At 40.6% G+C, this 121,896-nt stretch overlaps 6 protein-coding genes across 10 annotated transcripts; 2 read left to right on the top strand and 4 right to left on the bottom strand.

Annotated features, from left to right (window-relative positions):
• Positions 1–4,283: 4,283 nt before the first annotated feature.
• Positions 4,284–22,480, bottom strand: tmem59l (transmembrane protein 59-like). The gene is made up of 8 exons (XM_022205824.2): positions 22,144–22,480; positions 20,833–20,938; positions 19,349–19,443; positions 19,034–19,186; positions 8,897–9,002; positions 8,676–8,790; positions 6,757–6,874; positions 4,284–5,892 (listed from the first exon to the last, which is right to left on the bottom strand). Exons 1-8 carry the CDS (start codon positions 22,315–22,317, stop codon positions 5,734–5,736), a joined length of 1,026 nt encoding a protein of 341 aa, XP_022061516.1. The 5' UTR covers positions 22,318–22,480; the 3' UTR covers positions 4,284–5,733.
• A 3,358-nt stretch (positions 22,481–25,838) lies between these two features.
• On the top strand, positions 25,839–40,819 carry crlf1b (cytokine receptor-like factor 1b). 2 transcript variants are annotated; one of them, XM_051947066.1, is made up of 8 exons: positions 25,839–26,059; positions 30,228–30,506; positions 32,659–32,788; positions 32,983–33,155; positions 34,908–35,065; positions 37,372–37,540; positions 39,426–39,607; positions 40,383–40,819. In XM_051947066.1, exons 1-8 carry the CDS (start codon positions 26,002–26,004, stop codon positions 40,404–40,406), a joined length of 1,173 nt encoding a protein of 390 aa, XP_051803026.1. In that variant the 5' UTR covers positions 25,839–26,001; the 3' UTR covers positions 40,407–40,819. The 2 variants fall into 2 exon arrangements, with proteins under 2 accessions (XP_051803026.1, XP_022061515.1); XM_022205823.2 differs by lacking the exon at positions 40,383–40,819 and having other exon boundaries at positions 39,426–39,865.
• On the bottom strand, positions 40,633–47,734 carry rex1bd (required for excision 1-B domain containing). The gene is made up of 5 exons (XM_022205003.2): positions 47,574–47,734; positions 44,838–44,920; positions 43,517–43,721; positions 41,695–41,783; positions 40,633–41,517 (listed from the first exon to the last, which is right to left on the bottom strand). The coding sequence occupies exons 1-5, from the start codon at positions 47,574–47,576 to the stop codon at positions 41,445–41,447; spliced, it is 453 nt and encodes a 150-aa protein (XP_022060695.2). The 5' UTR covers positions 47,577–47,734; the 3' UTR covers positions 40,633–41,444.
• A 3,302-nt stretch (positions 47,735–51,036) lies between these two features.
• Positions 51,037–59,016, top strand: fam78bb (family with sequence similarity 78 member Bb). Its single transcript, XM_022205002.2, has 2 exons — positions 51,037–52,111; positions 54,336–59,016. Exons 1-2 carry the CDS (start codon positions 51,735–51,737, stop codon positions 54,856–54,858), a joined length of 900 nt encoding a protein of 299 aa, XP_022060694.1. The 5' UTR covers positions 51,037–51,734; the 3' UTR covers positions 54,859–59,016.
• Positions 59,017–60,297: 1,281 nt separating this feature from the next.
• On the bottom strand, positions 60,298–73,950 carry slc35a3a (solute carrier family 35 member A3a). 3 transcript variants are annotated; one of them, XM_022205001.2, is made up of 8 exons: positions 73,729–73,950; positions 73,187–73,396; positions 69,923–70,077; positions 69,629–69,751; positions 64,934–65,108; positions 62,360–62,478; positions 62,056–62,189; positions 60,298–61,956 (listed from the first exon to the last, which is right to left on the bottom strand). In XM_022205001.2, exons 2-8 carry the CDS (start codon positions 73,374–73,376, stop codon positions 61,866–61,868), a joined length of 987 nt encoding a protein of 328 aa, XP_022060693.1. In that variant the 5' UTR covers positions 73,377–73,396; positions 73,729–73,950; the 3' UTR covers positions 60,298–61,865. The 3 variants fall into 3 exon arrangements, with proteins under 3 accessions (XP_022060693.1, XP_022060692.1, XP_022060691.1); XM_022205000.2 differs by having other exon boundaries at positions 73,681–73,950; XM_022204999.2 differs by having other exon boundaries at positions 73,516–73,950.
• Positions 73,951–75,048: 1,098 nt separating this feature from the next.
• Positions 75,049–121,659, bottom strand: notch2 (notch receptor 2). Of its 2 annotated transcripts, XM_022205004.2 has the most exons (35): positions 121,285–121,653; positions 110,304–110,385; positions 97,309–97,583; positions 95,762–95,969; positions 95,460–95,593; positions 94,969–95,091; positions 93,531–93,764; positions 92,827–92,982; positions 92,553–92,738; positions 92,252–92,365; positions 91,987–92,100; positions 91,638–91,871; positions 90,304–90,414; positions 89,972–90,164; positions 89,379–89,524; positions 88,852–88,965; positions 88,615–88,734; positions 88,316–88,468; positions 87,737–87,965; positions 87,246–87,447; positions 86,786–86,939; positions 86,359–86,543; positions 86,019–86,151; positions 84,995–85,246; positions 84,710–84,822; positions 82,591–83,126; positions 82,145–82,480; positions 81,904–82,046; positions 81,602–81,806; positions 80,523–80,610; positions 80,249–80,402; positions 79,845–80,164; positions 79,518–79,665; positions 79,144–79,241; positions 75,049–78,554 (listed from the first exon to the last, which is right to left on the bottom strand). In XM_022205004.2, the coding sequence occupies exons 1-35, from the start codon at positions 121,355–121,357 to the stop codon at positions 77,118–77,120; spliced, it is 7,503 nt and encodes a 2,500-aa protein (XP_022060696.1). In that variant the 5' UTR covers positions 121,358–121,653; the 3' UTR covers positions 75,049–77,117. The 2 variants fall into 2 exon arrangements, with proteins under 2 accessions (XP_022060696.1, XP_051803023.1); XM_051947063.1 differs by lacking the exons at positions 75,049–78,554; positions 79,144–79,241; positions 79,518–79,665; ... (4 more) ...; positions 81,904–82,046; positions 82,145–82,480 and adding an exon at positions 83,278–83,297 and having other exon boundaries at positions 83,004–83,126; positions 121,285–121,659.
• Between the last annotated feature and the right edge of the window lie 237 nt (positions 121,660–121,896).

Below are 121,896 nucleotides of genomic sequence, written 5' to 3' on the forward strand. Positions count from 1 at the left end.
GCTGGTGGACTTGACCGGCCTCAGGACCATCAAACACTACTGGGATGAACTACAAAGTAGACCGTGATCCGAGCTTTAAAACACCACAGGCCTATGAGGGAATATCTACAGTCAGAGACAACATTCTTGTGGTTTCTTCTGTTACAGCAACACAGTAGTTGATCAACATGTGTGTCCATGTGTTCACACTATGGATTTTCCAATCAATCTGTTACTGATAGATTAAATGTGCTACTTCAGGTCTGATCCTCCTCCTCTCTCAGTTTGTCATCACTCTGAGGTCTCTGAAATGTCTCTCACGCAGCAAAAACTGAACAAGAAACGCAAACCTGGACATTAGCTCCTCTCACTAAAGTTATTTTAATGGCTAGTGGCTAAGTTGGAAGGCAGCCACAGAGTCTAGAAAACAACAATTAACAATCCTTTAAGATATGAACCTTGATGGGCAATAAAAGTTACAGAACAGTGAATGAGTAAGAAAATAGAAAAGAAAAGCAAACAGAACTGTAGGAGATAAACTGATCAATCGGAGTCGATCCCACATAAATAGAGGAGAGCATCCTAATTTAATCACGCCTATTTCTATTTTACATATTCATTAAGTCACTTTTATTAATGAAGAAGGCTAGTTATGAATGATAGGTTATCTGTTTGCACATGTTGTCAAAGCAATATCTCACAGGCTATATTATCAATAGTCAGCATAGGTGTTGGTCCTAAAAACTCATATCTGGATCATACACTAAGTTTGGGTCTCCTCATAAGTTTGGACCACTTATTGCAGTGTATTTTTTAATGAATCTTCCGGCCTCCATCATGCCATTAAATGGGATAAAATCTTTAGCTGTTGTTCAGAAGTTGGACCACACCTCAATCACTCCCCTTGCTGTTGCACTTCTATAAATACTCTGATACACAGATCAACACACACCATCACTCAGCCACTCTGTTAGTCTGAAAGTTTTAGAAAGCTCTGACTCACCATGGACCTCTCATCCACGAGGAAACATTCAGCCCAGCTCCAGATATCCTCCACGCCCATCAGCTTAATCCACAACGATGCTCCAGTGACAGAGGATCGTCATTATCCGGGTCTTTAGTCCCGAAGAGAAGACTCCAATCAGAACTTCTTTCTTCGGCTCATCAAACAGACACCCCTCATCCGATCCCAGCTCCAACCACGTAGGCTCTTCTCAGGTGAGACCAAAACGTAAGTACTCCCTTCTCAACTTCCACTTGCTCCAGCATTGATGCATTGAAACAGGCGGGCGTCCAGAGAAGCCGCCGCATCTTGAAACGATCGGCGCGCTCTGACAGATACTCCACATTAAACCTCCGACCGCAGGTCTTCAGAAAGCAAAGAGAAAGACTTCACCTGCCACCTCACTGACAACAAAGTGAAACTATTCCACCTCCTGATAAACTCCTGGAGCTTAGATCACGTGATAAACCACAACAGCTCTCCATCCAACCAATGCTGTGAGTCAGGTAGTCATGTACCTGTAGCTCCGCCCATTAAAAAACAAAAAGACAAGACACTGTTAATGACTGAAGCAAGCAATGGCCTGCAGAGAAGCTGACTCATTGTTTCAAGCACCAAGAAACACTCATCACACTCCCACATTTCCGACAAATCTCCTGGCGATGTTCCTCCACATGAAATCTCCAACCAGATCACCATTGGTCTTCAGACTGCTAAAGAGAAGTCTTCACCTGCCACCTTGCTGACAGCAAAGTCAAACTATTTCAACTTCTAAGTCTTTCAACACATGAAGAACCACAACATCTCTTTCCTCCAGATGCCATGGTTGGGCGCCTGAGCATGAGTCACCAGTTCTCCATCACTCTACCGGTTGTCATTTGTGATTGAGTGTCGCAACCTACCATACAGCAACTCATCCCCAACTCCACCACTGAAGCCATTTCTGGCCATGGGATACCAACTACCAACTCACCTTATGTCTTTTGAAACTTCCTGACAACCCCTTCCTTCCTCATCCATCACCGGGATTCCAGCTCCTCCCACTTTCTTTCTTTCTTTCTTTCTTTCTTTCTTTCTTTCTTTCTTTCTTTCTTTCCTTCCTTCCTTTTCTCGGAACCTCTGCCTCTCTCTCTCTTTCTTGCCATCAGCACCAGATTGCCTGTTCCTTTCCTTCATCCCCCATTTTCAGCAACTTCTCTCTCTTTCAGATTCTAAAGAATTTCAGGACATCAGCTTCACACAGCAATGAACATCTGTTGTTTTGTCATCTGCCTTCCCTCAGCAAGTGTTATATTTTCAGTCTTCAATAGAAGTTCCAAATGCTGTTAAGAAGTTTCACTCATCTCTATCCCCCACCTAAACCATTTTGACTCATTCTAGCGCTGGGATGCCAGCTCTCATCTCTGTCCTCCTGTTCAACAAATCCAACTCTCATTCTAGCACCAAGATGCCAGTTTCCCTAGTTTCTCTTTACCTCATCAACAGTCTGCTTCTTACACTCCAGGCACTGGGACACCAGTTTCTTCCACCATCATTCCCCCGTCAACCTTCTGCTTAACTTTCCAGCAAAAGATGCCAAAAGTCACCCAAAATACATACAAATCAAACACCTCAACTGGCTCTTTTTGACGTAAAGAAGCAACAACTCGACTGCAGACTCACTACGGACTGAGAGCTCCTCATCTGATCTCAGAGGCCACACCCTGCCAACCTATGGAGGAAACTCATTTCAACTGCATGTATCCGCAAATTTGTGCTTCCGTCACTGCCAAGACATAACAATACGTTAGGATTGGAATGTAGATTGATTGGTAAATCAAAAGCTTCACCTTCTGGCTCAGTTTCTTCCTCATCATGGTGGTCTAGTACAACTGCTAATGCTGCATCAGCCACACTCTATTCTTTCCTCACTCATGAACAACAACCCAAGCAACAGTCAGCTCTTCAGTCATGCTCCTTCTGCCAGGTGTCAGGCTGGTTTTGGTCAACGATGGACTCCATGCCATAGCCTGCTGACTTCTTGTATGTTCTTCAAAATCCTCTCCAGCCGACTTCAGTAGTATTCCAAAACTACCCATGGTTATCTCTAACCTCTCATAGAGCCACGAATGGTCAAATAAAATCCATCCTCGTCCACTCTGATAACCTCATCTTGATTTTCTTTATAAACAAAAGTCGAAGCTACTCTCCAGCAGTCATGATTCTCGTGCGGTGCCTCACTTGGCAGCCAGTCCTCAATCTGTTCCTCCTCCATGTCGAACACTTTTGAACCACTGCAACGACATCACTGACTCCCTTCATTCCGTCTGTAATAGATTCTTTACGTCTTTAGATGCAGCTGCATTATCCAGATCCATCTCGTATCATTCACCTCCATCTGGGACTTGAAATTCCCACAATACCTCTGGAGCCTAATTGATTAATCATGGTCACCTTCCACCAACATCTGTCCTCGTATCTTAATTCATCAATACATTACAACGTCCTACTTCTCAACCTCTATCCGACACTCTGTGATCAATGTTCTGTTGGCTTTCTCTTGTTCCTGTGACGCACAGAATCCATCGCAACATCAGCTGACGAGTCAAGTTCAGTCTACACCATCATTTTACCGTCTTGTCTCGACCTTTCTCCATCTCCAAAGACCACCCAGTCTATTCAAACAAAGCCAAACTTATCAAGTGGGCAATCCATGATCATCACATACTTCAGACTAGATTCACACCTCAGCTTATACAAATCACTATTGCACTGTATACAACCTAGAAAAAATTTCAGCATGTTTTACTTTCCAGCCTTCAATTTGCTACAGAGACCAGTCAAGTCACACTCTGATACTGATTCCTCTTTCACTTGGAGGAAGTCCTGACGGCATCTAGAATTCTAGCATGTTCTCTGGCCAGTCCTTCTGCACTGATGCATCTTCCAGCCGAGGGGTTCTGGGCCAGCAGCCTCAAGTGTATCCACTTCTCATTCGCTCCAACCCTTGAGACCTATGTTTAGCCCACTCTTGTTTTTTTCTTATAGGTGGCTTTTAGCTGCTGCTGATTTCCAACTATCCTGATAAGGTGTGATCTCCCACACAGCTCAGTCATCACCGACATAATGATCCTTTGCATCCAATAAACAATCAAGCTTCAAACTGATGGTGTGGTCCTTGCTAGTGGAGCTACACTTCTTCTTCTGCTTTATGTTTATCGTCAAAGGGGGGAAATGTTTCACATATGTGAACATCTGTGCCAACTTACAGTATGCATTAAAATTCTTCTTTTTACATTTAAAAAAACTCACTTGCTTCTCATTTATTTACAGTGAAAACATTTTATTTCATCATGTTGTAAGTATCATTTCATTGAAAATAAACAAGACCAGTAAAAAGGAAACAATACAGTTTGAAACTCCTCGTGACACCTTCAGATTGAACCAGTACAGCTATTGTATTGAATGGCTTTTTCATACTACAGAGTCCCCTCCTGTAAATCATGAGGTCATTCATCAGTACACATTCTATTTCAACGTTTTTTTACGGTAAATATTAACACAAAAATCACAAGTCTACAGTAGAGTTTGTGCCATACTGGCATGGCGAGCGGTTAAGATAAACTATCAAAGAATCACTTGCATGCACGGTTTTAATGTCTACATAGCCTGGATTAAAAGAGCGTTACAGGACATCGAAAGCACTGAGAGGAAAACGGAAAGAATCTTCTCTAAGACTGTGCAACTCTGCTCAATAACAAAGGTCTATCTTAAAAGCTTTGCATTACACATTGTTACAGAGGTTATCCTTCAGTATGTGCTCCTAGGACATACAAAATAGTCAGCTATTAGAAAGCACATGGCACATATAACAGCTAAGAACTCTTGAAGTGATATAAGAGCAATAATATAATAATCATAATAATACAGCAATAGGTGCAATCTTCCTTCTGTGTGTCTCCCAACCTGTGTAATTTACATACAGAGCAATTACATTTGTATGATGAATTAACTGTACATGGCACTGCAATAACACTATTTAACATGTCGAAGGATCTGAATAAATAGAGAAGAAAATAAATAAAGGGTTTAGTTTTGCTCATTCTCAAACAGAGCATCCGGCTTTCACGCACACGCAGCAGTAAAGGCGACAAATTTAGTCAGGAAAACGTGATTTTTCTTAAAATATTGAAGCCAATTCTGAGACAGCATTAAAAGGCAGCTCATAATGTTGATCATAAACTGTAAGCTGTGGTATCGGTTTCTGTGTACTTCTGCTCACCTTTCATTCATCGTCCTTTCCTCCCTGCCTGTTCTATCTCCATCTCTGCGCTCTGAGCAAGCTATTAATTAATCCAAACACTCTGCGAGAACGAGGAAAATTAAATCTCAGATGAAGTTCAGTGCGTATCTTCTTCTGTCTGGGCCAGACGTGAAATTGATATGAAAGCTCTCAGCGGTAATTTGTCCTCATTGCTCGTCTTCTCAGAGCGCTGCCGATCAGTAAGGATAATCTGAGGACGAACTTAAAGAAGTCTGGACTGTACAAGTAGATGAAATGCACTGGAGATGTAGCTGACTGAAAGAAAACCCTGTTTGACTGACACAAGCTAGATGTTTCAGATCATTTTTAAACGAGGGTGCCATGCTCTTAAGAATATGCTTTTTAAAAATCCCGCTGACTAATGTGTTTGTTTCACCCCTGTTCGTTGCAGAGTGTAGACATGTTTAACGAGGAAAAACAAAGACAGCAGCTCAGCCACTGCCCCTCCCTAAACACACGTTTTGTTGAGGTCCACTTTCACCGGCAGCGGTCCGGCTTCCTGGATCTCCTCCGACTGTTTCACGGTGACGGCGATCACTGGACTCAGGTGGTACGGGTTCACTTTTTGGGCATTGTCCAGAAACTCTTTATCTCCGTTGATACTCAGCTAAAAAGACACAAAACAATAAACAAACACGACTAAACTGAGTTCAATTTAGCTGCATGAAACAGTCATTTAAAAAGAAAGAACAGTCCATTTTAAGGCTTTACATCGTTGCATAACTGACAGTGACTCTAATAAGTTTGTGCACTGTTGTCATTTAAAAGCCCCTTTTTTTCAGATCTCTAAGAACGAAGATGATGTGCAAATCTGTTGCCCCGGTAACCCAGAGCCTCTGATGAGGATACAGAGGCGACTGATAGGAGCAGACAGCTTCAGTGATGTAAAGAGCAGATAGGAATGTTATCTGATGTTTTTTCATGGATCTGTCGCAACAGATGAGGCTGATTTCTATTACATAAAATCCAAAAAAAACCAAAAACAGTGTGTAGTACTGCAGCATACAGCACAGAACCAACCAAAGAGACATCATTCACTGGAGTGGTGCACTAAACATATGTAGGGTTATTTTGTTTCTGCCTGATATCACAAGATTTAAACAGCATAATCACAATAAATGCACGTTGTGTAACCGCGGTTTGACAATGCACGTCAGTCAAATGAGAGACTGAGGATGAAATACACCCTCAGATGGCTGCAAAGGGATTTAATCAACTGAAAGGAAGGGCCATAATACAGCCTGCTGGTGGTTATAGATGGAAAATTCTGATAAGAATCTATTATCAGAGTAATCTTCTTCCCTGAAATCAGTGCCACATTCAGAATAAAGCAGTTTGTGCACAGGTCTGTAAAGGTGCAGCTCCATCATTTTTCAGAGAGAAATATATTAAAAAAAAAAAAAAAAAAAGCTCAAGAGCAAAGCCCAGACAGAGCAGGTGCACATTAAGTAATTTGTTTTTCAGTTCGTACCTGCGTCTTGATGTGCTGCTCCGGCGCGGTGACAAGGCTGGCACAGCTGAGCCACAACATGACCATGATGGACAGGAAGAGACAAGCAGCTAAAATCCACCGCGGAAGTCCTGAACGTCTGCAGAATGGAAGAGCGAGACGAGAACAAGAAGAGACGGGAGTGAAAATGACGGCGGTTGGAGACTAATTATCGAGTCATCATCAAGCAGAATTAACCAAACATAAATATGTGACAAAGTAGGCTTGTAGTATACACAAATTCACGACAAGCATACTTTTAAAAGTATGCTGATTTAAATTTCGGTGGTTTTTTTCCGCAGTTCAGATCAGTGGATTTTGTTAAATTCACCAGTGAGTCAGATAATCCATCTCGGTGAACATTATGCCCACATCTGTCTTTGTCAGTTAAAATATCACTGCAAGCAGAAAAAAAAAAGAAAGAAAGAAAGAAAGTGTGGACTGATCTGAAAAGCAAGCGTTGCCAAATAATACAATACTAACGTCACTCTGACAGTAAAAAAGCAGACATGTCAGCTGTGGTGGATTCGCAGTCTCATGTAAATTACAAGTCTCTGAGGACTGATTTTAATGGAGACATTAAACTGCACCAACAGGGAAACATCGGGTTTGTTTCAGAACATGAAAGGAAAATTAAAAGGTAGTAATGCAAAGGAAAATGTAGGAGAAAAATCCTAATTGTATAATATAACTCTCAATTTTTTTTGCATAATACTACACTTTTAAAAAATACAATCCCATAAAGTACCGTGAAAATCTGGCTGCAAGGGTGTAAGAAGAAAATATTTTATGAAACTGCAATATTTTAAAAACAGCTGTAAGAAAAGGTGAAAATAACAGCACATATCTGCATTTGTAGTGGATTTAAATCCTGTAAAACCTCATAATTTTATGGTCAAACATTGCACAAGAACAAATTCTGGTTTGTGAAAAAAAAATAGCTATGGACATTATGTACAGTATGGGCAGTTTTTCTGTGAAATGATACTCTTTTCTCATAATTTTACTAGATATTAGCTGTAATTTAACAGAACGAATACTCTGCAAAAGAGTCAAAAATATTACTGAATTTATTTAGAATTTTTTAAATCATTAATATACATATTTTTCTCTAAAATTATGGCAAATATCTCGAAAATAATGTTTTCTGTTTTAAATACTGTAAAAATGTGTAATTTTATTTTTTTAATTAATTACTCTTTATATAAATACAGATTGTGATGTGGACATTATGCACAATTTTGGCCTGTTTTTGTAAAATAAAAACTTTATCTTGTAATTTTATGACATATCTGTAATTTAACAGAACAAATAATCTGTAATAAAGTCAAAAATATTTAAAATTTTAAATTTATTAATTTCTATGGATTTTCTTTCAAATCATCTGCCAATAATGTTGTTTTTTTCTGATTTAAATACTGTCACAGCCTTTAAAAGAATGAGTTGCTATTTGTAAAAATACAGATTTTTGATGTGGACATCATTTACATCTGTATCTTGGCCTGTTTTTTTTTGTTTTTTTTACAGTCAACATGTGAGTTAATACTTTTTTTCTGGAATGCTACTAGACTTTATTTGTAATTTAACAAAACAGAATCTTCTTTTTCATTTTTCTGTTGTTGATATAGATCATTTTATTTCGGACAAGTAATGATATTTTAGTATTGATTTAAATAAGAGTAAAACAGTGAAATGCTATGGTCAAACGAGTAAAAAATAAAAGAGAACAGATTTTTAATGTGGACAATATTTACAGTTTTATTTTCCTGTACTTTATTCTTAGATGCTACCAGTCATTATTTGGAATATGATAAAACTGAATATCTGTAAAATACTAGTAAAATATTTTAAAAATTCAAAGAAAAATCTTCTTTTAGTTTTACTGTGAAGTTCCAGCTCACCTTGACATGCATCCCAGGAAGTCGTGCTCGGCTGTTGGATCCTCTGTGTGCTGGACCGGATGCTTCCCTTTACCTGCTGCTTTAGCTGCTCCCTTTTCTCCGTGTCCCCTCACACCTGCAGCATAGTTTAAAAAACATATTTCAGTCGAATGCTAATTAGTTTGAGACATGTAAGGAGGGAACATTGCAGCAGCATCATGAGCTGAACGCTGCGCTCTCACCGTGGGGTCGCTGGGTGTGAGAGTGGACCTGAGGCCAGGGTTTGTCGGCCACGTTGGACCGAGGAGCCTGCAGCTCGGGCAATGTGTACTCCATCTCTGGCTGGCTCTGAGGAGGAAACAAAAACCCCAACAGCACAAGCAATGTTGAGCCATGGTGACAGAAAATTCGCCACAGCAGTTCACCAGCAGCACTGATGAGAAAGAGTTTGTTTACCAGCGATAGAGGAAACCACAGAGGAGCTCCAACTAGGAACAGTTGGTGGGAAAATCAACGGGAACAGAGAGAAACAAAAACAACTAGCTGTGGTTTTGTCTGTTAATTAATAGCTTTGGAGGTTTCAAGGGAGCCAGGGTAGCTATTTTCAGTTTATACGCTAAGCTAGGCTAACCATTTTGTAGCTCTCTTTATTTGGCCTTCAGACATCAGAGTAGCAGCAAACTTCACTTGTAACTAAAAGCAGGGCAGAAAAAATACTATTACTAATCTTAAAAGAGCAAATTATTCATTCATTCATGTGGTTGAAATTGTTACACTCATCACTAATGAAGTGAGAATAGCTGAGTAAACTGGTAGTAATCTCAGCGAGTTCAGTATTATTAAGAATTATTAAGCACTAAGATTATATTTATGCACATTTTGACTGACAGTAAGATGAAAACAAAAATGTTTTATACATTGAACAAAAATATAAAAGCAGAATCACTGAAACTTTCAAAAAAAAAAATAGAAAAGCAAATGTTTATATTGAAAATTTCAGCCAATTCAGCCAGAAAAGTCACTGAGCTGTTTAGCTCGTCACACATTTTGGGTTTTGAGTTAGTCAGATGTGGCTTTAAAGCACAATGATCAGATGGTGGGAGCAGAACAGAGGCACTCCTCTTTACCAGAGACTATAAAAAGCCTCCTTAAAATGCAGTTTTATTTAAATGACACAAAGCCACAGATGACAGATGACAGATTGCTGTTGGCATGCTGGATGATGGCAGTTAGGGTTGTAGCCAGACACTCAAATGTCCACATTTCCACCATTTGTCATCCAAGAAATAGCTTCAGACAGCACAGCATGGTAGTTTCTATTAAAAGTATTCACCATCCTCAGACGTTTTCCCCTTTAATTGCTTTTCAACAAGGAATCATCATCAATTTAATTTGTCAACGTGAAAACATATTTCTACTAAATAATGTTAATTAATCGAGCATTTACCCCCCTTTAAAGTGATTCACCTAGTTCAACACAGGTGCAGAAAATTAGTGCTAGAAGTCACACAATGAGTCAAATGGAGATCGAGTGAGTGCAGTGAATGTGTCTCAGTGATTGTATTAGAAAGATGTCTGTATCTGGAAGGTTCAGTCACTGGTGAATCAGCATTCCTGGACAAAACTACACCATGAAGAAAAAAAGACAACTGCAAGCAACTCAGTGAAAAGGTTATTGAAAAGCGTGAGTCAGAGGATAAAACAAGAAAACTTCAAAGTTACCGAATATCCTTTGGAGCATGGTTAAATCTATCTTTAAGAAATGAATTAATGTGGGACAGAGCTAGCCTAGCCGCGCTAGACAACCCACGGCAACGAATTTAATTCTCTGCCAGGGTGGGTCTAGTTACCCTCCGTAAGGCTCGAGGTTGGATGCTCCTAAAACTGGCCGGACCAATCACCATGAAGTGTAGAGTCAGAAGGCGGGCGTAACTAAGTGACGACAGAGGCGCGACGATTCTGACAGAAACAACCGGAAACAACTAGCCTAGCCGTGCTAGACAACCCACGGCAACGAATTTAATTCTCTGCCAGGGTCGACAACAAAAACGACAACAGTCGTTGAGCTCCATTAGCACCGACTCTGAATAATCTTTCTGTTAACATGTCTGTAATATACTTGAGCTTTACCCATTGACTGTATAAATAAGGCTTCACCGAACTCCCGCATCCTCTGATTTCCGGCGCTCGAGGAACTACGTCAGCCTATTCGTTGCACTGATTGGTTGTATACCTACCCAATTGCTGCAGAGTGATTTGAAAGACAACCTTTTAGCCCGCCTCCCTCCCTGCCGAGGGTAACTAGACCCTTGTGTCTTCAGAGCTGGGTCTAGCGTGGCTAGGCTAGCACAGAGCAGTTTGTCCTCAAAAATGTAGTGTCCTTGCAAGAAAGACACTAGTGATGGAGGTCACCAAGACACCGATGACTCCTCTGAAGGAGTTACGAGCTTCTACAGCTGAGATCAGAGAGACTCTTCATACAACTGTTGTCTGTTCTTCACTAGTGAAGTCTTCATAGCAGGGATGCAAAGAGAAAGTCATGGTTGAAAAAAAAAATCACATTTAATCTGGACTATAGTTCACCAGAAGCTATGTAGGAAACTCATGTAGTCAGCTGGAAGAAGGTCCTTTGGTCTGATGAGGTCAAAATTGAAGATTTTGGCCAACAGACTAAATGCTATGTTTGGCAGACACCAGGCACTGCACGTCATCATAAACACACCATCCCAACCATGAAGCATGGTGGTAGCAGCAGGCTCTGGAAGGTTTTTAAAGGTAGAGGGCAAAATTAATGTAGCAAAGCAGAGAATTCCTCGAGGACAACCTGATGCAGACTGCAAGAGAACTGCCACTAGGAAGAAGACTTGTTTCCTAGCAAGATAATGACTCGAGGTGTACCACCAAAGGCACACAGGTGAATGTTCAAGAGTGGACGAGTCAGACCTCAATACAACTGAGGATTTGTGGCTGGACTTGAAGATTGTGGTTTGATCACGATCCCTGTGTAGCCTGACAGATTTTAAGCAGTTTGTTCAAAATAATGGGGTAAAACTGCAATGCTCAGATGTGCAAGGTCGATTTATCCACACAGGCTCGATGTAACGGCAACCAAAGATGCATCTGCTTAATACTGACTTGAAGAAGGTGAATACTTGTGCAGTCACTTATTTAATGTTTTGTTTTGTTAATTAAGTGGCACTGCCTTATATAAATCAGTGTTCACTTTGACGCAAAACAGTCTTTTAGTACCTTCTTGTCAAAAAAGCCAAACTAAATTGACCATGATTTAATGTTGAGAAACAATAAAAGGAAAAACTTCCAAGAAAGGGTGAATACTGTTAGTTACTGTAGTTATGATACGTTGCAGAAAAGTCAGAAGTCTGTATTTACCTCAAACTGACCTACAGCCTCGCAACTGCTAAAGATTCAGCTTCAAGCGATAGTCTGCCAGCTCACCCCACATGATTAAAGCCTATTTCTCTGTTCAGTACAACGAATATCTCAGAATTCACGCTGCAATCCCAGGCTAAATGACAACTGTATTTTCATCTAATTGCGAGCATTTAATATGGTGTATAGCCTAATCAAATTGCCCTGAAAGTAATCACTGCTGTTGTTTTTTCCCCCACTCTGCTCAACATGTCTGGGTGTCTCTTTCTCACGCACCCAAATCAGCTTACCACAAAACCCTTGCACTGGGACAGCATCTGTGAAAAATGGCTTTTAAAACAACTTCTACACACACACACACACACACACACACACACACACACACACACACACACACACACACACACACACACACACACACACACACACACACACACACACACACACACACACACACACACACACACACACACACACACACACACACACACACACACACACACACACACACACACACACACACACGAAGCCTGCTGTCAGTGTTTGCACCGTTGTGTGTTTCTTTATGTGTGCAGTGTTTCGGGTTCCCTTGGAGAACTCATTAAAAGAGGATTTTGGTTCCCTACTGCTGACCCTCCCTCCACCACAGCAGCAGCCGTTGTAACAATACTACTGCTGGCCTCAGCAACAACACATACCTATTTAGAACAGCACAATATCTGCAGTAGTGTCACCCTCTGGGGTATTTATAGGTTCTCACACTTAACCAGATAAACAGGCTTTGAAACGTCTTGCCGTGTCCGATACTATAATGTGGGAAAGTGTTAATTCTCACTTTGATTCATTACTTTATTTTAGGTCTGTTGCATGATGCTGCAGCTCTGCACCACACTGAAGTCACTGAGGAGACACGCTTCGTTAGTCTGCTTCCCAAAACACTTAGAAGTTATTTCACAACTGGTCTTATTGCCCCTCGCGAAGCAGTGCTTTCTGACTGGGTGCATTGAAACCAGATGCAGCTCCAGTGTGAAGTTTAGGCAGAGGTGAGGGGAGATGTGAGGGGGAGGCTTCTCGTTTGCCGCAGACTCAGATGATCTAACCATCAAAACGAGCACAGCCTGATCTGCATCTGTCATGCATTATGAGAGGCAGCACAAAGGGTGCTCCAGCTTACCGAGGGAGAGGGAAAGAGGGGTTTGAGAGTTCAAAAATGTCTCTGCCAGGGAGTTTCAGTCAGTAAAATGGCCCTTTTTTAGTTGAGTTTGGTCTCGGATACAGATTGTTTATGCTGCATTGGATAAAAGGTGGCAAATTAATGTTAACCTCTCATGAAAATTAGGTCTCATTAAAAGATTGCATGCATCATATATCAATACATCTTAATACTGGGAATTCAAATAAAGTGCATCTGAAGTCCTACTGACTGTGCATTAACATTAAAACATAAAGGTGTATAAGTTTCAGTGTACATACGCTTTTGTCGTGACACATGTAATATTTGTAGTGAGAACTATAAAGTGCATAATACTGAGGAAATGACAATAAATGACAATGACAAATAACAGTCAAATTCCTTGTATTTGTTCATATAATTGGCCATTAAATCTGATTCTGACAAAACAAAGTTTGAGCGAGGACTGCAGACGATGCTTCAAACGTGGATTTTGCTGCAAAAAACGCTAAAAATTCTAAAAAAGGTGCAAGCATCTATGGAGGCGGGAACACAGTGTCACCAATTCATTATCCAACCAAATGAGAAATATTGCCATTAGTTTTCCCTTCTGTTCCTGTTATGGTGCTGGATAATGGACAGAAAAAGAGTTTTTGCAGAACATTATGATGGCATAGTGAAGCTGGCACTTGACCTTTTGGATATAAAATGTCATCACTTCATCATTTTGTCCCATCAGACATTTGTGTGCCTATAAATTCGTCTAAAAACATGTTTCATGAGGTCACAGTGACCAAATTCTAATCAGTTTTGTTGAGTTGAAGTGAACATTTGTGCAACAATATTCAAGAAGTTCCCACAGGGCATTTCTGAGATATTGCGTTGACGAAAACGAGACGTACAATCCGAAATGTAACAGCAATTGTCATCCGCATAGAGTCGTAAAACTGCGCAAGGAAGACTTGTATAGTACATTTGGCAAATATGTAGAGTTAACTGGACTAATAGATGAAACTAAACAGAATAATGAGACAAAAAAATCGTGGTAATATTTCTGTATTTTGCTGATAAATCTCATTCCTCTGGGCTTTAGAGTTCAATCTTTGTCCAAAAAGTATTAAAAACAGCTGCTGAAGGGGGTGACGTGATGTTTTATTAGGATGAACAGCCATCGTGAGTCATTAAACACACTAAATCCACCACTGAAAGTCATCCTATTTAAATACACGGCTGACCCCTGTTTTAATAACATTTGTGGGAAAAAAAAAAAAGTTTGTGGAATGTGATTAAAAATGTTTCTGGACAGGAATTTTAGAGATTTGTATATTCAGTTTGAACAATGCGCTTGAGGCAGTTTATTGGTTTTTATAGGCTTTGTTGAGGCTAAAAGAAAGACAGTATTCATCCTCTAAATTTAACATAGACGATGGAAAGCAGAGTTTTTGCCATCACGATTCATATTTGCATACTGAGTATGTTGTGTCTCCTGTTGCTGGATGAGTAAACAACACAGCAACATCTGACTTATAAAGCACGATAACTCAGCTTCACACGGCCTTCAGACATTTTTCTATTACCAATTCTCTGTGCTCTGTTCAGGCTTTTTTTTTTCCTTCTGTTTTAAAAATTCGTTTGGGGCAGAATGACTAATGCAATCACGAAGAACAAACAGGGCAGCGACTTCTCTCTTCAGCCAGACACCGAGTTCAATTTGCTCTGCAGGCCGGCTCTCTCACACTCGGCTGGAGGAGGCCTTTAATCGATTTACTTTGGTCGCCAACACTTTCACGCCGCCGCGCCATCACGGCCCGAGCTGTCAAATTAACTGCGCGGTGGTGAGGCGGGGAAAGTTGTGTTTCATCAGTATTTCCTCAAAATTACAAGTCTTCCCCTCGAAACCTCGGCAGTGACCTGAAAGTGACTTTTACTCCACCCTGAAATGGTAGCTTCCTGTTTGTTTTCATGACGCTTGAGGCTGCACACACACTCATTCTCACAGCATGAGGTCACAAAAACGCACTGATTGGCACATATGAGCAGTCAGCTCTTTACGGAGATCCACATAATTTGTATTTCAGGCAGCGCCGGCTTGTTTTTCTCCCCCCCTCCTCCGCTGTCCCTCAACTTAGCTGGACTTTTTCTGTTGTTTCAATACTCTGTGAGTCAATCTGTCAAGTCGGTGGCGGTTTGCCAGCTGCCCACTAAACACTGGCCTGATCGTCTCCTCTCTGCCCCGTGGAGCCCGGCTTCCCCTCACTGCTTCCATCTGCACGTCACTGCCATAAAGAGCAAACATCCATCATCGACTCAGAAAGAAATGTTGGTAATTTCATCTTCTGCTGCTCTGCATACGATGTGGAGGTTTACAGTCCCAGATTTTTATACCTAATCGTGAATTCTGACATGTAAGCGAGGCTGTGCGTATGGGTTAGGTTCATAAATACTATCATTTCCTATTGAAGCCTTTAATTATGGAGCTAAAATAGCCATCAAAGTCACTTATTCAAAGGGGAAAACGCTTAACGGAGACGCAGGTTTCTTTTTCTTTTTCAGAGGATATGGTTGGATAGTTTGGAGGTCAGACAAACCAAATCTTTTTATAGCTTTAATGTATAGATGGTTTACTGTGTTGACTTTAGCAAAACGAATCATGAGCTCGACTAAAAGGGCACAAACGTCAGCACGTACCTCTGCCAAAGCTGCACCAAACTCTAAATTTACTCTTTCAATAGCAAAGAACGTAAATGTTGTTTTATCTGAATCTAAATCAAAACCTGCATCAGATTCAAAGTCCTGAAACAAGCCAAGCTGTTAATGAGAGATTAGTAAAAATGGTGAAAAATGAGAACTTCCGAATTGGAGCTACACTGTAAAACGAACTCTCTAAAAACATTTTAAAACTGTGGAATACTGCAATGTTAAAAAAATGCTAAATCAATTTAAAAAAATAAGAAAATATCTCTAAAAGAATGATTTTTGCTAATTTAAATACAGCAACAGTGTAATTTTATGGTCACACACTGTTGTAAAAGAAAAAAAAGATATTTGCACAATGCAGATTTCATACAGCTTTAGTTATTTTTTGGTAACAGAGAAAATCTGCTTTAAAAAACAAAAATCATTTTTTAATCATCATATATAATTTTCACTCAAAAATATGACCCACATTTGTAAAATGATTACATGCCAAGCCCAGTAAAGTTAAACAAATAATAATAATTTTGCAGTAAAATGCTGAAAAATATGGAAGTATCATTTGTGATGATGAAAGCATAATTTATTTTTTTGTCCATAAAAGAGGGAAATCTATAAAATACGAGGCAACTAATTTTTTTTACCAATTTTTCAGTTCTAAACATACACACTTTTTCTTTCAAATGACAACAAATATCCGTAAAATAATTCGATTTTTTATGATTTAAATATAGTAAATGAATTGCTAGTTTTATAGTCAAACATTGTAAAAGAATTGATTAGTATTTATAAAAATACAGATCTTTCACGTGGATATTACGTACAGTTTTTATCTGTTTTCTTAACAGCTAAATTTATACTTTTTATGTGATTGTACTTATCTATAATTTCACAAAACCTGAACAGTCTGTAAAATTATCTGTAGATTGCTCACTAAGACACACTTAACTGTTAAAAAAACATTGAGTGAAGTATACAGAGTAAAAATACAATCTGCTTTTTCTCAGTCTTACAGCCTTTCTGCTAAAATTCATGCTTGAGCGGCTCCACTGTCGGGAAATAAAGACGTGGCATTAACAGTGTGTCAAGTTCTTTCGGTTCATCTCTTCACAGAATTACTCGTGAACATTTATTTGTCACATCCAGAACTTTATTCTTCGGCAGAGTTCGTTCTCTGTTAAATCTTGCAGCGTGCTTCTATCCGGAAGTGCCTCGCTTATCAAATATGCATGTCCGCAGGCCCAGTGACATCATTTAAAAGGACATTTATAAACAATTAAAGTGCTGAGAGAACTGAAAGGAAAATCATTTGTAGCTCTCTGAATTGAACCACCTTTCCTCCGTCCCACTGCGTGCCCTTGTTCACTCAACCTTCACAGATGCACCGACTCGGAAATGGGCTGTGAGATCTGCTGGCAGACACCCAAACTCTGCTGCAGCGTATCACGATGATATATTTCAGAATCTTAACAAGCAGCAGAGGTGAGCTTAACTAATAATCTATAAGGGCCTGCTGGCTCGCTCTTAACCTCCCATTAAAAACACATGATGTGTAAAATCACTGCAGGGATTCATTTGATAATTTTACACCATCATGAGTCAGTGGGCCACACACACACACACATACATATACAGCATACTATATGCAGCATTAAATGCAGCTGTGAAGCATTTGGCACTTGAATTAATTCTGATTCACACAAGACATAGAAATATTCTTGCCCTAGTATTCACACCAGCACGGTTTAAACTGCTTTTACTGTTAAGATTTCATATAAAATGTGTTGAACGGATGTAAGATTTACTTTAAAATGGTCAAAAGTGCTGCTCTTTCTCCACTGCAGGTTCTAGAAATCACATTTCTGAAGATTTTTACAACATTTTTGTAGGCAGGCAGCATTTGTGACCGACAGAAAACCCGTCCAGATGTATCCTCACACCTAATGTCATCTGAGCAAGACCCCAGTCCTCCAGTTCATATAATAAGCACATCATTGCTGCTCATCCAAACTGTACAGTTTTTCCTGTTGAGTATCACAAACAAACTTCTGCAGCGTACAGAAACACATCACATCTAGCGAATCTGAAAAGTTTAGGTTAAAACTTAATCAGGTTATATAAAATATCAAGCATAGATATGTTTGAATAAGAATTTTTGCACACATATAACTGTAAGGAGTATCTATAAATGATAAAGATAGAATGGACTGATGGGTAGAAGTGCACAATGTTGGCATGAAATTTACACTGCAATGTTTTGTTTGTGTGCCTGCGATGTGATACGATACGATACGATACGATGCGATACGATGCGATACGATGCGATACGATGCGATACGATGCGATACGATGCGATACGATGCGATACATAAGCACTACTGTTTGGTCGATGTGTAGAGTGAATGGAGCAAGACCATTTATAAGCACCCAATGATCCAAATCCGAGGACATATCAGATATTAAACAAATGCCAGAGAAGTCACATATATAGCAATATCAAAGAAATACAGTAGTTTTCACCAGATGACTTGAACAGCTGCTTATAGTGGCTTTGTGGTGCCACAAATTTGTTGTCTTGCCTCATGCAGTGGCAAAAATTACAAGACAACACCTGTTTTTGCTGAACATCATCCTTTCCTTAGCTAAAACAGTTCCATACAGCTGAAGTTTTGTTTCTTTTTGGAAATAAGTCTTCCTTTTTAGTGTTTCTCTCCTGTTCCTTGCTGATTTTGCTGTGCATATACGGAAGCTGCATGTCAACAAACTGTGTCTTGTAAACATTTAGTGTAGCCAAGAACCCGTAAATTAAGAGTAAATGCTGTTCTATCAGACTTCTCCTGTAGATTAGACAAGGAACTGTGCAAGATTTCTTTCTGTATCAAAAAGCAAAAGTAGTCAGGGTAACCGGTCTAAACTAATTTGCCTAACTTCACACCACACACATTGCAGTGTCAATATGGAAATGATATATATTTTGCAGACTTACTGATAAGAGACAAATATATATATATATATATATATATATATATATATTTTATTTATTTTATTTTTAATCAACAGTCACTCCTCAAATCCCTGAATCCAAACCCTGCCTGTCCAGAATATTTACTAAGTTGCGTCTTACCTGGAAAACCACAACTTTGCCATCATCGGCCTGCAGGTAGAAGGTCCAGGTAGAAGAGATGAAGCTCTGAGCGGAGCTGACGATGTCGTTGCACCAACTGGAAACAGCCTCCATGACAGAGGGAGGCTTTGGGCGGAGAGTCATGGCCCTCAGCTGCAGGAAACAACCGAAGAATGTGTTTCTTTGTGCTTCAGTTTGTGTACACATTTGTGTTTTTAACAGAGATATTAAGATTCAGACACTTGGAGTCACACTGGACCTTACAGCTGCTTTTACGGAGTGTGTGTGTGCAGCCATTGAGTGGTCTTTCCTCACCTTCCTCCTCTTGATCTCAGGTTCAGAAGGCTGGCTAGCACAGCCGGTGCAGCAGGCCTCCTGCTCCAGCAGCTTAATGTAGGCCTCCTGGCAGGCTGCAGAAAGAGCAACAGAAGGAGACAGCGGTGAAGAATGACAAAATAGGTGTGATTTTCTAATAGGAAAAGATGAATAAGAAATCGACAGCACAGATGAAGGAGTAAAAAAAGAAAGAAGAAGCACAAAGCAGAGTGGGCACGATGCGCTACAGTCAGCTGGGCAGCAGAGGAGAAGCAATAAAACAGGTACAGGCTGTTTACGTGGGAAGAAAAACAAAGATGTGAGGGGGAGACGTTGCTTCTGTCGGCCCCCGCGGAGACAATTCGCTCCACGTTGCCGTTACTGAAACTGGGGGGCAACGGGGCATCTGCTGTCTGGACAGCAAATCACATCATTGATTTCCAATACGGCGGTTGAAAAAGGGCGAAGAGCCTCAAACACCCAGAAAATACCCACTGAGCCTGCCAGCTTTCAGGAAACACTGCGATGTTTACCAGAGCTGTGCTGCTCGACACTTTGATGCTGGTCTGCAGCAGCGCTGGAGGCCCACTGAACAGAAACTAATGTAGCTGCCAGAAAACCTCGAATCAAAACATTCGTTTAGTTTCACCTGAAGTTCTGCACATTTACCCCAACTTGTATAAGGTTTCTCTGAATTTAACAGATAAAATAAGCCTTTATTAATCCCACTGTGGGACATTTGCAGCATTACTGCAGCAAACTGTATGGTGCAAAATGTACAGACATTTATGGGAAAAAAAACTAGAAAAATACATGATTATTGTTCATATTGTGCAGATTCTAATAAATGTAGAAGTCCAGCTAATGCAGAGATTCCTATAAATGTGGAAAATAATGTCACACAGTGCCAGTCTGTATGCACAAAACAAACATTGATTTTGCACAGATTCTAGTGACACTGCACAAATACTTTTATATGTAGAAAGAAATAATAGTGTGCAGGTTATTTTAAACATGCAATATATTCATTATATGAATGCACTGATGTTGCACCAGAGGGAGATATGAGTTTTTTCAATGTGTGGTCCACAGAGAGCAATTAGCAACTGAACTTTAATCACATTTTAGCAAACATAATGAATGAATCAAATGTATGTTTCTGTCTTGTCAAAAGAATATTCAGTCCTTCAAGGTTTTAAGACACAATCTGAGTAGATAATATGATATTAAACCTGCATATTTGTAGTTATTTATCATGCACTGAGAGAATATTGACTGATTCCACTGCACATTTGCAATGACAACAACGATACTCTCTTCTATTTATTTCATATCATGTTGACTAGATGTGAATTTTATGAGAATTCGGTCCATTCTGGTTTGTTTTGACACATTTTAGGACCGTGGCTTCAGCTTTGGACTGTAAAACCACCAGAATCATTCAAACAAACAGTCCAGCTGACAAGATGAACACACTGACTCACCTCCCTGACACTCCTCCCTGCTGGTATTAAAGCCGGCGTTGCCGTTGACAAACTGGCAGATGGAGTAGAGGCGACAGCCACGGTGACAGGCGTTCATTATGGAGTCCTACCAGACAGACAGACAGAAGAGGGGGTTACAAAATTAAAGATGTCTCCTGCAGCACTGGATAAACTCCAGAAATATGCCAAGGATGGATTATGGCATCTCTTAATGACATGTTGCAGCTGTTGTATTATGGCCTGTCACAAAGTGTTTATAAGAAGCTTCCAGCCACAGACTGAGAGACCCGATGGTAATGAGCCAGTTGGATACAACTTGTGCAGGATAATGGGGTGGTGAGGAAGCAGAGATGCACATTACTGCACCTCCTCTTGCCATAATGTCTTAATTTCGCCTGCAAAATAAAGAAACGGCGCCCTCTGGTGAGCTTTCTGGGAACAGGAGAGACAAAGACATCCCCTGACCGCGACCATGACCGCTTTATTTACAGCCTCTTCATCATCTCCACTGGTTCACAGAGAAACGTGTTCATGCCAAACCATGCGAGTTCTAACGCGTTCACCACGTCTCCAAAGTTATTTTCTGGGTGTGCAGGCGAAAGTAATGCGCAAGATGTTGGTTTTCCATGAACCAGGTGACTGTGATCCGTTTTGCAGCTCTGCTCCCGTTGCCCTGCAGGATGTCTGAACCACACCTGAAGGCGGCAGAGGGGGAGGAGGGGGGGGGAGGAAAAACATCCGAGAATGGAAATTCTTAGCTCGAAGCCCCAGAAAAAAACTCACACACAAAATAAATCACCACCATCATGTCTCGGTCTAGCCTGGAACGGTCCGGCCTCGGCTGCGCAGGAGGAAGATGCTGCTGCTGCTGCTGCTGCTGCAAACTGTCATTAAATGTTTCATGGCTCTCGCTGCTCCTCCAACGCGCCCCGATCTCAACTGCGGATCGAGAAATGGCCAATTACTGGCGCACTTTTGTCGCAAGTGAGCCTGAATGCGGCTCACTTCTTCGGGGGCTTGCCTTGAAGATGCAGACCAAAATGAGCTGCATCCATTTTTCGGCCTGTAGTGATGCGCCGGAGCATCAGAGAGGGATGCAGCGAAAAAAACCCCGAAGTCTGCCATTACACACGGATCCAAACGCATACATCTGACTCCTTTTTCCCAAATAAAAGCGGCTTTTTTTCGATGTAAACTAAAACATAAGGTGTATTTGTGAAATGCAGTGCAGAAGAGGTAGATGTGGCTGTCCGCTCGCAGCCGATCTCTGCAGAGACGAGCCCTCAGCCACGGCATAAAGGAATAACTTACTTTAGCGGGGCTTTTGTTTTTGATGGTGAGCTGGCATTGCTTCTTGCAGTAATTGATGTCGCCCAGTTGGTTGTCAAACAGGTCCGAGGACGCCGCCGCCGCCGCTGCGAGCCCAGCGAGGAGCACCGAGAGCAGGGCCGAGGAGCCGCACATCCTGCCGCCGAGACGAAGCATCTCAAACCCTGGAGGAGAGGAGCGCAGAGGCGAGCTTCAAGCAGCACTGAGCTCCTTTGTGGCGGCGCTGCTGCTGCTGCTGCTGCTTGTGCGGATGCTGCTGCTGCTGCTTCTTCAGCCCTGTCCGGTCCTGTCTGCTGCTCCGCCGATCTGCCTCTGCTTGTGGCGTCACGCGCAACATCATCATCATCACGCACGGTCCCCCCTCACGCACTCACACTCACACACAACCCGCAGAACAGCCTCCACCGCAGTGCATAATGTCAGTGGTGACATTTCATAAAAGTGGAGCCGATCAGAGGCCAGATGTGCCGCACGGAGCGGCCAGATGTTTGTCCACAATCAATTATCAAAGGGATGTAAAGATCCCGCAGGAGCTAATGCGGGCTTCAACTGTGCGTCAGATGTGGAGGAATGACCTACAGAGTCAATAATGTGATTAAAACTGCACACAAGTAGCCTCACTGTAGGTTTATCTGGAATGCACTCTGCAGCTTTGCCTCTAAAAGTGCTTAGAAAGTTATAATTATTCAAGGTGATAGTGAAAACTGTGGACATTATGGGAATATTATACAGAAATCTCATAATAAATCATACAAACTTATGGAAATTATCATGTCCTCTTCATTAAGAAAAAATTAAAGTGTGAGAATCAAAGTTTTATTAAAATAATAGTACATATACAGTGCCTAAGAAAGTATAGTCTCCTCTGTTTATTGCTTTTCCACACAGAGTCATCATCAAACTTTTGCTTTGTGACAATATTGTACAAGTAAAGACTCTTTCATGTCAAAGTGAAAACAGAGTCATATAATTAATATTTATTGTTCGAATATATGTAACGATAATCATGAGTGAATCACCTACCTAATAGCAATTCCTACGACCTACTTACGCACTAAGAGATTATTGACTAATTTCATTTCCAACAATGATATTCTATTGTATTCTGTAAGTGTTCACCTCCTAAAAAATATTCAACTAATTCAACACAGGTGCAGCCAATCGGTGCTGGAAGTCAGCCAATTATTGAAATGGAGATCATCTGAGTGCAGTAAATGCGTCTGAAGTACTGTAGTATAAAGACTCCTGTATCTGCAGGGTCCAGTCACTGGTAAATAAGGACTCCTGGACAGAACTCCAAGTAACTCTGTATAAAAAGGTTATTGAAAATTTTAAGTCAGCGGATGATACAAGAACATTTCAGAGTCCTTGGAAATCCCTTGAAGTACAGTCAAATCCATCATTAAGAAACGGAAGGAATATTGCTCTTATGTAAAACTGCCTTGAGCAGGTTGTCCTCAAAAACTGAGTTACTGTGCAAACAAGAGACAAGTGGATGCCACCAAGACAGCCATGACTCCTCTGAAGGAGCTACAAGCTTCTACAGCTGAGATAGGAGAGACTGTTCACACAACAGCTGCTCGGAGAATGGCAAAGAGAAAGTCATTTCTGATTTAAAAAAAAAACCCTCCTATTAAATCTCAACTGAAATTCCCTAGAAGGTATGTGGAGGACTCTGAAGTCAACTGGAAGAAGGTTCTTTTGTATGATGAGTCCAAATCGACCTTTTTAGTCATCAGACTTGACGCTATGTTAGTCAAAGAGCAAACACTGGACATTATCACAAACACATCACCCCAAACATGAAGCACGGTGGTGGCACCATCATGGTGTTTTTGACAGCCGACTATAAACATAGAAGGAAAATGAATGCAGCAAAGTACATGTAAATCCTTTAGGACAACTTGATGCTGTCTGCAACAGGACAGCAACATGGGGGAAGATTTGGTTTATAGCAAGAAAATGACTTCAATCATTCAGTCAAAGCCAAACAAAAATACTATAAAGACAACAGGGTGAATGTTCAGGAGTGGACAATGAGCACCCAGACCCGAATTCAACTGAGAATTTTTAGCTGGACTTAGAAAGGGCTGTTTACTCACAAACTTAGTGGCAACCTGACTGAGCTTGAACAGTTTTGCAGAGAAGAATTGGTAATATTGGAGATGTGCTAACTGAGATCTGTCCACACAGGAGTAACATTGCAGCTGTGGTCAAAGATGTATCCACTAAAAACTGACTTCAACATGGTTATTCCATAGACAGTCACTTATTTTACATTTCACTTATGGATTGAATCTACCCCTGAAATGTCACTGACTAAACCGGGTCTGTAAGGTGAAGTTCAAACACTGACACTCCAGCGTCCAAGCTTCAGTGAATGCATCTACATACAGTGTTAGAGTGCAAGTGAAAACAGCATTAGACAACTGTGCAAATAGGAGCAGCCAGTCAGTTGTGCATCCTCTCCATAAACATCAGTTGACGTACACACACAGACACACCTTAAAGCGTTAACAGAAGCTGAGCTTTAGTTTGTGGCTTCCAGCTGTTTGTAGGAATATTTCCTCTGAGTTTGTTAAATACCTGCAGCAGGATCCAAATCAACATGTCCAAATCAAGAAAGTTGCACACATTTACTGCAGTATCTTAATAAATTACATGTAAATATACATTATTCCAGAAAAAACACACTGTGTACTGGACTTCAGACATGTGAGCTGTCACACAAAGTCAAGTTCATCAGCTACATTTAAATCACTAGTTAGTGCTAAAGCTGCTGGATATTATTTTCCTGTAAAAGTCTGACCTGTTCGGTAAAATCAGAATATTTTTCTCTCATATAAATTTTTTTTTTATTCGGAGATGTTTCTATTGCACAGCAATAAATTTTGCTGGATTTTGGTTAATTTTTTTTGTGAACGTTCTTAAGAAACATTTTTAACATTTCTTTTTTTTTTCTCACCGAAAAACGTTCAGAGATTTCCCAAAAAATGTTGAAAATGTGGGCATCAGAAGTTTCACTATGAAAATATTCCCCCCACCCACATTTTCAAACAGGACAACATGATGTTTAATGGAATATCTCGGTACAGAGGAACATTTCCAGCAACCATCACTCCTGTGTTCTAATGCTACATTGTGTTAGCTAATGGTGCTGAAAGGCTAACTGATGTATAGAAAACTCTTGTGCAGTTATGTTAGCACATGAAGAAAGGTGAATTTTCATGGAAAACATAAAATTGTGTGGGCAACACCAAATTTTTTAACAGTAGTGCATTTAAATTTTTTCTAGAGTTATTTTATTCTTATTTTTTTCATTATTCCGAGAGTGACACTACATTTTTTTATGCTGTGGCCAATAAAGCTATTTCTGATTCTAAAAAGGAAACTAAAATTAATAAACTCTCATGTTGACATAGTGTTTAAGTGCAACAACTACTGAACAGAACTCCAGATATTCAGTTGTGCTTTTTGTCATTTCTGTTCACTGATGACCTCAAAGTTTGACAAAATGCATCTCCACCTCACCTGAAGCTGCTAACTGCAGGCTGCAGAGAATAAAAACAGTCAAATTGTGCAGCCTGGTGTCTGTGTTGTGTGTCTGGGAGGGACAAGCTGAGGCGCACTAATGACTTGTGACTTTGTGGGTAAAACAAGGGCGGAGCGAACAGCGAACCTGAGTGTTTTAGCTGCAGCGCGGATTTAAAGGGAGACAAACCTCGTGTTTCCTGCAGTTCCTTCGCTTCACTTTCAGTCCTCCTCCAACTCTGATTTCTGCTCCACGACCCTGGAAGCTGGAAACGGACAGAAAGCTGCAGAAACCCGGCTGAAAGGACCATGGTTCCCTTCGTGTTGGTCCTCCTCCTGGTTCCACATGTGTTGCTCAGCTCGACGCGTAAGTACCAAACTTCTCCAGACGGACAGATTCACCTCCTTCCTGTCGGGGCAGGAAGATGGTTTGTTCTGTTAGGGTTAGAAATAAGTTCATTAGAGTCGTTTACAAGTTTCACCTCCAGCGGTTATCACGACCCAGTCTAGAATAATTAGAAATAATGCGCTCTAAATCATGTTTAACCACAAATAACTCTTCTTCTTCTTCTTCTTCTTCTAAGATGTTTTCCAGAAAAGCCTGAAACATTTTCTAGAAGATGGACATATAGATATAATTTCAGTATTTTATCCTGTAATCCCAGCTGGCAGGAAACGTTTCCAAAACATTAGTTAGCATCACCTTCAAGTTGTAATTTTTTTTATTAAAGAAAATGTTTTCATGAGATGTTCAAAGAACATTCTAAGAATATTTTAATCATCTGCAATGTTCCTCTAAAGTTAATATTATGTTTTAATCTTAACATCCAGAGGAACAGGTTATGTTAAATAATTCCTACAAGGTCTGAATGTTCTCAAACCAACGTTCAAAAAATGTTCTCCAGATGTTCTTGAAGATTTTTAGTAAACGTGAGATACTAACAGAGGTGGAGCGTTCCATCTGCAATGTTCTCAGGGTGTTTTATGGATGTTCTTGAGGAACATTCTCCAAGCATTCTTTTAAATCAACATTCAAAAATGTTCTCCAAATGTTATCGAGGCCTGAGATGATTTTTATAAAATGTTTCTTTAATGTTATATCTTCACAAAGACAGAACTTTCTGTCCACAGTGGATGTTTTGTGGGAGTTCTTGAGGGAACATGTAGAACGTTCCCCGTAAAGCATTCTTACAATGTTTTATGATAGAACGCTTTTTAAAACACCACAAAAAAAATCCTCGAATAATTTTATAAATGCTCCTGTAGCGTCACATATCCTCACAGGTGGAACGTTCTGTCTGAAATGGATGTTTTGGAGATGTTCTTGAAGGAAACCGTTATAGAACGTTCTCCTGTAAAGCATCCTGACAATGTTCCATGAGAACAAAGGAAGGAGGTTTTCAAATCAACATTTAAAAAATGTTTTCCAGATGATTTTTAGTCATCAGACATCCTGCCTTTAAGAAGGTCAGGAGTTAAAAGAAAATGTCCTGTTGAAACGTAAACTTAGCAGAGTTTCTACAGAACGTTTTTGGAACAAAAAAATAGACAGGGATAGCAGTAAAGCTTGATTAGAGCTCAAAGATTGATTAGTCATCTCAATCATTAATGTTATCAACAGCTATTCTGCTAAATAGTTATTTAGTTTTGCTTTATAAAGAAAAAAGTCAATTCTTTATTTCCAGCTTCTTAAATGGGAATATTTTCAGGTTTACTTTATTCTTTATGACAGTAAATGGAATATCTTTAGTTTGTTGACAAAACAAGACACTGATCGACACTTTTCACTGCATTCTGACATTTTATTGGCCAAACAAGTAACTAATTAATCAACAGGTTATGACACGACGATGAAAATACTCAGCTGGAGCTCTGACTTTCTGGATGAAGTAAATGTGCTTGTGTTTAGTCAAGAAAATCCAGTAGTGTCCAAAATCTTTGATGCCCAAATAACAAGAATATCATGTAAAACATCATGTAAAACACCATAATGCTGTTTATTTCAGAAAACCTTGTTCAATATTACAGAAATCCTGGGGAGTCATTCGATTACATTAGACTGCAGGCTTAAAGCATCATTGAATTATACCCTAATTGTATGATTTTCCATTAAAATAAATCCGTGTGCGATCATTAGGTGTGACTTTGTACCTAATAGTGGATTAGACGGAGAACAAGCCCTATTACAATGGAGCTGATGAGATAAATTGAAACCATCAGCGCTGTTGCATGAAGCTAATGTGAATCCAGCAGCAGGCGGAGATGAATTATCATACAGCTGAGAAATGATCTGCACATAACCTCTTTATGTGTGCTGAAAAAACACATTATACTCATAATTAGCATTATGTTTAATGCGACTCCCACTCACTGAGACCCAGAGGTGAATCCTCGCTCCTCTCATTACTCATATCTGCACTGTAAAACAAAGTCCTGTAAGAAAAAGGAGGAAATCTGACAGCAGTTTTGACAGAAAGCAATTCTGTTAAAAAATGGGAGGAGACTGTACAAATATAATGTTCAGAGCTGTAAAAAAAAAAAGTCAAAATTTACTGCAAATATCCCAAAAATAACGATTTTTATTTTTTTAATTGCAGTAATATACATTAAATAAATATGGAAATGGTGCATTTTTTTAAACATGCACTGAAAAAGAACTTATTATTCTTTGTGAAAATACAGATTATTTATGTGGACATTATTTACAGTTTTGGCCTTTTGTTTTTCTTGTGTCAAGATATAAAAAAAATTCTGTCATTATTCTGGATTTTATCTGTAATAACAGCAAATATCTTTAAAATAATGATATATTTGTGAATTTAAATACAGTTTTAAAAAGGGGGATTTTATCATTAAACATTGTATAAGAATGAATTACCATTTATACAAATTAAAGCACAAAAAATCTAAAATTTTCTATGATCTTTACAAATTTGTACCAGTAAGAAAATGTGGAAAATCTGTAAAATAATAATTTTTTAAAAAAAAACATTCACCATTTTTTAATCTGTAGTGAATATAATTTTTCTTTTAAAAACAGAAAAATGTAATTATAATAATTCTGTTTGCTGATTTTAAATACTGTTTGAAAATAGCAGTCAAATGTTTTATTTTAAAAAAATACTATTTAAAAAATACAGATTTTCAGCCTTGTTGACAGTGTTGACCTATTTTTTGTTGGTTAGCGTGTAAATTGTTACTCTTTTTATTGTGATTTTATTTGTCACAAGTCATCTTTAACAAAACAGGGAAAATTTGTACAATTACAGTAAAATATTTTTAACAATACAGTTAAACACACTAAAATTTTTTTTTTTTTACAGTGTATGCACATTTCTTACTTAGAATACATGTTGCTAAATCTGCAGAGGCTTCAACAACATAGTGACACACATGTTGGACAGTTTATCCACCGCCCACATGCAGCAAATGTAAATCATTTCTGCACTTTAACTAACGTATCTGTGATTAGAATTAGACCAGCTGTAACAAACACACAGCAGAGGGGTTTTAGGGGCATCAATCATCAGGGCCAACTTTATTCCTCAGAGGGGTCGCGGGATCGAAAAGCATTCAGGGGTTTTACCGACAAACTGGGTTGACCTTTCTGAACGATTCTACCGAAGCTCCATCAATCTGCTTCATTATTGGGTCATAAATATGTGCTGAGCTGCTGCTGCTGCTGCTCTGTTGTGGTGCAACGATGCTGCTGCTGCTGTAAATACTGCATCTGATGCTGCTGCTAATGCTCTGCATCGCACACAGACACGGTTTCTAATTTTGGGCCACAGATTCTAACTTTTAATGATTTCTTGTTAGAGAAGTTGCAATTTCACCTCAGGCTCTTCTGTGACATGAAGAGAAGTGAAGAGCTCGTTTTTTCACTGCAATATGAAACACTTCACCTCTGTGGAAACAGCACAGCCATCCCTAGAAGAAGACAGAAGTCAAATTTATTTTGTGCAGAGAAAATGAAGCTAAAATGCCATAAATAATAAGAAAACAAAAAATTCTTTGACTTTACCAAAAAATAAATAAAATGGAATTGACATGTACAGGTGTTAGATATACTAGAAAACGTGGTGATTCTATATACTTTAGATATTTTGCTGCTTATATTTTCAATTTGTTGGTCTGTGTAATCTGCAGTACAGCCGAGAAATCTCAGAATTTTCCTCACTGGACTGTTTGTCACACCTTGTCATTAATAACTTCATGTTTGTGCAACATTTTAGTTTTTATTGCAGCATCTGGTCCGAGCAAATGCTTTATTTTTTGGCTAATTTTAAAATAACGCAAATAAAACCAAGTGATTTTTAGCTAAACATCGTGATTTTAAGCTGAAATTTGGTTACAATCCAACATCATGTCACAGATAATAGTTTAAAAATCTGCAGATTGTTTCCAATAAATTCTGGGGTTTGTTCAACTTATCCTGCCTTCTTAAACCTCCTGGTGGGGTTTGGGGGTTTAGAGGGTAAACTGCTTTAATTCTAGCTTGATTTAAACGGTTGTTTTGTGCGTTTATCCCCCAGATGTAGCAGTGATCTCCCCTCAGGATCCGGTCCTGCGTATCGGCTCCAGCCTGACGGCCTCCTGCTCGCTGAGCCCCGATCTCGGCCTCCACGCCTCCACCTTGTTCTGGACGCTCAACGGTCTTCGTCTGTCCGGCAGCAGCTACAGCGTGGTTTCCTCCGGCGTCCTGAGCGTCACCCTGCACCGCCTGAACGGATCCCAGCAGCAGTCTGGAGACAACCTGGTGTGTCACGGAGCAGATGGCCGCGTCCTGGCAGGCTCCTGTCTCTACGTGGGCAGTGAGTGGAGGCTTTTTGAGTCATACTGGGATGTCTCACTTTATCCTGGTTTATGAGGTGACAAGACAGGCCGACTGTCAGGGCTTTGAAGGGGTGACAGTGTGCATAATATGAAAATAATGAATGTCTTTTCAAATAAGTGACGCTACAGATGCAGGGATGAAGCAGTGTGCTGTCAGAATGAGCTAACTGGTGTTTGAAAGCAGTAATAGTGACTTTTTGTTTGAGTAATAATAAATATCTATATAAAGAGCTTACACAGTGCATACATAGGGCAGAGGTGAACAAATAGAGTTTTTTATTATGGAATTATTGTTATTATTATTGTTTTTCTTTTTCTTTTAATATTATATCTTAATACCTTGTAAAACTGTTTGTTTTATTTTGTTATTTAATTATTTGTTCTTAAGCACATTGAGTCTGCGCTTGTCGTATGAAATGTGCTATATAAATAAATGTGACTTGACTTGACTTGACTTAACATGAATCGATACAACCACACTAGATAAAATACTTAAAGAACCAAAAATGTCATACCCAAGTAATGCATAAAATTAAGTGGAATAAATTAAAATAAAGGGTAAAACAATAAACACAAAGCTAGAAGTAATAGAAGTAATAATGATGTAGGTAAATATGTAAATAAAAGGTTAAATATTGCAATCGTATGAAATAAATAAAAATGTAAACTAAATAAGGCAATTGAAATAGAAATAAAATAGTAATACATGGTTGGTTTACAAATATACACAAAAACAAATTTATATCCCATATTTACACCAACAACTTCTATACATGCTACACACATCATTTACCGTAAATAGATCATGAGTTTATAAATAAACTAATTTTAAGAACAGAGAACACAGAAAATGTAATAAATGAAACTGCAGCTGATGCTCTTATTTTGGTAAGGCCAGTTTATTAATACAGCACATTTCACACACAAAGGTAATTCAGAGTGCATTAAAATGATTAAAAAGGAAGAAAAACAGAAAAAATCTAACTAAATGAACAGAAACAATAAATGATTAAAAGAAAAAGTGTAAAATTAAAAACTGTGGGACAAAATCAGTCTTAAACACGGTTACATCAAATCTAACTTTGATTTGGTGGATTGGAACTGATTCCAGCAGCATATTAGATTGAAGCTATTTGTTTCTGCTCTGGACTCTGGGCTCCACTAACTGACCAGCTGCTGCAGATCTGACAGGCTTCAGCAAACATATTTCTAAATTACATTTAGCCCTGCACATTCACAGACTTATAAAGATTAAGCAGAGCTTGAAATTGATTTTTTTTTCTTTGTGGCTAGAAGTCATTGCCGGGATCTAAGAATTGGACTGATGCGTTCTCTCTTTTTTGACGTTTTTCAGTTTTCCAGCAGCAGCATTTTGAACAGGTTGTGAATGTCTAACGGTGTTATTAGGGAGGAGTGCTTTACAGTAGTTCACTCTACAAGAAATAAATGCATGAATGGGGTTTTCGAAAGCTTGCTTTGACAAAAACTCATTTTAGCTGTTTTTTTTAAGAAGCCAGAATATTGATTTGACTTGCAGCTTCAGTGTGGCTGCTCAAATTTAGACCCTCATCAATGGATATACCAAGATTTTGCATATTTTCTTCCCCCTTTATTGCCAAAACAATATATTTCAGCTTTAGCTTTATTAATTATGTCAGTTTTGTCACATCTAGTTGTTCATCTTCTCAATGCACAAACATAGCAAGTGGCACAATCAGCAGCTCCATAGCGGATACGGACTGTCTGAAAATGTAAAACAGGCTGGTTGTATTCATTTCTTAAGAAAAATATCTCAGTTCTTTCAATGAATCAAATCATTTTAAAGAGGGAATGCAAAAGCTGATGATCCCCTGTATAAATTTCACCCTCCCAACACAACATCCGAGTTCTTTTTGGACAAAATTCTGTTGTTTAAATCATTAAGGAGCCTCGGTGACAAGTGTGTGACGCATCCTGATCCTCCCACTGACAGAGTGTGTGTATGAATGCTCTTTTCATCTGATTATTGTCTGCTCGGTGGAATGAACGCCTGCAGAGTTTAGCATTATGCTCAGAATTAAGGAAATGAAATCATCACCGTGTTTGGTTTCAGTATGTGTGCACCTTTAAAGGTCTGTTTTCTTTCTGAAGTGCCTCCAGAGAAGCCGGTCAACTTGACCTGTTTGTCTCGCAACACGAAGGACTTGAGCTGCAGGTGGAGCGTCGGCGGCCCGGGCGAGACCCACATCCGAACCAAATACACCCTCAAGTACAAACTGAGGTGAGCGTCCTCAGAGCTGCTGCAGGCGATCAGCTCGTCCAGCGTCGCTCAGGTAGACGAGCAACAAACGGAGCGGCTGTAGGTGCATTTAGCAATGCAAACAGCTGCAGGAAGTTGCTTTTCTGGGGTGCAAATGTGAATCCGTTTGCGTTTCCAGAACAAAAATTTGATTCTGTGATTGTGTTTACGTGCAGGTGGCATGGAAAGGAGAAGGAGTGTGAGGATTACGGCTCAGGAGAGCAGCGTTACTCCTGCTACATCCCCCACAACATCGCCCTCTTCACCCCCTACCAGATCTGGGTGGAGGCGACCAATCAGCTGGGCTCGGCCACCTCTGACATCACCACCCTGGACATCCTGGATGTAGGTGAGTGAGGGAAGATTGACTCAAGATGTACGTTCTTTGTTTTCCGTAGGTTAATCAACACAACTATTACCTCTTTTATCTCCTACATTTGTTTGTGATCTCCTGCATATGTCTCACACACTCCTCCTGCACAGAGAGGTTTAGTTTTTATGGTTTCCTCTGTCCAAGCTGCTGCTGCTGCCGCATTATGAGTTCAGGCTGCCGCTCTCCTACATAAACTGCTCCGTCGTAAAAGTTAACTGCAGCGGATGCCTCTCAGGTGAAGCTCCACGGATTTCTGAAATGGCTTGTGATGTTCCTCGAGTTTTATCCGGCCCTCGTGTCAGAGAAAGTCTCAGGGCCTCCAGCGAATTTTAAATGCGGCGTTTATTACGAGCACCCGAGCATCCTTCCTCCGTTAATGGTCCCAGATATCTGGGAGGCTGTGAGTGGGCTGCAGGAGAAGGAGGTGATGCCATGTGTATGATGCATTATGCTGCCACAATAACAACAACAAGCTCTGAGAATATTTGTTCTGGCTTTAGTTTTCCTCTTGTTTTTTTTTCCCTTGATCTGAACAAATAAAGTGCGTCAGCTGACAGACAGCGTCACATTCCGGCAGCGAAGGAGGTCAGAAACAGGAAGGCCTTTTTACAAGACGTTTAATAAGCTCTTTATCTTCTCTTCCGTCTTTTTCTTCTTCAAAGCACTACTTTGATGCGGTAGGTAGGTAGGTAGGACGGTAGATGGTTTATTTAATGCTGCTCTCACGGGAAGCACAGTCTGACCTGAACCAAAGCCTGCAGCCAGCTGGGCAGCAGGTGAAGACCCACCAACACCAAAAGAAAATGTTTAAATGTTCCACTTGGTGATTATTCTAATGGAAAGTTATGAACTCTGTATAAACAACACGAGCATGTTCGAAGCAGATGGACTTCTGGAGAATAATTGCTGGAAAGTTCATTCCTTTGCATCATTGAGTGCTGTAATTATTGCTGGCTGTTCTTGTAGATGTGGATGACACTAATGCACGTGTCAACCAATTAGGAATAGTGCCGTGGAAATATTGCTTGTTCGCTTAGATAACGAGCTAAACACTTTGGTGGTTTGTTGGTAAATTTATTCCTTGGCAACAAGGAAAAGACATAAACAGAAGCTTCTTTATAACATGACGGTGAACACAAAACTTGTTCCCACCGACTAGATTCAAAAATAACTCCATATGGTCCGATTTCTGCACCGTAAAGAAACTTGAAGGCTGTGCTTCCAAACTGCATGCTTTTCTCTGATGTCCATCATGCAGCTGCCCTTACAGAGTTCATACTGTTCCATGCAGAATGCAAACGACTGCTTCTCCTACTTCAACCTGTGGTGTGAAACTAGCTGCCGTCTGTTTCTGTAGCTTGTTTATATAATGTAACTATGCAGAGGATTGTGATGCAGAATGACCAGAACAACAGGCTGGCTTACAAACCAGATGTAGTAGGACGTCCAGGCATTGTTGGCATAAATGTGATGTACTAACTCTTTTCCTTGGCGTTCTGTATTTAGTATAGCTGTATGAATATTGGAACTCTCGCTAAATCCCACTTTTGAAAGACAAAACAGCTTCTAGGATAAGAAACGGCATAAGTCTGTGGCTTAGTTTGTCCCATATATTAGATGAGAATGCAGCTTCTTTAGACTTTCCTCAGAAGACCTGCTGTATCTTTGCTCTTTGTGCTGTAAACCTGCTGTTTTCTAACTCTGTAGCGTTCGTCCTTCCCCCTGCAGTGACCACCGATCCTCCTGCCAACGTTCAGGTGAGCCGAGTGGGCGACCTGGACGACCAGCTGACGGTCCGCTGGTCCAGCCCCCCCGAGCTCAAGGACGTCCTGTTTCAGGCCAAATATCAGATCCGCTACAGGCTGGAGGACAGCGCAGACTGGAAGGTGCTGTACGCATCCAAACACCTTCTCATAAACTTGCAGAACAGAAGCAAACGCTCTTGATCTGTGGCTGCTGCAGGAATATTTCAGCTGCAGCATCGACTGATCCGTTAAACGATGAACACTAAAGTTTTCCTGCTGCTTTTCTCCCCTCTTACTTTCATTACAAAGCAAAGCTCACTCCTGCCTAAAACCCTCAACTGCTGCTAGCGATTTATAGCTGGTAAATTTTGAAACGCGGCTTTGATCCAAACTGCAGAAGTGGAGCTTTTAGAAACCGTTACTCCTTCAAACTGCTTCTTTGATGTTTTCTGGCTAAAGCTTCTTATTATTTCTGCTCTCTGTATGTACGTAGAGTATGAGTCTGGATTCTGGATGCTCTATTGAATGAGAGGATTAAGCAAATAATATCTAAATGCATTTGGAGCCACTAACATCCCGACTACATTCAAGAGGGAAGCAGAACAAAGTCAGAAATAGTGATTATAAAATATCCTTTTAATCCGTGCTACAGATTTGTGTAGAATTGTGCAAACATCTTAGGCACTAAAAGTAAAGTGAGGACGCTTTCAAAACTAATGCTGTAATATGTTTTTCTATAAAACTCGGCATGTAAGGGGATTTTAAAATAAGTAAACAGCCAGGTGGTCGCAGATGAACCAGAGTTCATTGTGATTTTAATGAATAATAGATTTTTGTGATAACAAAAACTAATTCTATGCAAAAGGAGGAACAGAAAACAGTGGATGCTACTCAGAAAAAAGAATTTAATATAAACAAAAACAGCACTTCTACCTGTGTATTGGCTATGTCTACTTAGCCCTGCTGGTTATGGATAGCTGTTCGACAGTTTTGACGTGTACTCAACCTTAAATAAACACACGGATTCTTAAGAGTTGAAATAATCTCAATCATTTATCATCAATCTTTACCCGTGACTAAAACTTGTTCATAAACAAAATAATAAAACACAACAAGTCGAGCACAATCGAAAACTGTCTGCCTCTGTGTTTGTGTCCAACAACACCTGAACCAAATCATACAATCACTTCGATCCCTTCATTGGCCCCAGGCCGCCAGCCTCAGGTAAAGGAATACAACCCCCTGGGGTCTTGGGTGAGAAATTACAAAACCAAAACAAAATGAAATATGGCTCCTACAACCTGGAATGTTTAAATCTGTATTTACAAGAATAAAATAAGATAGTCAAAAATACTATCAAATAATAACAAATACTTGGCTACATAAATGAATATGAAGTTATTTTTGTTGAACTTTTCTAACCGATTGAACAGGTTTGCCAACATGTACCACAAAAATGAAATCATCTGGAGTTTCAAAATCGTTCTCGAAATATAACTAATAGAACTTAAACTACTTCTATAAATGTCCGCATTTTTTGCTATAAAAACATCAGGCGAATCATCAATAATCAAGCAGAAATTGTTCTAAAACATGGATTCTGACAAGTTAAATTCCTACACTGCTGTATCTGTGCTCACTCACCAGAAACAGAACACACTGTGTGCTTTCGTCCGTTCATACGTTGAGATCAGGCCTCTGTTTGGGTCGAATCATCCTTCTTCTTGTCGCTGATCGTTGTTTTGAGGCAGGCGTAAACTAACCGTGACGTCACCCGTTGGTTTCAGCGCCGAGAAAATGAAGCCCCGGATTTTGCTACTTCCTGGTCGCCATTTTGGATTTTTTTGGAGCCAGTGACGTAAAAAGCGTCATCAAACAGACTGGACCGGAGAGCAACTAGGGGCAGGATTGGCTGAGGACTCTCTTATCCCGCCCACATTTTACCGCAGAGGCTTCTGTTGCTGTCTATCAAGTATAGCCACGCCCCCTGGCTCCGCCAACTTTAACGATTTATTTAAAATTCAGTATTGATTTATTTTAAGATCGGCCACCTGATCTCTCATTTTGACCATGAAAACTAACGGGAAAAAAATCCTGAGCCGTAGAACATCAGTCTATCAAATTTTATTTTTTCCAAAAATGAATTGGGGTCTATGGAGAAAAAGCTTTTTGGAGCCAACCCTAGCGGACGGCGTGATATTGTAAGCTTTTGACACTTCGAGGTTGGCTTCAATTCTGGAGCCAGATGCTACGTCCACTATATAAACATTTTATGTTTTGAAGTCATTTTAAAGCTCCAGAATGATGTCGATGCCTCTCAGTGTGAATCTAAACATCTGAAAGGCATCAAACTTTTGCACCAGACTGTATAAAATTATTGCTGCAGATATTTTTAGTTTCATGACTTTGTGGCTTCTCCTACAGAGCTCTGTCGTTTCCTCTCTCAGGTGGTGGACGATGTCGGTAATCTGACGTCATGCCGGCTGGCGGGTCTCCAGCCTGGAACTGTCTATTTTGTCCAGGTGAGGTGCAACCCGGTCGGCATCTTTGGCTCCAGGAAGGCTGGAATCTGGAGCGACTGGAGCCACCCGACTGCCGCCTCCACGCCCAGCAGTGGTACGTGCTTTACAGAGGACATGACACCTCCAAACAACACCAGAACATCCGGGATTCTTTGTCCTAAGTCTATCTTTTACATTTAAGTAAAATCCATCAGTCAGAATCTGTCTTTTTGGAGACCGTATAAGCAAAATAGTTCTTTTGTTTTCTTGACAGGAAACATAAAACCAACCAAACTAGAACTGAAGTCTTTCCTTGGTGCCCACAAATCTTGACCATCCTTTCCTCTCTAATAATCAACCTTTCACTGCTAATTGAAGTCAGAAAAACATCGTTCTTTATCCACATCTGGAACAAAAACACCCAAACCGCATGTGACCCAGAAGAAACTAAACATCAATAGCCCAGATACCTCGATAGGGATCTCCCAGCAGAGGATTAGAAGGAACAGCAGAGAGCCGCGGGGACATTTGATAGATTTTCGTCGTCAGCTTCAAAGATTGATCAAGTTAAAAAGCTGCTCGTCTGTCTGCGGCACACGAAGACCCTATAAAGGCTGAGTGGAAGCAGGTTGGGGAGCAGATAATGAGTTACATAGGTTATGTGGCAGTTAGTCCCCCAGAGGGAGGAAGTTGTTATCAGGCTCTGCTGTTTGACATGAAGAATTGATTGTGGCAGATGGCAGAATTCACCACAAGAAGCCAAATGTGGGACGTCGCCTCCACAGTGAAGGACTTTAAACCGGGAAGCATGTCTACAGAATCAGTTTGGGAAAATTAAATAGCATGAATCATCACAAATGTTCACTGAGGAGCTCATTTTTCCCTCCAAGTTAATGAGACATGCAGAATTTTCAACGTTAAATTTATTTTTAATGTGGAACCAGAGCATGTGAAAGGAAGAGACTGATGTCTGCTATAAAAACTGTGAAATTGTACCAGATATTTCCCACTACTTTTGATATTTTATGGTGTACACATTAATTAGTTGAATAGAAATCCACCTCTGGCACTGCTGTGAGGTTGTACAACATTTGATGGCAAATTTGGAATTTTTATGTCTCCAAAATGCCACCAGAAGTCATTTTTTATTCCTCAATTGATCAAACAACAATATTTGCTTTAGAACAATCTATGATAGAAAATATAGTCTCATTGAGTTCATATTTTCCATGACTTGAGGGATTTGGTGTTATGAAACATACAAAGGTTCACGGCCTTCATGTAAAGCCAGTCCTACACATAACGCTCTAAAGCCTCTTCGTGCATATATTGGAATAATAAATGATCCGTATTTTTCATGTCATCACTGAATGTACAGTTACTTTTCTTCATTCCTTTTTTCAAAATAAACTTTCAAAAATCCCCCGAGAAACAAATCAAATGATAAAAACAAGCAAACAGAAATGGGCCAAAATCAGTTTTATTGGCCAGGTTTGTGAACACATTCAAGAAATCTGGCTCTGGTGTTTCCTTTGCTTTTGTAAAGTAAAGGACACGTGCACTAAAACAAAGACAACAGGTAAAAAGGAAACCCCAAATGTTTACTCTGTACAACGATAAATATGCGTAAAATAGCATCTTTAGAAGGATTAAGATTTTTAGTGCAATATTACAGTGAACCAAAGTTTAATAGATGATGAGCAAAGAGCAGCATTTGTTGTTTTTTAAAGGGGTTATTGTGTTGTTTTTTTTATTGTATGGTGCTCACAACAGCATAAATCCACTTAATGTATTCATGTAATGTTATAAACTGCCAGTAAAGGAGAAACACGTCAGTCCCCTCTGTGCTGACACATCACCTCCTAAGCAGTCTGATCCATACAGCTCCTCGACCATCACTCGTCCTGAGGGTAACCTTGACGCTGTTCTCGCATCCTCCCCCTTCTGTCTCCCCCTCTTCCTTCTCCTCGACCCCCCTGCCCTGCCCTCCATCCTCCCAGAGCGGCAGCTGAGCGGCTCTTGCGATCCGAAGCCCGGCCAGCAGAACTCCACCCTGCGGCGGGAGCTCAAGCAGTTCTTCGGCTGGGTCCGGAAGCACGCGTACGGCTGCAGCGGCATGTCCATCAAGCTGTACGACCAGTGGAGGGTGTGGCTGCAGAAATCGCACAAAGCGCGCAACCAGGTAGGTAAGCGCAACCTCCCTCCGTCTCCCAACACACAAACTGCTGCATCAGTGTCCTGATCCGGATCTCTGACCCTGTCTTTGTTGTGCCATATGGTCAGAGAGGGGGCGTTCTTCTCTTGAGTTGGATCTGGGAAGTTTCAGTCTTTATGATCAGGTCAGAATGTGCGGTTTAGACTTTACAGGCCCTAGAAGCTGGAGCATAAAAGTGGATGCGCTCTCAGTCGAGCACTCTGATTTTATTACATATTTTAATGAGGGGACTTCTGATCTTCAGCTGATGACCACAACAAAGAGAAACGAACATGTAAATGCAATTAACAGCCCAATGTTATGTGTTCCTTTTGTTTTCTCTTGGCGTGAGGATCCCCTTTCAGAAGAATAACTCAGGCCAAATGGCACACAAAAGCCTCAGGATCCTCTTTTGTGTTGACGTGACTTTGCTGTTCACGTCCTCCGGCCGCTCAGTCCTTGAACTCGCAGAAACCTTCAGTCTACCTGACTCAATTAGCTCAGCAGTCTCTGGATTTTTTCGGGGCTTTGTCGCATGAATAATGTCTTTGTTCACAAAGTGTGACAGGTTCCCATTGATTACTTGGAGAGAAAGGAAGTGGGGGGCTGGGAGAGCTCCATGGAGAATAAGAAAGAGATGATGCAAAGAGAGGCACGGAGGGAGAAGTGTCAGCCGAGCAGAGCGGCGGCGGTGATTAGAGGAGATAACGGGGCTTTTCTTTCTGAATTACCCCAGTAAGAACCATCTGCTTTTGTCTTTCAGATTCTACAAGACGATAACTCATAGCCGAGGCGCCCGGCACCGCTGTGGTGTTTTAATTCGAGAGCAGCATCCAGAAACTCTGATGTTCCAGAGGGGTCCAGGCCACGGGAGAGATCCAGCTGCTGCAGCATTCAGTCGTACAGGCCTGAATTTATAAAGGGCTCGGATGGGAGATAACTTTTTATCTGCCATTTCCGCTGCCCAAATCCATTGGTTAGATCTGTTAGCAGGCAACTAAAAACACTCAGGCCATCAGTAACTGCAAGTTTATTCTCAAAAGTTAATTTAACACTTCAAATTTTCACATTAATACAAGATAAACACTTGTTCTTCAAGCAAATCTAATCGCCTGAAATTATCATTTTTATAACAGTTTATGGCTCATTATCCGCAGATTATCTCATCACTAGGAGCCGAACAGTTCAGGGAGAAAGAAATGAATCTGCAGCATTGTTAACGGCCAGTAATCAAACATGAAGCATGACTTACAGATTTACCTAAACAGATGCTGGTTTGAGTAATGAAATCCCTGGATGTACATACTGTCCTGTACTGCTCAGACTGTAACTGCTTTTATTTTTGTACCTGCATATTTAAGGGAATGTTGAGTCTTTTTAACTTATATTCTTATACTGTGTATAATGTAAAGAGCAGCATATGTTGGTTAGAAGTAAATCTGGTCTTGTAAAGTGTCTTTATTTTAAAAAAAATACAATTTACCACAAAGATAGCTGGATGAGCATCTTCAGATTCAGCTTTCAAGGAAGTTTCATCACAGAACAAGCAGATTTTTTTCTTGTTTCCCCTCTTTTTTTCTTTTTGTTTTCTGCTGAGCCATGCATTAACACAAACTACACGAGTCCGGATAGAAACACACAGAATGCGAAGAGCCCCCTCGGTGGAATAAGACTGCAGCAGTGAGCAGGGTGGAGCCGGGGGGGAGATCGATACATGCAGCCGAGGAGTCCAAGATGGAAGTTGCAGCAGCAGAGCGGAGTGGAACCCGTCAGCTCGACTCGTCTCGTGATGCGGGCGAAGCAAGGCCCTCTGGGAATGGGGCTGTCAATCACACTCCTCTGAATCATACTTAAAGTCCTGCATGATTTCACTCAGAGCCTCTTTGGTCTTGATGATCCTGGACGAGGAGAGAACACAGACGAATGTGTTTGGAAAGTAGATTAGTATATCTGAATAGTTGGTCTGATAAATTAAGTAAGCACACGAGCCTCTGAGCAGTTCTACTGACTGACTGACTGAGCGGTCAGCGGGGAGCTAACGCAGTAAATGGAGGGGTGGTAATAGCTGCTCTTACTCGTGCTTGATCTCCTGAATATTTTCTTGACAGCCCTCGTCCTCGGGGTGATCCTGGGCCCGCTGCCTGGCCAGCTGCAGCTTGGCTGTCTGTTGAGAGGGCACATCAGATAACATTTATGCAAACCACTCATCAGGCGAGGATGGAGGCAGAGACGGAGGATCAGCTCCGAGATAACGGCAGCTTTATGGCATTACCGGAAAAAGGAGGAATTGATATTATAGACGAATGTAAAAAATGTAATACAAAAGTTCAAAGCTTCACTTCTGAACACCAGATGTACAAAATGCAGATGCTGGAGAATGCAGGACACAGCGAGGCGGTGATGTTTTATCACCGATCTGATCCAAACTATTAAACGACTTGAAAAAGAGACACTAAGACGTCAGTGAATGATTTAAACTGGACTGAATTAGTGTCTGCTCTCCAGTCGACGCTCAAAGCCCCAAATATTTCCTCTGTGCGCAGTTTTTTCTCCATTAAAACATTTAGAACTTGAAGTGCCATCAATAAAGAGAATTGTTTGCTCTTAACATGACAGTGGGTCAATCTGCTTTAAGCTGGAGAACAGTGACGGGATGTTTTTCATAAGAACTCTGCCTCCTTGTGGTGAAACAGTGGAGTTATATCAAACATTAAAGACGACCTGTGAACTTCACAGAGGACTGAAAGCATGACTTTGAATCACAAATTTAGAATATCATTAATCCTGGCAGGTTATGAAACAGACATTACTATAACCGGTTTATAAGTAATACTAATATTAATTAAAGATACAAATGATTAGAAAGTGAATTTATAGATCAGTAAAACACAAATTTACTCAGTCTTTGTGACAGATTAGTGAATTTAGCTGTTAATCAGTTTGACGCAGCCGTTTTCTTCAGTTTTTTATAATCTTGTTGAAATCAGATTTCATTTTCTTTCCAGTATTCAACTTAAAATCAAATAGAAATCACCCTGCAACCATTTGCATGTCTTTTCAGTCTCTACACTAAGACGATTGTGTGCATTTACAATACTCTATAGATGAAGGCAGAGGTATCAAGCTCATTTTAGTTCAGGGGCACATTTAGCCAAATTTGATCTCAAGTGAGCCGAACCAGTTAAATCATTGCATAAAAATAAGGAATTATCTTTGTATAAAACATTATGACCAACCTGATTTGCTTAGAAAAATAAATAAAATGTCAACAACATTATGTCTAAGTTTATCATTTACATATTACAACCTACAGATCACAGTGGATATTAAAAGGCACAAAACATTTAGTCACAGGTATCTGGAACTGAACAATATAGTATTTAACTTTATGGTCAAAATGACAAAAGTCAGATAAAAGAAGACAAAAAAAAATCAACAAAAACAAGACAAAATTTTACAAAAATCAGATTGAAAATGACAAAAGAACAATGATCAATGTAGTATTTTACTTTATGATCAAAACAACCTGTCATGGTCTTGAAATTCTTTTAAATTTATAATTGTACAAATTTGCAATTTGCAGTGAATGTCTTCTCTGTAATATTTACACTTTACAAAGTTGGCCCGCAAGTCAGATTGGACCTTCTGGCGGCCGGTTTTGGCCCGTGGACCTCATGTTTGACACCCCTGGATTAAGTCTACACCTTCTTTTTTTGGACAGGCAGCCAGTGTACGTAGTTTAAATGTGTCGGTAAAATAAAAGGTCCACTGCTCGGCCAATGCAGTTAAATCAAAACACACGGTCATGTATGATTGCATAAATTCCTCGTATCTTTAACACTGCTGTCTTCTGGATTTCATATTGTAAAATACGAACCACATATAGTGTTTACCTACCAGTTCAAGTTTCTGCTTCTCTTTGCTCTGCAGCTTCTCAATGTGCTCAGAAAGGTCTGGTCTGTCAAGGTCGTGGTGCAGCTTCCCCTTGATCTCCAGCACTTCCTTGGAGATGCCGCAGAAGGCCTGCGTTATCTCATGGACCAGCTGCCTGTAGTGGTCAAAGTCATACTGGGGTCCTGTCCTCAAGTAGGCCTCGTGTCCTCTGGAAGGCATTCAGCAGCCAAAACAAGAAGAGAAACAAAAGCAGAACCCAATGAGACACGCTTGTCCCCCTCCTCTGTGTATGTGTTTAGTAGGGACTGACCAAGAATCGGCCCGGCTGATTATCAAAGAGGATATTCTGCTTTTTTCTGATAAGCAGTACAGTTAATTTTATCAACTACTTTGACTCTGATGCAGCTGTCTCTCTCTCTCTCTTTCTTTGGTCTCAAGCAATGCTCCATCCACAGCACTTCCTAACTGACTGAACGTCATAAGCAACAGCCAATCAACGTTGAAAGCTACAGTTTGCATACAGGGATAGATGAGTACATTTGTGCAGAGCTGTATGTCAAAGGTGACATGGCAGATGCTGCAGAAGTTGTAAGAAACACTGCAACCTTAAACAAGTATGCTCAGTTTCCCCGTTACAGTCAGTGCAACTGGAACTTACTTTGCTGACATCATGAAGCTAAGGCTATCAAGAGTCTTGCTGTAGCAGAGTCAGGCTCGTGGCTAACACTAGCTGGAGTATCCGCAACATCTTTCTAAAGGAAGATTAAATTTAACAATCTGCTCTAAATGACAGATGTGTCTTTGTAGAAGAGACACAACCTGGATAAACTGAACAAGAAGCGCAGCGATCGAAATCAGCTCCTGTCACAGCAACTAAGGCTATGCTAACAGCTAGCAGATAGGTTAGGAGGTGGCACCAGATTATCCTGAAACTGTGTCTCGAAAACAATAACTCGTGATGTTTTAAGACACAGACTTTAGTAGGTAATAAAAGTGGCAGAACAGTGAAGGATTAAGGAAACAGAAACTGCAGGAAACAAACTGTTCGATCTCACAGTAAACAGAGGATTGTTCCTATTTAAGCATATTCATTGAAGTAATCTAATTATGAGTGGCAGGTATCCAGCAATCACAAGCTGTTCATATTATACTGATTAAATGTATATTGGTTCTAAATATGTGTTGTGGGTCCTCCTTCATAACCAATAATGATATGAATATTGGTATCTTCCCTGAGAAAACCATATCGATCGACCCCTAGTGCTTTGAATGATGTAATGATGAAGTCATTTCACAGCAGCATTATGACTCGAGTCAAACTTACTCTTCAAAGAGCCGATAGGTCTCAACCCGCTCAGACTGAAGATGGTAAAACCTCTGGATCAGGGCTTTAAAGTCTGTAGGGACCTAGCAAAAGGAAAGAAAGTTGACAGAAAGCATCAGGAAGGAAGCGTTAACTTATTGCAGTGGTGTTGCCAAGTTAGGGAGCTTGAAACTGGAGGTCTGATGAACAGCCCAGGATCTCTTTTCTTTTGTTTTTTTTGCCCTACAAATTGGTCAGAAATCTGAAAAGTGGAAATGTTCTAAAATACTATTGTATGATACATAAATACAAATTAAAGCTATGGTAATAAAAGTCATGTATTTCTTATCACTAAAGGGGGAAGCAGAGGAGAAGCAAAATATAATTTAAAATCAAATATAGAAAAAAAGACAGAGGTCAAGAGGAAAGAAATAGTCCAAAAAAGTCAATAAGACAAAAAAAAATCTACAAAAACATCTTTATACAAAGAGAAGCTTGAGAAGAGACTTTTAGGACGATACTGCCATCATAAACTGTGGACCTGCAGAAAAAAAGTCAGTACATCTAGTTTTAATTGTGGAACTCAAATCATATTTCAATTAGCTTCAGTCAAGTCAATTTGTAGATGCAAAACACAGCTCAGAGCAACACTACACTTTATGACTTCCAGGCAGCAGATTTGCTTTCATTATTATTAGTTATTATTAGATATTTGGACTATGGAGTTACGAAATTGTCTTCTCCTGGACTACTTAAAGGTTCAGACCAGGCGTGAACTAACCGTGACGTCACCCGTTGGTTTCAACGCCGAGAAAATGAAGCCCCGGATTTTGCTACTTCCTGGTCGCCATTTTGGATTTTTTGGAGCCAGTGACGTAAAAAGCGTCGTCAAACAGACTGGACCGGAGAGCAACTTGGGGCAGGATTGGCTGAGGACTCTCTTATCCCGCCCACATTTTACCGCAGAGGCTTCTGTTGCTGTCTATCAGGTATAGCCACGCCCCCTGGCTCCGCCAACTTTAACGATTTATTTAAAATTCAGTATTGATTTATTTTAAGATCGGCCACCTGATCTCTCATTTTGACCATGAAAACTAACGGGAAAAAATCCTGAGCTGTAGAAAATCAGTCTATCAAATTTTATTTTTTCCAAAAATGAATTGGGGTCTATGGAGAAAAAGCTTTTTGGAGCCAACCCTAGCAGACGACGTGATATTGCAAGTTTTTGACACTTCCGGGTTGGCTTCAATTCTGGAGCCAGATGCTACGTCCATTATATATACAGTCTATGGTTCAGACACTCATTTAGTCTTGAAAGAACTCTTAATTTAATCTTAAAACTTGCATTAATAATAACCTATACACCAATCTTATTCCAGCTTGGAGCTACAATCTGGCAAACCTCTCACTTAGTACTTCTCAAACATCTGTCACAACTTTATATATGATTATCACTGCAAATCATCACAAATAAGACTAATTTCAAGTCACATAGAGTTTGACAACCACTGTTAAAGCTGCCTGCTCTCTCTGTGATGTTAATGTGGAACCTGAGCTGAACATAGAAAGAAAGTGTGATGAGTTCACTTTGGCTGGAGGACAGTTTCCCACATTTATATCAACTTTACTTTGAAATAACTTCACAATAGTACCATAAATCTAAATATTTCTGTAGTCGGCAAAGCCCCCTACGTTCCAAAATCCTCACATCTCCTCAGACATATTGTATTACCGGCAAATTAACCCATGAATGCTGCATAACTATCATTAAAATACTAGTAGCAATAACCAAGTTTCATTATTAATGCCAGTATTATTTCTTACTTTTTCTAATCAAGTTTTATTTGAGCTCATTCTTCTTTGAATTACTATGTCTGCAAATGTAATGTACTTATATCTTATTGCTATTCTCTGAGGGGCTGCATTTATTCTCAGGTTAGTGTAATTTTTCAGAGTAATATCTGGCACAAGAATGTCCTTCAGCATTGACAAGCTGCACTTTTTGCCATATTTTAAATCATTGCATTATCACATATGTTCACTTATGTGCAATATTATATAAGCATATATCAGTTACACTACTGTTTTTATAATTCTTGCTGCACAAAATAAGCTATCCATACAACAAAAAGCTGTATCACTGTTTTCATTTATTTCACTCCTACATATTATTTTTCTATTTGCACTTTTTTAAAATAGTATTTTAAAAAAAAATCTTGCCTGATTTTGTAAATGTATTGGCATGATGACTCATTAGCTTTGTTTTACAATAAATTAATTCTCTTCAATTCTATTTAATCTTTACTAATAGTTAATGAATATCCTATTTTAAATTTAACGCCAATACATAAGAAAACACTGTTATATAGTTAAAGCCTTGCAAATGTATTTACCTGTATCATTATTCTATAATTTGGATTTTTACGTAGTATAGGATAATAGTTAATTTATTATTTCAAAAGCTGTAAACATCAGATTATTCATGTAAACAATATATACAAACATAAACAACACTTTGTTGCATAACACTTGACTGGTTGTAGTTAGTGTTTATGAGGAGAAAATAAAATAAATACATGATTACGGCTCATCTGCTTCAGCTACTGTAAACTTAAAGCAGCATTAATTGTTATTATTGTTATAGCTACAACTTCAGCTTCACCTGCTAAGTTTCTATTAGCTTCTTTTAGCTTAGCACGTGTGAAGCCTTGAGCCTCCAAAAACGTTAAACACTAAAATAAAATATCATGTACTCACCATTGTAAGCCGTTTTGAAACACTGTTGTTGAGTTTATGAGGTTTGTAACAGCAGCATGTTTAAATTTAACAAAAACAGCGCGTTGTTTTGTCTCTGTGTGATTCAGCAGCAGCCTCTCTGCACTTCCTCACTCAAATCAGCACATGCGCAGTGCGAAACGCGGGCTTTCAAAATAAAAGTCCTGCAACTTCTGTGCAGAAAAGTGACCCCGTTTCATAAATAAAGCTTAAACGTGTTACATTTCTTTACTACAGTTTTGATTAAGAGTGATTTAATACTCACTAAGCATAATACAAGCCCATTCATGCACTAATTATATACATACAGACTCTGGTCCAGATAAAATAAATCTAAAGAGCCTACTATTTGTTTAATAATCTGGTGAAAATCTTGTTATTTTATAATTGTGCAGGTTTTGTATTTCGTTAAAGCTCTGAGATTATTTCAGGTCATGTTTATATTGTAAAGATGACAATAAAGTGCACAAGATTTAGCCTATTTGTTCCATGAAATCACATAACAGTGAGTAGATTGTATGTTTTCAGCTATCAGTTCGACCAGATGAAGATTAAAGTGAAGCACAAAACTTACATTTTGTCTAAGAACTATTACAGCAAAAATACATAAAAAAACATTCTGTCTGTTAGTCTTTCATCAAAAACCTGATTATGCCTCATACATCAGAATTGAAAATAAAAATGATGAAGTTCTAAAATTAAACAGAATATTCATGCAGATATGTATAAAGCAGCAATAGGTTTACGCTAGCAGTGTGTATTAATGTTAACTAAGGTGTGTTTTCAGTGCTGGTGGTCGAGTAGTCTGATAATCTGGGTTAAAAGCTGTTGCTCTCTATGGTAGCATCAAATCAGAGTTTATGAAGAGCCAACACTTGCACAGTAAAGGTTAAGCCTTAACTGCAATAAAAGTTTAAACATCTTCAACTCCATAAGAACTGAACAAACTGATGATATTGTTTTAGCAATATCGTAAGAGTTTTATTTTGAAATTCCATTATGCCTCCAGCAGCTGACTGTTATTAAAAACTCCATTGGCAACCCTTCTTTTTCTATTTAAAGTGCATTATTAATGTTTGTTTACAATAATACATGGAGTGATGTTTTATAAGCATCACATCTGGGGTTAATTATTCCAGAAATCTTTCTTGGCAAACTTTTATTAGTGACCTATATTTTGAAAACACTTTTCAGAACTGGAGTTACATGGTGCACTAAATATAAAAAGCATTAGAAAGCAGCAATAAAACATTAAAGGAAGACAATGAAACATGACAAAAGATGGTTAAAGAGAGCAATAACAAAGCATTAGAAAAGAGATAAAATGCTCTTCAGACGTCTGTCAGCACTGGTGGGTTTTAAAATCTTTTTGAACTGACCCATTGGAGCTTGTTCCAGAGTGTTGGGGTTAAAGCAGAAAAAGCACGATTCCCTTTTGTTCTAAGCCCGGACTGTGGGCTTTACAACAGTAATTCATTTGCTGATCTGAGGGATCTTGGTGTAGAATAAAGTGTTAAAGTTCTGAGATGTAGCTCAGAGCCAGACAATGTAGAGATTTAAAAACAATCAAAGGAATCTTAAATTGGATTCTGTACCAAATGGTTTGGCATGTTCCTTGAGGTGAATGTTCTGATTCAATTCTATGCTGTTTAGGAAAACAAACAAACCAAACCTGTTAAAAAAATTGTGAAAATGTTGAAGCAGGAGTACAACAAAAATACTTTTAAAATGGTGTAAGACTATAACAATCCATAACTGAAAATAACAGTAAATATCTGTAAAAAAAAAAAAAGAAAAAGAAAAGAAAAAAAAAGATTATTTAGCTATTTTAAACACAGTGAAACAGTGTGATTTTTTGGCTCTACATTGTAAATACATTTTTTTAAATGCTAATTTTTATGTAGATGTAATATGAGATTCTAAATTTATTTAGCAATTTTTCATCCTGGGCTGCATAGTGTAGTAGTGGTAAGCACTTTCGCCTTGCAGCAAGAAGATCCCTGGTTCGAGTCCCGGCCTGGGCCCAGGATCTTTCTGCATGGAGTTTGCATGTTCTCCCTGTGCATGCGTGGGTTTTCTCCGGGCACTCCGGCTTCCTCCCACAGTCCAAAAGTATGCTGAAGTTAATTGATGATTCTAAATTGCCCGTAGATGTGAATGTGAGTGTGATTGTTTGTCTGTATATGTAGCCCTGTGACAGACTGGTGACCTGTCCAGGGTGTCCCCTGCCTTCACCCGAGTCAGCTGGGATAGGCTCCAGCCCCCCGCGACCCTAGTGAGGATAAAGTGGTGTATAGAGAATGGATGGATGGATTTTTTCATCCTTATTATACACGATTTACATTGTGTACTATTTTACAGTCAAAGCTGTAAAAGAATTAACTATTGTAAATGTGGATTTTTTTATTCACATTACAGTTTTTTTTACAAAATTAAAAAATAAATTGCCATTTTTTCATAGCTGTCACTTGCACAAACAAGAAAATTCTGAGAAAAAACAAAATTATTTTTCATCTTTCAAATTTTAATATACATATATTTTCTTTCAAATAACTACAAATATATGGAAAAATACATTATATATTATTTTATAGTCAAATGTTGTACAAGAACAAATGTACATTATTTACAATTCTAAACATTGTTAAAATGGTGAAAAGTAAAATATTTATACTTTTAGATTTAGTAAAACAATGTGATATTGCAGTTACACACTGTAAAGCAACAAATTATGCAAAAATACAGATTTGATATACAGTTTGGGAATACTGTTTAAGATTTGACAAGTAAATTAATATTTTTTTCTGTGATTTAGTACTTGTACATTAGATTTTTATAAGATATTATCTGTAACTTAACAGATTATGATCAATGTGTAGGATAGCAAAAAACAATAGCAAATATTTGCGAAATAATATACACATTATTCCCGATGTAAATACTGTAAAACAAGTGTAATTTTGTGGTGAAAAGTTGTAAAAAAAAAAAAAAAAAAACTAAATTAGCATTTGCAAAAATACAGATTTTTTGTGTGGACTTTATATATAGTTTTGGCCCTCCTTTTGTGTTTGTTAATATTGACAAAATTAGGAAATTCTGTCAAGTAACAAATAAAAAATAGCACTTGTAAGCTTTTTTTTTAAAGTAATGCACTTCATCACATGGATTTTGATGTGGACATTCTATACAGTTATTCTTTAAGGGTGGACATGCAAATTAATACTTTTTTGTGTGATGTTATTAGTCATTATGTGTGCATGAACAAAACTTGGAACATCTGTCTAATAACAAACATTAAAAAAAAACATTCTTTTTCACAGTGTGCCTTTATTCCACCTGTATTAAACTATTAGGACACACACAGTGATTAAAGCTCCGTCCACTGAGGGATTATCTGGCCTTTGTGTGTTTGCTGTTTGCTGGATTAGAAGCTTTATTCCAACATGGAGGAGAGAGGTCGCAGAGCTACTACCGACAGACTCCCCTCCGCCTCCGGTCTCCCTCCGCCGCTCATTGGTCGGTTGAACAGCTTCAGCACCACGCAGCTGAACAGCGACACTCCGCCGAGCCGCTCCGCCGGATGAGGACGATGCCGCGGACCGAGGCTGCACATCCCGGTTACTATGGCACCGTTTATCTGATTCCCTCTTCGGGCCCATTGTTTCATCGCTCCACGGCAAACCGGATCATCTGCAGCTCCTCGGTTTGATCCGGAACACCGTGTCCGTCTGTGGAGGGAGGATGCCGTTTTCCCTGTCTCTCGCCTCCGTGGGTTCCGCTTGCTTCACCGGGTTTCCCTCCCGGTATGACGGACTCTGAGGCTCCGGTTGACGGCAGCAGCATCTCATGTGCAGTGCCGCATCAACAAGCACCGCCGCCCGACCGCCGGGTCCCCCCGCCGGCGCCCCGGTGTCCGCCGGTCCCCCGACGCCTCTTGTGACATGACAGCTCCGGGCAGGAAGACGAGGATCAAGGGTTGCTGGAAGCCGGAGAGCGGAGCGGAGGAGATCACACCTGCATCCCGGATCCATTAGGTCACAGCTCGGGGTCAGAACCCGGAGCGCAGGGGACCGAACTTGGAACCTGATTCTTGATTTCGGGCCTTGAAGCGTGGTAGGAACCCACCTCTCGCCTTGCCGTCTCATGCACGGCCTCATAGTGTTGATCCTGGTCGAGTCCCGGTCGGCTGCGCTCCTCCCCAGGCCCGTCAGGCTCACTTGGCTGCTGCTGACCATCACCTTCACCTGCACCGCCATGGGCTGCATCCAGAGCATCGCCTGTAACAAGTCGCGCATCAAGCGGGAGAACATCGTGGTGTACGACCTGTCCGCCACCATCGACCACTGTCCGACCGTCATCGAGGAGAACTCGCCCATCGTGCTCCGGTACAAGACGCCCTATTTCAAGGCGTCTGCGCGGATTGTGATGCCCCCCATTCCACGCAACGAGACCTGGGTGGTGGGCTGGATCCAGGCGTGCACCCAGATGGAATTTTACAACACCTACGGAGACGTCGGCATGTGAGTTCACACCTCTGTCACCTGCCACCCTCCTGTGATTTCCAGGATGATTTGAATGCATGCCTGTGTAATAATAACATGCTTTTTTTTCTCCTTTTTTGCATCACACTGAGGAGCATTTGTGCACGCAGCAGGTTAACTGTGCTTGTCAGCCTCCTTCATTCAAAACGCCCACCGACAGATTCTGTTCCTGTGACTCTGGCACCTAAATAGAAAAGCTGCTATTAGAGGAGCTAAAACAACAGTTCCTGCTGCTGCTGCTCTCAAATTGTGCCTACAGCTACGTTATGTCCTCCCCCACAGCCCCCCACCATCACCACAACCACAACACATGCATGTAATGTGGAAGTGTGAGGGGGTGTTTAATCCTGCTGGGTTTTGGTGTGGGTGGGTGTCGGGGTGAGAGGAAGGGGTTTAGATGGAAGGATGGTGGTAGTAACTGGGGGGGGGGGGGGGGGCAACAGAAGATAAAACTGTCCAACACAACAAGGAGATGATGATAATCTGCTGGCAAACTGAGCCACCGGATTTACAAGCACCTATTGTTGTTTCAGTGCAACATTATACGGCACTAATTCCTCTGTCATCTCAAGGAACTAAAGGAACTTCACGTCCTAATGTCTAGTCTTCACAAATTCTACAGTCAAGCCCAAAAAATCCAAAGTTTTCTTTGGATTTCCTTTGAGAAAGAATTTGAAACAAAACATCTGGCAGAACCAGGTTCAGGGAGGGTTGGTCGTCTGCCTCGACCTGCTTGAGTGAGAGTTAAGTTTGTCGCTGATAGAAAGCAGACAAACAATGCATCAGACAGTAAACAATAAATGCTTTAGAAGTAGCTGATGCAAGTAACTGCAGATCAGAAACGTGCTTGTGTCTGCACAGAGAATGAAACAAAAACTACAAAAGTGAGAAGAATAAACGTTAGTGACATACAATAGTGGAATCTAAGTGTAAGAGGAAAGAAAAAGAGGAGAGTAAACACGCCCAGTGCATCACAGCAGCAGAAATGTGTCTGGATTAAGACTTGTACAACTTTCTACACACTGGACGCATCAGTATGTCAGCAAACTCCTTCTACAAATATGAAAAACAGTCACCATCATCACCCAAACTGAAAACAACGATGCTGCTATCACTTGCTCATTTGATCATTTTCTTTGTTTTATTTGTTGAAGGCTGTTCTCAGCTGTAGTTTTGGGGCTATAAGTGAGTTTTAAAGCAAGAGCTGTCTGCAACACTTTGTTCCTGATGTGATTTTAGTAGCTTTGAACAACAATGAATGAATGTCATGACCAAGCTCCAACATAAAGAAGACTAACACCAACTTAACATATATGTGTGTAACATACACACATATATGTTGAGCTATTCTTCAGGGGATAAAGTGCAACACAGTTAAGCAGCCATGAAGTTTTGGCCTGTTTTACATAGTCAACATGTAAATTTATTCTTATAGTTTTTCCTGTGATTTTTAGTAAAAGTGATCTGTAATTTAGCAAAGAATTATCAACCTGTAAAATAACAGAAAATAGTAGCAAATATTTACAAACTAAGATGTATTTTTTGTGATTTAAATACTGTAAAACAAGTGTAAATTTGCAGTAAATGTTGCAAAAGATCAAATTCGCATTTTCAAAAATGCAGATTTTTGTCCAGATGTGGACATGATATACAATTTTGACCCTCTTCTTTTGTATATGGTTTAAATTAATACTTTTTTCTGTGACAGTCTGTAAAATAAGTTTAGAAAAAGCACATTTATAAATCCTTAATATTGTTGTTTTAATTTCAAATACAGTAAATATCTGTACAATTAAAATGTAAACACTGTAAATCTAATGTAATTTTACAGTGGAACAATGTAATAGAACAAATTACCATTAGAAATATAAACAGATAAATCTAAATATAGGTTTTTGTTGTGGTCTTTAGTTTTAAGGTTTTTGTTAACAGCTAACATGCAGATATAAATACTTTTTCCTGTGATTTTACCGATTATCTGTACTTGACAAACAGGCACATTCTGTAAATAACAATAAACAGTTAAACTCTTCCACTGCCACTGTAAAGCCAGTGGGACCACAGAGGGTTTTACAGACTTTACAAACATGTCAGTGGTTTAGTTCTTCTCATTTGCTGACAGTAAGAAAAACAGAATCACATGTATCACTGAAATACCAGCACACGGTTTGTTTCTGTTCTCACTCCGTCCGTCTCCCTGCAGGTCCAGCTGGGAGCTTCCTCAGCTCAGAGAAGGTCTGGTCAGGGCCATCAGCGACTCGGACGGGGTCAGCTATCCCTGGTACGGAAACACAACCGAGACCGTCACCATCGTCGGCCCCACGTCCAAACCCTCCCGCTTCGTCGTCAGCATGAATGACAACTTTTACCCCAGCGTCACCTGGGCGGTGCCGGTCAGCGAATCCAACACGCCCTTACTGACTAACATCAAAAGGGACCAGAGCTTCACCACGTGGCTGGTGGCGCTCAACACCACGTCCAGGGAAAAGATCCTGCTGCACACCATCAAGTGGAGGATGAGGGTGGACATCGCCGTGGATCCGTCCCTGCCTCTGGGCTCCAGGGCCCGGCTGCTGGGCCGGGTGCACCAGGACCAGCCGAGGGTGCTGACCCGCATGGAGCCCATCCCTCCCAACGCCATGGGGAGGCCCAACGCCAACGACGCCCAGGTCCTGATGTGGAGGCCGAGGAGAGGCCCCCCGCTGGTTGTCATACCGCCCAAGTAGACTGTTAAGAGCATCTGATGGCCGTTTTTTAAAAAAAATAAAATAAAATCAAAGTCATATCACAGTGTCTGCAGCGAAACGGCGAATACGATAATCAGATGGACGACTAAAGCAGACAGCTGGAGATCTCTGAGCAGGCTTGTATGAACTGTTGATGGCACAAATCAGGGCTGCAGTGATTCGAGTGAAAAATCTTGAGGGGACGACTGCCTTAAATTCCCCACCGCTGCCTTCGACGATCCAGAAAGTATGTTAGATTCTGGTGCTGCTGAGCTATCGGGAGTGCGGGCCTTCACTCCGACCCAGCGCCGTTTGACTCTGAACCGCCACCGGTGCTGGGATGTAACACAAACCTGTACTGTAGCTACTCAGGCCCAGAAAGAAGCGATCAAGCCTAAAGACAGAATTCAAAAAATTAAAAAAAAAAAAAAAAAAAAAAGGTTTTCCGGCCTTATTGACACGGCCTGCTCTGTACTGTACACTAAAGTGCTGTTTAGAGAGAGTTTAAAGGTGTTTGTGCAGGTCCAGGAGGACGACAAGGCAGACAGAGATAACTATGATATCAGCCGGATGATGTGTGCAGATGTGTTTGTGGTTGTGTGTTTTGTATATGGGAGCCTCGGGGTCGGGTCCTGGCTTGCTGCTGTGTCACACCAGACTGCCTCACACACCAGGGGCCTCCCTCCTTTGTGGTACAGTGGAGGCTTAAAGATTGTCAACATACATGCATCCTCAGAGCTACTTTGCTTTCTATCACAGGAAGTGTTGGAGTCACACACACACACACACACACACACACACACACACACACACACACACACACACACACACACACACACACACACACACACACACACACACACACACACACACACACACACACACACACACACACACACACACACACGAAGCCCTGCAGCGGATTTCTTTTTCTTTTCCGATCACAAATGGCCAGTCCACCCGAGCTGCAGCGCTTCATCCCTCCCTGCCTTTTGAAAGCCAGAGATGCCTGTTGATGACAGCCTTCTATCTTAGAAAAAACAAAACATGATTTCGTCTCTCTCGTGTCCCATCTAATCAGATTTGTGAGGCGAAGAAGCGAGGCTATTTTATTTTATGACACAAAAATGAGTCAGTGGCTCAAAGAGGACAAATAATATGGCTTTAACTGGTCAGTGTAGAGATTGTGTTGAAAGAGAAATGTCTAACACTCCTGTTGTCTTCATTTATGGGCACCACAAAATGTTGCAAAAATTCAGCAAAAAATTCCCCAAATGTGTGAAAATTTGCAAAACCTTCAGAAAATTCCAGTAATTGCTTAAAAGTTTCCCTTAAAAGTTTTATTTTAGAAAATTACCCCAAATTTGGCAAGAAAATTCTTGTGAATATTTTCAAAAAAAATGAGAAAAATCTTCCAAAAAAATCCTAAAAATATCTAGTGATGACATATATATAGCAGTAAAATTTCTTATGTTTTCTTTAAGAACATTCACAAAAAAATCAACCAAAATCCAGTGAAATTTTGGTAGATTTTTTGTGTGAATGTTCTTAAAGAAACATTTTTTTCCGACCAAAAAATGTTCACAAATTTTCCAAAAATGTTGAAAATGTGGGCATCAGAAGTTTAACTGTGTAAATATATTTTTTTCCCACATTTTGAAACTTTAAAACAGGGCAACACGAGGGTTAAAAGACGTACAAAACTTACAAAAAACTAAGCTTGCCAGTTACCTGCAGAGGCAAGGTTTGAAATATTTGAAATTTTTGCTCCACAATCGGTAACAATGGAGGTGAATGAAATGTCTTTAGTGATCACAGCTTTGAAAAAAACATTTGGAGCTGAACGCTGCTGTCAACATGCCACATGAACTGTAAAAAAAAAAAAAGAATGCTTTTTGTTTTGGCCATTTAGCAACTTTTTAAAACTAAAAAACAAACACAGTAACAGAAAAAAATTATTAATTTATTATGTAAATCTTTAACAAAAGTATAAACTGTTTTTACAAATAGTGATCTGTTCTTTTGCATTTGACTCTAAAAATATACATTTAGTTTCATTTAAATTTACAAAACGTTTATTTTTAACAGATATTTGCTAATATTTAAAATGGAGAAAAAATAATGTATGCTACAGATTTTCCCGTTTTGTGATAATATCTAATAACAGAAAAAAGGGGAATACATTTACACATTTACACATTAACACTCAAAAGCAGGCCAAACTGTAAAAACATGAACATCCAATATCAGTATTTTTACAAATAGTAATTCCTTCTTAGAATATGACTATTTAAATACAAAGTTAAAGTTTTGCTGTATTTAAATCTGCTAAAAAGCATGACTTTACAGACATTTGTTGTTGAACATTGCAGTATTTAACCACCAGGTTTTCTTTTACAAAATATATTTTTGCGAGATTTATTTGTTTCCAGTCTCAAATGATCTATTGGCTGTAAAATTATACTATTCTGTACTATAATTATTTAGCAAAAATATTATTGTAAAGGCCTTTGCAATTATTTAAATGAAAAATGATGATTGAAAAATTGTAAAGTGTTGTTTATTTTACAGATAAATAACAGATGATATTAAGTAAAATCAAAGGAAAATAGTATTTACTTAGATGTTGACTGTAAACAAAAGGCCAAAACTGTACATCAAAAATCTGCATTTTATAACTTATCATTTGTTCTTTTACAGTGTTGTACCAAAACATGGCACCATATTTAAATCATTTAGAATTTTAGAAATATTTGTTGTTATTTCCACAATTTTTTGCAGCTTTTGAACTTCAGTTTTTTAAACATATTTTTCCCTTGTTGCCAGATTTTCTACATGTTTTTCTTTTTTACAGTTCAGTAGCAATATGAATATGCTCATGTAGCAGGTATAAAATTGAACATATTTATCATTTTTCTTTCATGTCAGCGCACTAATATTGATTATTTATCGTTAAGCACAGCTGAGGCTGATGGGATTTGGCTCCATCATCCAGTTTTGGACATTAAAAGTCAGGTGATCACCAAAGTTATTACAATTCATCCTCTGAGGAACATGAATTTCTGCACCAGATTTCATGACAATCCATCCTATAGTTGGCGAGACATTTGCGTAAAAAAACAAAAAAAATCATGGCGGCGCTAAAAATCTTTAAAGACTGGTGCAGCATTTGGTTTACACAGAAATACATGAAGCTGTTTGTGCCATTAGGATGTTTTATAAAGCGCGTATTAATGAAATTTAATGACTGAAAGTGGAAACTCGGGTTCCTCTTACAGAATATGAGCATTTCACAATCATGTTTGAGGGAAAGTGTCGCTTATTGTTTTCCAGGCAGGTCTAAATGTCCACACAGCAGCCTCATCACACAGTGAGCCGGTATATAATGTTAAAATAACTAAGAATGAGCTGAACTGCTGAGCCGGTCCATAGACAGAAATGAAGAGAGACGGACGATGAAACCGCGCTATCTTCCTTTACACATGCTGCTCATTATTCTTTGGTGCAAACCGATCGAGCCTTCACACCTCATCTAGAGCCACGATCGCAGAGGAGGACTGCCGAGCCGGTGTACCGCAAACCCCCAAAAACACGCCGATCACACGGGAAACAGAGAGCCGAACAACATGCCTATTGTAGCCACGACACAGGAGCAGTTGGTCCACACTGACAATCAAAGGGAAACATCTCGAGCAGCACTTTTATCGGGAGGATCGGGGAGGGGATCTCCACCGGAAAGTGGTTTTGTTCAGAGAGATCGAGGCTTTTATGGCGCGAGACCGATCAGAAAGTTTGTTCACATGTTGCCCCGAGTTAAAAAACAGAGTGTTAATGAATACGTTTATACTCGGCCACGAGGTCACGCAGTCCGCCGTCTACGTGCATCAGGGCCTCAAGTGTCTTTTTACAGTAACAGCTGTGCCTGTGGACTCGAGGTTAGCAGCAGTGCACGGCCCTTCACCTACTTGTTCTGCTGATTGCCTTGAGTTTGATGCAGTGATTGTTTAAAAAAAATAAATAAACGACTGGGTAATGGTGTTTTACAGTGTTCTAACATGAAGGAATCTGCCGTGGTACAGTCCTTTCTCTCAGACTGTCGGGCTTTTGCATGCAGTGTTTTTAAACTCAATAAAACAAATGCCAAAAAATAACAAAGAAGAGTGTTTTTATTTGTGTTACGTAGGTTTTAAAGCATTCAAATCTGGTTCTTTGTGTTGATTTAACCATTAAAACTCATCACAGTGCAGCAAAGTTACATATAGAAGATTTTTCCCACCAGCTCACTTACAACTCTACGCTGCACAACCGCAAGCTGTAATATTGGAGTAATTCAGCCATACATGTTGGAAATTGAAATCGATTCCAAAGGAAGAATATTGAAAAAAGTCCCACCCTTGCAGGCAGACAGGATTGATTTCACACTTTTGTTAAGTAAGAAACCCCAGAAGCCTGAATCAATGTTTATTGAGACTGTCATCGGTACACTGCAGTCAAATTGAGTTTTCCTGCATAGTAGTCCGAGTGAAAGATTTCAGACGAAGTAAAGAGCAGATTTTTTAAAAAGCCACAGCGTCACTTCATCTCCTGCTTCGGTACAGCTCAGATCATGAGCTCGAAGCACAATCTGCCATGAAAGCAGACGAATCTGTCAAGGTCCGGTCATATTTGTACTGGTTAGAGTTAAAAAACATACGTACATGCAGCGTTTTTTTCTGTTATTGGAGAGAGAAGTGAGAGATTTGTGTGAAGTGCAATGAAATTTGAGTTCAGCGATTTAGAGCTGAGCATTGTGAGGGTTTTGAGCACAAGAGCAACGATAGTGAAGAGGTTCGAGAGCAACGAGCAGAAGTTTCTCACCTGCACTGCTCCATAGGTGGCTGCCTTGCCTTCCAGATAGGATGAGGAGCTCGGAGTAGAATCGCTGTATGTTTGTGTCAAAAGCAGCCAGCTGAGGTGGTCAAACGTCTGATTAGGGTGCCTCCTGGGTGAGGTTTTCCATACAACTAGGAGGAGGACCCAGGGTAGAACCACAACTCACTGGAGGGATCACATATCTCATCTGGCCCGGGAACATCTCAGGATCAGCCAGGAGGAGCTGGAAAACACTGCTGAGGAGAGAGACGTCTGGAATATTTTGCAACACCAGGTATGTGCAAGAAAATGGATGTAAAGTGAGTAAACTGTAGATTGAAGCTGCAAACTGATTGCTTAGTTTGCGCATGATGTGTGTTCCAGCATACAAAAACACCATATGGACATGTCAACAAGGTAAAAAACACCGGATTAGCAAACAAAGTAGACACATAGTTGTGCAAAACTGCCTATTTTGGTGTAATAACGTGTCATGCCTACTCTAGACCGAGTATAAAATGCAAATGTGTGACTTGTAAAGTAGAAAAATCAAGAGAGGAGACACACAATAAAAACATTCACGTCAGATAAAGGAAACATTTTGTCTTTATAAAAGATTCACATGTTGGTAATTAAAATAATAAAAGTTATTAATTATACCCGCTTTATCCCAGGAAAGAAGTCGCTCCAGCAGAAAAACACCAGTCAGATCACACAGTCCAAGGTTTGCTTCCAAAGTAAATAAAGCCTCACAGACGTCTGACGTAATCAGGATCAACAACTCGGTCAGTTCCAGACATTGTTGGGCCACATTCAGGAGATTCAGATCACTTTTGCCACGAAATCAACAGAATACATTTCTACACAAGCACAGGACACGAGGAGCGGGATGTCCACCATCACCAGCGGCTTTGAAAAGCAAAGCAAGCTGAAGCCTAATTACTGAATGAATAAGTTAAACAGACAGCTCATTTAGATTTATAGTCACAATTTAAATGGTGTTACTATTTACACCCAGAGCTAGCATGATTGCAGGTTGTACAAAATTATCTTACACATAATCAAACTAACTTTTCAGTTAACAAAAAAAAAAAATCATCCACTTTAAATAATTACCAGTTGTTACAGTAACAAACAGCATTTCTGAAGTGTCATCTATTTCATTCAAGCACCCAAATTTGCAGTCAAACGTTTGACTCCAGCAGTCCAACAGTGAACTGATGCTGAGACACCACAGGGGCTATACGTTGCCCTGCAAGAAAAACAGCTGAACAAACAAACACGAGGACCATAATTTATTGAACAATACGAGCTATGGACGCTGCAACTGCTATAGGCTGAAGCTTCACCTTATTTTGCCCCGAATTGTGCCTCCCAGGCAAAAGGCCTCTGAAGCTGTGGACAAATCACACCTATGTGGCAGAACTGAGCTGCAGCACTAAACCAGACCATTCTAAATCGGAATTATTTGACTGTCAAAGGTGGTTGTTGTTTTTTTACGCAACTTTAGAGCAAAAAATGAAAGGAGAAGCTCATTTCAGGCCCTAAAGTGTGCATTAAGTGGCCAAATTGGGTTAAAAAAAAAAAGACTGTCAGAGCATTAAATACTGCAACTCTGAGGTGAACAAGACAACAGTTCAGACTAAAGTTACACTACATCTGAAGAATGTGACTCTGAAGAGGATTTAGAAACTCCAACCATGCGCTGGGCTTTTAAATCCTTTGTTGTGTGTGTGATTGATGTGGCAGTAACAGTGACTGGCAGTCAAACTAGTTCTTAATGAACACAATCAGTCGGTCCGGTCATGAATACCTCTGGAGGTGTGGCAGCCAGGATTATCTCTACAGCGGTAATAATAGGAGAGAAGAAAAACACACGATCCCGTTTTCTTTTCTCACTGCTTTTCCTTCTCGGCTGAGGCACTTTTGGTGAGATCCGTCACAGCGTTGTGCTTGCCTTTTCGTTTTTTGAACCGTTCTCTGTTCCCAGCCTGCTTACCTCCTCTCTTCCTATTCCTCTGCTCCTCCTTTTTGTTCTGTGATCTCTATATGGTGAGGACCTTTCGCCTCCTTTTTCTCCAGTTCTCTGTCCTCTTTTCCCCTCCACGTCTTCAGCACGACCTCCTGCTGCCTCCGTGGTGTCGGCCGCGGCTGTCCTACGCCCTGCTGGGGTTGGAGGACGGCTTGCCTTCGTAACCGTACAGGAAAGTGGCCGCAATGACCAAAATGGCTCCAATGAAGAACACACTGTGGATGACAGCAGAAAAAGAAAAAAAACGATCAGCTCGAGATATTGTGGTTGCGGGGGGGGAAAAAAAAGCAGAAGACGGTGACGGTTGTGTCTACCCAGTGGGGTCGAAGTCCTGCAGCCAGAAGTAGGATATAAGAGTGGACAGGATGATGGAGAGTGACGTAGCAAAGCCCTTGAGGATGTTGTCTGCATACTTGATGACCGCCGCTATGACCAGACCACCCAGCGCCTGGAGAAACAACAAACACACAGACGCAGATGGACAAAGGCACGACCTGCAGGGGCCAACGGGGGAATCTGAGCCGCAAAACCGAACAGTCTGTCGCCGCAGAAGCTGTACGGTGTGACGGCTTTGGTGGGAAACGTTTTTTAAAGCACCGGCTGTGGACTGAAAGTTACCTGCAGCGCTACGACAGTCCAGGTGACTGTGTTGTATCCCTGAAACATTCCCGAGTCCCTCACACGCTCCCCGTCGTAGGCCAGCATCCCAAGGAGGCCGAACACGAAACCAAACAGCCCTGGAAACACACGAATACGTCAACACATCGACTATCGAAAAGAACGTTTCAGTTATCCAGAACGATCACTTTTACTGGTCGTGTTTCTGGAGTTTCTCACATCTGCAATTCAGCTGCATGCATTCACAATTCAAATTTCATATATTATGACTATTTTGAGTTATTTACAGTTCAATTCTAACTTGTCTTAACTCCACTTCAAGATATCTTTAATTCCCCTAAATGCAAAATATCCGCATTGTTTTTTCTAGAGATCTAAAATTAGGTTTTATCCAGTCAGAAAGAAGCTGCAGATATGTCAAACTGGAATTATGACTGGTCAAAACATAATTACAGATTTCTTGATTTAGATTTTCTGACTAGGTAAAATGATGTTACAAATATACAAGGGCGTCAGTTTGTTTTTAAAAGTGGGGGGGATGGAGACCACAGCACTTTGAGAAAATGTCGAAGAATGGCGGCAAAATGCCACAAGCTGAGCTAGAACTCACAACCATTGCACCAAAGGCGGAGGCTCAACCTGTTGAGCTATCGGTACATGCGGGTAGAGGGATCTGTGGGCCGCTATAGTACTAATTCTCCCGGGCCGAAATTTTGCCCCTGCACACCTCTGGTCGGAGCTTCCACTTGGCACGGGCGCAAATTCAGCATCTGCACGTTTTTTTTTTTAACCTCACGAAGGTGTGCTGCATGTCTGTGCAACTCTCCACAGAGTGCGGATGGTGCGTTCAGGAGCGTTCAGAAGCGTCGGAGTTTTCTATACTGCTGAAAATAACTGGGTTTACAACGGCTTACATGTGAAGAATTTGAATGTGTTGGAGACAAAATGACCCCTGACAAAAAGTGGGGGGACACATCCCCACCGTCCCCCCCTAAACTGATGCCTAAGCAAATATATATATATATATATAGCTGTCAGAAGCAGAAAGTGGGAAGTAAAAGCAGGGTAGCTCGGCTTTACAGCCATTACTGCGTATAGAAAGCGGTTTTACCACCACGTCAGAGCAGCTTGAGGTCGAATGTCTCGTAAAAACAACCACAAATCTCTAACGAACGACGCTCTCATTCTCTGCAAGCACATCCAGTTTCATGTCATTTTCAAGTGATCCCATCTACCATTTTTCTAACTAAACGCATCCAGTGAGAGGAATCAAATGAGCAGCATCATGCACAACAGTTCACAGATTTAAGGCGTCAGCTGCTACTATTTTGATTTGTACAAACTGAATCACAGACATCTCTGCAAAAGTCCAACTGAAGACAACACGGTGTAAACTGTAATGTTATTTCCAGATAGTCGAACTCAGTTAATAAATGGTAAAACTGCTTGCTGCATAATAACACATAAGAGTGAGCTGAATACCAAAACAAAACTAATTCCAACTGATTTTAAAAAAAAAAGTACGATTCGGAGGGTTACAGTGAGATTTAATATGAAGTTCCTGGAAAAATGCAAGCGGATGTAAATCTGTTTATGTGAGCTGAAGACATATTAAAGAAAGTGATATATGTTTTAATTGAAGCAACACATTTATGCACTGAGCTTCCCACATTTAGCCTTACTTCATAAAAGTACAGAGACAAGTGGAAAAAGGAGAGAGACTGAAATAAAATGTAAAAAAAAAAACTTAAATGAATGCAATGAGCTGTCACATGAAAATACTAAAGATGCTAGCTTTGTGTGCTAGCTAATGTGTTTGTATACAAACAAACACAATGGCACAGAGGTACAATGTTTAACACATTCATTCTATTAGTTTAGTTTATTAGGAAGCTACCAGTACTTCAGTCAGTCTCTTCAATTCCCTAACAGAGCATCAACTTACAATTACTTTGAACTGCGAGTCAATTAAGTGGAAAAAATTCTATTATTTTAGATAATTTTCTTATATAAAAAACAAATACATGATCTAATTTCTTAGCTGATTAATCAATGAATCATTTCAGTACTAAACCCTAATTTCCCTCCCTTGTGCAACCACAAACAAAAACAATCCGCTGCATTTTCTTCAGGGTTCTTGGTGCAGATCTGGGCTGCAACATTTAATGCAGGTGAAAAAGCTCTGAGCTCACAGCAGGAATCGTAGGAGACCTAACACATGCCTCACACGTTCCAGGGTAAAAATAAACTAGACAGGAACATTCATCTTAACAGAAGCATATCGGAGGCTTAAAAAGCCCAGCTGGCTCTCTGTGCACGGAGGAGAGGACACAAACTCGCTTCAGAAACAAGGAGAAGGCGCCTTTATCAATCTGTTTCCAGCAACAACATCTCACATCATTATTCTCCGATGACGGGGCGCCTTAATTAAATGCCACAAATGGTTTTTGCATAATTTTACAGCTCCGACGTGCACACTTGAAGATTGCTTTTTGCTGTACTTAATTTAATCTTCCACATAAGAAGAGCTGGTTTGCTGCTTATGACTGACTGGACTGAGCGGTGGATACTGACCCAGCTGGATGTTGCGGACCCAGACGCTCTGTTTGCTCTCCTTCAGGATCTTCTCAAAGTAGACGCCAGCAAACCCGCTGGAGCAGCAAGCCACCAGAACCGCTGCCACCCCGACGAACTGGGAGCCTGCTGACCTGGCCTCCTTCTCCGGAGTCACGGCAGACTCAGAGGGCCACTGCAAACACAAAACGTCGGATTTTAAGTCGCACAACAAGCGACACTGGCTTTTCCCTGGTCTTACTTAGCCTCTCTGTTCTGTAGTATAAAATGATCTGGCTGCACGTGATCCAAATCCTCTGCAGAGTGTCAATTTTTTAGTGCGGTAGGTTGCGGTTTCCTCTATGGAAGTAAATTTTGAAATCATTCCTCAATAAAGCCACCACAAATGAGCCGCTAATTACAGGCTTATACCCACACCCAGTGAGTCAGACTACCTTTAACCCAGATGTGTGACTTAGATTAAGAGGTTAAGTGTCTGAGTTAACAAAGCTATTCAAAAATGCTTTACGAGATGGAAATAAGGGAAAACCTTGCTGCTGTCAGCTCCACAAAAATGAAAACCATTGACAGGTGAAGTGAGTGTCATTGGTCATCTTATTAGAATGCAGAGTTTTGCTGGGAATCCTTGCATCCTGGCATTTATGCGGATGCTACTTTGACATGTGCTTAAACATTGTTGGATGGCAGCTGCGACCTTCCCTAACAGGACAATGTTGTCCGCCTGTTGTCCTCATTTACGAGCACCAAAAAATATTGTTTCCTCGTCTGAAAAAAAACAAAATCCAAAAAATTCCCCAAATTTCTGAAAATCTGTAAAAACCTTCAGGAAGAAAATTCCAATAATTCCCTAAAAAATTTCCCTTAAAGGTTTTATTTTAAAATTCCCCCAAATTTGGCAAGAAAATACTTGTGAATATTTTTAAAAAAATGAGTAAAAATCTTCCACAAAATCCTAAAAATATCTAAAGTGATTACGTATATATCAGTAAAACTTCTAATATTTTCTTTAAGAACATTAATAAAAAAATCAACCAAAATCCAGCGAAATTCGCTGGATTTTGGTTGATTTTTTTGTTAATGTTCTTAAAGAAACATTTTTAACATTTCTTTTTTTCCACCAAAAAATGTTCAAAGATTTCCCAAAAATGTCGAAATTACAAACATCAGAAGTTTCACGGTGAAAATATATTTTTCCTCCAAATTTTCAAACTTTAAAACGGGTCGATTTTGACCCGCAGGACGACACGAGGGTTAAATAGCCCAAGATGTTGACTTGTTCTTCAAACTCCTCAAACCCCAATCCGGCTGGGCATCTATGCATGAAGTGCATGACCCACCCTGCACCCCACAGAGCCCAAAGGATCCACTGTGACAACATCCCAGCGCCAGATACAGACCCATACACTATTAGACAGGTGGTTTTGAAAAATAGGTAGGCCTCCCCAGGACGTAGACCAGGATGACAGCTCTGTGACACGGTAACTTGCTTTGACGGGTTCTGTACAGATTATATTAACAAGATACTGGTCACCACTGGTGGCTCACTCAGCAGGGAACGCTGAGTATCATGTACAAAGGTCCTTACCAGGGTCACTGCGTAACCTACAAAGCCTACGAGACAAAACAAGATATGTTAGATTGGGTTGGACAAGGCCATGCTATCTCTTTCTCCCTTCTTTTTAGCCAGTGTAGTTAGCCAACTAAAATCTCTCTCCAGTTGTTCAACTCTCAGTTACTTATTTATGCTTTTTTGTTGTTACTTGAAACCTTTACTTCCTCTAAAATGCATGTGTCCATATAGTCACTGCCTCCTTCTACACTAAAAGCAGACCAACTCTCCTGCAACGCTGCTTTAAGCGACACAACCGAAAGTTATAACATTGGAGCAATTCAGCCAAACGTGTTGGAGACAGAAACGAATTCTAAAGAAGAATAAGGATAGAGAAAGTCAAGTTGAAAGGCTCGGTTTCTTAGGTTTGTTACACACAAAAACCTCAGAAATCTGAATCTGTGTTTTTGAGGCGGTCACGGCAAGACTGCAGTTCCAAAGTGTTTGGCTGTTTATTTTGTAGCAGATATAAAAACACAATACAGACATGCTAACAAGGTAAAAAACAACAACTTCACTTTCACCAGAGGAGGTCTTTAAAGGTCAGACTACAAATGTTCTTATTTAGATCTTTATCTTTGCAAAAAACAAGTGAATAAATGATAATCCTGTCCCTTTGAGAAAAATACTTCATACAACCAGTTTATCTATATAAAGAGGGTTAACTGTAAGATAAATGTAAAACAGGGAATATTAGAGGCATTATCTGTCCACACAAGACGTTTGTATCATAAAACTGTACATTTTGGATCAAATGAAACAGTGAATAAATAGACATATGCCAGCGAAACTTGTACAGTGATTAACATTCAGTCAAACCTCTGTGAATCCATAACACTGTGTACCTGCACTCCACACACAGGATCTTCACAGCTTTGCTGAGTTGTAAAAATGTTGCTAAGTGTGAGTTCTTGTATTATGTGCTGCAGTAAGCAGGAAAACGGGCGTTAATGCAAAAAAAGATGATGATCTCTGCTTGTGCAGACTAAAAAATGTATTGTTGTTAATGCACTTTTCTTCTGTTCTCATCCAAAGAAAGAAGCTATTGTGTGGTAAAGATCATTTCAGTAAGTTTGGGAACAAGACGCTGCTTGCTACCCCCCTCTATACCTCCTCCTCCTTCTGCACCACGACAGTCGCTACTGAGTGAAAACAGCCCAAACCTTGAAAATGAAGAGCGAAAATGAGAATCTGTAATAACACGTGATAATTAATTCCATTTAAATCGTCTTTGCTCTTGTTTGTAGGTGATGCAGTTGTCAAACACATCATACTTGACGTGATAATCTGGATGTGTCATGGATGAGCCACAGTCACGCTCCTGCACTCATCTTAATTACACCAAGAACAGTTTGGGAGGAAACGTTTCTCAAACTGGGTTTAATCCTAAATGGCATTTTCTTTGTTTTGCCAAGGAGGAGGAGGAGGTGACACAAAAACAGTCATTCCTCTTGTGACACATCATTCATCAACACATACCTCATAACCACCGGTGGCCAATATTTATTCAACGGTGCAGTTTAGCCCTCATTATTTATTTAACCTTTATGTTACTGAGCAACTGCTGCTGAGACGTTTTCTTTTCTCTGGAGATTAAAGATCACAAAAATATGACCAAGAAAAAGGCACGCTTCCAATGAATAAATGCTTCACAAAGCAAGGTGACACGCACAGAATTGCACAAATGTTTCTTCCTCTGAGATCTAAAATCACAATTAAGAGTTTCAAGTTGATTCCAGGCAACTAAAGCTTGGACTACAGGGCTAATCCAAAGTTTATAAGGCAGTGAATGGCTGTCATGAGTCTATTTTGTAAACATTCTGTGCAAATCTTCCCGGCTCCACAGTCCATAATCAGTATAAAAGTGACCACAAACTGACAATTTTTAATCACTCAGCTTACGGAACAGATTAAGTCCATTTAATAGGTAAGAGGCCTATTCAAACAGAGAAACACCACTTAAAATAATCAGTTTCTTCCTACATGAGCGTGATGAAAACAGGTGTGCACTGGCAGGAGAGTCAAAATATAAAGTCCGCCGATAGCGGATTTAGTGTCGTCATAGAAGAACTGTAAAAGGCTGCAATTAGGTCTTTATCTCAAAGTAATACTGATGGTCATTCAGATTAAAATGTTTATACAGAGCTGACTAAAAAAAAAACAGAAAAGTAGCCTGACTACCTTTCACCCACATGGAAATTCAGTCTGACTACCAGGTGGATAGAAAAGGGCTCCGCGGCTTTGTGTTGTTGCACAGCGATAACCAAACCAAGTATCAAAGAATATTCTGGTAAAAGAAGCCTGAAATGGGGCTTACGAATAATTAGGGACGCTCCTATCAAGATGTTTTTGCCCCCGATCAGAGTCATTTAATACTAAGTGTGTGCCGATACTGAGCCATTTCCTCAGCTAATACAAGTCTGTCCCTTTCTGTTGTGTGCTCTCTGAAGTGTTAGTGCAAAGACAGCAGGGTGTACTGTCGCTCCAAAAATCTGGATTCTCTATATGCATGTCAAAATCTGTGCTGTTCATTACCTGGAACACCCGGTAGACTCTCGTATTGTTTAATACTTGTACCGGTCATTTGGACTTCGAGCAATTCCACGTTAGCAAGCAGGGAGCATTGCGGGAGTTAAGTTAGCAAAGGGCACCATGACAAAGACTTCTATGATGCTTAATGTTCGACACAACTTTTTTCCTCTACCTGTCAAAGCCACTTTTATCACTTATTCACTTTACTTTTTATACTTCCGTGCCTTGACATGTGTATATACTGTTTATTGAATTTTTAATTTCACTTAGCACCCTATTGATCTTAAATTAGAATAGTTTATATACTGACCTTTACTGTCAATGTTACTAACCTGCCTTTTTGCTGGTTTATGTTGCATGTAAGCTGCTGAACACTTAAATTTCCCTCAGGATTAATAAAGGATCTATCTATCTATCTGTCTGCGAACAATTTCACATTATTTTCCATTAAGAGGCACCACACTGAACACATGCTGCTTCCTGTTTCTTGAAACGGTGAACAACTTATTGTAATTTATTCGAGCGGTTATAAGAGGCGTAAAGATGCACTGGACCTGCACAAGAGCCACTCCGGTCATTAGAATCAGCAAAGAGAGCCACTGGTAGATGCCCAGCCTTCGGCCCAGCATGGACACCGAGAACAGAGCTGTGGTCAGGATCTTCAGCTGGTACGTCACCTGACGGAGACAAAGTGGGAAAACAATCCATGAGCAAGAGCAAAGTGCTAATTGAAAAAGGCTCAAAAAGACACATCAGCTCCGGTTTGTGTCAAACTGAGTCACGCTTTCAGTCGTGTGAAGTCATTTTCTGTCACATGGCCTCCGAACCCGACCTGCCCTCTGCTGTACCTGGTAGGTGGCTGCGTCCAGGTTGGACAAGGCGACGTACAGCAGGTTGTTCTGCAGCGTGTAGATCCCCGACGGGATCGCCAGCTTCAGTGTTTCTATGGGTTTGTGAAGGATTTCCTGGCGTAGGATGCTGTTCAGAGCTCGCATGCTATAACCTGAAGAATAGAAGCAGAGAAGTCACATGTGAATCAATGAATTTAAAATTGTCTGTGGAATTTCCTTAAACAGATAGAGGTTAATGTTTTGATGATTTAAAGAGTCCATATTATGCTTATTTATAGGTTCATAACTTCATTGCTTGGGTCAACTAGAATATGTTTAAATGGTTTAATGTTGGACAGAACACATTATTTTTCTTATGCTGTGCATTACTACAACATCTGTTCTCAACTCGTCAGAAATGCTCCGTTTTAGCATCTGTCTCTTTAAAGCCCCCCTTTAATGAATTAACTTTGTTTATGTGCTGTAACTCCAGCTCTATTGGTAAAGGTTCATGAGATGTAGCCTTTACAGAGGAGGCCCTCATAAGGAAATAACAGAGTAGAAAGCAAGAAAGCTGCTCATTCTTCGTTTTCAGGATAAACTAGCTGCTTGGCAGTCGTTATGTAAATGTGTTACATGGTGATGTAGATAAGTGACGAAAAAAAATCCCAATTTGAAACGAAACGCTTCAGGCAGATATGGAGCTGTGTTTATGCTTTGGACTTTCAGCTTTGTAAGTTTGCAAATCTTTATATGCACAAAAACAGCAGCTATACAACACAGTGAAGTAAACCCAACAAGAACAATATGGACTCTGTAAAACTGCAATCCTGAACACCACAAACTGACAGTAAAGCGAAGATGACAGAGCAGTTTGGTGCCAGTAAACCGTTTCAGCTTCACTGTTTCTAATATGCCACTGAAACTGTAATTAAACAGCGTCGTGTTCCTGAAGTGGTTAAGTTAATGAAGCTCTTCTTTTCAAAGATGCAAGTTCACTGACTTGATTAAAAACTGGATCAGCTCTTGGTAATTCAGACTTACTGGCTTCTACAGATAATTTGGTCAACCTGACTTTTGAATTAGGCTTTACAACAGGAGCATTTTTAAAAAATGGCCTCTGTGTCAGTACAACAGAAGCAGCCAAACAAACCTGACACAAAATGTACAGAGCTCCAGTAGAGCAGCTCTGCCATGAACTGTACTCTTAAGATGTTTCTTTCTTTTCAGTTCTCATTGCCAAAAGGGTGATTTTTCTACATCATGTTTGTTCTTGAGGTCATAGTGGGTGGTTTTCTGTAAGAGGCCAGAAAGAAAGAAAGAAATCTTGTTTGATGTATTAGCAGAAGTTTGTTTGGTGGAGTGTGATGCAGTTGCTACTTTTTAATGGTTGTTTTGTTTTTGTAATGTGGTTACACAATATTTAAAGACAAGCTAACTTGGCTGTTTTTGTTGGTTGTCTAATTGCCAGTTTTGCAACTATTGTCTGTGTCTTTTTCAGCAATTGCTCAACATCCTGACACTGTTTTCTGCTCTCCTTTCTTGGATTGTTTGTAATATTTGCTTGCTTTAGTTAGTTTGCCAGCTCTGGCGGAATGTGGACTTGAAAAACCTGTTCCCAGTGTTGTAAGGGTGGACGAACTCCTTTAAATTATTTGTTGTGTTTGTCTTTAGTCACTTCCTTAATCTGATCCTGTGGGGAACTAATACCCTTAATCTGTAGTAGTGCTGACACCCAACTTGTGTGTTGCTTGTATTCACGAGTTAAGATATTTTGGTGTCATTTAATACAGTGTGACAATACGGACTTAACTGACCTGTAATTTGCTGCTCTTGCTTCTTTCAAGTTTACAGTCGCATTTATATGTTAGTAGTGGAGAATAAGATTATCCCCTTTCTGAGGAACACAACTCTAATCTTGTCTGTCATTAAGTGTTTTTGTTGCACTGACACATTTGTTTCGCCTGTATTTAAAAGTCCCACAAGGTGAAAAATCTATTGTGTTTTGGGGTTTCTATAAACTTGGAGGTGTAACTTCCGTCATTCCTAAAGCCCCCCCACAACTAGACAGCCTCCCAGCTTTACAGGCTATTAAAAGTTTTACTTAACAACTATATTCCGCGAGGTTTATTTACCCTCTAGAGCGGCTTCTGCTAAAATGTCTCAGCCACAAGCAAAACTCATCAAACGTTCTGTTGTTGGTTGCAAGAGTGAACACAAGAGTCGTCATGCACTCCCAGCATCTGAGGAACTGAAGATCCAGTGCATTTTTTTCAGTTTGTTGACAGAAACAGCCCTCACAACAATAGGAAAGTCCTTAGCATTAGGACGTTGTGTAGCTAATGTGGCTAACGTTACCATTCGCTTTAATAATTTGCCTCTGTGTTGGAACTTTATGAAAACTTTAAGACACATTCAGACATGGAGGAAAATTCAACACTGACTTAAAATCACTAAACAAGGACTGGGTGGTTTACTGCGTTTTCAGTGCAACCTAAACTCAGCCGGTGTTAACATCTACCGTATTTAATTCTCTCCCGCTCTCTGTGCTCACATTTACTGCATTTCAATACAGCTGATTTCACTACAAAGCTGTTTTCACTCACACACTTTTCGTCTTTGTCATCAGACGGCGAAACAAGATGCAACAGTTACCGAAACGCAATTCATTGAGACTACATGTGAACCAGAAGTCACTTCCAAGCTGCCACTCCGCAGCAAAAACACTAATTTCCACCTGCAATATTGCCTGATAAACTGGCCAAACACTTGAGTCAAAACAATGGCTGTGCTGTGAGATATTACTGTGTAAAAGGATCACTTAGAGAGAAAGTTAGAAGCATCATAAAGTCCTGGTCTCAGACACTTATTCATATTTTGCTCTGCCCTGTCAATCACAGATGTAAGGAGAGTTTTCTTCCTGAAGTCAGTTAGCGCAACTGCATTTGAAGCTACATTCACTGAAACAGCCCTTTTAGGACAAGACTAAACATAAACAAAGGGTGTAGACAGTTATGGTCAAATGAAGCATCTTTGAGGTAATTTGAGACGATACATTCTGGTGTCACGTGAGACTTTCATTAATTTGCTCCAAAAGGAGACAATATGGGACCTTTAATGTTTGGCCTTTACTGTGAGGCTTTACCTTGAGCTCTAAGAAGCATACTGACAATCAAACTAATAGATCAGACACTTAACTGATCAGTGGAAAATACAATCATGAAAACGTGCGTGCATGAAGGGTAGTTTGTGTCTCCAGTGATGCTGACTGTTTGGACTCACTGTGCTCCTTGAGGACGAGCAGCACACAGGTGAAGATCTTCATGACCTCGGCCACCACCACGGCGGAGGAGGCCAGGTACCGGGGGCCCTCCGCCTGCAGGGTGCGGGAGTAACGCATGGTGAGCACCAGGGAGGTGGTCTGGAACACCAGCACGCCCAGGGAGAGGTACTTGAGCCGGGAGGAAGCCATGGCCACGGCTCGGTGGGTCGCTGGACAAAGAGAAGAAAGAAATGAGTTAAGAAACAGGCTACAGTAAGGAGTGAAGGAAGATTTTCAGAGACAAAAAGAGACTCAAAGAAAGAGCAAATGATGACAGAGTTAGTCTCACCTTTGCTCTATTTTCTGTTAATAGCGCTTTTAAAGCAACTTCACGGGTGTAGATATTAGTCACTGCATAAAAACACTCCCCTTTTCGAGTTTTTAATCTCTGTTTTCAGCAGCTCTTTCTATCAGACAGGACAGAAAGACACACAGACAGGTACTGGAGGCTAACCCAGCTGTCAAAACAGCAGCAGCACTTCAAGCCCTGGCGTCCATTGACCTGCAACTGGACCGTCAAGCGTCCGTCCTGGACATCACCACTTCAGTTTCTCTTCCCCGACGGTCGCATTATTTCCTGCCATTACCTCCTGTTCAATTACCCGCCCGAAGAAAGACTCAATCACTCAGAGAGACGAGCTACACAAGGAAACAAATCTCGTGCATGTAAAGTCCAGAGCGGCTTCCGCGTTCACGTCTCTTCTTCGTCGGTTCGTCGCGGCTTCCTGTGAGGCTCAGCGCCCCCTGCTGGTGCGCCTGGAAACAGCTCCGCCTGAGGTCAGCTCAGGTTGTGAAATGTGAAGTTCAGCGTGATTTTTGGTGGTTTCAGGGCGGAAAAAGAGCACAATCTAATTAAATTCAAACATGAAATAGCAGTTGCAGAATTTACCTGTGCGTGTGTGTGTGTGTGTGTGTGTGTGTGTGGGGGGGGTCTATGTATTGCTGCGACTATATGATGCTTTTTCTTTAACTTTATCAATATGTTAATAATGCACTTACACACGAAACACATTTGGGTTTTTTTTTTCTCACAAGTTTTGTCCTACTACAAAACTTTGCCCACAACATTAGTGGAACTGATTGCACAAGACTGAACCTATGATCCACGCTCATTGCTTTTGCTTTAAATATCAGTATACAGAATAATAGGTTAGAAACTACGGACTTTGACAAAGATGGACTCAAGTTGCTCTGAATTTCTATCTTCAAAAATTGCCCATTTAGCAGATGAAGTTAAAGAAAGTCCTGCGTAATGTTACAAATTTGTTTGGGGTCTAATTTGGAAACCACCGACTTCAAATTTACAATCAGCAATGTGCGTAAACATAGCTATTTCTGTAAAGGACATACATGCACAAAACCATGCAGATGTGAACTATGTTTTCTTTATTTTTGACATTAGTGGGGCTGAACCAGACTTAATCTATGATCCAGAATAATAATTATGTATGCTCGAAAAACTATTCTATTCGACTTTTGCAAATTCTTGTTAACGTTGCAAAAAAGATTTGGGAAGATGGAGCGCTTATGTCGTGACTGTGGCGTGTAATTGGAGGAAAAAATTGTATAAAAATGAGAAAAATTCAAGGCCCTGAAAGGCAAATCAAAGCAAAAGGCAAAGGCAAATTTATTTATATAGCACATTTCAACAACGAGGCGATTCAAAGTGCTAATCACAATTAGTCAAATCATTTTTAGCAAAAAAAAAAAAACATTATTATTCATCAAATCTTTACTCATCTGCTTTTATTTTAAAATCTGTCCCATTTTCAGCTCTATTCATGAACAATTTTTTTTAAAAAAAAGGAACATTTAAGCACAATACTATGAAGATCTGGGCTTTATTTCGGTAAACACATTTGGTTGATCATTTGTTTTTTTTCCAACAGACAATTTATCAGTTTTTGTTCTACCTTATACAAACATGGTGAAGACTACTTCATATTGCATGTATATTATGGGCTATTTGGTTAACAGAGGAAAGTACAGTAAACATTAAAAAAACATTTTATATACAGAATATAGACATAGCCTTGCATATGTATGGAAACTGATGCATTTCTTAACAAAACTGTTGACTAAAACCTCAATGTACAGCATGTGTGTTTGTGAAACTGTAGGGACATTGTAAGTGAAGACAATGAGGCCCTGAAGCGTAAGGCACTGAGAACATACATGAAACTTTTGGTTTTGTTCACACAGGCACAGTAGTAATTTAAAACAAAGCTAACATTTTGTTGGTACAGGATGTGCGTGCTGCTGTGAGTCGAACCTTTGACAGAACGAAAGACTTTTTTCCCCCATTCTCTGCAAACAAAAACAAACAGAAACTTGCACATGATGTACATTTTTGGCAGAATAAAACAAAATTTGGTCTTACAGACACTGATGTTCCTTTTTTAAAGTTTCAAAAGTTAAACAGTGAATGATTGTCTGTGTTACACAAAGCTATGCTCGACATCGACCTTAAGACGGAAGACAAAAGAACGTTTTCCTTACTCACCTCCAGACTTGGTTTATGAATCATGACGATTACAAAAAGGTGCAGAGACACACTGATTGTAGCTAAGCAAAGGTGGTTATATAATTTTGGAAGGAAAACTACTTAGAAAAGAGGCCGTTTGAAGATAAAAACCTTTACCTCTGTAACATTCAGAATCATCCAGGAAGTGCCAACAGTATTCATATAAAAAACATTTGAAAAAGTCAACAAGTCTTTGCCAAGTTAAGCTCAACTGTTACAAGCAGAACGTGTTCTATGTGTATGTACACTTCATCATATGACATACGAACCCTGGTGACACAACAGAAACCAGACTGGCAAAACTAATGTAGGCTTATGCATGAAGTTTCTGGAATTAATCCCTCAACAGCTCAAGTACAGTGGCATTGTGTGTGGCAAGACATCCGCACAAACCCAAGTCTGAATTTCTGAAGCATGGTTATTACACCGTCCACTGACTGCAAACACAACATGCAAGTAAAAACTGCATTTTATTAACTTTCTGTAATATCTGATGGGAGATACTATAATGCATCAACTGTAACTGATGCGTTTACATGGGAAGCATAGACCTACATAGTAACATATTGCCTCCATGTGCATTTGTTTTTAATGTGTCAATTTCTTGTTTCTTGACCCTAAACATCCAATAGCCTTTTAGAAAAATTTCCCCTTTAGCACAATAAAAACAACGCATGAATAAAAGAGAGAAAGGCAACAAATAGGTAGTTTTTCTTTGAGAATAAAAGCATCACTTGAATGTGACCCAACATCTTAAAAAAGCGGATTGAACGGTTCCACTGAGGAGTTAGTATTTGCTGGCTTTTTACACTGAACGACATAAAAGGATAGCATAAGGCAGAAAGAAATAATATCATCCAGAACAGACAACGTCAACGCAGCAAGTCCACAGTCTGTGTCAGTGTCTATCTCCACAGTCTGTTTTGCTCATGCAGTACCAGCTGACCGCCATCTGGTCAGCAGCTCCTCGATGATCCCTCAATAAACAGTTTGCGTTTGTTGCGCCAAAAATTTAAAAAAAAAAGTCTTGACTCAGTCAACAGAGAGCAGAGGATGCTTGGCCCGGGATCACAGGAACTGCATGAAAAAACGATTGTAGCTTGTGACAGCTTACTCCATGCTTCTGGTATCGAGAGCTTTTGATTTCTCGCTGATAGTACTCCATAATGTTTTCAAAACTATACACAGTTTCTTTAAGTGCAAAGAGTAGAAGGAAGTATAAAAGGAGGAGGTGACTGATTATTATAATGAACGAACAAAGAGAATTAAAAAGAAAAGTGAGAAAAGCATCGATTGCGTTACTATGTGTTGTTATTTAACTACACAGGAACCCAAAGTCAGTCTGTTCATGCTTTCCTCTGCCAGGCCTACGCAAACACCTGCATGTTTCCGAGCTGAGGCTGTTGAGAGGCCTGCTGCATCTGTTGCGACTGCGCCTGCAGCTGTGCCTGCTCTGGAATGTGTGTGTGGTGTGACGTTGGCAGTGCATGGTGGGAGTTCCCCAGAGGGGTGGGGCTGGTGGTGACATCAGACCAGTCTGAGTTGGAGTGTGGTGAGGAGGAGGACCAAGGATCTGGGGATTCGGGTGAAGGGGTGAGATATGGGTGCTCACTGGGAGGGTGGGCAGAGTGGCCGGGCGTGGTGCCTTCTGAACCAGCGGTGGTGTAACTGTGCTGGGAGGGGGGTGTCGGGTATTTATCCACGGGGCTCTGCATGGGCGGATAGGAGGGCAGCGGCCGAGACTGGCCCTCGATGCCTCCGTGGCTGACGGTATGTGGGTGCTGCAGGGTGTGGGGGAGCCCGTGTGCCATACTCATCTGCTCAGGCATCTGGTACATCATACCCTGGGGGCAGTGGAGGTGACCTGGCCCCTGCTGGGAGTGACCCTGATTCTGGCTCTGCCCCTGGGACTGGGTGACTTGCACCTGCCCTGGTTGAGACTGCTTCAGCATGGCCGGGCCCGCTCCAGGTGCCATCATCTGGAACGTGACGATGGGCGGCAGCTGCTCCCTGCTCATGGTGACATTCATGGGAGTCAGCATGGCGCTCTGGCTGTGGTGTTGGGCCATGCCAGGATGGGATCCCCCCATCTGATGCGGAACAAGGCCGAACATGTGGCTGCCGTAGCTGTGCTTGGTCATGCCCACCCAGCTCTGCTGCTGTCCCAGCATGTGGCTGACAGGAGGCAGCATCTGTCTGGAGGTGGGACTGCTCAGGATGGGTGGGGAATTTGCTGTGGTGGAGACGGCGCCGGACACGTCACCTGTGTAGGAGTGAGGTGACTCCAGGGAGTCGACAGGTGACATGGTGACAGAGCTCTCTGGAAGTCCTGCTGCCTTGACACCGTTCGTGCTCCCTCCTGCTGTACCTGCTCCACTTCCTGCTCCAACTCCAGCACCCAAACCCGGCCCCTCTCCCCCGGCAGGCTTCTTTCTTCTCTTTGTCTTCATGTCTTTCAGCTCCTTAGCCCCACCGACACCTGCCACCTTCGTCCCACCTCCACCTCTCCTGCTCTTCTTCCCCTGTGGTCCGGGGCGCATGCCGATGAAGCCTGCTCCATTGGCCCCACACATGACAGAGGAGTTTCCTCCTCCACCCATGTGGTTTGGCCCGTTGTGTGGGCTGTGAACCAAGTTGTACTGGTCCAGGAGACGCACTATGTCGTGATGCATGCGCTCTTGAGCAGTATCGCGTGGAAGCCGGTCCAGGTGATCAGTGATGTCACGATTAGAGTAGTGGTCGAGCAGAACCTGAGCCGCCTCGAAGCTGCCTTCTCGGGCTGCAAGGAACAACGGTGTCTCCTCCTGAAGAAAGCAGCAAATTATGAACATGTTACTCTGAGTGATACATGATATTTTGAGTACAAATGTGTTGACAAAGAAAGGAAGCACATATGGCTACAGTTGGGTTAGTTGAATTAAGTTCAGTTCATTTGGCATGGGCAAAACTATGTGTGGTTTCTGGGGTTGCATATTTCAGTGGTTGTTTAGATACTTTTGGTCCAAAGGGAAACTTTGTCATTTCTGGAATCTGCTGTTCCAAACTCAACTCAACCTCCAGTCTCGCTGCAGAAACAAACTACCAATGTTTTCTAATAACCGTTCAGATCCACACTGAGTGACTGCAAACTGCGATTTGATAAATAAAAGATGTTCCCTTTAGTCTGCAGAGAAAAATAAATACATTTTTGGATCACAGCTTTTGTGTACAATATGTATGTGTACTTGTATTTTTAGTTTTGCACCGTCTTAGTTTGTACTTCATCAATTCTATATCTGAACTTTTACTGTGTGTACAAGTTTTCAGAATTAGTCATTTCATTGTATTCCTAATTAGCATATAAACTACTAAACAATGGTTGGAAAAAGCAGAAATGAAAAGATAACAACGCACTTTATTGTCTTGCATGTCACGATTGGCTCCGTTCTTCAAAAGCACCAGCGTGGCCTCCACATTATTAACTGCAGCTGCCCAGTGCAGAGCGGATTTGCCTAAAACAGACAAAAAGAAAAAAAAGCACATGCACGTTAACTAGAAAATCATTTTTACAATTTACTGTTCATTTTTTGTTATCTCTCTCTCAGTATAATTCAGAAACTGATCAGAGTTCTTCAGAGGTTTTCATCCATGGACTTGTCATAATTAAAAAGACAGACGGAATCCTGCTCACCTACGAGCCAGGTTAATCATACTAACACTGTTCAGTACATTGTGTAATTCTACACAAAGGCAAGTGTTGATAAAGAAGAGAAATGTGGTTTCCTGACCGTGGTCGTCGACAGCATTGATGTCAGCGTGGCAGTGGATCAGCTCTTCCACCATGCCTTCCACAGCTAGCCTGGCTGCGAGGATCAGTGGAGTGGTGCCGTCATTCATCCTCGCATCTAGTTCCGTTGCACGATTACGGATCAAAATCTGGGTGAACAAAAAGACACAAGACATCAAACAATAATGCATGACTATGTGACATATGAGTGAAGATTTCACATGTAAATATCTGTTCACTTTTGTTTATGACAGCAGTGAAATGTAAAATTACAGCTAATCTTAACTAGAATGACAGGTTTTAAATTGAAATTTTAGAGTCGTCTAACCTGAAAGACTCCCTGGGCATCAGCCGCCACAGCAGCGTGCAGCGGAGTTCTGCCCATGTTGTCGTGTGCGTTGGGATCCGCTCCAGCGTCCAGCAGTCTCTTGGCAGCATCAGCTCGGGCATATCGGGCCGCCAGGTGGAGAGCCGTCTCTCCGGTACGATCAGTCTGAGCTATTAAAGAAGCGCCCTGAGCGATCAGGTCTGAGATGACGCTCGGCCCCGGTTCGTCTCCTCCGCTCTCTTCCTCCTCTTCTCCGTGCAGGCTGCAGTCCGGGCCTCCACCATTACGCAGCGATGCCAGCATCAGAGGGGTGAAGCCATCTGAAAGAGGAGAAGTGTATTACTTCAGAAGGAATTGAAAACTAAATCAGATTTCTACATCCAGATATGCTTTCTTTCCCTCACCAGGTCCCTTAACGTTGACATCCAGACAGTCAGCATCCAGATCGGCCTGTGGAGGAGTGAGGGTGATGTCAGCAGCTTTACAGTGCTGCACGGTCCACTCTCTTCGGTCAACACCTCCATCCATCGTAATGGGCAGCAAGGGCTTGTCTTCAGTCTGTAAAAAGCGACAGAGATCACTTTTCTGCAGTTTCCAAACATTTGCTATCCAATTTAAACTGCTCAAATCCATGGACAGCTAATCTGGGTCATTATCTTTCACTTAAAATAAACTTACTCTTGGTTTCTTAGATGGGACTTCATCTTCCAGCCATCTCTGACTCTGACCTCCATCAATCATGGCTCCATCCTGTGTCTTGAAATTCCTGAAATAAGGAGGAAAATGTTAGAAACACAGCAACATTTAATTCTGCTTAAATGTATTCCAGGACACAGCATGCCTGCTCTGTTCCTCAACTTTCTTTACCCGTATTTATTCTGGAAAATCTGGGTAAATTTTATTTCGATTCATCAAACTTTTAAGAACAATTTCTTCTCAGCCATCTCTGATTCCCCTGAAAATTGAAATGCATATATACAGATACGTATAATGACGTGGAATTGCAGCTGGACATATCAAATGTTCAAAGATATAAGTCTGACATCTTCACAGTTATTTATCATCATGCTATTGATTCAGAACCTAATCAGAGTTTTTCTTTGTTATTTTAGGAGAATGTTTTGTTGTTAATTTCTGTGACCAAGGATTTTCTGTTAAAATGTTTTGTTCTGTATTATTGTGATATGCAACTGCATATGGTTCAAAAATCTCACTAGTTGACATCTGCTTTACTACTTTTTTGAGACTTCTCCTGAGGGCTTTAGTGTTCTTCATATTTCAACTCGCCCACAAGCAAAGACTATTTGATCTGCTTATCCAGTATTACAGATTCTGAATCAATGGCACGATAAGAATTAACAGTGAAAGTTTCCGGCTTTCATTTTCATTAGTTTATGAGATATTGTCATGTAAACATAGCTTTAAATTTCAAAATATGAAAAAAAAGGTGCTGGAGGTTGGTTGACTGGCAATTGAAAATTAAAAAAAAAAAAAAAAATCAAACTGTGTATTAGTATTAATTTTTTTAAATAAAAAAAAGTTTTTAAATATCCAAAGTTTATGAAAGAAAAAGTTTCAAGCAAATCAGAGATGACTGAGCAGGTGATTAGAGAATAAATGACTCATTTACTCCTTACTCAAGACCCCTACATTAAGACTGGCATGAATTCTCACCCTGCAGTTCTGATCATGTACCTTATTATATGTATTCTTTAGCAAAATCTGTTTTGTCTGTTTCTGTCTGTGTATTCACTCACTTCATGTCAAAGTCATCCTGTCCGACTGGCTCTCTCCTCTTGTCATTTTTAGTGGCCAAGAAGCCATCAGGCAGCCACAGGACACCCTGTTTATGCTTCCTCTTGGCTGCCAACATCCCCAGGACCAGAATGAGCAGAATAATAACTACTGCTACTCCAACCAGGTACATCAGGTACTGAGGATCAGGCGGATCTGTCGGACGACCTGAACAACAGAAAGAGAATTGAAAATACCAGCTGTTTTTTTTCTCCCCATCAGAAGAACACTTAAATTCCACTGACTGAGTGAGAGGCCTACTTACTGTCAACTTCAACTAGAGGGTAAGGCAGCTGAGCCTTGATGTGAGCTGCAGCAATGAAGGATGCAGCCTCATCAGTGTTGGAAAAACAGTATTCAGAGCTCAGGGTGCATTCACGGTTATCGATTTCCAGGTGCACAACAGATCTGCAAGGACAAATGTGAAAATATAAAACTAGTCCAAAAAAGCAGTAAATTGGTGATAAACTGAAGAACTACAAGTAACTATCTGGAACTATCCTTACCCGATGACCTCCCTGTCCTGCTCCCGTTTGATCCTGCTCCTCTGTTGGCCATGCTCTTCCTCCACGCCGCGGTAAGGGTAAACCATTGGTTTCTTATTTTCATCCAGTTTCACCTGCACATTAGTGTGCAGCAGGGCTCCTAGGAAGCGCAAGAAACCCCTTAAGTCTCCAAGCAGCTCTTTAGGCTGCAGCAGGACCACAATAATCAGGGTGCCATCCGCCAAACTGGATGGATTGTCGGAAGAACAGTCCAGGCCATCCCAGCCACAAGCTTCAGTGTTGCAGCTCTGGTCACAGACGCCGTTACCGTAGTGGTCTGCGCAGTACGTGTCATATCTAAAATTACACAGCACATGAAAACGATGTGTTTGGCTTTTAAAGCATTTCTGTACTCAATATATAACTTAAGGAACAATAATGACAAACTAAAGATGGGAGGCACATACTTGCAGGTGGCTGTTGAGATATCCTGGCACTCAAAGCTGTCAAAGAGGCACCCAGCATTGTCACACTCTTTATCACATTTCCCATTCTTGAAGCGATCCCAGCAAGGCACATCGGCCGTGCAGTTAACCCAAGGATGCTCCCAGTTGAGTGAGCAGTCTCCTCCATCCCACCCACATTCGTGGTTGTTACACTGATCATCACACACTTTATCTTTGGCCTGCTCCTCACACTTTGGATATGGGCAGGTTGGTATGCGTGGTGTGCGTACTTCATTCTCACACAGTCTTCCAGAGAAGTGCACAGGACAGCGACAGCTGTAGTGGTATGGATAAGATGAGTCTTTGACACAGGTTCCTCCATTTTGGCAACCCAAGGGACACTTCTGTTCAACCTCACAGTGTGGCCCAGTGAAGCCTGGCTGGCACTGGCAGTACAGATGGCCGACTGCTGGCTCCACACAGCGCCCGCCATTCTGGCAGCGTAGCTTTGCACAATTGTAGCCCTCTTTATCACCACAGCTGAATCCAGTAAAGCCCTGTTAAACACAACATGTTGCTGAGGTGTAATAGCAATAGAGTAATTTAATAGTTGTGGGATTTTGCAAAAACATTTGCAGTTGACGGTAGGTCAAAAAATGATATAAAATGCACATCTAGTCCTACAAATCTGTTGCTAGTCTACTATACCTGAGCTATGGTGTGGCCCTCTGAAGCAAGCATGAGAATAAATAGGGAGCAAGAGGTTAATAAAGAGAAGAACAGGCATTTAGTGTAAAAAGATTGAAATTGTAGCAAAAGAAAGGAAAATAACTATCAGCCACCCGTCTTCTTTTATAGCCTTCTGCAGTCACTCAGTATGCGTACACAAATCACAGCTTCTTACTGGTATTAGATGAACGAAATAACACTAATATCCTTTAGGCCTCAAGATGAATAAGCATCACAACAAGCTGCAGATGTTGTTGTTGAGAAATTGTGGAATTGCAAGGACTGCAAATCAGTGAATTCTTTAACCAAAATTACCATTTGTTAGCCTAGCCGCGCTAGACCCATGCTCTGAAGACACAAGGGTCTAGGCACGCTCGACAGGGAGGAAGGCAGGCTAAAAGGTTGTCTATCAAATCACTCTGCAGCAATTGGGTAGGTATGCAACCAATCAGCGCAACGAATAGGCTTCTAGAGCGCCAGAAATCAGAGGATGCGGGAGTTCGGTGAAGCCTTATTTATACAGTCAATGGGTGAAGCTCAAATATATTACAGACATGTTAACAGAAAGATTATTCAGAGTCGGTGCTAATGGAGCTCAACGACTGTTGTCGTTTTTGTTGTCGACCCTGGCAGAGAATTAAATTCGCCGTGGGTTGTCTAGCGCGGCTTGGGTAGTTGTTTCTGTCAGAATCGTCGCGCCTCTGTCCTCACTTAGTTATGCCCGCCTTCTGACTCTACACTTCATGGTGATTCGTCAGGCCAGTTTTAGGAGCATCCAGCCTTGAGCCTTATGGAGGGTAACTAGGCAGAGAATTAAATTCGTTGCCGTGGGTTATCTAGCATGGCTAGGCTAATCATTTGTAGTTTGATAGTCAAATGTGGAGATACGTGTGGTGGAACGTGAGCTCCTCAAATGTAAGAACAGAATGGGGGCTTACAGAAACATGAAAATATATAGCAAAAATTGACACATCAAAGGTGTTGATTGTTTTTTTTCCTGTTTGTTTTGATGGACTGAAACACTGTTTTGCCAAAAGCAGTGGTTTGTCGTCTCAAGCCACTGCCAAGCAAGACGTCATTTTGCTTCTAGTTTGCTCCATAAAATCCATATGGTGACATATGCACAAAAATCTAAGCAAAAATCAAAATTATGAATAGCAATAGTTGGCAAAAAAATGATAAGCACAGCATTGTTAACCAAGATCCTCACATAAAAACAACAGAAGGCTATGAAAATGAGACAGCTGTAAAAATGAGAAGATAGAGTCACACTACATGTGATCAAATTACTGCTGAGCACATGGAAATATAATGACTGTAAAGACTGTTTATGAGCATGACATGAGGAGAATTCATTGAAATCATGCTATCCTATGATGCTAGAAAAGGGCTGACAACAAATAAAACTTACAGGAAGACAGGAGCAGGTGTAACCGTGAACTGAGCTCATGTTCATAGAACAGACGCCGCTGTTGTGGCACGGCTTAGACAGACACAGATCCACCATGGATTCACAATGACGACCTGAGGAAACGTAATCAGGGATAAAGAGGAACACGGACAAAGAAATAACAATTAACAATGGCAACACTTGACTGTCATATTCACAATGGTGCAACATTTGCTGTTTTTCTAACATCAAGAATAGCTATTTGTGATGCTAATACTTCCCTTCGAGCAGCTAATATGAATGTACCTGTGTATCCAAGGCGACAGCGGCACTGGTAATCATTGACCAGCTGAATGCAGTCGAGGCTGCCGGGAGCGTGGCAGGGCCCAGACAGGCACTCGTTCAGATCCCCCTCGCAGTGTTCGCCTACGAAGCCGGCAGGGCAGGAACATGTGTAACGTCCCACGCCATCCACACACTGTCCTCCATTCAGACACCGAGGTTCCCAGGAGCCAGGCTTGGGGGCACAGTCATCATCATTCACTTCACACTGGAGTCCTGCAGAGCAGCGAACAGACAGATATGCAAACGTGTATAGAGGAAAGCAATAAACAGATTTCAAGATGATATTTTTGAGTTCTTAACGTAATAATAATAATATATTCGGGAGAATGTTTTACTCTATACGTTTTAATTACCATTTCAAGAGCAAGTGAGGGAGCACAGCCCTACCATTTGCCATTTTACCATTCTACTGTTTCACCTTAACGAAATGCAGAAAAGGTCAGCTCGGATGGTGCAAGTCCGCAGTGATTATAGATGAGAGGGACTGCAATGTTTCCCCACACTGGACACTTGAATGACTGACGCGCTCTTCAACAGAATCTAACACAGTCTTTACCCTCCTGCAGAAGCACAAACACTGGCTGTACCTGACACACACTTGGCCTGCCAGCTCTGGGATTTAAACCCAGATGAACATGGCAGCTCGCTTGGAAACTTTCATTTACTGTCAAACGAATTCACCAAAATTTGTTTCAGAAAACATTTGAGGTAAGAAATAAGCCATACAGTTGCCAAATATGTCTTCATTTTAGATCAATAATGGTTAGTTGAAAGGTTTTTTTGAAAACTTCCAGAGACATGGGATCACGATTGATGCTTCCATCTACAAAAAGTAGTCTAGACCTCAACTTTAGGCAAATCTGTGCAAATCCCGTGGACACATCTCATAATTTATTTGAGCATTTTTTGTCCCCATTTTAATTTCAAAGCTGCTTTACGAATCGTTTTAGGACAGTTGCCTTAATCCTCTGATATGCAGATTTACCGTGTGTTCCAGGTGGGCAGGAACAGGTAAAGCGGTTGATGAGGTTGATGCACGTTCCTCCGTGGAGGCAAGGCTTCGAGTGGCATTCATCAACATCATATTCACAGTTCACCCCCTGGAAACCTGGTTTGCACTGGAGCAGTGAAAAAAGAGAAGGAAGTTAGCTCATTATGTGTGTCTACTTGTGCAGAAAACTCACCAGAAAAACGTGCACCTTTAGAAACAAAAGGGTTAAAGGTATTTTTTTCAACACATTTTGGCCTATATAATACTAGGCAGGGGGTTTTAATGTTATGGCTGATTGGTGTACGTACAAAAAGCTGGGAAAGTGAGTACTTACTAAACACTCATATGTGCCCTGATAATCCTTGCATGTTGCTCCGTTTCGACAAGGGTTTGACTGGCACTCATCAACCATCTCTTCACAGTAGCTGCCCATGTATCCTGGCTGACACTGACACTGATGGGAGTTGCCCACATTTACACACCGCCCAGCATTCTTACACACATTCTCCACTTCCAGACCTACAGTAAATCGGAAAAAAAAGCACATAAGTCAAACAAAGCGAGTGGCCTTATGCCATTGATGCCTGTTTCAAGATTATGTCTTGTGAGATATTAGCAAAATGATCTTTGTCAGGCAACAGTGAACCATAAATTCAGTAGCAAATGTTCAGCAACAATGACATTTTAGTCTAAATGTGACTATGTGTGTGTCTTATTTTGGAATATGTTCTTTTATTTTGCTGACATAAAAACTCCCTCACCTTTCCTGGCAGCATAGTCCTGGCAGGACATGTTGGGGACGTCACAGTAAAGTCCTGTCCATCCCACTAGACAGTGGCAGGTCCAGGAAGTTGTTGTCTGAGAGCAGGAGCCCCCGTTGTGACAGCGCACCTGACTGCACAGGTTCACATAGTTCTGCAGGTACAGGACAGAACATTAAGGTTTGCTGAAAACACCAAAAGGATAAAAGGGACTGCACTGTATCCAACCTTCTTCTTTGGTCAGATATTTTTAGTTGGGCACATACAAACTGAAACAGTCGGATTCTCAAGCCTTCTTTGCGGAGCACGTATTTAGTTTTGTGTGCCCAGAAAATTTCTTTTACTTCTACTGGTCAGCTATATTTATTTAGACCAAAAATAGGCCAAACCACCTGCACATTTTACCACAAACTGCTGAAAGTACATCGCTCATCCTTGCAGTAACACACAGACAATTTACCTGGCAGTTCTGTCCATTGTATCCCACAGGGCAGGTGCAGCGGTAGGTGTCCAGGCCATCAGTGCAGGTGCCTCCGTTCTTACAGGGTTGAGATTCGCACTCGTTCTGCTCCTCCTCACAAAATGTCCCATAAAAACCCGGGCGACAACGGCAGGAAAAGCTGTTGATGTCATCAATGCAAGTCCCGTTGTTCAGACATGAGCTGGAGGGAAGAAGAAAAAGAAAGCAGTGATTAATGAAAAATGTCTTTAAAACCTGCTAGCACATGGTATCTGATGAAGTATAAACTCTACAAGCACCACAGGCAGATCCCCACTCATGCTACTCATATCTTTTGAAAACATTATTCATATTTTTGTTTATGTCTGTTTAAGAATCCTAAAGTTGATGCTACAAATTATTCAGGAAGAATTAATTGCAGAAGTACAGAAGAATAGAACATGGTAATAAAATTAAATACATATGGATCATGTGCTGGATGAATGGCTCACCTCTCAGTGCATTCAAGGATGTTGTGTTCACACAGGATTCCGTTGTAGCCTGGTCGGCACATGCACACAAAGCTGTTGACGTAGTCCCGGCAGATGGCCCCGTTCCTGCAGGGCTGGCTAGCGCACTCATCTACCTCAGTTTCACAGCGCTCCCCTTCAAAACCTGGGCGACAATCACAGGAGAAACTCCCAACATCGTCCACGCAAGTGCCTCCATTTAGACACGGGTCTGGAGAGGGCAGAAGAGGACACAGAGTTTCCATGAACAAAAATAGCAGTAACTGAATTACTCAGTTAATCAAAGTCTGGCTCAAAGTGTAACAAAAAGACACTCTGTGGAAGAGTGTCCTCCTGCTTCAGTTTCTCCGAGCTATTTTTAAATCACACACAGGCTAAATTCAATATATGAGATGAGTTTCTATGCTGCTATTTGCTGAGGCTTGGAATATCTCCAGACTTTAATGGTACATCAAAGAACATTACATAGGCATCGCTGGTTTTATAAATGCAAAGTTCAAGCTACATTGAAACTTCCTCTAATGATAATAAGGTGACTAGATTTGCTGGAGAGAAACTTACTCGGTGAGCAGTCGTCAATGTCTGTCTGACAGTTGTGTCCGCTGTATCCTGGTTGACATTTACACATGTAGCTCCCTTGGTTGTTCATGCAATGACCACCATTTTTGCAAGGGTTCTTTTTGCATTCATTTACATCCTCATTGCAGCGTGTACCTACACAATTGTGTAAAAAACAAAATATTGTTAAAACAATATCAATCTAGCTTTTTCATATAATATTAGATATGATTTGCATTCAAGCAGACTGTCTAATGAATTTTTTTTCATTCTGTCTAATACAAACACAGACACACAAATACCTTGCCAACCAGCAGGACATCGACAGGTAAAGGACGTATAATCTGCAGTTGGACGGCACACTCCTCCTCTCTCACATGGATGGGAAGCACAGGGAACCTGCTCCTCTTCACAGTGTTTACCTGTTTCCACAAAGATTTTGAATATATATGTTTTTAATATTTGAGTAGCTACTACAAAGGGTGTTTTCACATGCTATTAAGTTGATGTTTACATAATGGGAGTGTGACAATTCTAACCTGTGAATGGTGGACTACATTGGCAGGTGTAACCGTTGACTCCATCCACACAAATGCCTTGGTTCAGACAGGGCCCAGAGGCACATTCATCTATGTTCTTCTCACAGTTCACACCTGAAGAGAGAAGAGAGGGTGATTCACATTTTTCTCTGTGTGCAAGAAAGTCAAAAATGTGTTGGATGAATTTTTATTTGAGCTGCACGGAGTTACACCCCCTGTCAAAAGTTTTGAGACGGGTTCTAATTTATTTGAATGAGAACGTGTCTCAAAACGTTTGACAGGAGATGTAAGTCAAGTCTGACTTTAGAAAATTTCTGAGCTTCACTTATGATCAGGGTTTAAGGTGTGTACCCGTGAGCAGGATTTATGGCACTACTAGTCTCGCAGCAAAAGCGATGTGGGAACTTGTGGGTATTGTGAATTTATTGTGAACATGCAGGAGGGAATCTTTAAAATGTGGTCCTTTTTATTCAATTACACGATTTGAAAAATGGTGTAAATAAAATTATTTATAGTAGCAGTGTTACCTCTGAATCCCAGCTGGCACTGACAGGTGTACCCATTATGTTGGTCCACACAGGTGCCACCATTTTGGCACGGACTTGGCTGGCATTCATCCTTTTCCTGCTCACAGTGCTGTCCTATCCAGCCAGCTTCACACTCACAACGGTACCTTAACACAAAGAAAACAAAAGCAAAGGTTAAATATGTGACTTCAGCCACATTGTAATATCAGAGAGCCATACTTCTGCTTTTTCTAGCATCAATTCCATCACCTCAATAATAGCCACAATTTGAATAGCTATATATAAATATTTAGGCTGATGTCACAGTATATTGTTGAACAACAGCAAGTGTGGAAAAGAAGGAAGTGTGGAAGAAATTTTCCACTGGTTGCCTCTGTATATATAGCTGCAGTAAACGGAAACACTACTAAAATAAAACAGTAGGAAAACTAATTTTGTGTTGGCTCAGAGGCTGCTTTAACTCATAGGTCCCTAAAAGCCCCACAAATGCTAGAAAATTATTGGCCTACACTCAAGTACTTGATAAAAAAGAAAACATATGAATATCAGAACATCAAACACACTTCTGCGCAAACAGCACAAGCTGAACATACCCGTGCTGCTGTTCAATACATTCTCCGTGCACACAAGGCTGGGTAGCACAGTGGTCAGTCCCAGAGAGGCACAGAGGGCCGTGGGTGTTTGGTGGACACCGGCAGTGAAACCCGTTGACCTTATCCTCGCAGATTCCGCCGCTCATACACGGGTTTGAGCTGCACTCATTGATCTCCACATCACATTTATCTCCTAGCAGAGAGAAGTTCAAAGGAAATTAGTAGTAGTTGAAACACATACTTGATTACTACATTCATTAGGTTGCAGTATTAATAATATTGAGCAATTTTAGCTTGATTCATTTCAACCTTTCATTCTAGCAAAAACATACCTGTATATCCAGGGTTGCACTTGCATTCGTACTCGTTGATGCCGTCTTTGCACACTCCATACTTACAAGGGTTGCTGACACAGTCATCCTCATTGATCTCACAGTTTACACCTGAGAAAAAATACAAAGACAAACTTATATAGGCTTTATCATTTTATCAGAATATATAATGTTTACTGACACTTAAAAGTAGCACAATAAAAACATCCTGCTGCATTCAGAATGACAGAAATCAGAATTTCGTTGTATAATTTGAGGGAAACCAGATTGAGTTAGAAAATGCAAATTCCCCACCAGGGGGAGTCAGACTCCAAATAAATGGAATTTAGCAAGAATTAAGAAAATGTGACCAAAAACCGACATGGACCATCATTCCAGCAAAGAAATGCTACAAGAATGACATCAGTGATAAACATTAGAGAGTAATTATTAAAAGTGAGAAAATGAGAGAAACTGAGGAGAAACAGAAAGAAAGAAAACTAAAATTAAAAAAAAATGCACATTAAGGGAAAGGGAAGTGAGGGCATGAAACCTGAAAATGAAACCTGACAGCGTGACCTGACACCAGTTTTGGTGAAGTGAGTACAGTACAGACTTCAGTACCAGGCCTCAGGGTGGTACAACGTACTAAAGTAAGCTTACTAATTCACAGAGTAAGACTGGTTGCTATCATACGACCCAGACTTGGGACTGTGACACGCACATGCAGTGTGTTTGACTTTACAATACATCGAAAACTACACAGGAAGCTCGATATGTAATGATTAAAGAGATTACAATCAATTTAAGCTCTTCTCTCAACGCTAAACCTTCAGAGCCCGCAAGAATACATCATAGGAGAAATGTCTGCAGGATCATAGCTCAACAGACTCCTATTTCAAAGAGCATTTGAATTATGCAGAAATGTTCTTTGAAATAAGAGTCTGTTGAGCTCTTCAATATGTAAGTAACAATATGTTGCGCAACGAAGCAAAGAGGAACTTGAACCAAAGCAATCTGTTTTGTGTTGCTAGTTCACTAAGAATGGTTACTATAACAACCACGTGCCACTGATAGGCAGATGTGAGACTAATGAGAGCCAATGAACTATTGTGATGATTACATTTAGAAATCTGCATTCCTATGTGTGGTGTGTTTTTCAGGGTAACCTTCTGTAGATTTTTTCAATGAATCATTCGGCTTCCAAACACCCAATCACAGATGTTGACCAAGTGCTTTTATCATTTCTGTTCCACATATCACTTACCACCTTTTCTTTAAAGAATAAAGTAGATTTAACTCGTCTTACTATGCAGGCTTTTTTGAGAACTTTCTGTGTTGTAGAAAGTACCCACCTAAGGTTCCCGGAGGGCAGTTGCACTGGTAGGCATTAACCAAGTCAATACAGCGTCCTCGGTTCTGACATGGGTTGCTGTGGCACTCCTGGACCTGGATGTTACAGATGGACCCTGTGTATCCTGGATTGCACTCGCAGGAGAAGGTGGCAATGCCATCCTTACACACACCATGGTGGCACGGTGCTGGCACACAGTCATTGATGTTCTCCTCACAAAGCAGACCAGTGAAGCCTGAGGAGGAAGTTTCTTGTTAGAATAATAACCCAAGCCAATACGTCACACATCAAGTAACAATTTCTGATTTTTTCCAGGGTCAAACGTTGAGTTCAGTGTAATTCCCCATTACCTTCAGCACATTCACAGTCATATCCGTTGGGTCGGTCAATACACTTGGCGCCATTTAAACAGGGTGTGCTGGAACACTCGTCTATGTCTATTTGGCACGTTTCACCGCTGAAGCCTGAAAACAAAGAGCACAGAACAGTGTGATGAACATACTAACACACCAATACAGTACATATATAAACAGTTTTTAGAAAGTTTCCTTATTGACTCTGAGTCAGATGAAATCAGAGAGGAAAATGCATGAACATCGCTGCATGTGTACCAACCTGCTGGACACTCGCAGACGAAGCGGCTGACCTGGTCCAGACAATTGCCCTGGTTCAGACACGGGGAGCTGATACACTCATTCACTTCAATCTCACAGTGAGTCCCCTCAAATCCTGCAAAAATGCAGAAACACAACGTTGTATTTAGGAACAAAGCAGCAACAAATGCTAATGATACAAAGTTAAGTCATGGGTTAATGATACTAATTTTTCATGAACTAATGCTACTGGCTTGAAGGAACACTTGTCTGTTAAAATGAAGTAGAATTTAAGATAATTCATCATTTCTCAGGAAACATACCAGGCATGCAAATGCAAGTGTAGTCTCCAATACGATCCAGACAAGTGCCATCGTTCTGGCAGGGGTTTGAAGCACATTCGTTGACATCTTGCTCACAGCGTGGGCCAGCATAACCCCTAACACAGTTGCAGGTGAAGGAGCCATCAGTGTTTACACACTGACCACCATGCTCACATGGGTTGGTACCTGATGATAAAGGGTAAAGAGACATGTTTGGAAGGACAGAACAGGTGTCTAGCAGAGGTTTACAAATGTACGCATGTCTCTGTCTTACCAATGCTGCATTCGTCTCTGTCAGTGTTGCAGGTGTTTCCGACATATCCAGGTGGACAGTTGCAGTTGAACATGCCACTAATGGGGTTGGTGTCACACTGAGCGCCCTCTCTGCAGGGGTTACTGATGCAGGCGTCATCTCTATGGCAGAGCAAACCTGAGAGAAACACCGTGTTTACAGGAATGAGTAAAAAAGGTCTTCAGCAATTAGAAAAAATAATAGGTAATGCAAACAATCCTCATCTGTGTTGAAAACATACCCCTAAAAGAATCCTAAACACAGGATTATACCCACATCAGACAAAAACAAACACAGAGGCACAGTTTGAAGGCGAGGCTTAATTCAAAGCCAAAAATATGCCACTAATTTTGTAACTGGTGTATTTGACTGTTTAACAATGATGGCATTCAGTGTTGTTTCCTTGAGGATAAATCTAAAAAAAAAAACAAAACACTGAAGCTACTTGCGTAGAAAAGCATAAATGCTGATTAGACTTGTTCCACAAAATGCAGATTCATTATCAGATCTTTCTATTTCTATTCATCATATTTCACAATCTGAGAGGAAGTATGGAACTTTGACAGAATCAAAACTTTTCTGTTCAGTCTCTCATCACAGCAGCAGCAGCAGCAGCAGTTACTCATCTCATGTATTTTAGGGTTTTGGTGTATAAATACGAGTGTGGTTTCTCACTGCTAACCCACCTGTCTTTCCATGGGGGCAGAGGCAGATAAAAGACGCAACACGGTCGATGCACGTGGAGCCTGGGCTGCATGCAGCTGTAGCACAGTCATCAATGTTTTCAGAGCAGTCGGGTCCACTCCAACCATTAACACACACACAAACGTAGGTCCCAAATAGGTTGCTGCATGTGCCTCCATTTTGGCAAGTATTAGGCTGCAGCCGACACTCGTCCACATCCTCTGTACAGTGCTGACCTGTGTAGGGGGAAGACAGGTGAACACGAAGAGGAAAACAATTTTAACAGGTTCATGCTTTGTGTAGCAACATAAATTTAATAGCTTAATGGATTTCTGGTCGAGAAACAGAACTAGTAATCTATTTTCAGATGCTGACCGTCTTGTGTAGCAAGTTGTTGTTTTTTCCTAACATAGAAAATATGTAGTAGAACAATATAATTAATTGACCATTTTTAAATATCTTTCTTTAGCATCTTGGAACACTGCTACATAAACTCAGACAGTCCCAAGGAAGTTGATGTATGCATGTTTGCTTTGTAAATAGAAAGCCTGCTTCACTATACAAGTGTGTTAGCAGTGACACGCCTTGCGTGAGTGCAAGCCTCAGTAACATGGAAAAAAAACTATCGGATATGGCTAGAATGTCTAGAGTATTAAAAACAGATAGACTGCTGTGGATGTCACAGAACCTTTTCTTTAAGACATCAGGCACATGAAACAATCTTTTTAAGACTGCTCCTAGCTTCTAGCATAACACATAAAATGTTTCTAAGAATACACCGTTTTCATTGCCTTGTGATCTCCAGCCACAAATCACCTCCAGATTAACAAGGAAACTCCTTACATTTGCATAGATTCTATGCTGGTCAAATTAGTATAATAGCCATAGACTGTATATAAAGATGGACGTAGCATCTGGCTCCAAAATTGAAGCCAACCCGGAAGTGTCAAAAACTTGCAATATCCCGCTGTCCGCTAGGGTTGGCTCCAAAAAGCTTTTTCTCCATAGACCCCAATTCATTTTTGGAAAAAATAAAATTTGATAGACTGATTTTCTACAGCTCAGGATTTTTTTCCCGTTAGTTTTCATGGTCAAAATGAGAGATCAGGTGGCCGATCTTAAAATAAATCAATGCTGAATTTTAAATAAATCGTTAAAGTTGGCGGAGCCAGGGGGCGTGGCTATACTTGATAGACAGCAACAGAAGCCTCTGCAGTAAAACGTGGGCGGGATAAGAGAGTTCTCAGCCAATCCAGCCCCTAGTTGCTCTCCGGTCCAGTCTGTTTGATGACGCTTTTTACGTCACTGGCTCCAAAAAATCCAAAACGGCGACCAGGAAGTAGCAAAATCCAGGCTTCATTTTCTCGCCGTTGAAACCAACGGGTGACGTCACGGTTAGTTGACGCCTGATAATAGCGTACACATGAACAAATCCCTTACCAGTCCACTCTGGAGGGCACTGACAGTTGTAAGTGTTGACTCCATCCATACAGGTTCCTCCATTGGCACACTGATGATCTGGACAGTCGTCGATGTTGTTCTCACAGTTAGTTCCATTGAAACCTGGCATCAAATACAAAGTCATTTATTTGATTATTTGCTGTGTTAAATATGTTTCCTTTTGGGAAAGATATTCTATCAGATAGGCTTTAGTATTAAGTATTACAACATGTCCTGGTAGTGTATAAACAGCAGCTGTGTCCATGTTTGTTGTGTCTACTGACCGTAGCAGACTGACTGCACAGTGTCTAATGCAACACAGTCGACAGGATCAGGCTGTTTGCACCTCAAACAACATATTGCAACAATTCAGAAACTCACAGCTACAATTATTTATATGTAAATACTAGTTACAGAATCAATCTTTTCCTTCTCCTATACTCAGTTTCCTAAACTGTGTCTCTCTAGCATTCTGAATTTCATCATGCTACCTGGAAGACAGTGGCATGAGTAGCTGGTTTCAGAGCTCTGGTGGCAGGTGCCTCCATTTAGACATGGTGAAGGTGAACAAGGGATGTAGGAGCTTTCGCAGTGTTGGCCCGTAAATCCCGTGGCACAGATACACCTGCAACAATGGTAGAGTTCATTTCATCAGTGTTATTTCTTTCAATCTTGGCAGAAACCATTTGACAATTCTTAAAGAAAACACCTCTATTCCTTTGCAGAAGTCTTCCAGAAAATACTGTATATCGAGGTATTTTTCACATTTGGTTATTGCAAAATAGATTCTCACTTGTAAGAGCCAGGGGTGTTGACGCATACGCCCTCATTCTGGCATAGGAAGGGTGTGTCTTCACATTCATTTGTATCATTAAGGCAGCGTGGACCTTTGTAGCCGGGAGGACAGAAACACATGTAGCTACTACCAGACGGAGAGCTGCACCTTCCACCGTTGGCACAGGGACTAGAGAGACAGCTGTCCTCATACTCACACCGTGGTCCTGGAAAGAGGAAGGAGAGGGAAACAGCAGCGCATTAAAGCATTAGCTATACTCTGTACCATTTGAAAACGTGACCACTTCTGGAGAATTTTGGCTTATACAAGCTTATATACAAGCAGAAAATCTTATATATTATGGCTTATATACAAGCAGAAAAGCAATATGCAATCAAAAAACATGTTCCCCATTTGGTCCTTTGTCACTAACATCCAGCAATTGACTGTACTTTCATATTGTCTCATTATCATTACAAGAAATCGCTGGTCTACGATTTGATGGGGTAGATATACTAACTCTTTCTGTCTTCACTAATTTTAAATTACAATAACGCTGATTTCACACTGCTGCGGCTGTCAGTAACCAGTACTTCGTTTCATTTGAATATAATTATATATAAATGAGGATTTGGCTGCAATAAATCAAAGTATGTAAAGACAAAGTGTCACTGACTGAAGTTAGAACAACAAGGCCTTCGTCCTCTCAGTGTGTCTCTCTCACCAATTAGGCTCCACATGTGAAAAGTCTGTACATGTGGGAAGACAAAGCCAGCTACATTTTACATCTAGAACTCAGTACATTTACTTTAACTGGCAGTTATTACAGGCATACAGCGTGTACATACACATGTAGTGCTGGGGTCACGCAGGGCTCAGGGACTAGGTGGACACACACCAACACACAATATGATGCAGCCGGTTGTATGGACATTGGGTGTGCAAGGCAAAGCTTTGGTAAGTAAATATATGGAGAATAGAGATCGACGGCACAGTGCACATCAGGAATATGTGATGAAAAAGAAGTTGCAAAGGGATTGCTTCAAATTAAGAAGCAGAATCACTTGCGGATTGACACTAATTGTTCTTGAATACTGCAAGAAAAACTATTAGCATCTATTCCCTCAGTTGCTGATAACTAGGCACAAGCCTAGTTGTGACAACACTGTCACATTCAAGGGAAAGTTGCTTAAGTTCAAGGTAATTTTGCTGTATGAAAAGTTTAGAAAACCAGGAAGACACTTGTCCCTTGCCTCATGGCCTAACTTCTACATTTTTTAAAACTCTGTACAGTTTTGAGACGCTCTGCCAACACACAAACGAGATGAGAAAAAAGAAAAAAGTTATCCTCAGTAGAAATAATAAAAAGATATTCAGTTGGCTGATGGTGTTAGTTTTCAATAACCTGCTTGAAAGCTCCAGTGGCAAAACCATTTTGTAAAAACAATCAAAACACCACAGTCAGATTATCTGCATACAGGATAGTTAAAAATCTATCAGCACTCTGGTGATAAAAGTCAGATATCAGTACTCTCACTCAGAGAGGTAATTGAACAGTATCTCACCTGTCCATCCTCTGGCACATTCACACTCGTATTTGACAAGGGAGAGCAGGGTGCAGACACCTCGGTTGGCACAGGGGTTGTTCGGGTAACATGTGGAGTTCTGGGGTGTTTGGCAATGTTGTCCGGTGAAGCCAAGAGGGCAGGTGCAGATGGCGCTGCCTGGCACAGGTACACCAGCAGACATGGACACAGAGCAGTTGCCTCCATTCAGGCAGTAACCAGGTTGACAAGGGTCCTTATGGTGGCAGTACTCACCCAGGAAGCCTGGCGCACACCTGGATACACACAAAGTAAAACACAGAAATGATGAAGCAGGCAAATGCACTTGGGATTTAAAGCTATTCATACCTTGATGCGGACAAAACAACAGAGAGATGAGCTGAAAAAGTAGACAAATATGTGTGTGTGGTTGACAGCGATGCAAACAAACAAAACAAAAGAGTGAGTTTCAGTCAGGTGGATGTCGTGTACCACATCAGACAACTGCCACCGAGAGCATTGATGGAGTGTTGAGAGTGCACAGGAGTCCTGTAGTACACACTCGCACATCAAAGAAACAAATGAACAAGCACAAGCAAACACTACGATCTAATACGCAGTCACTGATGTATAGTGATCTAAACAACAGTACGCGGGGAACCACATCCCTAAGTAGGAGTATTAGCAAAATGTGTGGTTGTGCATCAAGAAAAAGTGGCTGTTCAATTACTTCAAACATCAAAGGTCTGATAGACTGCATTTATTATCTACACATGTACGTATGCACACACGCTTTTATGCATAAACATAATATACCCACACACATGATTCCAACTCTTGCACAACGTACACTGCACTTTGGTTTTATAGTTTCTTTACTCATTGTTTCTGACTATAATATTCTTCTATGTTTAAGGAATGTTTACATCATGTCTTGCTATTGCACAGCTTTGTGAAAAAGTCACTTTGATTTTAACTGCATGTACTGTGAGAGCATGTGAAATAAAATCTCTTGAACCTCTTATTCAGTGCCTCTATCGCAAGAGAGATGTAATCGTCTCTAGTCCAAGGCCACATGCTCACCCGTGCACACAGAGATTCACATGACCATGAGCTTCTTCACAGAATTAGGGGGTTTGTGCCTTGCTCAAGAACCTTTTGACATGCTGTTGGGATGAGAAAATTGACCCGCTAACCCAAAGATTACAAAAGGAAGAACTCTGAACCCAGAGTTGTAGCCCTATATACCCTGCTAAGAGAAAAGGCAGAAGCTGGGTTTAGTGGACGGGTTAAACTGGGGTCACTGCTGACAAAGGAGAAGTTCAGAAGCAGAAGGATGTGAGGTGCAGCTATCTGGAAGTTGTTGACTGAACCTTGGCAGAAAACTAAAGTAGAACGCAGTAGCAATAATTATGGCTCAGTAAGAGATGAACAATATTGTGGCTAACAGATAAATCTTGTTGACATCTACCCAACTGTGTCCAAAGTATAAGAAAGAAGAAATGAAAACTGAATGGTGTATGACTTTAAGAAAAGCAACGCTAACATGTCAGTTAATGTGTATGACCGCATTTGGTCTACATATTGTGCGTATGTGTGTGCCTGTTTTTTCTCTGCATATTCATCACCCGCTTTTTTCAATTTCATTTTTTCTTTTTGTGATTCAGCTGTATGCCGAGCGGCGATGAGAAAAATTACAGTATTACGCAACACGTCCACCAGGGATTAGCAGAGACGCACAATGCTCCATTCGTCACTTTTAACACTCCGTTTTTTTCTCAGTCCATCCCACTTTCACTCACCACTTCTCTGACTGACAGTATTTGGTCAGAGGTGTTATTCTGTTACTGAGCAAAAACAATATTAGACAGGTAATTTCCTGTGCATGTTATTTTATTCTGAAGTCTGTGTGTGTGTGCGGCACATGGCTGACACGCTGTCTGGGGACTGTGGGCGACAGAGCGGACTGCTGCCTCTTACAGAGGCCTCTAAACCAGCCTCCCTAGAGGGGCTCAGGTAACACAAAAAGAGAGGAGAGATAGATCACAGTGCCCAACTCACCACACACTCACAGGCAAATTAATACCCTCTTTCATAACAATTCAAATGAAAAAGAGTGAATAATTAACTTACAGGCAGAGCTGTATTATGTAAAAACATTAAAGGACAAATGAGAGATCGGTGTTGTAACCCATATAACTTTTAGATGAGACAGTGTAGATGGGAATTAGTTGAAATTCAGTCTAATGTTTTCTGACTCATTTATTACAGGCACCACTCCACCCCGAAGCAGCTTGAAGATATTAGGCCTTTGAGCATGGGGAAAGTGGGAAAGTCGCGAATCATGCCAGGAGAAGTCTCACAGATCAATCACATTTGTAAAACTTCTGCTGATACGTGTGAGTCATCCAGTGTGTTTTTTTTCAAAGACTGCCGACATCGGAGAACAAATTCCCACTCTAACACATGCACTGCATATTAAATATGCTGACATGTACACATAACAATAAAAAACACTAACTGAAAACATATTGAGCAACATGTTCAATGTTTTTATAGTTTTCAATTTGTTTAGACTGGGTGTGTGTAGATTAAATACCATCAACAATTTAGCTTATCCTACTACTGTTGCCAAAACTCACATATGATCTTATTCTTCTGTGTCATAGATGATAGAATTGTTGACCAAAAATTATAAAATCCATATCAGTGAGCCAACAGTCACATTCAGTATCATGTTCCTTCATTATGATGACACTTGGGTAGTGCAGCTTATACTGAGGTCAACAGGTGCGTTATTTATTCTAGTAGAAAAAAGTATTATGAAAGTAAAACCGTTGGGAAACTACTCAGCTGGTTTTTGAAGTTAAAGTACATATTTGTTGACCAAAAGGAATCAATGCAAGGGACACTGTGTAGTACTGAGAGCCAGAGCAGCACAACGTTGGGTTTGTTTTTAAAGTAAACATTTGTAGAATATAATCACCAAAGGCATCTGTTAAATGTCTTACGTGGTTTTTAGCGATATCTTTAAAAAATCTTGTATTTGCACATACTGATTGTGTTGGTAAACAGATCAACTGAAGTGATGCTAAATCTTCAAAGAAAAGACAGACTTGATGCATCTTCACCTCAGATTAGACATGGCCGCCCTCCCTCTCCCCCGTCTCCATTCCTGTATCAGCATGTCTGCAGTGCAACCCCTTACACACCCCAAAACACATGCCTATACACAAACACACACAGACATAAATACACAAACAGAGTAGATGTCCTTCCCGGCTCTGACTCCCCACTCTAAACACAAACACAGCTTGGTCATGATATCACAACAAGGCGGCCGTCCTGGGAATTAGGACTGCTCTTTTTTCTCCCAGACAACCTCTCCGCCCTCCTCTGTGAGAGTAATGACACGGCCCTCTGCCCTGTGACATACATCACATTAGCAGGCTGTCACACAAAGAACACCGTGTCCAGGTTAATACCAGGTTTCTGTTCCACTGGGAACATTTTACATATTTCACTGTAAAGAAGTATGGGGAATATGAGACGCAAGTTCAAGGTAAAGTATCATCACCTAATGAGAGATGAGAAACTCAAAGAGTATGCTTTGATATAGACTTTAGCTCAAAATATGGATATTTTTAGGTAGAGATTATTTTTGGGCATTACTGTCAATACAGAGGAGAGAGAAGGCATTTGTGCCCATACTAATCTGTCATCAAGTTGCTCAAATTTTCTTTAAAACATCTATTTTTAGAACTTATTTTGCTGAAAATAAAGCTACTTATTTCCTGCTCTACCTATCACAGAGGTCTCTTTGAACTGAACAACGCCCTTAAAGTATTATTTGCTTCTTTGAGACTTTAGTGAATATTCCAAAGTGCTGACAGCACAGATGCATGGTAAGTTCTATTAATTTCAATCGCTGCTATCTAACCAGTGTTGACAGAACCAAATGCAATGGCGTCAGGAAACGATACCCTGTCCTTCAGGTTTCACTACCAGATAGAGAGTTCATTATTAGCCCCTGGCTCTATCATTTGTGCCTGAGGCAAACAGACAAGGCCGTGCATGATTCACATTACTGCCAGGGAGTGGTGTCTCACAGAAGAAGGGATAATCCAACATACTGACACATTCGTCTGTTGCAAAAAACAACGCAGGAAGCAGCACAATTCTTCTGACAATTTTTTTACACACAATACAGAATAAAGGCAAGAATTTGCACGTAAATTAATTCACACAGACACCTATGCACACACAGTAAGCTCTACTTTCATTAACAACACAACGGAGAGGGATTTTGCAGCCAAACTCATCTATGGGATTCTTTGTTTTGCACCATGAGGACTTTTTTTTCCTCCCCTTTCCTCCATCCTTCTCTTACTGCCTACATTTTCCTGCAGCCTCTCTTTCCCTCTCTTTCTCACTCCTCCACCTCTCATTTCTAACGCACTCTCGAGGTGTCAGGTTTCTACAGCTGGTTCACATTAGCGCCCCCATCCCATGCGCACCCCTTCCTCGCTCTCTGTCTGCACTCCTGTTCTCCTTCGCTCTCGTCTTCCTCCTCCTCCTCTACCTCATGCTGACCTCTGCCTATCCTGGCAGGCTGTGGGGGCTTTAGTGAGCTGGGAGGGGTGGGTTGATTCACATTAACTCATGTAAATCATTCCTAATTCCTTTGTCCCAAAATCCACAACTGATTCTCCTTTCTTTTGTGCTAACTCTCCATTCTACCGCTCCACCTTCAACTACAAACCTGCAACCCCACCACCTCCTCCTCCTCCTCCTCCTCCTCTCCCAGCCACTATTCCAGTCTCAGCGCCGCTTATTAACTCCATCATGCTCTCCCCCTACGGCCATCACAGAAAAACAGCGTGAGAGAGTAAGAGGGAGAGCATAAACCTGCTCACATTTCAATCCCCGGATCATTCCCTGGCTTGGCTAGAGCATAGGTGGCCTATTTACTGCACCGTATTCCTGTGTGTGCATGCATGGACGTCACAAGATAAGTGCAGAAGACGTTGCTGGCTGTGTTGCTGCTTCTGTGCAAGATTTCTGGATTACTTAAAAAAAAAAAACTTATCAGGGACATGATTGTTACGTGATATAGTTCCTGTTAAAAGAGCTACCGCTGTTCAAACTGTAGCTGCAACTTAACCATTCAAGCACACTTGAAGAAAGTTGGATACAAATCCTGAAACTGCAGTCTTGCCTGTCTGGAATCATTACTGCAATTTTTAAATCAGCATACATCATGAAATAGAAAAAGTAGGGAAGAGTAAGCACGTGCTGAAAGAAATTGACTCTGTTAGTCAATTAGGGAGGGCAAACTTTCCTATGTCTAAATTATTAACTTTTTTTATCCATTGTGCTACCCGGATCATTGAGATGAACCCAAAAGTGAGTTTTACAGTGGAGCCTGCTTTACAAGTTTGCCAAGACTGGATATTTTATGCTAACGTAAGTCACATTACCATTGCACACCTAATATATATATGCTCCGGCACCATTTCTACGCAGGCAGACATGTCATCTGCTGCTTTACCTATTGTACACTAGAAAACAGTTCAGAAAAAGATCAAAAGCAGTGCAGACGTGAGCAGCAAACCGGTCCCTTTTTACTTCCTTTCAATCTCACTTGCAGCCCCCACTTTTATCTTCAACAACAAGCTTTAAGAAGTCGTGAATCTATAAAAGTATGCTAAACACTGGCGGAAATTCAGAAAGGTTTCTGAGTAATACTAGCACCTCAGCCCCCAGCAATATAATGAGGAGGAGTCCCTGTTCGCTTACAGTAGATAGACAAAAGACACCATTTGTCCTGTCAGGTCTTTGCACTTTCACAGCATAAACATAGCATGTGGACACTTCAGCAGTGAAACAGCTACGGCCACATAGGAGTGTCACATGTAAGAAAAGGGCCTGTTGTACAATGGAAAAACTGAAAGATGTTAGGGTTCAGTTAAGGGTGACTTTTTCAGGGGGATGGAAACTATGAATCTATTACTTAATAGTTTCACAATTTGGAGGTGTACCTTTCACACACTGTCATTTCTCAGCATAGTTTTCTTCCCTTCATTGTCACAGAGAAAAACAGAGGCAGCAACAAAAAAAAAAAACTTCTCAGAGGTGGAGGGTGTGAGTTTGATGTCAAAGTTAAACAGGAAAAAATACAAGAGAGAAAAAGAGGAAGGAGGGTAAAGTGAAGAGGTGGCAATGTAGTTGAGATAAAAGCTAAAAACCGTAATGAGAGAGCGAGACAACCCAGAGAGAAGGACGAAAACAGAGCAGGAAACCAGGCAGTCGGACGAAACCATCAGAGTATATGGATAAAGGAGGGCAGAGCAGGGTGGAGTCCGCAGTAGGGTCATGTGGTAAAATCTCAGGCTGTGTTTAGAAACATACCCAAAAAGACTCATCTGAGCGTCCGTGGCGTAGCAAAAAGGACTCGTTCTGTCTCTGAACGCTGCTTCTGACTGTCCCTGTACATTGTTCTGTCATTATCCTGTTTCTTGGGTTGTTTGAAGTGGAATCTCCCATATTAAGTCTGTTGGCCTAAAAGATGTCCATATCTAAGTTTCCACTATGCATAGTCCACTATAGGCTGAGAATATGTCACACACTCTCCAAATAAGGTCACCTCTTGACTGAGATTCTAATTTTTCCAGATAGTAAATTTACTGTTGCAGCTCATGCAAAATAATGGTAATTTTCCATAAGGTATTCACGATTTTTTCATTTCAAACATCTGCTTTTCATTAACACTCATTATTGCTCGTCTGTTGATGTGTGTGAACATTTTTTTAACTAAACTGAATTGATAAAAGTAGCTTTTGTTTGATTGTTTTTTGTTTTGGCTTTTTAAATACTAAAAAAACACACTAAAACTCACATTAATCAGAACCTGTCCATATTTCAAAGCATGTGCGTATGATGTATGACCTAATACTGAAACTGAGGTACTTTTGACCTCAGTGTGTCACATCAGCATGTGACAGAGAGCCACTTGTTACCCTACTGAATCAGGGTTTATGGTCTGGTTGTTACATTCCCCACTCTTTTGAAAGTCTTCTTCTTTCTGACAGAGGGATCTGAATCTCTTTAAAGCCTCCTGGCAGCAGTAGTTTGCATTTCACTGCTTGTTTCATATTCTATTGTGATCCCCAAAGTGAGACAAATCCCAATGACCACTAATAAGAGCAGCACATGTTGACTGCACCCAGGCTTATGAGTCTGCACTTGTTCTGAAAGGATTAGTCGATTATACAATTAGTCATCTGACAGAAAATTAACTGACAACAAGTTTTTTATTTCATTAGTCTGTTACTTATCAAGTGAATGCGTGAAGACGTACGTTTGGTTTGGTCTCTGCCTCTCAAATCGCAGTGTTATCTGCTATTTTACAAGTCCTATTGTAAACTGATTATAAAAAAAGTGATGCTTACTCGCAGCCCTGATTCATAAACAGTCTCATAGTGACATCTTTTAGGCCCTTAAACATCCACTCAAAAGCCACATAGAGCCACATGATTGCCATCAAAATAATAAATCTAACATGCTAAGTGAACTTCAAACCTCTCTGTGACCACCATGTGAACTCGCTCCAGGCTCAAGGTGCCCCCGACTCTCCAGAGACACGCACACAGAAATAGCACATGCACAAATACACAAAGAAACTCTTATCATTGTGGTTCTAGTCTCAACCACATCTATAGTGCTGGTAGCTGGGCTGTGAGAGGGAGATAAGTTTTTGGAGCATAAGAGCGGGAAATCACTGCTGTGGGCTCCAATCTCCTGCTTCAGAGTTTGTTGACTTTATTTTGGATCATATGCTTACCCCAGTTAAAACCTGTGTGACTGTGTGTTCCTGATAGTTGGGGGTGAATCAGGAACGACTGGCTTGAAGATATTACTCTACCATGGGTCTTCTTTGTCTTTTTCTTTCTGCATATGTCTACTCTGGTACTCTGGTCATTTTTAATTTTAAGAGGAACCATGGAAGTACAATCGCACCACAGGTAGTGAGGAGGTTGAGACCTTCAACATAGAAGATCAAATGAAGATTTTCAACAAAGCTCTACAAGCCCACAGATGTGAGTAGGAGCTGCAAAAATCATTATGAAGAAATAAAAGGGCGAACACCTCAACAGTGATTGCAGAGGCAAATGGACGACTGGTTAAATAGGAATAAAGACATAGTATTTACAGCTGTGGAAAGATTAAGAGGCGAGGTGAATTGTGTCCAAAGTCATCTGAATCCCTGAAGCAGTGGGAGGGACTGAGACATGGATGAATGAGTGACAGCTTGATAAAGGAGGCATAGCAAGAGGGAAATTACACTCCTCTCTGCACTTCTCCCTCGTCTCCCTTCCCCCTTCTTCACTGCTCTGTCATCATTAGTTAGGAGTTGTGCTTCGAGCTATTCCTCCTCAAATTTCCTGAGAAGAGACATCTTCTTTTGTTTTGGCCCTTTCTCTTCCTCTGTCTGCCCCACAGGCTAATTCTACCTGTCAGATCAAACAGGCAGCAGGTCTACACAACACAGTAACTCTCTCTCCTCACTCTTAAGAAAAGCAAAAAACAACCAAAAAAAAACCTTAAAGGCAAAACAGAAGCTCCCAGAGAAAATCAAAATGAGAGAGAGAAAAAAAAGAGACATTGAGTGGAAAGTAGACTTAATCAGTTTGCACCACAGGCCAGCAGAAGACAAAGAGATCTTGTGTGTAGCATAACATAATGCGTGTAGCCTCACTCTTGCTTGGATTGTTCAGGTATTAACCAAATAGTGAGTCAGAGTGCATGTGAGTGTCATGAAACCTCGGTAGCCCACAAACAAGATAACACTTCAGTTGTGTTGGCCAATATATCACCCGACAATATTTACGTATCCCTTCTGCAATGATGTAAGCTGCAAATACCTACCAAGCAAATTGACATTCACAAATCCAGACAGACTAACTCACAACACTTCTCACGCCCAAAGCTGATGGCTTGCAGTGTCACCGGTTGGACAGCTTCTCTGCACCTTGTTCTGCAAGGTGGCCAAGCGACCTCTCCCAAGCACCTTAACTTTCTCTCGCAATACTTTCCATGTCCCAAATGAGACACCTGAACTTGCCATGCCAAAAAAATCCAGGATATTTTTCTTGACATTTTGCAATTTATGCTTTTGGAATTTGGATCGTCTTTCTTGAGATATTCCCTTCTCAAATTTTATCTATCTTTAAGAAAAAAGTAGTGAAATTTAACTTAATCTAATTTTCTAAAATTAAATGATGGAAAAGAGACTAAGATGTATGGGAACTGGAGGTAAGTTGAAGACAAGCACAGAAGCGCTTTTTGTTGCCAAGCAAAACAGGCCCTTATCTCTACTGTGAAGCTGTTTCACTTGTCAAACAAAAACAATAGGGTCCTCACCTGTAGCAATTTTTATCTCTCTCTGAACTTTTTTTTTTTTTACTGTAATTACATAGACTGGAAACAGTTACCATCATCAGTCCTCAGAGGATTTCCTGAGCCTAGTTTAAGCTGCAGGAGTTTCTGAAGGCTCGGTGTTTCACTACGATGGAGGAAATAACATCATGTCAACTGAAAACAAGTTCACAGCTGTTCTTCATGTTTTTACTGTAGAAATGAAGCAGTGGAGAAAATCTGCCCAAAATTAGACCTGTCATGGGTGAAAAAACAGCCTGGAAAATGCCTACTTTGAAAGAAAATTACTCTGACCTCTTAAAATATCCTACAAAAGAGAGTGTGTGTCAGTGACTCAGTTTCTTTACTTCTACTAGATAAAAGCTTTAATGATGAAGGCTCTCTTCTCCTTGGACTAATAGTATCCTAGCAAAACATTACAAACAGGGCAAGTGTGAAAGTGTTTCCTATCTTCAAAAGTTTTTTTAATTGATATCTAAGAACAGGGTCATTTTTTTTAATCTTGTCACATTATAACATATCCTTCTTTGCTCGTATTTTGTTGACGTCAGCAACTGCCGTCATTATTTAAGCTTGTTTGATTAGCAAACGTCATACATGCAGGCATCTCTGATACCATCTTACATTACTGTCGTTACTCAAGATATTTCTCACTGCTAGTGCTGGTGTTGTTTGAAGCCTAGCAGATAAATGTCCATTTCACGATCTAAGCATTTTTCATATTGTGCAGAAACAAAAATTTTAATTAAGATGAAGCAATGAGACAGACTTTCTAATGCTAGCACGCCATATTAATTATCTGTTTAATTACACAGTTACTCTGTCTGACCCCAGGCATGGGCCATGTGACATAATTAGGAGGGTCTGAGCCAAAAGGCCACAGTGACTGTTTACTTACAACCGGTTGCCTTTAATACACTTTGGAGACTAATAAACTCTTAATTTGATTTTTACACAATGAGCACTCTGACTGGCAATGCAGTGCAGATGGGACCAGACAGGCTGGACAGAGGAAAGTGTGTAGATTTATGTGCACATAGAGGATGTGTGTATGATTGTGTGTGTGTATGTTGTTCATGTTTGCCTGTAGACAGATGAAAAATTTACTATGTAATCAGTCTAACACTAGGCCTGCTCTCTGTCAGCTGACTCCTGTAAAGTTGGAGACTACGTTCTGCACGTCTTTAGGGCACGATGCCTCTGCAATGTTCTTAATTGTAATGTCAATACCATAAAGTGGGGTCTGTGATTCTAGAGAAAGATACTATTAACCCTTTAAGCTGCAGTCAATTCCAGCCATTTTCAGTACAAAAAATCGCTAATATTCTATTTTTAAATTTTAAAAAAATGCCGAAAAATACAGGGAATATTGGACGCGCATCGCGAGGTGCATTTCCTTGAAAACGACCAATTCGTGGATTTTATACCGACTTCAGGACATGTTTTGGACAAAATAGTTTACTGGCTTGTGTCGTCTGGATGTAAAAGGTTGGATTATGGCCGTTTTTTGTGGAATATTTTCATCTGTGTGTAATAATGAACCCGGAAATGTGAGTCGCGCTGTGTGCGTTGAAGCCGTGTATAGAGAACGGATGGATGGATATTCGATTTTGTCGGACAAATGTGTTTTTCTCACCCGCTGTGGTAATCACATCTGAAAGTGGTTTATACCGGCGGATTCATGAGAATCTAAGCTTTCCATCGTCGTATAGTGTTTGTATAATCGCGTTTGCAGCCGTCGGACATTCTTGAAATTCCTATGCAAATTAGTAGGTGTACCGCCGGCGGTACACTGAAGTTTAAGGGGTTAAATGTTATTTAGCTTGTAGCCTTATTTAGATAGTTTGTATGTATCAAATTTGTGCAATGAAAGACTTTTCAGGACCAGGGCTGTGTGTACTTTTTAGTGCATACACAGAATGGACAGTGAGGAGATATTTGCTCATTGACCGGATTAGTAACACCACTGCCATCTTTAAGTCAGCTTAGTGGTCAGGAGAGAGGAAAGAGGAAACCGTTTCTGAGTAAGAGAGCAATAAAATGTAGGAGAACTTTAGCAGAGCCAGGCTTTTTATACAAATAAAATTATTAGTTTATTTGTACCAAAATTTACAAAAATATTAAATGTAATATTGTAATCTACAACTGAAATCAAATAGTGGCAAAGGCAATGAAAAGTCCATCATAAAAATAAAGCCTAAGACGATGCGGTCAAGCCTTAAAGACGTGTGCCAATAAACATTACCATAAAGCAGCTGATAATTTTGTGTGCGTGTTTTTTTTGTTTGTTTGTTTTGTTTGAGTACTTTGTTTCACAATCCAGCTGTTTCTACCACCTGTGAAACATTTTCACCTAACTTTAGATGTCCTTAAAATGGTCAGCATAGCTGTGTGTGTCTGTTAGATATCGACTGAATGTAGCTAGATCACATTGCGCACCATGTATCCTGGCTTCACTTCACAGGTCATCTTTAAGATTCTCTGGCTATCATACAATAGTTGAATTGAGTTAAAGAAAAAATGTTTTCCGTCACCACAAAAAGTCTGAAACACTCTCACAAGCATACATTCTCACCAACAGTCACATACTGTACACAGACCATGTGCTCCTTTACACCTGCAGTATCTCTATTGACCTTCAATTAGACAGAGAAAATGTCAAACACTGATTAAGGAAAGCTGCATTCTCTTTTCTTTTTAAAACAAGTAACAGAGTGCTGAAATTCCAAAAAGTCTGGGAACGGACACACAGCAGGATTCTCATCACATTTGATGAAATATGATCAGGTTCATGAACCAGCTATGGTGTGTTTTTGTTGGGAATTTGGCTTGGGAGTGGCAAGGCAATTAAAAAGATAGCTCAGTCTTAATTACAAACTAGGCTACCCTGTCAGAAAGTGGAAGCCTTACATCAAACAGGCCATTGCGCTCCTTCATGCTGTGGCACTTTGCCGTTGTGGTCTGATTACACCACTGCTAGCAGAGCAGACTTATTTACAGATTTGAAGTTGTTGGTCACCACAAACCAATGCTAAGAATTAGAAGTCTGCATTAACATGTGGGTCAACAATGATTAACCTACGGGCTTTTTAATTCAGTCCATCAAGGTTAAGAGAGTTTCTTACCATCATTTTAACTGAATAGGTGACTTTCTCATGTAATATGAATGCCTCATCACTGTCTTGAAATCCCCTAGCAAAAATAAATCAGTGGGCAAGAAAGTATCTTGGCAACACCCAGAGCTATCATTTCTGTAGCAACAAGAGTAAGTAACAAAACCCCCAAAACGTCCCTGAAATAAAATCTTGGAGATGGAAATGTGTGTATTGGTATTGTTCCCAGTGCTGATGTACTTTGTCAGACAGAGCAGTCTATTATTCCCCCTTTCGTGCCTGAGCAAAGCCTCATGGTCCCGTGAAGAGGCTGGGGTTGATCTAAAAACCCTGTTTCTTCTTGGCTTTCACATCCAACAATCCCCTTATGAGGTGTGTCTATTGCTTTAGTCACATTTTTTAATACAGTATTGTTTCAGAGTTCACATAAGTTAAAACTGCAAAATCTCAGCTGGTGAATCTTACCTGCAGTATTCGGTGCCATTGCTTAAGGTCAGACATGTAGCGTTGTTAACACAAGGCGCTTTATCATCCATACATTGTAGAGCTGCAAGAGACAAGAGAAAAGTTAGACAACTAGACATGTGTTCAGTCAAAATACTGACAATATTTTACTTAATTACATAAGTTACTGATATTTCTGACTAAGGCTATTAAAGCCTTTATTAACACGTCCAGTCATTCTTGTTCCCATACTGTACCACATGTGTGGTTTGTAAGACAATCCTCACACCCTAAAAGAGTAAAGGAGTAGTAACAGTTTCAAGAACATCAGTTTCCCCATTAAATGCCAATACACATTGGATATGATTCCTACAAAATCGTGTCAGTTATGCAGTTCAGGTTTAACTGTATGGATTTTACATCCTATCTTGTTCTTCATGTAGTGCGTCTAGAGATGATGACAATACTGTTGTCATGCACAAAGAGGCACAAATTAAAGTAAAATATGTTATTTTTATTCAGATCAAAGAAATAGCCTGTTTAAATGACTCAAATGCTCCTCAGGAGGCTGGTCTCCCCCACTATGCCTCAGTGATGCTGAAATTCAAATGTAAAACTCATTCAGGGCTTTCCCCAGAAACATGGTTTCAGAGGTGTTAGGACCCCTCCACCCCCACGTCTCCTTCAGGGAAACCCTCCATGTAATCTATTATTTTTCCCCCTCCTTTTTACAGCAACACAAGGTAAGGGGTTCCCTACCTAGCTATCCAGCTATGCAAAGCCAGCCTGGAATCAGGCACTGGTCACAGACCAGCCGGATGGGCAAGACAACAAAGCTCAACTATTTCCTCAGCAGTAAGGCACTTATTGCCAGACACATCAGCCATTGTGTGGTCTTCAAGCTGCCAGAGACACATTGGCTGAAGAGGTCTTCATGATCAGTGTCAGCAGACATGCCAAAAAGAAGTGTGGTGTTCTCAGTCTTTAATGACCAATCTGATATAGTACCCAAAAGAAGGAAGCTATTGTTAAATGTGTGAAATTAATTAGGGAAAACTGCCATAAAATATTAAAACACTTGTTGTACAAATGTTGCTCAACATTCTATCTCATTTATAGTCTCACATGTTAAGTGGTTAAGAGATGCATCTACACTCTGCAGAACAGAGCTCTTTTTACAAAACTGAGGGTAGGTCAGCTGATTTCGAAGAAAGTCATTGCATTACAGGAAGTGCGCTCAGCAGTGGTGTTACTTCCTGCACCTAGATTAATCACAGTGTCAGTCAAGCTAAGGAGACATTAACTATTATTAACCCCACTTAAAATGATTTTGCAGTGCTAAATGTTGGACACACTGTTTATTTTCAAGTGCTGAAATTTAGGGTCTAGTCTCTGAATGGTTTAGTCAGAGACCAAGGGCAGACTAGAGGGAAGCTGACAGACATAGTCCATTAGACATGGAGATACAATACATAAACCACTGTGAAATCCATAATCCCAGTAGGCACACACACACACACACAATAGTGGGTATGAGCAGTCTTCACTGTAATAAAGTGTGAGTTGATATCACACAACTGCTATAGTAGAAGACACCACAGAAAATACTGTGCTATTTTGGGACTATTTCTGTTAGACACACTCTGTGCACATTTGCTACAGGCCATACTTAATAACACAATGGAGAAAAGACCTGCGACACATGGCAACTTTCATTTTTGGTATTAATTACATTCAAGTCTGAATTTAAAGCAAAATCATTCTTCATCTGGTTTCAAGTAAATCGTAAAAAGGACTTCAGATTTGATTAGTATGAAGCAAATCTGGCCAACACACCACACGGTAAATGGCGCAACATCCAGCAGACAACTGCAAAACTGAGTACAGCTGAAGGGAGGGATGAATGAAGAGCTGAGAAGAACAATGTATAAGACAGAGGGAATGAAGGAATGGAAGCAAAAGAACCAGAGAGAGACCAGAAAAAGCTGCTCTCATTCCCCAACTGGTTTGACGAGCTTCCCATGCAGGCTGTCGTAATGCCAGATGCAATGATTTTACCAGATTTGGGACAGCCTGCCTCCTATTACGCCATTTTAAGAAACACACACTCACACAAACCAACTACGCCAAGTTAGACAAGTCACGTATTCCCTGACTGAAAGTTTGGAGAGCGTTTGTGCAATCCGTCTCACTAAAATAAAACAAGAAGTTCACCCTTATTTCACTGACTGACTAACGCATGAAATCCAAACTGGAAACACCAGCATTGCATCCTCCCAGCCTAGCTGTTCTCACACTTCACTATCAATGAACCACGGACAGGAACTTTTCCCAGGAATGAAAGCCTTGATAAGACCGGATCGACAAAGTCAACAGTGAAACTACAGCCAGATGGTGTGAGCTGAGAAGAAACACAGAAGTTACCTGACTGAATGAATACTAGTATTTGGACTCTCTTTGATTACAAGTCCTTTTTCTCACTCACTACAATCCAGCTGTGAGTGTTTACTTGTATATGTGTGCAGAAGTGATGGAGGAAAAGAAGCTTAAGTTGGCAACACATGCAGATTTAAAGCAAGAGAGTTACAGCGTTTGCAGTCTGGCGGACGGAGGAGATCTGTGTGTGATCCCTGCTGAAGAAATTTGTATCTGTAGAAGTGTCATCATCCTGTCTATGAAAACAGATTATTTTTTAAATTGACTTAATCCACCTATATAATATTAGTCACACTCAAAACTCTGGAGCACAAGACATCTTGACAACTGTGAACAAGTATAAAAACTTCCCAAGACTACAGACTTCATTTGATAAACTGATGTATGACCAAAAGTGAGCCTTCTTCAGAGGGGACTAAATGACATCACATCATATTTATTCAAAGCTTCTGCAGATCCCAGACTCAGTCTAGACAACTGCAATGAAGAAAATCCTAAAGAATCACATCACACTACATAGCAAGTACAGCTCATATATCACTGATTCAAACCGCTATCCTTTGAGACTAGTGAAAAATGAATGTCATTAAATATTCTACAAATCATATTACAAAAAAAGCATTAACGACCATATTTCCATTCTATCAGAAAGCCAAAAGGATCAAAATAGCAGAAGCAGAGTTGGATTGATTCACGGGCCAGCTGGAGGTCACACCAGCTGATGAAGGCTCTATTGGTTAAGTTGGATCAGAGGAGATTTCATAACTAAAAAAAAAAAAAGACATGAACTCCAGCAGAAGTAATATATATGTTATTATGGGACTTAAAACACTTGCCTGTGTAAAATCAAATACCACAAAGGCCTGCTTTCTTTGTATTCTGAATTTTAAAAAGCAGTTACATAGGTTGGCGCGTGTTTAGGACAAAGTAAATTACTGTCCTGTATGAGAAAAGCAATTAGCTAATCTTCACCAGCTCCTAAACCAGCTCTTGGCTTCAACACTGCAACACACCTTCTATTTTTCAGTGTATTTAGAGCGTTGGGAAAAGGCAAGCCCATCATTGTTGTTGAGACAGCTTTCATCATCAAGTTTTAAAGCAGACTGCCTTACATAAATGCACTAACTAAACCCAAGCAGGGTCTCCAAGTGTGGAACCCTGGAAGCCCCCTCAGAATGCGATATTTGTGTTTCTTGTGAATATCAAAATGACAAAACGAGAAATACAAAAGCCTACATGAAAACTAGATCTTAAAATTCCTGTTTTGACATCACTTTATGTTGTTTTTTTTAGTCAGACAAGCTGCATTATTTCAGATGGCAGTGTCTGTCTGTCGATCTGTCTGCTTAGCTATCACTTTGGTGTAGACTGAAATACCACGTCAACTTCTACATGGACTGCCACTAAAGTTTATACATACGGAGCGGTGCAAGAGTTTTTGGAATTCAAAATATGTTTTTTAAAAATGCAATGAATAGTTCTTGTTTATCATAAATATTATAGAAAGTGCAGTTAAAAAAAAAAGATAATCAGATCAATTTGGTGTCAGTACACTTTGCCTCAAAATAGGCAGATTTACACCGTTTTTCAAGGTACTTCTCAGGTACGTTGGTTAAAACATCTTTTTAAATAAAAAGAGGCCTCTTTGGGGTTTAGGCTGTCTCAGCTGCTTCTGTCTTTTCTTGTAATCCCAAACCGACTCTATGGTGTCAATGATCAGTTGTCATTTTTTTAATGAGGTTATGGCATAATGATTTATGACAAAGGTATTAAGTTTGCGGTTGTTTTCATGAATTTGGGACACCTCAGACAGCCACCTGATGGTACCACATGAAGGCTAAAAATCTAAGTATCTACAGGACCTAAAACTTGAGCACAGCAGAGAACATTCATGACCCCCGAAAATGAGTCCTACTGACTTTTATGATCCTCTGACTTTTCCTCTTGTATCACCATGAGAATCATTATTATTAGTGTAGTACATTATTAGTGTTTGATACAGTTTTCGAATAAGAGCTCAACCACACAGTTAGAAATTGTTAAATGACATTTTAGCTTCCTCCCTCCTTGAAAAGAATGAGAATATATAAACATGCACATATTTTTCATTTCAGAAGTCTGTTCTTAATATGCAATACATGCTAAAAGTTTCAACATCATGCTTGTGTAACTTGTCTATTGGACCAAGACTGGCTTCATAACAAGTTGTGGTGTCATAAATCCTGCTTTCATGTACTTGTGTTGAACTATGATTTTAGATGAGCACAGAGAAACTTTCCACTTTTTAAAGAGGAAGCTGAAAGCGGCCTTCTCATGTCAAACTAAGTATACACTGTTCTGTGTACTGAATCTCAAACATCAGCATTTGAAGGCAACAATTTAACGGACTGGCAAAAATTGTACACACATTTCTGGTCCGAAGGGGATGAACTGTGATCCTAAAGCTACTAGCAGGGGTGTGTGCTCCTAGTTTCCTTTAATCACAGCTTAAGAGAACTTCTGTGCACAATCAGCAGTACTTCCGGTCTTCTGTCCATTTAACTAATCACTTTCTACTAGAGGCATTTACTGGTCTGGGCTGCTGGACAACAACCTCTGTGTTTGTAAAGTACTCTTCAATACCTGGTCACATAAAGGTGAGTATACCATGAAAAATGGATGGTTTTACAATAATGTTTAAAATTACAACATTTGACTATTATCCAACAGATTTTTCCTGAAAATAACTAGTAAAAATCACAGAAAGTAAATAATGATTTGCATGTTAACTGTATAAAAACTTGCCAAAACTGTCAAAAATTTATTTATTTTTTTCTGTCTAGACATACAAAGGCAGGAACCACAGCTTCTGTATGTCTAGACAGAAAAAAAATTAGAAGCTTGTTGTCTCTGCTTGTTTGTGCTGCTTTATGAGTGGCAACACAGCGGGTGCGTAGAGAGCTCCTGCCTTGTCATGAGAAGAAAAAAAGACTCAAATAGGTAGAAATGGGAAAAATGAGGGAGCAAGAGAGAAGGAGATGGGGTCTGAGCTAATAGCTGTGGATTGATATGGGGAAGTAATTACGAAACTGCAGACAAAGACTGCACACGAATGGGTGTCCCTGCATCCTGGCACATATCCATACAGCGGAGGGCAGGAAGTTGTTCGCGCTGAGTGAGGAAGCAACCCCATTTCCTGGAATTGCTGTACAAGCCTCTATATCCAGCAGGCCAAACAGTTGTCATAGTAACTTGCAATAAAATACCCTTAGCTCAGCATGGAAGGAGGGAGACGAAGCTCAAACTAAACACTATTACCCTGAGGGAAGCTTTACTGGCCCACACAAACAGCGGCGGTACCAAGCAGACGAACCAGCATGGGCTTTAAAGGCTTTAGTCTTCCAGGTCAGCCTCAGTTTAAGGGTGGTGTCTTACTGTAAGAAACAGCTCAGTGCCAACAGAAACAGTAAAACATGTGATTAGCTGGGATGGCTCAAGCTGATCTTCAGGATTTTTATCAGGACAGATCAAGGCATATTTAAACACAACATGAACTACGTTATAAAACTTGATCTATTTCTGACCTATTTCTTATTGTGACTCATTGTAGGTGCACTGTCAAAAATGCCCCACTGCCTGATGCTAAATTAGTGAAACCTGTTCAACAGAAATTCACAAGCAAACCACACTGACTTGCAGAAGACATGATGATGGCAGTAGTTTCTGTTGCAAAAACCTTGATTTTGTAGTTACCCTGCTGACCACTCAACTGCTTTCTCTCGTAATTACTTGGAAAAGTCGGTAGAGTCTCAGCTGTGTATGGAGCAGGGTTGAGCTGTTTTGTTACAGCAGGACACCAGGATGCACTGCTGGCTTGCTGGCTCAGAGTGTGAGTATGTGTGTGTGTGTGTGTGTGTGTGTGTGTGTGTGTGTGTGTGTGTGTGTGTGTGTGTGTGTGTGTGTGTGTGTGTGTGTGTGTGTGTGTGTGTGTGAGTAACACACAGACAGTAACAAGAACAGCGGTCCAGACAAGACACACGTAGGGACTTTCCCTTACACATTCATTTTCAGAATAGTTTTCCTCTTTCAAAACTTCTTTTCTTCTGAGGAAAATTGGTATTTTAGAGTTCTATTTCAATTATTTGGGACAAAATAATATATATATATATATATATGACAGTATTATTTTAATAGCAATATGTTTTGATATCATGAATTCCAAAGTTTGAGCTACAAAGTCAAACTCCCTTTCATCCTATTGGGTCAAATGTTTCACAGGTTGTGATAGATTTTGATAAAACTGTGGTTAACATACATTTAGTTGTCAGAAGTGAACAACCAGCATCTCAATAGTGAATTCACTAAATCAATGTGTTTTTTCCCCCCATATGAAGATACATAATTGGGAAACCATTCGTAATTATTTCCACTAGCCTTGTTTATTTAAAACACAGATTTCTGTCTCTCTTCAGCACTCCAGACTCATGAAACATGCAAACATTTTAGAGTTAATCAGAGCAGAGGTGGAAAGATAACAGGTTTATCAGCAGGTGACAACCAGTAGGAGAAAACTGACTATGGCCCGACCAGAAGCAATGTGCTTCAAAGCATTGGAGATGCAGCACTGCTATGTTTTCATCCCACTGGAAACAAACGGGAAAAAACAGTCTTGTTAATTCATGTTCAAGTACTGAAAATAGACTAATTGCAGCCATAGGTTACTGGTTAACTGATTGTTAAACATGAGTGAACTAACACTGCGACCCATTAGTACAGAGCATTTCTTTTTAAGCTTTTTTTTGGTCCCTCTTTCTCCTACCTGATGTGCCCTGCTTGCTTCATTACTCCATGCGCCCTCCCTGCCTGTCTCCAGGATTACGGGGCTGTGTTGGCCAAGGAATGCAGGCCGCAGTAATTCCCTGTTAATTTGCTAACCTGTTCAACAGTGCAGACACAACGCTCTGTAATCCCCTCAACCTTCACAGCCACAAACACTACCTCCTATAGTAACGGTGAATGTGGTTCAATCGGGGTGCACACCTACATTCATTCTGATTTTGCCTTAATGCTTGAGGATCACAAAGTGCAAACTGGCAAACCAGGAACAGGTGCTGTATTAACACTCTGCAGCAAAATGGCAAGAGCCCCATAATTATGACTTTCACCTTGTCTGCTACACAACCATAAAACATTTATCACAGAAAATCTGTAGATTGATGTTGAATCTAGGCCAGCATGGCTACAGATTACTGTATCTGCGTATGGAAATGCAAACACATGTACATCTTGAGGCCTGTCCCACAGACATTCACCAAATGAGTCATAGTGTTCTCCACATTTACTACTCTCTCCCATTACAACAAACAAGTAAAGGAGCAAAACACATGTGGAGATCTGGCTGTTTAACTGCATTACTAATCAGAAGGTTCAATATAAAAGACTTCATTGTCATTTGTGCAGTAAAACATTCTGTTTCACTATGCATTCCTATTCTGCCTTCCATCAATTCACTACCACCGCAGAGAATTATTAAAATAACAACAACTGTAGCTATAAAAACACAAATATTAACACAAATGATGAAAGGGTTAGGAAAAGTTAGGAACATTGCAAAACATTACAAATAAGAGGTAATACGATATATATATATATATATATATATATATATATGCATAAAGAAAGTGGCAGCCATGTAAAATAAAGTGCAAATATGCATGAACTACACATGCAATGCATTAGTATCGACTTTTACATTGCTTTTACATTGTAAAAATCACAAAGCATCTTGGCAAACCAAGCATACTGATGAGCAAAAAAAAAAAGGCAGGAGGGAGCTTAACTCGACATTCCCAGAAATATGAACACACAACAGCAATGGCAAATTAACCTTATTCTAAAACTGGGGAATCAGAAGACAAGTGATAAAAGATTAAAGGAAGAGATGGATGGATTTAAGTCACATTGATAACACAGACACAGGGCAGTGGGTAGAGCCTGTGGTCACAAAATAATTTAGTGTTGTGGGCTGTTCAATAAATATCTTTGTCTGCAGACCACGGGGCGAAGCATGGTGCAGATAAATCACATTTCACACCAGGCTCCAGCTTGGGTCAGTCGCAAGTAAACCATGGGTGGCACAATCGCTGGCCTTTGTCAGTTTGCATCCGCGGTGCCATACATACACACACGCAAATAGATACACACACGCATGCTAGCTATCTGCTGTTTGCACTGGGAAAATATATGCAACCATCCACATGCCCACACCGCAGGGGTAGCACTGCGTCGTGTGCCACAACAATAGCACCTACGCTTCCTCAAGAATGGGAACACTGTGGATCTGCTACGGACTAAGGTCAAACTGCACCACTGCCCCAACTTAACTATGATACACTGAACTAATTTCCACATTTTGTTTCATTTCTTAATCCACTGCTGATGCAAATTTGCTGCATCACATTACAAGCTTTCATCCCACAAACATAGAGCAGGTTCTTCATCGTGAGGGTGATAACTGAACACCTCAGTCATCCCATCAAGGTAAGCGATACACCTTCCTGTCTATGGAGAACCACTTGTGCGTTGAATGCGTTGGAGGCTGCACTGGCTGCAAATGTAAAAGTTCAGTACAGTGCAGTGTCCAGCCTTTACGCACATTCATCATTAGCAGGAAAAAGAGCAGATATGTTTGAAAACAAGGAAGGAAAAGAAAATCATGGTGCACAAAGTGTGTGAGTATTAGACAGCGAGAGAGAGACAACAGAGAGGGAGGGAGGAATGTCAAACACCAACAACATTCCTATGCTTCTCCTTGCACTGCCTGCAGCAGTTTCACATTGTCTTTTCTTCCTTTGTGTAACTTCACTGTTCACAAGTCACCTATAGTCCATGAACAAAAAAACATGAGAAAGAAAAGCATGGCTGCATGTATCAACTTTGGACTGAGCACATGAGACTACATCAATTTCACTGCTTTGGCGCTCATGTGTAGAGGCAAAAAAAAATGCTACAGGTTGTTTCAGATATCTCTGAGCAACCACTGAAACAAATATAGGGAAATAAAGCGTATTACAAAATCATCCCCAAGGCTTCAGGAAAAAGGTCAAAAAACTCAGACACACTCATAATTGCATTTGCATATAATGTGCTGACAAATGACTAAAAGGCTTGACCCTTGAAGAGAACACCCTGGCCAAAAGTCAGAAATGCTTGAACTAAGGAAAATTGCAAATTCTATACGTAACCATGAATGAAATGAGAATTAACGTAAATGTAGAGATAAATGATTCCCAGAACATTATGCAAACAAACTGCATCTTATCTTAACTTGAGATATTTAACCAAATTTACATATGTTTGTATTTGCAATGTTGCTTTATTATAATTTCACACTAAAAAAAGAACATATTTTATAACTTACAGGGGAACAAAGCAATACACAGACTGTCAGCATCTGTTTCCACTGTGCTGTACTTTTCAATACTTTAGCAGATTTAGTTGTGTTTCAAGGATAAGCTCTTTGTAAACAGCAGTAAATGAGAAAAAAACATGGCTTTAAACTACTGGGAAGCGCCCTGAGTGAAAGAAAATGACCTAAATTAGCAGGTAACATGTTAGACATTAAATGTACTATCTGCTGGCCTCCATTACAGTGCACTCTGAGATACTTCAAGTGCTTTTATTCCATGCAAGGCAACATTTCACTCCTTCTAATTCCTTGACCACTGTGAGTTGACTCAGTGCCTAATCACATACCATAGGACCTGCTAATGGGCCCCAGTAAGTGGACACTAATTTGAGCCTAAATTTATGGCATGTTAAAGAGACACAGAAATGAATAGAGGGTGTTAAATTTGAGTCAATAATGTAAATTCCAATCAAATTTCTGAGAATCTCTCAGTCTTTACACCTATTCTGTCCTTTCTTGGCATTTAACCCAAAAGTCAGTGCTGGGTTTTAAGAGGAGGGGGGAGAAAAGCAAGTTAAGTCCTAAAACTCTACCCAAGTACAGTGATTTTGGTGGAGTTTTATCACCTCCATCACTGGCACCGGTTCTCTTAATCCAAACAGAGCAGTCAAAACAAGGTTAAGTGTCCATTTTGAATTCTTTCTCGAGCGCTGACTGTTCAACATCTGGGCAGCTGTGCGACTCTGCTCATTAGTAGGCCGTAGTATAGAGATTAATCAGACCAGAACCCTCAGAATTTGGCACAGGGAGACGTTAGCTTCAGCTTCGTGGAGGTGTGCAAACAATTATGTACTTTAAAGCGAAATTAACACACAATGAAGGGCTTTAAATCTGCTGTAGCATAATCAAAGTGAGGGTAATTGACGTATGTTCCGACTAAAACCACTACAACACACGATAAAAAAATAGCAACTCTCCATGTAAGCGCACCAGTAGTAAAAGTGTTTGCTTTCTCTAAAGCAGCCTTAAAAAAACAAAGTTAGCTCAGTAGCTAGCTAAGCGCAAGTGTAAGAGATGCTAAGTCTTGCCCCGCAGATGCAGAGGCAACAAAACGTGATCATGACAAGTTATGAATTATTACCAAAACGACGCACTGTAACAAATACATTAAAAACTTACCCAGAGAGAGCTGGATGAAGCAGAAGACCAAGACTAGTGATATTCCCGAGGAGAAACCGGGGATCTGCTCCATATTTTCTGTAAAATCCACATAAGGTCGCCAGCCCAATAGTTGAGCTGTCTCCCCTCAACGGCTGGTTCTCACAGAAGAGCAAAAAGAAAAAAGTCTCGTTGGAGTGGATGCACAGGGGTAAAAAAAATAGTCATAGAGCCGGAATTATAACATTTCAGTAATTTTTTACATGAGTTTCGCTAGTTGTGATGCTAAAACTATGTAAAAGTCCTCTTAAAATTCGCCTGAATAAGACGCACACGGCGCTGAAAAAGTCTTCACGTCTCTTCGCTCCACAGTCACTGAAGTCACCGCTAGCGAAAGACACATATCCTTCCGCTGCAGTCAGACAGGATCTATACTTCGGTTAAAAAAAGATGGTACAACGGCACAAAACTACACTTCTCTCTTATTTAGACATCTTCATCGTCGATTTGTGAGATTGGAATTCCTTTGTATATACCTTTTTCCGGGTTCAACATAAAGGAGTAGAAGTTGAAGTTTTTGTTCTCTGTCGCCGCCGCGGAGGAATTTTTTTCTCATTTTTCTACTTCTCGGAG

The sequence above is a fragment of the Acanthochromis polyacanthus genome, chromosome 4 (genome assembly GCF_021347895.1).
Source record: "Acanthochromis polyacanthus isolate Apoly-LR-REF ecotype Palm Island chromosome 4, KAUST_Apoly_ChrSc, whole genome shotgun sequence".
NCBI classification, from domain to species: Eukaryota; Metazoa; Chordata; class Actinopteri; family Pomacentridae; genus Acanthochromis; species Acanthochromis polyacanthus.

Coding starts and splice junctions, on each gene's coding strand:
- tmem59l (XM_022205824.2), bottom strand. CDS start 22,317: ATGCTTCGTCTCGGCGGCAGGATGTGCGGCTCCTCGGCCCTGCTCTCG. Junction 9,003..19,033: donor GCAAAGTTGTGGTTTTCCAG/GTAAGACGCAAC, acceptor TTTCCTCCTCAG/AGCCAGCCAGAGATGGAGTA. Junction 6,875..8,675: donor TTCCTGGGATGCATGTCAAG/GTGAGCTGGAAC, acceptor TCCATTCTGCAG/ACGTTCAGGACTTCCGCGGT.
- crlf1b (XM_022205823.2), top strand. CDS start 26,002: ATGGTTCCCTTCGTGTTGGTCCTCCTCCTGGTTCCACATGTGTTGCTC. Junction 32,789..32,982: donor ACCCTCAAGTACAAACTGAG/GTGAGCGTCCTC, acceptor GTTTACGTGCAG/GTGGCATGGAAAGGAGAAGG. Junction 35,066..37,371: donor AGGACAGCGCAGACTGGAAG/GTGCTGTACGCA, acceptor TTCCTCTCTCAG/GTGGTGGACGATGTCGGTAA.
- rex1bd (XM_022205003.2), bottom strand. Junction 41,784..43,516: donor AGAAGCAGAAACTTGAACTG/GTAGGTAAACAC, acceptor CCCTCTCAACAG/ACAGCCAAGCTGCAGCTGGC. Junction 41,518..41,694: donor ATTCAGGAGATCAAGCACGA/GTAAGAGCAGCT, acceptor CTCCTCGTCCAG/GATCATCAAGACCAAAGAGG.
- fam78bb (XM_022205002.2), top strand. CDS start 51,735: ATGCACGGCCTCATAGTGTTGATCCTGGTCGAGTCCCGGTCGGCTGCG. Junction 52,112..54,335: donor ACCTACGGAGACGTCGGCAT/GTGAGTTCACAC, acceptor GTCTCCCTGCAG/GTCCAGCTGGGAGCTTCCTC.
- slc35a3a (XM_022205001.2), bottom strand. CDS start 73,376: ATGGCTTCCTCCCGGCTCAAGTACCTCTCCCTGGGCGTGCTGGTGTTC. Junction 69,752..69,922: donor TGGACGCAGCCACCTACCAG/GTACAGCAGAGG, acceptor TGTCTCCGTCAG/GTGACGTACCAGCTGAAGAT. Junction 62,190..62,359: donor GGACTGTCGTAGCGCTGCAG/GTAACTTTCAGT, acceptor TTGTTTCTCCAG/GCGCTGGGTGGTCTGGTCAT.
- notch2 (XM_022205004.2), bottom strand. CDS start 121,357: ATGGAGCAGATCCCCGGTTTCTCCTCGGGAATATCACTAGTCTTGGTC. Junction 88,966..89,378: donor GTGCCAGCTGGGATTCAGAG/GTAACACTGCTA, acceptor TTCTCTCTTCAG/GTGTGAACTGTGAGAAGAAC. Junction 79,242..79,517: donor CAATGCTGTCGACGACCACG/GTCAGGAAACCA, acceptor TGTCTGTTTTAG/GCAAATCCGCTCTGCACTGG.